The 116,096-nt window shown below is 42.9% G+C and overlaps 2 protein-coding genes across 2 annotated transcripts; one reads left to right on the top strand and one right to left on the bottom strand.

Moving 5' to 3' along the window:
* The first annotated feature begins 35,958 nt into the window (after positions 1–35,958).
* Positions 35,959–94,736, top strand: col6a4a (collagen, type VI, alpha 4a). Its single transcript, XM_079504134.1, has 43 exons — positions 35,959–36,096; positions 37,765–37,804; positions 48,747–48,853; positions 49,794–50,396; positions 52,027–52,614; positions 54,502–55,071; positions 56,015–56,635; positions 57,563–58,123; positions 58,281–58,838; positions 60,415–60,993; positions 61,204–61,782; positions 61,984–62,339; positions 64,649–64,727; positions 65,460–65,605; positions 66,047–66,139; positions 66,914–66,967; positions 67,106–67,177; positions 67,407–67,433; positions 67,636–67,680; positions 69,582–69,635; positions 70,640–70,702; positions 71,596–71,661; positions 71,780–71,833; positions 73,429–73,464; positions 73,749–73,811; positions 76,722–76,784; positions 77,582–77,644; positions 78,625–78,687; positions 78,953–79,003; positions 79,279–79,314; positions 80,774–80,836; positions 81,058–81,120; positions 81,315–81,350; positions 81,449–81,485; positions 81,807–81,818; positions 82,394–82,887; positions 84,628–84,724; positions 85,222–85,896; positions 85,995–86,088; positions 86,797–86,954; positions 90,857–91,027; positions 92,971–93,015; positions 93,202–94,736. The coding sequence occupies exons 3-43, from the start codon at positions 48,778–48,780 to the stop codon at positions 93,375–93,377; spliced, it is 8,340 nt and encodes a 2,779-aa protein (XP_079360260.1). The 5' UTR covers positions 35,959–36,096; positions 37,765–37,804; positions 48,747–48,777; the 3' UTR covers positions 93,378–94,736.
* Positions 94,737–95,920: 1,184 nt separating this feature from the next.
* Positions 95,921–113,245, bottom strand: pik3r4 (phosphoinositide-3-kinase, regulatory subunit 4). Its single transcript, XM_079502811.1, has 20 exons — positions 112,901–113,245; positions 111,630–112,349; positions 111,249–111,382; positions 110,344–110,965; positions 109,920–110,054; positions 109,328–109,549; positions 108,932–109,105; positions 108,096–108,241; positions 107,630–107,833; positions 105,021–105,222; positions 101,909–102,000; positions 101,323–101,545; positions 100,639–100,804; positions 100,090–100,254; positions 99,361–99,572; positions 99,099–99,230; positions 98,132–98,232; positions 97,355–97,443; positions 97,073–97,193; positions 95,921–96,475 (listed from the first exon to the last, which is right to left on the bottom strand). Exons 2-20 carry the CDS (start codon positions 112,345–112,347, stop codon positions 96,305–96,307), a joined length of 4,029 nt encoding a protein of 1,342 aa, XP_079358937.1. The 5' UTR covers positions 112,348–112,349; positions 112,901–113,245; the 3' UTR covers positions 95,921–96,304.
* Between the last annotated feature and the right edge of the window lie 2,851 nt (positions 113,246–116,096).

The raw sequence follows: 116,096 nt of genomic DNA, 5'->3' as shown, positions 1-116,096 counted from the left end.
TTAAACTCTTTCACCTGGGGCAAAGTCTCATTCCAATGTTGTGTCACACAGGAACTCATTTCTGTCTTACTTATTCAGAGCAACACAAAATTATTGTTTTTCTCACCGTACGCATCTTAAACAATGGTATGAAAACCAATTATTGTCAATGTATCTTCTGGAAAGATATTTGGCATTCATGAGAATCAATATTACAGCAGCATCAATATATTATAGTCTAAAAGTACTTGTATTTTGTATTTCAAATACCTGTATCAGTAGTGTCACAGAGCAGCACCCATGGATGTGGTAGGCAGTGGGCACATGCTGTGGGCTACAGGGCATTGAACCTAAAACTCTGAACTATAACCCGTTTCTCTAACCACTGGGACAACCTAGTGATTGATGAATGTACCAAACAGTTTTCCTAACCTACCTTAAACCATGAATTTGAATGAACTGCTCTAGTCAACAGCAGGAATCAACCGTGGGTGATGTGGATGAAACAAGTATTTCCTTGGAAAGGATCTGCATTGATGAACTAATTTGTATGAAATAATCTCCTGCGGCAGATATTTTGTTAGTGCCATATTGTTTGTGTGGGAGCATCTCTCCACAGATATCTACCTGAAGAGTCGTATTCCAAGATGCAATATACTGTATAGATGTTTTTTGGAGAAGAAAATCATTTCTTGAAGTTCATTATTCAATATCTCTAAAATATAAAGGATCAGTGTTGAAGTTGAAAGTTACCTTTCTATCCTATGTACTAAAAGTTCTATGTTTTTTGTTTCGATTTTTCTTTTGTGCTCTCGATAATTCTACAAAGGCAGATTACCTTTTTCAGAAGATGGCTGTTGGACATTGGAATGAAAGTTGACTCAATGTTTGTTTTACCTCAAGTTATCTACTATCTAATGCCTTTTAAAACCTTCAGTGGTTGCATTGTGTATGCAAATTGTGTCAGTGATGATAACCCATCGTTATTTGTTAGTTATCAAACCAGCAGTGTTGTACTGTGCATTAGTGACCTGGACAGAATGCTGTATAAACCGTCTCTCTAGGTGTGTCTCGAATTTGTTTTAACCCCCAACCATAAAGCTGCACATTTAAATATACAGTACATTTACCATTGATGACAATATTATCATCTGTAGTTTTTATGTGGTGTGTTGGTGAGGGTGTAGTCAGCAGGGTTGTCCTTCCACTTACAAAATAAAGGTTATAATGTACATGAAGCATAGAGTTATGGATTATATTTGGGTCTGACTCTGAAGTGATTACATCATTTCTATCCCTGGTCTCTCTCACTCACTCACTCACTCACTCACTCTCACACACACACACAACACACACACACACACACACACACACACACACACACACACACACACACACACACACACACACACACACACACACACACACACACACACACACACACACAGTGTACAGATGTATTTGCTAGCATTATTTTCTACCTAAAAAGTTTTCTCTTTTCTTCTTATTTTTTCCATATATAGCATGCAGCTAAAAGAAAATGTACGCCGTCTGTCTGTCTGTGTGTGTGCGTGTGCGCGTGTGTGTTACCAGCTAATCTCCGGCACCGTTAACCCGGTCGGTGCCAAACTTTGCCCCAATTGTTTCAGAACGGTCTGTTATAGAGCCACCATGAAGCAACTTTTCACATTTTTACCTATAACTGCACTGATCTGCATGAAATGTTGCATGCACACTCCCTAGAAGCCAAGGACAAACCTTTGACCTGCATTTTTCGCATCTGCCTTTCATAGCGCCACCAGGAGGCCGACTTTTGTAAAACATTTTTTTTTATATTACTCCTCCAGATTCTGTCCAAAAATCCTGAAATCGTTACAGTGTCTCTATAGTCAGTCATGTACTCAAGATGGATTATAGCGCCACCAGGAGGCCACAACCTTACCTGGCCTGGTGAGACCTCTGCCCCGAGTGGCACTTTTTCTAACTTGTTATTATTTTAAGTGGATATGAACCCTACTAGGAAAGTCGGCATCACGTAATCTTACTGTCACATTAGATTCGAGTCAGTTGACTCAATTGGTTCTGCCGAAGGTTCAGGTTTCCAGAAGGCGACATATCCATTTCGTGTTCCTGCTGTTCCAGTTCATTTTCCCATAGCTTTGTTTTATTTTCTTGGCACCAGATTTGATTAGTTCAGTTCAGCCAATCAAACGAAGCTTTGATTGATTGATTGATTGAAGAATGTATTAACAGTTTGCAGAATTACAGTACATTTCAAGCACAAACTCAATACAAAGGCTGTTAACTGTGAGTGGACGACCCAATTAAGCATTACACTTGTTTCCAATAGGGTCCACCATGTTCAAATCATCAAAACAGACGTACAAATAGACACTTCTATAGACAGAACAGGAATTCATCATAAAGGAGGTAAAAAGGGAAAAGAAACATATACAGTGAGGGGAAAAAAAGGGGTGGGCGGTGGGGGGGATTCACGTTCAGCTCCGTTAATTTGTTAATGGGAACATTAACAAACAGGAAATGGTTATGCCTCTTTATGGAAACCCGGGGCTACAGTTGGGCACGGACACAGCCTGCCCTGAGTGCAAACAAAAATGTAGTAACTCCTCATGTGTACTGCCTTCTTTTCAACAGTAGAGGTCAACAGCTTAATTTATAATAGTGTTGAAATTATTATATTATGAATATGCACTGTCGTCAATGTTCGATGCAGCGTACTGTATAAGATAGATTTTTGATGGACTGCTGTTTTTTATAAAGTATATTTATTGGTTTTAACAAATTTAAGGACAACAAACAGACATTACACAAGAACATAAACAACAAAAGAAAAGAAATAAAAACAGCTCAGGCACAACACTATTATAAATAAAAAGATTGAATATACAAAGACATGGCAAGAACAATGAACCATAATGACAAGTGGTTACATCCATACAGTAATACATATATTAAAAATCACACCTGTGTGAACTGAGTGGTGTAAGGTCTTATATAGCCTGTCTGACGTAATGAAATCATGTCTGACGTAATGAAATCACTCCCGGGTGAACAGGGTGAACATAGCAACCATGCTCATTTTTTCTGCACAGACTAACAAAGCCAGTTGTAGGAGTGGTTTACACCACTCAAAAAGGCAGACAATACAGTTATCATAGGCACCAAATCATTACAATAAGAGCAGACCCATGCTCCACTCAACGCATCGAGAACCCTGCCCGGGCGACCACCCCCCCCCCCCCATACCAAAAGGGCAGACAAGCCCCCACCCCAAAGCAGAGCACCCACTAGGGAAGAATGCTGGCATATAAGATATCTAAGGTTGGCACGGAAAACCTCCAAGTACTGTTGCAGACAATGTTGGTCGAAGGAACCCCTTCACAATAAAACTTTCACCATCCCAGGGTCCGTTACAAACTCGTTACATTTTTCAGAAAATTGAACGACTGTGGTATGGAAGCCTATGTTTTGCTGGATGGAGGGGCAAGCTACACGGACGACAAAGAGGAGTGCCACTGGCAGCGATTTGAAAATGGGACACAGAATGCTATTGATATTGCCAAGGATTTACTGAAATCCAGCACAGATAAAGAAAACGAAAGCATCCGTGAGAAATCATTGCGACAAAAAGGTACAAATCAAGCCAGTCCTGGCAAAGGCCGTGTTTGTACAGATACTGGGAGAAATGTCTAGCACCACCAGCCTGACATTTGCACAGTGTTTGATTGGAGAGGCGGACGTGGAAATCGCCCGTGTGGCAAGAACATTGCAGTGTCCGGTTCTAAGCAATGACACCGATTTCTGTATTTATGATATCCCTTCGTTTCTGCCCCTCAGCAACTTCATGTGGCATGTAAAAGTAAAACATAACGCAACCGGGACTGAGAAGAGTCAGAGTGCCATTAAATGCCAAAAATACACCAGGGACCATTTCGCCAAAGCACACAATATTTCTGTAAATCAAATTCAAGCCTTTGCAGTACTGGCTGGAAATGATTATATCAAAGATACTGGTAAGGAGATACCTGCATTGCTGTGCATGCTGTCAAAGCAACGAGACGAGTCTGCTAAGCAAGCATTCACATCAGCACGAATGAGCCTTTCGTGGCAGACAGAGGCAGAAAAAGCAATGACCATGTACAGCGATTCTGATTCTGACAATGACGAGACAGGCTTTTTGAAGTTCGTCAGATCTGGTGACAAAATTGGGCTGAGACTGAAATTCCACGGTGGCTTACTCCCACAGTGGATGGTGATTAAATGGACACAAGGCCATTTAACTACAGAACTATTGGACGTGATTTGCACTGGCAGAGTGGTGCAGCCTTCTCAGGTGGACAGCAATAGCGCCTATCTTCTGTCAATGCCCATCAGAAAGGTGACGTATGGGCTGCTGAAGGGAATTGAGGACACGGTGCTCGTCTGGGGCAGAAGTGGCGAATCGGCGTCCCAGGCTTTTTCGAGTTCTTCAAATCTGACACAAGGGGGCTGAGTCTGGAATTCCAAGGTGCCTTACTCCCACAGTGGATGGTGATTCAATGGACACATGGCCAATTAACTACATAACTATTGGACGTGATGTTCAATACCAGAGTGGTGCAGCCTTCTCAGGTGGACAACAATGAGGTTAGCACCCATGTTCTGTCAATGCCCATCAGAAAGGTGACGTATGGGCTGCTGAAGGGAATTGAGGACACAGTGCTCGTCTGGGGCAGAAGTGGCGAATCGGCTACGAAGGAACCTGTCAAATTGGAACATAAGGTTCGTTTTCAATATATTTCTTTGCATATTTATTTATATATTTTTGCATTTATTTGTTAATTATTTATCTGTGACAGTTCCCCTTTCTTCTCAACCTAAGATCAAATTAATCGAACTGGAGACTGAAGAATACAAAATGCTGAGAAAGAGCAAAGCTAATAGAGGAAATGGAGCCTCCTCTGCTGCTCCCGCTCCTGTGTGGCAGCCTGGAGCCTCCTCTGCGGCAGCCTGGAGCCTCCTCTGCTGCTCCCGCTCCTGTGTGGCAGCCTGCAGCCTCCTCTGCTGCTCCCGCTCCTGTGTGGCAGCCTGGAGCCTCCTCTGCTGCTCTCGCTCATCTGCGGCAGCCTGGAGCCTTCTTTTCTGCTCCCGCTCCTGTGTGGCAGCCTGGAGCCTCCTCTGCTGCTCCTGCTCAGCTTCAATCTGCTCCGTCCATGTCTTCTTTTCTACTTCTTTTGTGGTCAGCTCTGTTGCTGCCTCCGATGAGGATTTGGAGTGAAAAGGATCGCGCACTTCCATACCATAACATTTCTTGTCAACCATACTTTGAGTAACTACTTCGAAAATATCCCTTGAAATAAATTCATCCACTTTTCTTTTTACGTCATTATCTAATGTGATACAATTTTGGAGCTTAGAATACATTTTCAAAACCTCCTTAGTCTTCTCCAATGTGTCAAGGATAAGTCTTGGGTTACTCTCCACAGTGTTGGACTTTAACAGTTTCTTTGCTGCTCGTGCCAGAACATTCCATCTTTCATAGGCAGAGTGTTGTGATGCAGAGTGATTTGAACCCAATGTGCAGAGTCACAGGAAAACAAGTGTTGATTTCAAAGTATTTAATAATGAATAAATGGCAAAAATCTTACACTGACGTAGAACTCAGGAATCAAGGCAAAAGTCTCACACTTGAGTAGAATGCAGGAAACAGGAATAAAATCTTATCCTTGAGTAGAACATAGGAATAGATCTCACTCAGGAACCGAACAGAAAAATGACATGGTAGTCAAGCTGGATACATACATGCACCGACAACATCAAACTATGATCTGACACTGAATGTTTGCAATGAGTCCAGTATATAGGGGGAAGGTTGATTGTAGAAGTGTTCACAGGTGGGATGACGAGGGAGTTGGAGACAGGTGAGTACATGGGACTGCAGTGTGGAAATGGAAAGTGGGAGTGGCCAGGGCTGACATGGTCTGTGGAGAGACAGATCATGACAGTACCCCCCTCTCAAGGGACGGATACCAGACGTCCCACAACATTGCCAAGGGACGAGCAGGGTGGGTGGAGGGGGCCTGGAGGAGGGAAAACTGAGGCGCAGGACCAGAGCAAAGGGGATCTTCAGGGGGGCGGCCAGGATGACGGCCAGAGGCAGGGCTGGTGACTTCAGGGGGACGTCCAGGAGGATGGGAGGTGGCAGAACGAGCGCCATCTGGGGGACGGCCAGGATGCTGGGATGAGGCAGTGACATCATCCGGAGGGCGGCCCGGAGGTCGAGACGAGGCGGAGGAGGCGCCGTCAGGAGGGCGGCCTGGAGTCAGAGACGAGGCGGAGGAGGCACCGTCAGGAGGGCGGCCTGGAGGCCAAGACGAGGAGGAGGAGGCGCCGTCAGGAGGGCGGCCTGGAGGCCGAGGACCTTGGAAGCGGAGCCGGGTATGCTGCCGACGGAGGCGACACCAGGGATGCTGCAGACGGAGGCGACGCCAGGGATGCTGCAGACGGAGGCGACGCCAGGGATGCTGCAGACGGAGGCGATGCCAGGGATGCTGCAGACGGAGGCGATGCCGGGGATGCTGAAGGCAGAGCTGCAGGCAGAGCTGCAGACACTGGAGGCGGGACTGCAGAAGGAACTGCAGACACTGGAGGCAGGGCTGCAGGCGGAACTGCAGGTGGAGCTGCAGGCGGGACTGCAGGTGGAGCTGCAGACAGGACTGCAGGCGGAGCTGCAGGCGGGACTGCAGGCGGAGCTGCAGGCGGGACTGCAGGCGGAGGAGGCGGAGCTGCAGGCGGAACTGCAGGCGGAGGAGGCGGAGCTGCAGCCGGAGCTGCAGGCGGAACTGCAGGCGGAACTGCAGGCGGAGGAGGCGGAGCTGCAGGCGGAACTGCAGGCGGAGAAGGCGGAGCTGCAGGCGGAGCTGCAGGCGGAACTGCAGGCGAAGGAGGCGGAGCTGCAGGCGGAGCTGCAGGCGGAGGAGGCGGGGCTGCAGGCGGAACTGCAGGCGGAGGAGGCGGAGCTGCAGGCGGAACTGCAGGTGAAGGAGGCGGAGCTGCAGGCGGAACTGCAGGCGGAACTGCAGGCGGAGGCGGCGGAGCTGCAGGCGGAGAAGGCGGAACTGCAGGCGGAGGCGGCGGAGCTGCAGGCGGAACTGCAGGCGGAGGAGGTGGAGCTGCAGGCGGGACCTTGCAGGCTCAGGACAGGAGGAGGATGCTGCAGACTCTGGTGACGGGACCCCAGAGGACTCTGCACACCCAGGAGACGAGGAGCCATCGCCCAACACACCTGGCAGCTGTAGGAAGCAGCTGACCAGATAGCCCAGGAGCAGAGCCTCCATAACCTCAGGCTGACACCGGTCACCACAGGAGACGACTGACAAGGGCTCTGGCAGGTCATCGGCTGATATGGCTGTTGAGGGTGCAGAGGGCGCAGGCAGGACATCTAGGGAGATGGCTGGCAAGGGCTCTGGCAGGTCAGCAGGAGATTCAGCCGGTGAGGGCGCAGAGGGTGCAGGCAGGTCACCAATGGAGACAGCTGGCAAGGGCTCGTGGACGCTGGGCAGTACAGTGCTCTGGATGCCGGGCAGCGGGGTGCTCTGGGCGTCGGCCAATGGGTTGCCGGGCAGGGGAGTGCTGGGCAGGCTGGGCGGCGGAGAGCTGGGCAGGCTGGGCGGCGGAGAGCTGGGCAGGCTGGGCCGTGTTAAACTGGACGGCGGAAAACTGGACCGTGGAGAACTGGGCACGCTGGGCAGCAGAGGTTCCTGGTGGTGTTGGCGGCCACGTCTTCTCCTAGCAGGCCCACGGTTCCCCACACTGTGAGGACAGGCTGGCCGGGTGGGCTTGGTGGCTGGGAGACCCAGGGAGACACCCCCCCGCCTGTTGACACAACGGGACCTCCCCGAGCCAGACGGGTGCCATAAAACAGATTTGTGGCATGAAGTTTTTCTGAATGAACTTCTTCATTGCCTCGAAAATGGGAAAAATTATCCATAGACTGGGTGCCCTGCTGGTTAGCATCCAGGCTAGCGGGACGCAGGCTCATCACTCCAACCCTAACAAAATGAGGAGCTGGCTGGGAAGCATGTGGTAGTGAGCTGGTGTCAAAGTTCTTAAGCCTCCCACAAACCACATTAAAATGGGGGACAAAATGGCTTGTCCATGGCCTCTCTGTAAACCACTGCTGCTGGACTGAAATCTCCCTTTGAAGTTCAGCACGCAGGTTAGGAGGAGAGGCCACAAGACGATTCACCACACTTTCAAAGATCAACACCTTCTTTGTCAACACTAGTAACTCTGCTGGGTTCATCTTTATGGTCAGATCATACTGTTGTGATGCAGAGTGATTTGAACCCAATGTGCAGAGTCACAGGAAAACAAGTGTTGATTTCAAAGTATTTAATAATGAATAAATGGCAAAAATCTTACACTGACGTAGAACTCAGGAATCAAGGCAAAAGTCTCACACTTGAGTAGAATGCAGGAAACAGGAATAAAATCTTATCCTTGAGTAGAACATAGGAATAGATCTCACTCAGGAACCGAACAGAAAAATTACATGGTAGTCAAGCTGGATACATACATGCACCGACAACATCAAACTATGATCTGACACTGAATGTTTGCAATGAGTCCAGTATATAGGGGGAAGGTTGATTGTAGAAGTGTTCACAGGTGGGATGACGAGGGAGTTGGAGACAGGTGAGTACATGGGACTGCAGTGTGGAAATGGAAAGTGGGAGTGGCCAGGGCTGACATGGTCTGTGGAGAGACAGATCATGACACAGAGAGGCTCTACTTTGTTCTCAACCCTTGAGTCTATAAGGTACAGCGATTCTGACAATGACACAGTGGATGGTGATTAAATGGACACAAGGCCATTTAACTACAGAACTATTGGGCGTGATTTGCACTGGCAGAGTGGTGCAGCCTTCTCAGGTGGACAGCAATAGCGCCTATCTTCTGTCAATGCCCATCAGAAAGGTGACGTATGGGCTGCTGAAGGGAATTGAGGACATGGTGCTCGTCTGGGGCAGAAGTGGCGAATCGGCTACGAAGGAACCTGTCAAATTGGACCATATTCACCATAAGGTTCGTTTTCAATATATTTATTTTTGCATTTATTTGTTTATTTTATTTATCCATTTATTTTTTATTTTTTTAGGTGTGGGAGACAGTTCCCCTTTCTTCTCAACCTAAGATCAAATTCATCAAACTGGAGACTGAAGAATGCAAAACGCAAAACGCTGAGGGAGCAGAGTGCGTCCATCCTCCTACGCGCACAACCCTCCAGAGCCAGCCAGCAGTCCAATTAATTGGAATTGAGCCGTTTAATGCCTTCAACCAATGGCAGATCTGCCTTAAAGATGGCCATCATCTGAATCAGCTGCTAGGTTTTCCTCTACCTGAGCCTCAAATTGCATGGTAAGGCATCCTCACAGGACTATGTTACACTGTACAGTTAAATGAACACTGAGAATGTTGTTGTGTTAACTGTATAAACCAATGGGCCTTGTCAATACGTTTTGAGATTGAGGTCATGCAGTTTCATTCCTTTTCTTTATGATGTAGAATGAGAGCAGCTGTAAAATAAGCTTCAGTTCATTGATTGACAAAGTTACAACAAGCAACCCATAATAAGGAGTAGAGCCTAGAGCTGCATGATATTGACAAATATTGTGGCATTGCAATAATATTTCAATCATGATAATTGGATGCCTTATTCTGTAGCTGGACCTGGAGAAGATCAGTGGAGAGAGAAATGAAGGAGTTGGGATGGACCTGGGGCCAACTGCAACATTGGGCAGAAGACAAACAGCATTGGCGTTCGTTGGTGAAGACCTTATTTGCTACCTAGCACGAAGAGGATTAAGTAAGTAAGTTATTCTGTAGCACTTGGGGGAAAAAACAGTTGTCAGTGATTATTCAAACAAGCATGGTGATAAACGTAATCTATTTAGCTTTTGCTGATGCTCTGATGTGTCTAACCTTTCATTTCTGGTTTTGACCAGGCTGTACCAGGGACCATGGCTGCACAAGCTGGTAGCAAGGCTGAGACAACAGGACGATATGGACCTTGCGTACATGTTGAGCGAAGAATTGGATGAGGCTGTGGTCAAGGACATTAGAGCTTTGTACGATGCTTTGCATTAGCTTTTCAACACCAACCAATAGTCAAGCAAATGCAAAAGGGAGAAAAAAAAACTGCAGGTAGGTGCAATTGAGGTTGTGGCTGTTGAATGAATGAATCAGCCTTTGGGCTTGATGGAGGAAAAAGTTAGATTCTTGTCCTCCATCCTGATGCAAACTATACTTTCATTTTAAATGTGGAATTAGTCCTCAAAAACCACAACAATCTGTTATCAGAACAGGACAGCACTGATATGGTAGCTTATCACTGGTTGAAGCTATAATTGTTGTTATTGATTATATAAATGCGCAGAAAACTATAATTTCTTCTGTTGTTCAGGTGACCGAGCAGAAGGGGATTTGGACAACACTCCCAACAACAATAATAACTATACCACTAACAGTAAGAAGCTCATTACCCTGGAGGGTCACTCCAGTTTCTCAATCTGCGACGCCTGCATACGGACAACATCAGGAAATTGGACAGTGACTGGCCAACCTCTCCCCAGAATCTGATCCAGTCCATCATCTATTAACCAAAATGGAGTTTGAGGTTTCAGTTTGAGGGGGGGGAAAGGGCCACTCTAACTCAAACTGTCTGATTAACGATAAGATCATCATGCTAACTGTCACAGCTATGTGCCATTTGTGAACTCTATGAACAATGAGTGAGTGACTAAGGTGGTCTTTACACGAGAATGGTGTTCATAGAAAACGGCAAAATAAAGTATCGTTCTGGGGTCCCTTTAGACGAGAACGGTGTTTTCAGGAGGTGAAAACGCAACAAAGTGAAAACACCATCCAGAGTGGAAATCTTTGAGAACGCCGTTTTATCCCTTCTCCATGTAAACAGGCAAAACGGTGAATCCGCAAAACTTATGACATCATGGCTCACGTTGGCTCACAGTGCATATGTTTATTACATTGATGCAGAGCCATATATGATCTAATGGAGTTCCTGAACAAGTGCTGCTCATCAGCGATGGTGAATGTAAAACCATAAAATGCCTTGCGATAGGCGGCAGCAGCGTTTATGTAGCCTAATGTATTATAAAATATATAACCATCCCGTGGCGCGCTCTGCCTGCATGCTCTGTGCTGCCTGTCAGCCTGTGTGTCACCTCGATGTTAGTAGAAAGCAGGCAGCGAGCGACGGCCACAACCACGTTGTGTTCTGGAAGCAAAACCCCGATAGGGTTGCGTGAAGGGGGAGCTGGCTACCAGGTTCTTCTTCTTGTACGTGGGTGACTGGTCTATTTGGCAGCCCGTTGCCGCCACCTAGCGACATTATAGCGTTTTCATAAAGTGTGCGCCGCCGTCTAAAAGAGGCCTTAGTCTGTGTATATACAGTACGGTTCCTGTCATGATCTGTCTCTCCACAGACCATGTCAGCCCTGGCCACTCCCACTTTCCATTCCACACTGCAGTCCCATGTACTCACCTGTCTCCAACTCCCTCGTCATCCCACCTGTGAACTATTCTACAATCAACCTTCCCCCTATAAGACTGGACTCATAGCAAGTGTAAAGCGACTACATGAGAACTAAACTTAAAGTCGCTGAGAGGCGATGGGATGGGCCATGTTGTCAGACGCGCTCTGCCGCAAACAAAAGGAATTCGCTGGATCCAAACGATGCATTTTTAGGGTTTTATTGAAGCAATATAAATGACTCATAACGGTGCTCAAAAGTAATCACAGCGATAAGCGTAAATAAAAGAAAGCAAAATAAAGCGGTGTAAAGCGGTCAACAAAAGTACGGCGTCCCAGACACCCCCTCTCTCACTGTGTGCTCAGCAGGTGAACAGATGATGTTAAAGATAACCAGGTCCGCCCCTATGCCCGTCAATCAATCTTTCACTTAGACACCAGTGACAGCCCATTCATTTCATTGACCATGACCAACATATAAATAATAACCAACATAACCATTTCATGGCTCCTACACGCCAGCCCCCAATTATTAGGTTATTACATAATAATTACATCACATTATACATAATAGGAGGCATGAAATAAAAGTAATCCATTAACAATTTCCTTTTTCTCATAAAGAATGTAAGAGTCTTTCTTCAGCCGAACGCAAAAACGATTCATTGTTCATGAGGCAAGATGTCCCTGCGCAAATAGTCATTTTCCGGGTAAACACTCAAGTGTGTGTGTGTGTGTGATCCACGGAATGATAATTGTAAACTTATTCAACCTGAATCCAACAGGCAATGGAATTGTCCAGGCATTAGTCCTCCTCGGCCTCCCGGATCAAGCAGATCCAGGCAGCTGTCCACTCTCCAGTCAATCAGTGGGCAAAGTAGGTAGATGTGACTATCCTCCTTCACATCTTTGCCTTTGTGAGGCCTGTAGACGTCCTCTGCAATCCTCTTTAGTAGGGTGAACTCCATAATTTCCAGTTCCACCTTCTCAAATGCTTCCACTGACAGGAAACTTGAAACTGTTTCCTTCTTAAATGTCTCCATATCCCTTTTCATTGAACATCTCTCTTGGTTCACGTCTAAGTCAGACAGTTGAAGGTCCGTTTTCACTTCTTGTCTCCTCCTCTCACAAAGAGACAAGAGCCAGATAATACAACTTAAGATCCAAGCTGCAGCCTTTATCATACGGGTCCAAGATTCCAAGTATGGGATCTCGTGAGTCAGTGCACCAACCTCCTCCTTGGTATGTATAGCTTTGACCACGACAGCTTTCTTGACCTCAGGGTCATCTGATAATAGTTGATGAGTATCCTGTGGGATGGTGATGTCCCTTCTCCTGAATGGTAAGCCGATCTGATAATGGCCATTGACCCGTTCTGTGAATGAATGTTCTTGTTTCGACATCGCAGGTTGTTCGTCCATGCTGCATTCATGGAAATCTGTCTTAAACAGATGCTGCCACCGTTCATCCAAGTTCACGACAGACACCATGTTCACAGATAACTCTGGCTGCTGACAATCATTTGCATCCTCGCTGCCTCCTCTTAGCGGTCCATTCACAGTCCAGCCCAGCATCGTCCTGATGGCATAAGGACCATTATTTAGACTGCGAATAACTTGCAATGGTTCTAAAGCTGCGGGAACATTCGTCCCTATCAATAGCTCAATGTCACCATCGATCTCAGACAGCTGAACATGTTGTAAATGAGGCCATCTCAAGAGATCCTTCTGTTTTGGAATATTCCCCTTGTGGACAGGCATGTACATCTGTGTGTAAGCCTGGGGAAGGTTACAGAAGTGCTCCTCATTCAGACCAGCCACTTCCAGTCCGGACACACTGTAGCTAGAAACAACTTTCTCTTCACCCATTGTCCTTAACAGAATATTTGTCTTCCTCCCTGTGAGGTCAAGTTTGTGCATCAGAGCTTCGGTGCAGAACACTGCAGAGCTTCCTGGGTCCAAGAAAGCATAGGTGGTAACAGTCTTGCTCCCCTTCTTGGACCTAACATGTACTGGAACAATAGGTAGTTTACAGTCGTCACCAGCCCCAGTAACGCCACTCGATACCACTGTGCCGTCCACTGATATTCCCGACTTCCGATCAGATTGGTCAGACCCTTTGTCCCATTCTTTCCGAGTGATATGAAGTACAGTAGGATGATTACGACCACAAGTTTGACAAGTAATCTTCTTTCTACAAAATTTGTTTACATGTCCAACACCCAGGCATCCGAAACAGACACCATTGTCTCTCAAGAAGCCTATCTTCTCTTCGTGGGGTCTTTTCTCCAACTGGGGGCATGAATCCAACACATGTTCTCCTCCACAGCAAAGACAGTTCTTCATTATTTGAACATGTTCCATTTCTTCAACTTCAAGCTGAGACATAGATTTCACAGGGGTCGCAGTATTGGCATAGCTGATTCCTCTCATTCCAGAATGAGGTTGTGAAGTGCATTTGCTCACACCTTTAGTTGTTGCTGGTGGAGCATCATGTATGTTTCCAAATACTGGATCTGACAGTATTCTCACTTGTTTCCCAATAAAATCAGTAATGTCCATAAATGTAGCTCTACGTCTGTGTCTTTCCTGCAGATCACATGCCGCACTTCTCCACGTGTCCCGGTATTTGTATGGTAGCTTTCTGATGATGGTCAGCATATTTGCAGGCATGTCCAGCTCATGTAGATATTGCACCTGTTCCATTGCGTTACAGCAGCCTCTAAGGAAAAGACTGTACTCTTGAAAGGCTTTCACGTCTTCAGTTGTAATGGGCGGCCATGAAAGAGCTTTATCCATGTATGCGGATGCAATCTTTTGCTCGTTTCCAAACTCCTCTCTTAACAGAGCCTTGGCTTTAGCATACCCCCTCACTGGGTCTAAGTGCTGGCAGCTCCTAACAAGTTCCCTGGGAAGACCCTTTGTCTGCTGCTCTAGATAATATAGACGGTCACTGTCATTTTGAGTATTATTTTCTACTCCATTCTCAAAGGCCTTCACAAACGCATGGTATTTTAGTGGATCCCCATCAAAGATTGGCACTTCTCTCTTTGGCAAAGAGGAGAAGCATTGTTGCTGTATCAACAGCGCGGTTATTTCGTTTTGCTTTCTCATGATGCCAAGAATCTCATTTTGACAGTTGGTTGTGTTTTCATTTCCAGAATTAGCATTTATATTATCAGGATGATTAGTTGCATTGGAAACATATTGCATTGGTGTATTTTTATGAGAGTTTTGTGGAATTGGGCATGGCATAGCTTCCTGGTGCATAACTGACAGAGGCTGTGATTGTGAATGAATGAATTGAGAGTTATCTTTGGTTTTAGGCCTTGTTCCTGTGTCCACATGATTTTGTGACATTTTTGGTGTACATGGATTGGCACTGGCATTGAGGGTTTGTGCTTTCCCTTGTGTTTTTTCCACGTAAGAATTCATTCCATCCACATGCTTTGTTTTAGAGGACCTCCCACTTATGACACTTTGAGATTTTAACACATTTAATTTTGCCATTTGTGCAGCAATGTCCTCATCCATTTTCAGTTGCTCCTTTCTCTTGCGCAACCTTTCCTCTTCAGCTTCAAGTTCATGTTTGTCCTTTAATAGTTTTTGTTTTATCTGCAATGCTGCCAAGTCGGCTTGAACAATCACACATTCGGAAGAAACTCTGGAAGTGGTAGATTTCCTTCCTACATTTGACACACTGTCATTTGGATGCACATCATCCTGCAGGATGTCATGTGTCGTTATTGATGCGGCTTGCATTATTGAATGAGGTTCAGCCATTAGGCCTACTGGGGGAGTGGCCACATTTCCGTCCGTTTCAACAGTTTCAGATTCCAAATGTAAACCCGTTTCATTGACAAATTGAGTTTGCACACCAGTGTTAGCATTTCCCATTTCCTCTGTTTCATTCAACCAAATTTCCACATCACCTTTAAATGTATTGCTGTATTTTGTAATACTGAAAAACCACTGGTTTTGTCTTTCCCGTTCCTCCTCGTCGGGCAACAAAGGCAGTAATGTATTGTGAGACATTGTGGCATTTGCATAGTGTTCATCCAAAGTCACCAATAAAGATTTCACTGTCAAAGCATTTCCCCTTTTCTCCATGAAGGTTTTTATTTGTGGTATTAGTGTTTTCATTTTATTGACAGAGAGATGACGGCCCCGTTCAAGCTTGTCAATTTTATTCAGTACGGCTTTTGCCGCGAGCATAATTTCTCCTGTTCCACGTTCCATTTCTGACTGAGAACTGGTAACTTCCCCAGTATTTATTTGACTCATTTTTCCTCTTGATTTCCTGTTTCAATTATCTGTGCCATTTAACACATCCACATTTTTGAAAGGAAACTCAAACACAAAACATCGTCAACCATTTGTATTCAGTAATATTCACACCAGCAGCGCAGCAGTTTAAATGACATGCAGACAAGCGGATTTAAACAGCGGATTCCTTTGTTGACAGCTACGAGAGGATCCTTCTTCATATCAACTTTATTATGAGCATCACTCAACTCAGCCCGTGATCTGGTACTCATTCGTCCCCAATGGACTGTACAGGTATGCAAACTGTTCCCTGCATTATACAGCTTTACCTGACTTTCGTGGTTGACTTTGACCGTGACTCACGGAATGTTTGTTCAACTTTGATGTCAGCCAGTGATCCTCCGTCCTCGTCTCCGACCGCATTTCTTTAATTCTTGTCCACACTTGATGATCCGATCTTCTTCTGTTCAAAGCTGCCGTTCAGCCGTTGACAATACCGATTTTTGTTGACAATGTAAAGCGACTACATGAGAACTAAACTTAAAGTCGCTGAGAGGCGATGGGATGGGCCATGTTGTCAGACGCGCTCTGCCGCAAACAAAAGGAATTCGCTGGATCCAAACGATGCATTTTTAGGGTTTTATTGAAGCAATATAAATGACTCATAACGGTGCTCAAAAGTAATCACAGCGATAAGCGTAAATAAAAGAAAGCAAAATAAAGCGGTGTAAAGCGGTCAACAAAAGTACGGCGTCCCAGACACCCCCTCTCTCACTGTGTGCTCAGCAGGTGAACAGATGATGTTAAAGATAACCAGGTCCGCCCCTATACCCGTCAATCAATCTTTCACTTAGACACCAGTGACAGCCCATTCATTTCATTGACCATGACCAACATATAAATAATGACCAACATAACCATTTCATGGCTCCTACAGCAAGCATGCATTGTCAGATCATAGTTTGTTGTAGCAGATGCATTTTCCTGTTGTTCCTGGTTTTGACTTTTGGACATTTTATGATTTGATTCCTGATTCCTGCATTCTACTCAAGTGTGAGTTTTGTTCCAGATTCCTGTGTTCTACTCTAATGTGAGATTTATGCCTGGATTCCTATTTTTCCTCATTAAATACTTTAAATCGACACTGTTTCCTGTGACTCTGCATATTGGGTTCAATTCTCTCGCTGCATCATAACATTCATAACATTATGAACTGACCATAAAGATGAACCCAGCAGAGTTACGAGTGTTGACAAAGAAGGTGTTGATTTTTGAAAGTGTGGTGAATCGTCTGGTGGCCTCTCCTCCTAACCTGCGTGCTGAACTTCAAAGGGAGATTTCAGTCCAGCAGCAGTGGTTTACAGAGAGGCCATGGACAAGCCATTTTGTCCCCCATTTTAGTGTGGTTTGTGGGAGGCTTAAGAACTTTGACACCAGCTCACTACCACATGCTTCCCAGCCAGCTCCTCATTTTGTTAGGGTTGGAGTGGTGAGCCTGCGTCCCGCTAGCCTGGATGCTAACCAGCAGGGCACCCAGTCTATGGATTATTTTTCCCATTTTCGAGGCAATGAAGAAGTTCATTCAGAACAACTTCATGCCACAAATCCGTTTGATGGCACCCGTCTGGCTCGGGGAGGTCCCCGTTGTGTCAACAGGTGGGGGGGTGTCTCCCTGGGTCTCCCAGCCACCAAGCCCACCCGGCCAGCCTGTCCTGACAGTGTGGGGAACCGTGGGTCTGCTAGGAGAAGGCATGGTCGCCGTGGCCGCCAACACCACCAGGAGCCTCCACCGCCCAGCTCTCCACGGCCCAGCCTGCCCAGCTCACTGCCACCCAGTTTTTCACGGCCCAGCCTGCCCAGCTCTCCGTCGACCAGCCTGCCCAGCACTCCCTTGCCCGGCAACCCATTGGCCGACAGCCAGAGCACCCCGCTGCCCGGCATCCACAAGCCCTTGCCAGCTGTCTCCATTGGTGACCTGCCTGCGCCCTCTGCACCCTCACCGGCTGAATCTCCTGCTGACCTGCCAGAGCCCTTGCCAGCCATCTTCCTAGATGTCCTGCCTGCGCCCTCTGCACCCTCAACAGCCATATCAGCCGATGACCTGCCAGAGCCCTTGTCAGTCGTCTCCTGTGGTGACCGGTGTCAGCCTGAGGTTATGGAAGCTCTGCTCCTGGGCTATCTGGTCAGCTGCTTCCTACAGCTGCCAGGTGTGTTGGGCGATGGCTCCTCGTCTCCTGGGTGTGCAGAGTCCTCTGGGGTCCCGTCACCAGAGTCTGCAGCATCCTCCTCCTGTCCTGAGCCTGCAGTCCCGCCTGCAGCTCCACCTCCTCCGCCTGCAGCTCCGCCTGCAGCTCCGCCTGCAGTTCCGCCTGCAGCTCCGCCTCCTCCGCCTGCAGTTCCGCCTGCAGCTCCGCCTCCTCCACCTGCAGTTCCGCCTGCAGCTCCGCCTGCAGTCCCGCCTGCAGCTCCGCCTGCAGTTCCGCCTGCAGCTCCGCCTCCTCCGCCTGCAGTTCCACCTGCAGCTCCGCCTCCTCCACCTGCAGTTCCGCCTGCAGCTCCGCCTGCAGCTCCGCCTGCAGTCCCGCCTGCAGCTCTGCCTCCTCCGCCTGCAGTTCCGCCTGCAGCTCCGCCTCCTCCACCTGCAGTTCCGCCTGCAGCTCCGCCTGCAGTCCCGCCTGCAGCTCCGCCTGCAGCTCCGCCTCCTCCGCCTGCAGCTCCGCCTCCTCCGCCTGCAGCTCCGCCTCCTCCACCTGCAGTTCCGCCTGCAGCTCCGCCTCCTCCGCCTGCAGTCCCGCCTGCAGCTCCACCTGCAGTCCCGCCTGCAGCTCCACCTGCAGTTCCGCCTGCAGCCCTGCCTCCAGTGTCTGCATTTCCACCTGCAGCCCTGCTTCCTGTGTCTGCAGCTCCGCCTGCATCCCTGCCTCCAGTGTCTGCAGCTCCGCCTGCATCCCCGCCTCCAGTGTCTGCAGCTCCGCCTGCATCCCCGCCTCCTGTGTCTGCAGTCCCGCCTGCAACTCCATCTCCTCTTCCTGCAGCTCTGCCTGCAGCACCTCTGGCGTCACCCTCCGAGCCTGCAGCACCTCCGGCGTTGCCTTCCGAGCCTGCAGCATCTCCGGCATCGCCTTCTGAACCTGCAGCACCTCCGGTGTCGCCTCCGTCTGCAGCATCCCTGGCGTCGCCTCCGTCTGCAGCATCCCTGGCTTCGCCCTCCGAGCCTGCAGCACCTCCGGCGTTGCCTTCCGAGCCTGCAGCATCTCCGGCGTTGCCTTCTGAACCTGCAGCACCTCCGGCGTCGCCTCCGTCTGCAGCATCCCTGGCGTCGCCTCCGTCTGCAGCATCCCTGGCGTCGCCTCCGTCGGCAGCATACCCAGCTCCGCTTTCAAGGTCCTCCGCCTCGTCTCGGCCTCCAGGCCGCCCTCCTGACGGCGCCTCCTCCGCCTCGTCTCGGCCTCCAGGCCGCCCTCCTGACGGTGCCTCCTCCGCCTCGTCTCGACCTCCGGGCCGCCCTCCGGATGATGTCACTGCCTCATCCCAGCATCCTGGCCGTCCCCCAGATGGCGCTCGTTCTGCCACCTCCCATCCTCCTGGACGTCCCCCTGAAGTCACCAGCCCTGCCTCTGGCCGTCATCCTGGCCGCCCCCCTGAAGATCCCCTTTGCTCTGGTCCTGCGCCTCAGTTTGTTCCAGATTCCTGTGTTCTACTCTAATGTGAGATTTATGCCTGGATTCCTATTTTTCCTCATTAAATACTTTAAATCGACACTGTTTCCTGTGACTCTGCATATTGGGTTCAATTCTCTCGCTGCATCATAACATTCATAACAGTTCCTATGGACCATAGTAATGATGTTAAGAACTCTCTGTCTCTGTGTTGTAGGATTTGGTGGGTTTCTTAGCCCTTCTTCCTGACCATTCACTTTTGAACGTTTAAAGCTAAAGTATCACAGACAGTTTGAATAGGAGTATGAATATGTTGATAGTGACTGGTTATGGAAGAGAAATAGGGATCCAGGACAGTCTTTCTTTTTTTTTCCTTTTTTTTACTGTTGATGGATAACTAAATGCACTTAATGTCAAAAACAAATACACTGGATATGCTACCTTTTGATTTGAGACGTTTGTACGTCTATGATTGCCTTCCTTTATTACCAAATGGAAAATGAGGGCTGATGATAAACTGAGGACTTTGAGTTTAGCATGCTTTAAAGCATTGAATGGTCATACTGCTTAGTATGTCAATAGAATAATTCACAGGTATTGAATAGTTTAATGAATAACTTCAATAATAAACCTTCACATATATGCGCTTATCAATGCCTTTACTGTGGAATATGTTTTTGCATTCAGAAAGATGTATGGGGGTCATGGTTTGTACATCATGGGCCCTCAATGCATCTACTTCAGTTTCCATTGAGTTGCACAAAATACTACCCACATCTACAGGCAGTGTAAGCATGTGATCAATCTGGATCTTGCATAGACTATGGGTAATTGGACGGTGAGCAGGCTATCTTTATAGATTTGCAGAGGGAGTAAGTTGCCTGATGAAACTTCTGCTGGAATGTGAGTGAAGTGTAGGCCTACATTGACAGAATGATGGACGAGTGATCTTTGAGATTGCATCCTCCAGTGTCAACAAATGGATCTGTATTAGCGATTAGATACACACTGTATGTGCATGTGGACTTGGCTATGTTACATTAGTTTAAGATTAACCTTTATATGCTCCATTTTTGTGGTGTTTGTCTTTGTAATGCACTTGTCACATTATGAGAGAAAACATCTGACATTGTTGGCATGCTTCATTGGAATTAATTGTTACCACTAGTTCTAGTTGAATATTATTAACTTGTGGTTAACGTACCTATTACTTTCAGTGAGGCATGCTCAATTGTTGATTAGCTTGAGTGTGAAAGGAACGGGGGCTGTTAAGAACACACTGCTTCTTGTAAACTTTATCCTGTGTGTACATGTAATGTTATTTGTATTATGTGTCATGTTATGGTGTGTGGAATTAATGATGTCCACATGACCAATGTCCTGTATTTTTCCAGTGGGCCATGTTATGGTAGAACTTTCCATCTTATTTCCACAGCTTATGTGCCTGTTTTTCAGATAAAAAAGGTTGTTCACAGTACAGTAAGTCATGCGTTTAAATTTGCTAATCAAATGTTACACACCGTTGAGAGTGCATCCTCTGCACATGTTGCTAAAAAACACCATTCTATATCACAAAAAACTATTCTATATACTGTAATGACCTAAACGTATCATACTATACCAGTGTTTCAGGTACAGCCTCCCAGGGGCTATACAGAGACGTTTGGGGGCACTGGAAGCAATATACCTTTTACTTTAGCATATTTTGATTTCAATATTTTGTACTTTAACTCAAGTAACATTTTTAATACAGGCCTTATGAGTATTTTTATATTGTGGTATTTCTTTTTTACTTTGAGTATTAGTATTAGTAGTAAAATGCTCTATTGAGCGTCGCAGTCCCGCCCCCTGCCATGGACCAGGAAATGATTCTCCGTTCATTTTCCTCATAGACATTTCAGAAAGTTTTTATTTAAAGACGTTTACGCCGCGGACAAAGCCAGCTCGAGTCGTGACAAATGACAACAAACACAATTTTTTGGGCCGAACAAATAATTAGAAATAAAAATAAACGGCAGGTTACAACACTTTTTGTTGTTTTTCTTCTTTGTAATTATTTGTTTGGTCCAAAATATTGTTTGTGTTGTCATGAGTTGTCACGACTCGAGTTGGCTTTGTCCGTGGCGTAACCGTCTTTAAATAAATACTTTCTGAAATGTCTATGGGAAAAATGCATTGGGATTCATTTCCTGGTCCATGGTAGGGGGCGGGACTGCGACACTCTATTGTCTTATTGATTTAAGTACTGTAAAATGTAAGTGCTTATACAGTATGCTTTGTGAACAAAATGGCTTTCAGTAGCCGCAATTTGCAACTCTAGATTTCTTTTATAATGGGATGAATCTAGAGTTGCAATACCCTCCATTGACTCCCCACTCATCCAATTTGCATTTGCAATCTGCTTGTCTTAAACGGGTTAAACTCACCAACATTGCAGCTGTAGTCCAAGCTTGTCCAAATTATCCTCTTTCAATCTGCCGAGCTTGTTTTTCATAAGAATCCCCCGTAGACATGTTATGAGCTACTTTCTGTCAAGAAATTCCGTGCAAGTCATTCTTTTTCTAAGTGTTGGAGTTTGGAAGCGCTCGTCGTAAGTCACTGAACCATGCCATCTGTTTCGCATTTGCACATAATGCAGGATGCAGCTAACCTGACTCCGCCAGATGGGGCAGCAGAGAGTACCCTCCTGCTCCCATCTGGGAACTCTCAGGCAGACTTGATGCCCGGCCACAAAACGGCCTGGCCAATCAGCAGCAGCTTCTAGCAGCTTCTAGCAGCAGCTTCTAGCTTCTAGCTGCTGCTGATTGGCCAGGCCGTTTTGTGGCCGGGCATCAAGTCTGCCTGAGAGTTCCCAGATGGGAGCAGGAGGGGGGAACCCACTCCAGTGTACTCTCTGCTGCCCCATCTGGCGGAGTCAGGTTAGGATGCAGCAGCACGACCCCTTAATAAAAACGAGCGCCTCCAAACTTCAACACTTAGGAAAAGAATTACTTGCACAGAATTTCTTGACAGAAAGTAGCTCATAACATGTCTACAGGGGATTTTTATGAAAAACAAGCTCGGCAGTTTGAAAGAGGATAATTCAAGCTTTTCGTTCAGCTGCAATGTTGGTGAGTTTAACATTGTTTAATGCAATCAGACAGGACTTTTCTGTTTGGATGTATGGGCTGTCAAGGCCAGAAAGTAGTTTTTTGCCACTCAGTGGGCGTTCCCGCATAACTTCCAGGTACGATGATGTCACACCCCCACACATACCCTCTATAGCAGGGGTGCCCACACTTTTTGACTTGAGAGCTACTTTCAAAATGACCAGCTCGGCAAGATCTACCCACCAAATCAATTAGTATACCATTGCTGAAAATAGTTTAAATATGTACCTGAGGGGGCTTCGGAATAGTAGAGTTCGTGTTACATTCTGTACAAGACAAATGCACTTGGGATGGGAAATCTTTTTTTTTTTTTTTTTAATCGTTTTTTTTCTTCAATATATTTAAATTAAATACTCTTTAGGGGCATGTCATGTGATCTACCTGCACAGCCTTTGTGATATACTGGTAGATCGCGATCTACCTTTTGGGCACCCCTGGGTTAGAAGGTCCAGGGAAAGGCCTACATACTCTCCAAGAGTTGGGAAAGAATTTATCAGAGAGTGGAGTGGTAGGCCCTTGGATTGACCAGTGGATGCAATGTACCCCACTTTGAGGTGTCACGTCTTAGGCCTAGATTTAGGGTAGGATTGAACCAGTCGCACTGTAGCCATACAAAGGCCTAGGGTTCCCAGATTGTAAAATGTTGTTCCTCCATCTTGGGAGAGTATAGCCTTTCACTGGACCTCCTAGCCACTAAGATGACCACAGGCCCACCACTTAAAGACCACATGTTAGGGTGCCCAAATCTGAAGTTAGGTGGTCAAATGACCTGAAACTGAAGCAATTCAGTAAAGGTCAACGCTTCCTCATGGGGTCATTTTAGGGCCTAGGACTTCCAGTAAAGGGTAAAATACTCTTCTCGGTTGTGGGAACAACATATCCAACGATGAGGACCCCAGGCCCAAATATGTCCCCCTGGCAACTGTTTCAACTTTGAGTCAGCCTACATGTAAAAGTGCCCAAAGTTGAAAGAAGGTTGTCAAATGAACTGAAACTGAAGCAATGGTGTAATTGTGCCCAAATCTGAAGTTAGGTGGTCAAATTAACTGAAACTGAAGCAATTCAGTAAAGGTCAACGCTTCCTCATGGGGTCATTTTAGGGCCTAGGACCTCCAGTAAAGGGTAAAATACTCTTCTTGGTTGTGGAAACAACATATCCAATGATGAGGACCCCAGGCCCAAAGATGTCCCCCTGGCAACTGTTTCAACTTTGGGTCAGCCATGTAAAAGTGCCCAAAGTTGAAGGGCAGAGCTTCAACTTCAGCTACCCAGTACCCAAGGTTGAAGCCCTTCACTTTGGGCAGATCTACAAGCTCGTAGTGCGGCACCGAGTGCCACGCTACAAGCTTGTAGATCTGCTATTTTTCAGTGGGGTACATTGAATCACTGGTCCTGGGTCAATCCAAGGGCCTACCACTCCACTCTCTTGATATGTTGTTCCCCAACTCTTGGAGAGTATTTAGGCCTTTTACTGGAGGTCCCAGCCCCTAAAATGACCCCAGGAGGAAGTGTTGACCTTTACTGAATTGCTTGCTAAATTCAGATTTGGGCACCGTAGCATGTGGTTTTTAAGTGGTGGGCCTCGGGTCATCCTAGGGGCTAGAACAGGGGTGCCCACACATTTATGACGTGAGATCTACTTTCAAAATGACCAGCTCAACAAGATCTACCCACTGAAAAAATAAGTGTACCATTGCTGAAAATAGTTTAAATATATAATGTACCTGGGGGGGCTTTGGAATAGGGAGAAATTATGACAGGCAGTTTCTGCTGTCAAAATATGTCCCCCCCGTATTTAACTTAAACGCCCAATGCATTCTCAATGGCAATAACACAAACTTTGGCATGCTACTAGTCCTACATACTTACACCTAGAAACCCCATTCAAACCTATTTAGGTTCATCTTACGGTGGACATGTTTGCCTGAAAATAAATCTTTGAAATGTTTCATAGTTTTAGAAATATAGTGCTTTCAAATTTGAGAAATTCACAATGGGGCTCAATGGCAGATATTGGCACGTCAAAAAAGCACTTTCACCTAGAAACTCCATTCACACTTTTTATAATTCAGCTTACTGTGGAGACACATGCTGGAACGTTTTACTTTGAAATGATTTGTAGTTTCGGAGTTATTTAACTTAAACGCTCAATGCATTCTCAATGGCAATATCACAAACTTTGGCATGCTGCTAGTCCTACATACTTACACCTAGAAACCCCATTCAAACCTATTTAGGTTCATCTTACGGTGGACATGTTTGCCTGAAAAGGAATCTTTGAAATGTTTCATAGTTTTAGAAATATAGTTCTTTCAAATTTGATACATTTATAATGGGGCTCAATGGCAGCTCTAGTCAAAAAATCACTTTCACCTAGAAACTCCATTCACACATTTTATAATTCAGCTTACTGTGAAGACAAATGCTGGAACTTTTTACTTTGAAATGATTTGTAGTTTCTGAGTTATTTAACTTAAACGCCCAATGCATTCTCAATGGCAATAGCACAAACTTTGGCATGCTACAGTTATTTAACCTTTTTTTAACAGTGAAATTAAACATTGCTTCTTTTGATACATGAAAGACAAACTAATGTGTGTGTGATTTGTATGTAGGCCTATTTTACAAATACAAAGACCACATGAGCACTCGTAATCCAATAGCAATAGTAGAATCTGTTATTCTACGCACAGCAGTAGATTGTCCCCTAGAATTTTGAAAGCACTAGGAGAACATAGCTTTAGCAGGATTACATTTCTATTCAATTCTTTTAACTAACATGTTTTTGTTTTTGTTCCAACTTGAAGTTGACAGCAGAGGGAACCTTTTTTTTTTAGCTTATTATAGTTTTTGGTTGTTTTTTTATAATTACAATACCTACCACAATGTCTTTGTCATTCCTGTTTTTGAGTGGATGAATATACAGTAAGTGAGAGTGGAAGAATGTCACTGCCAAGAACTTAGAGCTTAGAAAATTAGATGGTGAGTTAGCCGTTATGTCCACCCATGACCTTCCTGCTCCCCTCTTCCTCCGGAAATGATCCTGAATGACTTAATTATTACAACCTGTGTAAAATAGGGCAGACACTGTGCTTACTGCTTAAAGACACAGAGCTGTGATTGGGAAGGTACCCAAGCAGATGCCATAGTATTCACAGGGCAATAGTTTTGCTTGCACAGTACTTAACACCCGATTAATAGCAAAATAGAAACTGTGTGAATATGCTCACTAAAGTATCCATTCATGCAGTCTCCTCAGGCAAACCCTATGCCAAAAAGTCGGCTGAAAATAAAACATGGAAAACATTAACCTCTGATTAGACCCAGGTATGGTTGAGTAACCGTGTTTCCTCTATCGCCATACTGTATCTGCACATTGATTTATATTGACTTTGAAATGACAGTTATGGTATATTTGTTATGGCTGCTGAGAAACACACATGTCTTCAGTGTATTCTGACAGACAGAAAATAGATCTGGAAACAAGCATGAACTTGGATGATGCATGCAGCATTAATGACGTACAGATGAGTAGAAGTGTGTGTGTGTGTGTGTGTGTGTGTGTGTGTGTGTGTGTGTGTGTGTGTGTGTGTGTGTGTGTGTGTGTGTGTGTGTGTGTGTGTGTGTGTGTGTGTGTGTGTGTGTGTGTGTGTGTGTGTGTGTGTGTGTGTGTGTGTGTGTGTGTGTGTGTGGTGAAGTGGGTGTCTGGCTATCTATACAATTTACAATTACAATTTAGGCATTTAGCAGACACTCTTAATATTGGTGGGTTGTAAGACAAGGAAAACAACCTTCATCCGGGAAGGGGAGAAACGGCGGTCCAAGCCATCGCCTCCAGACCCGGGCCCACTGAGTGCAGATTGGGAAATGCGGACAGACCTCAGCCAGAGGCTCACCTTCCCACCCGAAATTGCAGCGACCAACCTGCGTTCAGACCTGGTCCTCTGGTCCAAGTCCTCTGGTCGGCGTGTCTTCATCGTTGAGCTAACAGTCCCATGGGAGGATGCCATCGATGAGGCATTCAAGCGGAAGAAGCTGTGACATGCCAACTTAGCAGTTGAAGCAGAGGGGCGGGGCTGGAACGTGAAGGTGTGGCCAGTGGAGGTGGGCTGCCAGTTCCACCACAAGGCTCCTGAAGGAAGTAGGGATCAGAGGTCAGGCCCAACGGAAGGCAATCAAAGAACTTTCCACTGCGGCAAAACGGAGCAGTCACTGGCTGTGGCTGAAACGTAGGGACGCAACATGGGCTTCCAGATGACCACGTGGTGCCACCATGCGACACACACCTAGGTCTGATCAGCCTGTGTGGTGGGCCAACCTCGGCAGAGGGTGTCTTGTGATAAGAAACATCCAATGAGGTCGGGGCACACAACTGAAGATGTGTCGTACTGGTGGCACCACGGGATCATTGACAATTCCACCCCACCCAAGAGGACATCTCCAATCCATTGTTGTGCTGAATATTTAGGGATCAACCAGTCCTATTAAGAATCCAGATCGATCGACTTACATTAAAGGGGAATACCACTCATTTTCAACATTTTACTATGGTATATTAATGACAGTAAAATGTTGAAAATGAGTGGAATGCCCCTTTAAGCAAGAACAAAAAGCATGGCAATACACCATATACATAAATCATGAATATCATGAATCATACGTAAGCTAAGAACGTAACAGTGGAATATCTAGCCTCTCCAACCTATTTAACAATCTGGTCTTTTCAGTTTTTAGATGAATGCATTCCATATGTTCCATTGTGTACTGTAATAGGTAAAGCATGTCTCAAGTGTTCATTCCCTGGTGAGACTGAGTAGAATATGTCAATGGCAACCGTCAGGGTTTGAATAGTAACAGTAGGCTGTATCTATGATTTCTTTAAAAAAAGTATACAGTCAGTAATGTGAGGCACAACCCTGACTTAAATAGACATACTGTACATTGTACAGCCATGATGATCTGGTAATGAGAGCAAGGATCAGGCCGAGAGATTGCGAGACACAATGTCAACAATCAACATACAAGGCATATGTTCTCTTTTACAATCATCTCAATTTAAAGTTATGTAACTCAACAGTCACAAGTTGAAAGCGCTAAACTGCACTTGCCCTTTATCTCCCCCCCCCCCCAAAGAAAAAGAAGGAAATAAATCATTGTTAGTTTCAGAAATAACGTTCAGCCTTCTAATGTTAGATTGTATCGACTTTAGAGACAGTGGACAAACAATAACAGGTTCAAACATCTTTATTTAAATCGGTAGTTCTTATTTCATTACACAGATTAAAAGTAAGTTGAAACAAGCAAATCAATACTTTTGTGAAGACAACTGTAAGTAATGTTATGTAACTTATGTTGAGAATTGGTTATTTGGTCTAATACACTTGTATTGTTCAAATTAGATACAGCAGTCTGCTGTATAAAGAAAAAGAATGAAAAGAAAAATTAGTAAACCCTTAGATCTCCATATATGGAGCTGACCTGTTCTGACATTCCATATGTTTATCCTTCAGGGGGGGGGGACATATAGCTGCCCACACACACATGTAGTCAATTAAACACCAACATTACATTTCTAGCTTCAGGTTTGAGCTCAGTCCATTAAATTAAACAAATATGTTGATGATTCAGATAAACATAAAGTGAAAGCAGATTGATCCCATAGAAAGTGTTGATTTTTTTCCCCTTCTTTACGAAAACATGTCATATGCCCTCATACTTGCAAACAAAAATAATTGCCATTTTCTGGAACATGTTATATGGTTAAATGGTGCATTTATACCCTGCTTTTATCTACATCGTTTTACATAGATACATTCACCCGTAGATTCACCATAGATACAAAAGTTATAAAGTATAAAGCAAAGGAAGTTGTTTTCTCGCCAAGATTGGCATATGTTTCAGCAAGAATAATGAAGCAATAATGTAATGGATGTATGTAGTGTGGAATGTGGAATGAAATAGATCCACAGTGTAAGGGTCCAGTGTGGAATGAAATAGATCCACAGTGTAAGGGTCCAGTTTTTACACTCTTTAAATACGGATTAACAAGATTGCTGTGTAGAGTACTTGCTCTAGCCTGGGTTCCAGCCTGAATTGCTGCGTTCCGTGATTTTGAATTGTGACAATTCAGAATCACGGAATGCAGCGATTCAGGCTGGAACCCAGGCTAACTTCAAGTAGGACAAAAATGAAGATGCTCTAGTAGTAGACAAACTGTGACAGAACTATGCCAAACTCCTGTCACAGTTTGGCATAGTTTGGCATACATTATTTAATTTCAGCTGCAGTGTTTATAGACACTATAACTGTTCACCTTTTGATTTATAGGGCTTTTTTCAGTAAGAGTTCCAGTTGTGGGATTCTTGGCAGGTTGATGGAGAGGAAGGCCATATATCCCATAGGCCTACTAAATGGACCCTACTGCCTGGACCCTTCAGGTTTCATTCAATTTCTGGAGTATCTTGCAGGACACATTTGGAGAAACAATGGAGAATTATGTGGTTAGTCTCTGGTACTATAAAAAAAAGAAGCATTACAGCATTTGAATAAATGACCACATGCAATTGAGTTTCCCTTTTTGTTGCAAACTGTTTTAGAAAAACTTTCACTGAGCTAGTCCAATGTACAGTAGGAATCTTTAATTAGTTTGGTTTGGCTCAGACAAACATTAACAACATACACTAACAAATTCTGATACATTAGAAAACAAGCTATTTATAAAAAATCAACAATATGCTAGACATATTAGTTAACAGATATCACGTCATATGCCTTCATGGTTTGATGACTTTTCATTACCAAAAATTGAATACATCCAGCTCAATTTGTGGAGACACATTCATGTTTAGTCTCATACTGCTGGATGGCAGCCTGGGAAATATTCTAACTTCTTGAATGCTTTTGCCACAAATTTCTAAAATGAAATTCCATCAACTCCCAAGACCTTCCATCATGTAGCTGTCCAGTAGATGTCCTTGGACTTTTCTTCCTTCCTCATCACCTGATTGACACACATCCATGTACCTGTTCTCATGTTACTTAAGTAAATAAATCAGACAGGGTCTGATTTTTAACACTCCTCATTTTGTTAATTCAATCAGGGGTGCCGTTACGCAAGTCCAGGGATGCCTGATTCCAATAAGGAGTAAAGAGGCTGTTTCTGTGGAAGCCACATTAACACTTCCACAGAACCTAAAACCTGAACAGCAGAGATGACTCAGAACAGGCTCTTCCATGGACAAATCTTCACCAGATGATGATTTTCCAGTGTTGTAGATCGGCTATTTCTGGAGGAGATATTTGGTGTTGAGGGGGAAAAGGAACAGATCAAGTATAGAGCCCTGGGGAACCCCTTTCACCTATACTATAGGGTCTAAGATAAATGTCTTGCCAGAATAATTGGTTTTGCCATCCATTTTATGAAACCTTTCTTGAACACGCACAGTGATATAACCCTGGGTCTGTGTGTGTTTTTAGTCTTTCACCAGAAACTTTCTCACAGACAAACACAGCTTGGTCTGATTAGTGCCAAATGTATTCTGTATTGAAGTAACTGAACTAAAAGGAGAGGAGACTCTCCCTATAGTCCATACACAGACATAAAGACTTGACTTAAATACTTCGACAGCAGCAGTCGATATAAATAAAAATATAATCCAGATTATTTTCACCGATATTGATGATGTAATAATAATGTGACCGTCAATGGCTTTGTACTTACAGAGCAGCCAGTCAGCCTGTCTCTGTCTCTTTAAGCATGTCAGCTGTGGCCCAGGCGGTGGCGTAACCGTCTGGGCAACCGACTGGTAATCCAGTCGCAGTGTGCCGCGGGTTCGACTCCCGAGCCCGACACGGCCTTTACTGCATGTCTTCCCCCATCTCTCTCCCGTTTCCTGTCAGCCTACTGTCTGTCCCTTCAAAAACCAATAAAAGGCGTAAGCCGCAAAAAAAAAATATATATCTTAAAAAAAGAAAAAAAGAAAAAGCATGTCAGCTGTTAGTGGGGAGGGGTGCTACCATCTTTCACCAGCAAAACAAAAAGATTTAATAAAAAAATCAGCAATGAGGTCAATATAAATATAATATAATGAAATAGACTCTGCAAATAATCGGATATCGGTCATAATTTCAATATTGTGCATCTACACAAAACCTTTGTGGGTGTGCTAATCGAAGGGCCAACACTGATATTTTCACAAATTGGTACCACCTAAGGTGCCTTAAAATGTTTGTATTTTTGAGTGGTGCACTCCCTTACGGAGCTATGTGTGGGTGGCTGGCTGTCTGGGTGGGTATGAGCACGAAAACAGCATGGTTGTTTTTCACCACCTGTGCGCAACCTAACACACACACAAACACACACGCACGTATTAACTGTATATATGATGCTTTTGGGTGTGCCAGTACAGTACAGTACAGTACAGTACAGTACAGTACAGTACAGTACAGTACAGTACAGTACAGTACAGTACAGTAGAGGGACCGCCACACGGTAACTCTGTCATTTCTCAACCGTTTCAGACGCGGGCGGCATGCCGGAACCGGCCCGGCCCCCTGGGCGCGTTCCTGGGGGTCTGGAACTCCCCCCCACCCCCGGGGACCCCCACATGGTAACTCTGTCATTTCTCTATCGTTTCGGACGCGGGCAAAATGCTACAAGTTGTAGTTGTTATAGCTGAGAAGGAATATGTAAAAAACCCTTTTTTTTTTGGCTAGGTGGCCCAGCCTTCATCCAATCAGGATAGAGAGGGGCCTTCCGCAAATCATGATCGAGCGGGGGGCGGGCCTTGGTGTGCGTGCTGTTGGCCTGCCGCCCCCACTGTAGTGCGTGCATGTGCACATCTTGTTACCGGGGCGGACCGGGGGGTCCAACAAATGTGGCCAACAAGGGCTTATGTAGGGGGCCAATAAGAGCTTATGTGGGGGGCCAATAAGGGCTTGTATGGGGGGCCAATAAGTGCTTGTGTGGAGCAAATTCTCTGCCCCACATTTTTCACATCTACAGATGTTGTCCAAACATAACGCAAGTTGGTACACAGTATCTCTACAGTCATGTGATCAAGATGGATCTGTCCGATTTTTCATATTCCATCCTGATTCGCTAAGATTGGTTGGACCACCGGGGACACGGGTGACAGCCGGAATGTAGACGGCACCCCGTATGGATGGTAACAAGACAACTCACCCTTTTTGCCCCTCCAAGTGAGTTGTCCGGACATTTCACCCCGAACGTCCGGACAACTCACCAGGGGTGAGATGTCTTCACTTTCGGGGGTGAGATGTCTTCACTTTCGGCCACTTTCGGGGTGAGTTGTCTTCACTTTCGGGATGAGTTGTCTGACTGAATATGTAGCCTTTGAGCTCTTTTATATACTTTACTGAATATTGCACAAGAATACTAGCCTGATTATCAGACTGTAGCTTTCTTGAGTGGGCGGGGTCTTTGGGCTGGATCCAGGCTACAAGAATACTTTACTGAATATTTCACAAGAATATAACACAAGAGTCAAGTGTACGGTGTGTGTGTGTGTGTGTGTGTGTGTGTGTGTGTGTGTGTGTGTGTGTGTGTGTGTGTGTGTGTGTGTGTGTGTTAAACTTCTGAAGAAATGTGTAAAACTGTGTTGGCAAATTGGCCATAAATATGTTAATATTACCTGAACCCCTCCTAATTTGTTTACTCCAAATGGCTGAATGGTTATATAAGAGAGAGTGAGAGAGAGAGAGACGCTCTACTCCTTACTTACAACAGTGTTTCACCGGATTTTACTGTTAAAAAAATTAATAATTAGCACGTGACTGCGCACGTCTGTAGGAACCGATAGTTAGATCCGAAATTGAATTAGGCCTACTGTAATGGGTGCCATGGAAAGTACAGACAACTCACCCCGCCATGTCAGAAAGTGAAGACAACTCACCGGGGTGAGTTGTCCAGTATTCGTATGGATTGGCGCCCCAGCCTGCATCCTCCGTGAGGAGGAGGCCCAAAAAACCTTCGGGGAGGCCTTTAGGAGGGCCATTCAATTCAAGCCGCCATTCAAGTACCACTGTTGCCCAGGTGGAGCCTGCAGAACCATTGTGGCTCAAGAATCCACCACTCCTGAATGAAGTGTTTGGTGCTGGGAGTCTGGTGCAACGCACAGGTCCTGGCTGTACTCCTGGATGAGAGCAGGAGTGGACCTGGTGAGACGTAGGAGGTGCCCGGACAGTAGTCAACCCACAGAGCCTAGTCCCTCCACATGCCATGCCAGAATTGTGCCACCCAGTCCCGGCAGAGTAGTTCCAGAGTGGTTCCAACGGATGGTGTAGCCCTGGTCTTTAGTGGGTCTGATCAAGGGTAGCTACTGGGGCATAAGTCGGGACTTGACACTGCCCCCGCTGCCGCCCTTAGATCTCCATATATGGAGCTGACCTGTTCTGACATTCCATATGTTGATCTGCCCTCATCAAACCCTGTACACTCAAGACACACTCCATATGGTCACTACAGAATTCATTCCATATGTTGATCTGACCCCTCATGCCAAAGCACCAGCGCTCGACCCAGCAGTCTGCCATCACCCATGCAGGCGGATGCTGGCACGTCGCTTCTCGCCCTCAGGGCATCATAGTGGTTTTTAATTTCCTACTTTATATATATATATATATATATATATATATGTATATATATATACACACACACACACACACACACACACACACACACACACACACACACACACACACACACACACACACATTTTGTTCTTGCTGACCTACAGGCATACAGGTTTTTGAGGGGTTTTTGTAAACCACTCCTACAACTGGCTTTTGTGTGCATAAAAAAATGACCATGGTTGCTATGTTCAAAATAATTTCTGACGTAATTAAATCACACCCGGGTGAACTGGATGACCGTAGCAACCGTGGTCATTTTCTCTGCACAAAAAAAGCCAGTTGTGAAATCACATCCAGGTGTGATTTCATTACGTCAGATCAGAGCTGATCAGGCTATATAATACCTTACACCACTCAGTTCACACGGGTGTGATTTTTTTTTGATTGATTGAAGAATTTATTAACAGTTTGCAGAATTACAGTACATTTCAAGCACAAACTCAATACAAAGGCTGTTAACTGTGAGTGGACGACCCAATTAAGCATTACACTTGTTTCCAATAGGGTCCACCATGTTCAAATCATCAAAACATTTAGAGACGTACAAATAGACACTTCTATAGACAGAACAGGAATTCATCATAAAGGAGGTAAAAAGGGAAAAGAAACATATACAGTGAGGGAAAAAAAGGGGTGGGGATTCACGTTCAGCTCCGTTAATTTGTTTGTTTTCCTTGGAGGAGCTGCGTTGGGTCCCCAAGTCGGCTCCGTGGCCGTACCTTGAGTTGGCTGTGTGGCCGTGACCGTCTCTTGTGTTGTCCTTGCGTTGGGTCCCCAAGTCGGCTCAGTGGCCATGTATACCTTGAGTTGGCTGTGTGGCCGCGACCGTCTCTTGTGTTGTCCTTGCGTTCGTGTTTGAGGGATTCCGATTTTACAGGGGCCAGTTTCGAATTGCAGCCGTCCGTAGGTGCCCTTTGAGAGCGGTTTTGAAGGAGTCAAGGGATTTGCATGTCTTAATGACAGTTGGTAGGGCGTTCCACATTTTGGTGGCATAGGAGCGAAAAGAATTTAGTCCCTTGTTTGTGCCGAATCTGGGTTGTACATGGTTCGTTGCACTCCCTCTGGTGTTGTGGGTGTGGACTTCGTTAACATTAAGGAAGTATCTAGACAGGTACATGGGTATCTTGGTGGTGTATCGAATCTTGTGGACCAGACCCATTGCAAGATGCTGTACTCTGTCGTCGACCCTAAGCCATTCCAGCCTGTCGAAGTGGGCAGGGGTGAGGTGGGTTCGGGGGGCGAGGTCAAGTAGGAGCCTGACCAGTTTGTTTTGGGAAGTCTGGAGCCTGGTTTTAAGGGCCTTTGAGGTGCTGTGGTACCAGGAGGTGCATGCATAGTCAAATAAACACTGTACAAGGGCTCCTGTTAAGGTCTTCAAGGTGTTTTTGTTGACCAGTGAGGAGATCCTGGTCAGTTTGGGTAACAGTATAAATTCTCATATCATCAGAATTTAATGCAATTTAGTCCAATATTCCCAAGAGAAAGGAAGCCAGAGAAAACGGCACCTATGAAAACATACTTCATGATGCATAACATCCCATTTTTGACCACATAATCACAAGTCACAATTAGGACTGTTTACTAAAAGGAACTCAATTAGGACTGGTAACCTCTGTTGCATGTCTGCCACCCTCTCTTTCCTCGGGTCTGATCACCATCTCTTAAGTGTGTGTGTGTGTGTGTGTTTAGTCTGTCTAAATCTGCCCATGTGTAGTACAGTAGGCTACAATTCAATGTTGAGTCACTATCTCCCCAACAGTCTCTTAATATTGCCAAAGGTTTGACTAAGTTGTCACTTTGTGTTTTCTAGAGACTTTCACATTGCTTTATTCTTCTATAAAAATGGGTCCAGTAGCTTAGTTTATAGCTAGGTTTTTCGTAGGCGAGCGTTCTGGGATTGATGTCCGATTGCGTGGGTGTGACAAATCCTGTTGATTTTGGCCGGCCTATCTCTTCCCTTTTCTGTTCCCTTTTGTGATTTATGTGGCCTTTGGTAAAAGTTATGTTTGGAATTTTCAAGAAATTAATAAACATTTTCTTTTTAAGCTTTAGCCCAAACATGTCAGTTTGTTTGTCTTCTTTCCGTTCATAGAGCTTCTTTAGAGGCAGTAATATATATTATGCATACCATACTTTACTATCCAGAGCTTCATGAAGGGTTATAAAGGTGGTATTATACTGTGGCCAATGATTATGTATGCACTCACCAATTTAAAGCATTCATCAAATGGCATTTTAGAGACTACAAAATATGGCTAGCAGTAATCTAACTTCCAAAATATGAATTAATTAACATCATGCATGATGCACTAAATCTGTATACAACCCATTAATTTCACTTTCATGATCCAGGTTATTCACACACACACACACACACACACACACACACACCATCATCATCAAAGTTTCCTTTCACAAGAACTTCAAGAAGTGCTTTGATAATGCTGCACAAATACAACTTGTTCTGGGTAGCCTACTGCTTTAAAGTCAGTGTCGACATGATATGATTAATGTGTCCATCTGTGTCTGTGAACAGCGTGAAGAGCTGTGCCTGGCTCCAGTCTTAACTGTAGTTACACCACGTTTTGCATTGAATATTTCCTCGCACGAGTCAACGACGGTGTCCCGCATCGAAATCGAAAATAGCATTCGACTATTTTTCGGCGCACGACACCGTGGTGCGACGGAACATAAAGTAGGCTTAAGTGGGATGGGGCTGGGTGTGAGGAGTGGCTGTGGAACACAGAGACAGAACAACTAGTCTTCCTCCCATACAAGGCAACGGGATTCCTGCCTTCGCGCTTCACATGCATGCACGGTGCACCACCAGCCAAGCTGTAAGTTAACACAATGCATATGTTTATTAGCATGAATATGAGTTTACTACAGGTTAACATGGATGTAGCCTATTAGGCGATAAATGAAATACAATAGCTGCAAATGTAACTTTCATTAACAATAACTGCAGGATTGGTCAAGTTGCAGGTTGAGCAGCAGCTGCTTTCTGTTGTAGCCTAATGAGTAATGAGTGCTGTAACAAATTGCCTGGTTAACATGACTATACCAAATATTTGAAGAGAACAATGGATAATTTTCTAAAAATGCAATTAGATAGACTATTTAATGTGATAGGTAGATATAGATTAATTAATGTAATATTACCTAGTTATACCTAGTTAAAGCCCTTCAGTATAGGCTACAGAAAATAGATGTTCCGGTCAGGATACCAATTTCATAGTGATGAAAGAAAATTATGAGCAGAAAAAAACCGAATTGGAAATCTATAAAATCGAGGATGATAAATCTGATTGGTGACACATTTGAAAATGTACTTTTTTGTTTGAGATGGAGAGAGACTGTTATTTAACACATCAGAACATGCACATTACAATTTCTAAGAAAACAGTTTTCATTTAACAAAGAAATATCACTTTTAAGGTTTAAGGTTGCTGCTTTGTGCTAGCCTTGTGGTAGTCAGAGTTTACCTTTTCTTTTTCCATTGTCTTTAATACATTGTGGATCTCAACTTAAGCTCTGGTTTAAATCAACATGCGAGTCTGGGACTCTGGGTAAGAGCCATAGCCAGACAGCAAGACTTCGTTTGCAGTTCCAGAATCAGATTGACTATTTGTCATTGTCATTTTTGTAAATGATTTCGTTTGCAGTTTTGACTGTGACTGTGTGCCAGTGATTCGGTTTTTTGTGTAAAAAAGAAAAAGAAAAAAAACTTTCAAGAATCTGAGACAAACTTATAATGTGTAGGCCTAAGTCGACAATGTGTACTGTATACAATATCATTACATCTGCTATGTATCATTACTAAGGGTGCACGATTATGAAATTATGACCGATCTCCGATTAATTTGCAGGGTCATATCTGCCAATACCGATTCTGACCAATTCCGATATTATACAGAGAACCACAATGGAAACAAACCTAGGCCCTAGGGGCTTGGCCCAAAGCCTGATTAATAAAGTATTCAATCAATCAATATAGCCTATACTCTTTTCCAAGTGTCTGTTTTCACAACTGAATGACTACTGAATTAGATGAGTACACAAATGAAGTGTAGAAAACTGTAAAGTTTATTTTACTTACTTTGGCTTTTGTTCTAGACTAGAGGAAACTTTTGATTTATATTGAACTCATTGATTTCTTTTTGTTTTGTTATCTGATCTGCATTATTTTGAGACCGATCCGATGCCGATATGGCCGATTCCGATTATGCTACCGATTATATTGTGCATCCCTAATCATTACATCATTTCATTACATCTCCGAACACTCCCAACTGAGGGGGTTGTCTCGGTAGAGCACCCTAGGCATGTTTTCAATTAGTCCATGATACTGAACATGACTTCTCTTAAAACTGTCACAACTATGTCGTAAGTTAGTTAGCGGTAATAGCACTATCAACGCGTATGACTGATTTAAGGATGTGCAACATAATTAGGCTAATGTGGTGCTTTATAGGGTAATAAATCTTATCCCTTCCTCTTTTCAGTGATGTGAACAAGTGAATGCTGGAATCCTTTCTTATTCAGGTAGGACAGTAGTCTACTATACATGTTACCTAGTATTCAGTGCATTCATAGCATTTGTGCTGTGTGTGTGCGTGTGTGCGTGTGTACATGTGTGCGTGTGTGTGTGTGCGTGCGTGTCGTGTGTTTGAGAGACTTGTGTTAGAGAGAGAGAGAGAGAGAGAGAGAGAGAGAGAGAGAGAGAGAGAGAGAGAGAGAGAGAGAGAGAGAGAGAGAGAGAGAGAGAGAGGCACCTACACACACAGAGAGTGAGAGACACAGAGAGAGAAAGAAAGAAAGAGAGAGGGGGGAGAGAACCATGACAACCAGAAAGCCAGGAGGAGAATAGGCCAGACAACGGGGGTCCTAACAGCCACATGTTTTTATTTTATGAATTGTCGTCTTAAAATGACAACGTAATCTTTCAAATGTCTGAGAGCTTTTCTTCTCTAGTATTTACTTGCGCAAGCAGAGCGTGCAAGTATTGTGGTCGTGCTGGCTTTTTTATGCGTATGCTCGGAGGTACCGATGTTGATGGTGACGTAATTAAGATATGTTTCAATGTCGGGTTATAACTGGATGTCGATGGTGACGTTATTAGGATATGTTTCAGTGTCGGGTGGATTAAAGGTAATGTCTGTATGTATACATGTATGTAATCTGAAACCTATCTTTATTACGTCACCAGTATTGATACATATCTTCATTACGTCACACTCAAAATCAGTATATACCTCCGAGCATACGCATAAAAAATCCAGCCGACCACAGTATAGTACTTTTCAATTTACAACTTACATATACATATACGTTACCTGTTAGCTAACCAATATTGAAACATATCGTACAATAGGGGTCAGAGTGTTCTTGAGAAACACATTGAACCCTACTTACTCAGAACGTGTTCAGGTCAATGATTCAAGTCACTGGAGCAAAATGAGACTCCAGGATGGATTACCGTATTCTGCAATGTTAAAGCCACATCAACAGTTTAATGCAGCCACAGGACAAGAAGACGTGTCCACAGCAGCGCTAAACTAATGCAGTTGACAAGCGATGATAATGTTTATCACGGAGGGCCGGAGGCTATAAACTGGAGAGATCAAATGTTGAGTCTGTTAACTGAACTAAAGTAAGCAAAGGACCACACAAGGACTTGAGTTTGCAGATGTGTACACCCACACATACCTTGACTCATCAGTGCACATTATTCATTACTAGACTTATGTTCGTTTCATCGTTGTGCGGTCAGGGATGATACCAGAGCTTTTAGTCTGACTCCTTAGTTAATCTCTTTTCTGTTCCTGTTTGCATACTTAGTTTATCTCGACATTTCTGGCAACACCTTTAGTTTTCCTCTTCAGACTGCACATTGTAGAGAGATAGGATTAGGGGGGAAAGGTGCAACACAGCTTGCTGGCCAGAAACAAACTGGGTTGACAACTTGACATTGTCATTACTGTATGTGGTGGATGCTTCTACCAGTGTGCCCCAAAAACGATGCTCTGGAGTCTGGAAACACTTACATGCACTATATAACCTGTTACATGATGGCAACATTTTAGTTGACATTACAGTGTATACAGGGCTGGCAAGTTTCAGGAAAAGGCAAGAGGGAGACTTTAGTGTCCTGATGCGCGCCGCCCAGGGTTGAAAAAATTGGCCTGGTCAGTCTCCTATTGGTCATATGGTGCACCTTCTCCTTATGTGTGCCTATGTCTCCTATTAAATATCCATATTGGTTTACATAAAAGTCAGACGTTTACATCAACGTATTCTGATGTGATAACACAGACTACATCACAAATTAATCACCCACCTCAGTGGAACAATTCTCTGTCTGTCTGTCTGTCTGTCTGTCTGTCTGTCTGTCTGTCTGTCTGTCTGTCAAAAAAAAACAAAAAAACTGGAGAGCCTGATTTGGATAGGGACACATGATCTGATGCAGGACAATGTCACTATGACAGAAAGAGACAAGATGGGTCTGTTGCCACATTCATTCACCCCATAATCTCAGTGGAAATGGGGGAATATGTTGTGAAATAAAAAGTCAGATTCTATGACTGGAATTAGGGAAAAAGCCTTATTTTTACATTTTCTTAGTTAAAACCATTCCATGATTCCCCATGCCAACTCTTTTTTTTGGCACATTTTATGCCCCCCTCGGCGTGCGTATTGTGCGTGCGTGAAACATGGGAGGTGTGGCGTGGTGCGTAGTAAAAGGTTACATTGCGTGACTCTCACTCTCAAAGGGTGAGACTTGGCAGCATTGGACTGTATATGAGCCCAATCAGCCCATTCAATTTCAATCTACAATGGACTTGAAAACACATGTCCTTGGTACTTCTGGTGACTGATTATAGGGGGTCATGTTTTTCCAATAACCATTAGTAGGACAATATTGGTCACCAGAACCAGGGATGTGTGTTTTCAGGAGTCTAACATGGTTAAAATGTTCAATGGGCTTATAGGAGGAGGATGTGTCTGATCAAATGAATGACAAATATATAAATATTGAATTAAGCCACTTAAAAACTGACACACACAGTTGGTAGTTCTCTAATAATGCCAGGGTTAAGAGTTGAATATCGACTTGCTTGTCATGGTTCAATTCCCTATACTGTACATCTAAATAAAGTATATCGGTAATGGATAGAAAATAAATGCTTTTATAATACTGTCCTTTTGAAAATGAAAAAAACTCCTGCACACTGCATCTTCAAATGCAAATACAAGTTTTAATCTTTAGGCTACATCAGATTATCTTTAGGCTACCCTAAAGATAACCCAGTGAAGGTCTAACAGACGGAAACATTGTTTCCCCACTAAAACTATTATTTGTATTAGTGCAGGATTTGAATATCGATTTGAATATCGACTTCCCTATACATCTAAATAAAGTATATCGGTAATGGATAGAAAATAAATGATCTCTATGCTTTTATAAGACTGCCCTTTTGAAAATGAAAAAAAAAACTCCTGCACACTGCATCAAGATAACCCAGTGAAGGTCTAACAGGCCCAAACATTGTTTCCCACTAAAAAGTTTATTTTTATTAATTTTGTGCAGGATTTTTTTGTTTTTGAGTGGTGTAAACCACTCCTACGACTGGCTTTGTTAGTTTACGTGTCTGTCTGTCTGTGTGTTCGTAAAAAATGAGCATGGTTGCTATGGTCACCCAGTTCACACGGGTGTGATTTCATTACGTCAGACATTAAGTCAGACCACAGCTGATCAGTCTATATAAGACCTTACACCACTCAGTTCACACGGGTGTGATTTTTTTCAGTACGTTGGGCCCTGGTTTGGTCTTCTCCTACGCACCTGTCGCCTTTGCAGGTGTGCAAGAGACTTGCTTTTGATTAATACGGTCCTTTAAATAAAACATATCTAACAGACTATTACATTTTAACCTTACTTTTTATTCCTAGATAGGTCCACTTGTGTTGCCCTAAACGTTGCCCTAAAGTGCATGCATTTTTAATCCGTTTGAGGAAATTCATAATGAGGAATTTCCTGCTGATACCCATCAACCAATCAGCTAGCTGCTTCACAGTGGCCTTATAGGGACACTGTCATTTAGAATGCTAGGTCACAGTGCAACGGATTGTAAGCTTGTAGATGTGCTACATGCCCAAAATATTAGATACGCTAGAGTTCATGCCCGCCGATCAAAGCCCGATTTTACGTCAGATCGGGGGTTTTGTCGGCGAGCGCCAAAAATGCTCCCCGACAGCATAATCAGAGCAAATATCGGGCAGTGTGTACGAGCCATTAATCTCTCAAGACAGATTCCGTGCTCCGCAGGTGAATCTGTCGGCAACACTCCCATTACAAAGTGTAGAGTTGTTATTATGAATGAAAACATAGGAGCACCAATGGAAGAGACGGGCTGAAGGAGAACAAAGGAAAACACCCTCCCTCTTTTTCCTTGCAGATGGGTTCCCAGATTGGATTAGACTAAAGCCCAAAGTGCTTGCCTTGAAGTCTGGGGGGAAAAGCAATCTACTACTAGCACTTTGGCCAAAAACCTCATAATGGTAAAGTCATAAAAATAATATGCTAGTAAGATTGTGTACTGTAATGTTTGTTCCATTAGGCTCACGGACATTTTCCTGGAGCCTTTAACATGTTCTGTATCACTCATATGTGTGACATCATGCAGATAACAGGTTGCTTTACACATTCAGTCTTACAAGTCTTGAAACATTGCCATTTTCCACAGCACTGGAAGTTTATCAGACATAGCCATGCAGGCTATGTCATGAACTGGAGTAGGAGAGAGTAGATAAAACTCACACGACAGTTTTTATGAGGTGCTGGTACTGGCAGCATGATTCAAATAGGAAAGAATACCGCACACTAAATAGATTTTAATTACCTACATTTCAATAAGCTGTCTTCATCAGGGTAGCTGCCATATTTAAAACATTAGCAAAAATAGCTGATCTATTAGCTCACAACGCTTAGCAATGCGATGCGTTGTGAGCTTGTTTGTTACTTTTCCATGACATTGTTGTACGACGTTGCAGAACACATGCATAAAACACAGCAACGATATACTTAGTTGACCAACTGTGTACTTGGTCCACTCCCTTTTTCCTGCTTCCAGATCTCCTCAACGACAATCCCTTTCTGAGCTAGTGAGCTTGTACGTCTGTTATTTGTGCCAAATGTTTACCTCAGAATAGGGACGCTATAGGGTTCATGGGGTCTATACATTGAAGTAACAAATCCCGTAGTTTACATTAGCCAGAGCACACACATCTGCTTTTCAAACAAAGCTATCAACAACTGTAAATCACAAGTGAGGGGTTAAAAAACATACGTAGGGTTTGTGTTTAGTGAAGTAAAGCGTCAGGGGCCACATCCAGAGCAGCTGGGAGACAACAGATTGGGGGTCCTGGTGTCCTTGTGTTTGACAGTGGTGGTTACACCACACAGTTGGGGGAGGGGAGAAAAGTTCAATAGGTGTCCCCCTTGTTCTTCAAAGGCCAGATGTGCTGTAAATCCTACACATATGTTTGTGTTTTATAGGAATGGATGGCATTGCAATGGATTATTGTAGCCCAGGCACGTCCAGAGGGGGGGCTATGTGGGGCTTGAGCCCCTGCCCTTTTGCCTCAAAGTGCCCTTTCCCTATAAAAAAAAAGAAGAAAAAAAGGGGGGGGGGGGGGCTTTCAGTCCACATAAGGGCATGTGGGGGGGGGGGGGGGGGGGGGGGGGGGCAATGTGGCCAATAAGAGCTTATGTGGGGGCCAATAAGGGCTTGTGTGGGGGGGGGGCAATACCAGCTTATGTGGGGGCCAATAAGGGCTTGTGTGGGGGCCAATAAGGGCTTGTGTGTGGGCCAATAAGGGCTTGTGTGGGGGGCCAATGAGGGCTTGTGTGGGGGGGAAATAAGGGCTTGTGTGGGGGGAAAATAAGGGCTTATGTGGGGGGGAAATAAGGGCTTATGTTGGGGGTGAATAAGAGCTTATGTGGAGGGCCAATAAGGGCTTGTGTGGGGGGCCAATACGGGCTTGTGTGGGGGGCAAAAAAGGTCTTGTGTGGGGGCCAATAAGGGCTTGTGTGGGGGGAAATTAAGGGTTTATGTGGGGGCCAATTAGGGCTTGTGTGGGGGGCCAATAAGGGCTTGTGTGGGGGGAAATTAAGGGCTTATGTGGGGGGCCAATTAGGGCTTATGTGGGGGCCAATAAGGGCTTATGTGGGGGGGGGCAATAAGTGCCATTGGCCCTTCAAGACGAACATTTGACAAGTAATGATAATTCTACTATTAATTATACTTTTAATGTGCTGGCTTCCATCAGTCAGTTTTAGTTTCAGACTAATGAGAACGCATTGCTTATTTTACTGTCCAATGACATGAAATGGCACAAGGGACAGACCCCACAAAAAGACCACCCCCAAAAATCGGTGCGTGCCCACACATGTGCCCTTTTCTGGGGTTTGAGCCCCTGCTCCCTCAATGATCTCTGCACGGCCCTGTTGTAGCCATGTTTTTTTTTTTTTTTAAAGATATTCTTTTTTGCGGCTTACGCCTTTTATTGGTTTTTTGAAGGGACAGACAGTAGGCTGACAGGAAACGGGAGAGAGATGGGGGAAGACATGCAGTAAAGGCCGTGTCGGGCTCGGGAGTCGAACCCGCGGCACACTGCGACTGGATTACCAGTCGGGTGCCCAGACGGTTACGCCACCGCCTGGGCCTGTTGTAGCCATGTTGACAAGAACAAGACAAGAAGAAAAAAAGGGACTGAAACAGGTTCTATTTGCCTGATTTATTCTGTCTCTTTGCACCGTGCATTATGCATGTGGTCTAAAATTGTTTAACATGGCTGTTGACTATGACCTAGCGGCTTGAGTATGCTGCTTATACCATTCCAGATGCAGTATCATTTTAACAGCACTACAACACTTTGGCTTTGTCCAATGCTCACGTTGCAGAGACAACACTTGGGATTTCCCTTTGTAGCAAATGCAATTAATTGATCAGATGTACATGATTAACACAAGAGATAACAAGAGATAATGGGAAATATGGCGATCCATAAGTAAGGCCATAAGATCCATAAGGGCCTATCTTGAAAACATGTGCTCTCAAGATGTGGAGACCCTAATTACTTGGGCAGTCATCTTTAATTGCTTTGTTGATTAAGCTGATTGCCTGAAGCTAGAACATTCCTCTTGGTGGGTCTGTGACTGTGCGGCAATCTAAAAACTAAATATGCAGCTGTATTGTTTAATAGTATAGATGTTTTTTGTTTTCATAGTTATTGTTTTCATATAGTTTTTACATAGGTTCCTTTTTTTAACACAGCTTGCAGCACCGCTGTTGTGACTTTTTGTAGAATTGCCTGTTTGTTATACTGTGAGTAACTTCTAATCTTTGAAAGACAGATTCCAACCATGCTGATAATTTGTATAAAGCTACGATAGACTTTGGTGATACAGACAGTACTCATCTCCTGTACCTAGGCTGCATTCCTGCTGCATCTACAGTGACAGAAAACAAAATCAATAAAGTAAGGAGTGGGTCGGAGAGGTGTATTGTTAGTCTCAGCCAGCCAGATCTTACGAAGCCTTGAAAGGGAGCTAGTCTTTCAGGTGTGTATCAGACCTTGAAAATGACAACACTGCCATAATATGCCATTACTGTACTCTCCTCTAGTGTTTCATGATGTGTGGCTTGTCTGGTTCACAGACAGCATGCTCACAGTCTTTGCCTTTCCAAATCTCGCTGAAACACAGCAGAGCCAGAATGGCTCACTACCTGGACAGAACTTGTTCAAGCTGGCCATCGCATTTGAACCCTGCTTTTAACATTACATGAGTACTTAAATTACTATAAAGCTATAACAGCTCCACTACAATATTTGCCTAAATTTGATTAATTTTGGAGAAACACACTTCAAAACTCCAGCTAACTCTCTTCTCCAATTTTGGGCTGAATAACAAGAATGCCATTCCCAGCAATGGGGCCCCGCTCTTTAACATCAAACATTTCATCTATAGCACTGAGCTTGAAAGAACTGCTTGTACATTCGTTAAACAAATAATGTTGGGGAGGTCAATGTAAATAACATTTCAATGGCTGAATGATGCCGAGCCCCTCATTCCAATCAACTGTCACTCAAGTGCTCTCGTTTGATTATGTCCACATGCTTCAAATTAGAGTGAACCCCCATTTCCCTTACTCTGGGGGCCTCAACCATTTGGCGTGTGACTAAACACAGGCATTGCTGGCAAGTTAATGGCAGTGCACTGCACACACATTTACTATATATGCAGACATGATCGTGCACACGCACAGATGGAAACGGGCAACTTTCCTAATGTGCTGAGAAAAAGTGCACGCTCACATGGACTCACAAGCACTGACTGGTTATCGTCTCTGCTTTTGAGGCCCGGAAGGGACCGTATGGTTTTACTTTCACAGACGTTCAGTATGCTGCTCTCATACATTTCCCCATACCGTGGGACTGAGAACGGTATGCTGGGATCTGAAATTGATCCAAACATTGCAATTGAAAAAGTAAAGAAAGCCCCAGAAATCAAGACTAGGGGTCTGATAAAAATAAAGCAAACTGTTAAAAATGTTTAAAACAGAGTATTAAACAGAAGACATTTTTTTAAAATAAATAAACACACTTTGAACTCTCCACCACGCTATTGGACACAGATCATTTACAGTAGGGAATGTAAAGGAAGTGTTTCCCTTGGACACCAATATCATAGCATAATCAAGTAGGCCTATTCCATCTGGTATTCCATGTTATCAGGCCTAAACATAGAGTTTATCCCAATTATGAGAAACCTGAATAAAACAGCTGGGATATACTGTACTTGCATGGCCAAATTAGACCTTATCAATAATATTGTATGAGGTCATATATTACGAGCTTGCCTTTTATTTAGTATAGCATGGTTCCTGGTTCAAACCAAGGAAGCTTAGAGTAGGAAGTGTCATGGTCACGTGACTGTGCAGTGCCATGACACTTTCATGGGAGCCAAATCTCGCACTGGAAGTTACATGAATACAAAGCAGTGAATGGAGCAAGCTTGACCAGCTCATAACAAACATTATTTATGAACCATTGAGACCTGTGTCATATAATCGGTTCAGGCATATAAAAGAAGACATATCACAGGTTGTTTTAGATCAATTGCTTTTCGATGTGCACAGAGTGGACGTACAGTACATCATTTTATTTGAGGATTTAATCAGCAGCAGGTATCGTTTCTGTTCCGGGGGTATCATGAGATTTGGCTGCCAGACAGGAAACGGTGGACAGTCTCGCGATATTTGTCACGTTCAGAAACGTACTTTTTGCTCTATAGATACCTCTATGGAATTACACAGTGTACACATCGAAAAGCAACACAGCAGACATAATGTGTTATATGTCTTCTGTTATTTGCCAGCGATTACTTTACAAAATATCTCAGTCATTCAGAAATAGTGTTTGTTCATGAGCTGGTCACTGAGCTCTCATTGACTCCAGTGCATTCTGCCGAACTTCCGGGTGCAGTTTGGCTCCCATGGTGCGACGAATCTGCCGTCTGGAATTGCATGATAGCGAAAATGACGTTGGTGACCTTACCTCCATTTCATATACCTTGGTTCAAACCCAGCTCCTGCAGGCTTCATGTTGAGGTGTCCCTAAGCGAGACACTGAACCTGCCTGCTTCCTGTGTGCCCCCTGGGGCTACACACACACTGCTCTTAATAAGATGGATCAAATGCAGAGAAGTAATTTCCCCATGGGGATCACTACAAAATACCCTTTTTAGCTAAGCACAATTTGTGGGATGGTGTTGCGAGGCTAGTAGATCAGCTCACAGCTGTGAATTCAGGTTCTGTTGCATTGAGGTTATAAATGTTTACTCAAGCTTAGCGGTTCCCATTTAGTCATGGCAAGCTAATAGCATACCCTATTACCACAGTCGTTTACAGCTGTCTCAGGTCTGCTCTTGATGTACTTATTTTGTTTATAAGAAAAGATATCTATTAGTATCTTGCAGTAAAACAAATCACTCAGTTAGAAATCGACAACTGTTAAAAGCATGTTTCTGGTACAACTCCAAACATTGTTTTAAATCTCTCTGAAAGCCCAGGATCCTGACCTACTGTAGAGTCTCTCTTTCTGCATTCAGTGCATTGTAATGTACGTCCCTTCATCTTTCCTGGCATGTTCAATTCACCAGGAGGGAGACTGACTTAAAAAAGCTTAAGACAAGTGTTAAAGATGACCAAAGGAAGGAAATTAATTCTTATTTTAGAAAAACCCTTACTCACATGCCATTTAAAAAAATGCAGACCAGAGGTGTATTTCCGATTTTCAATACTTTTACTTCTACTTCACTACATCTCATAGAAAAATATTCTACTTTTAGTTCACTAGAAGTATTTCAAAACTTACTAGTTTTGATTATTATTATAAAACATGCATTAACCACTTCAGCCCTATATTATACTTTGGCTATTTGAAAATAGCTGATCTACAAGCCCAGATATTTTGGGTAATGAGTACTTTTACTACTTCAAGTGCCTTCATGCCAATACTTTTGTACTTTTACTCAAGCACATTTTGAATAACAGACTTGTACTTGAGTATTTCTACATTGATTTTATAAACGTTTACTTAAGTAACAAACTTTTACTTAAGTAACAAATGTGAGTAGTTCTTCCCCTTGCATTGTTTTTGTTTACTGATTTATATCCCTAATATAGACCAGATTGGAGAGTATGTCATGCACAGTCATTGAATAATTTTGCATCATGCCTTGGGTTCCCCGTGGTCCTATATCATTTTGATGAGTCAAATTCATGGTAAACCTCATTCCCTGAGGGAAACGCACACAACTTCCTTAATTGTACTTACATGCGCCAAATTACCGCCCTTTACAGCCCACATGGCAATCAAACTAAATACGACTGCCAACTTCTAATGCTGTAGTTATTAAACCAGGGATAAGTGCTGTAGATTTAGAAGATCGCATAGAAAGAAGAAAAAAAGGCAGGGTACAACACTTTTTTTCTTTTTTTTTTCTTACTAATTATTTGATCGGCCCAAAACATTGTGTTTATTGTCATGATTTGTCACGAGCCGAGTTGGCTTTGTCCGCCGTGTAAACGTCTTTAAATAAATACTTTTTGAAAAGCCTACTGGTAAAATGAATGGGGACTCATTTCCTGGGCCATGAATGGGGTGGGACTACGACGCTCTATTGTGATGGGCTATAACATAATGAACACACATGAGAATGGCTTCATATAAAGTACAGCCAATGTTGGGGAGGCCAATACAATTACAAATATTCAGAGTACAGTATGCAATACATGTAGCACTGTATAGTATGAATAAACATAAATTATATAGTATGCCATTATTTGTAATAACTGCCTATTTTTCATGACAGCCCTTTTGATGTAATCGTTCATAATACAGTGTTTCTTTATTGTAGGTAAAGAGAGAAACTTGAGAACCATTCCAGCATGGAGGGGAGATGGGGCCTTCTCTTTAGTCTCATTGTAGCCACATGTTTCTATGGCAACGGTGCTGAGAAAACAGGTGTGTATGATTACCCATATATGACTTAACTTCCTGCATACCACAATATAAAGTGTCATGGCGAATGTTTAATGTCAACATTACATCTGTGAAACTACTACACTTACACAAAACATCATCCAAGGGCACATTAACACACGTGCGCGCACACATACGCATGCACACACGCATGGACATACTGTACATGTTACACGCACGCACGCACACACGCACGCACGTACGCACGCACGCACGCACGCACACACACACACACACACACACACACACACACACACACACACACACACACACACACACACACACACACACACATAATACAACAAAATAATTGGTGAGTTTCTCATGTTTATTACATTATGGCCAATTGGCCACCTATAGAGCACTTTTACTAACATTGCACGTGTTTGTATTTATTTTTGTTTGTTCACTATGGGGCACACACGCAAAGCATTAAGAGATTCACAATAACACACAATGGAGGAATGCTGGGCATTTAAAGTATGTAAGGTACATAGTTTAGTGTTTAGGGTTAGGACAACAACCTGTATACTGTACCACTATATGCAGCACTATCTATTTGTGGACATGCAGCCAGTCCTATGGCAACCCACCACTTCTATGTAGATCATGCTCACGCTTTGCACCTGGGGTACACTTCTATGACACTGGGGTACACCTGGGGTACACTTCTATGACACTGCAGTCTGCAGGTAATGCTTTTACCAGCAGCTCCCTGCTACAGCTCGGAAACTGTTCATGACCTGGAGATCGAATGCTCTCCATTTTCCACCACCTTCCTTTTTCAATCTTGCACACGCTTTTTCACTGGCGGCAATTCTTCCAGGGATGATCCTGGCACAAGTGTTTTCCCCCTATCTTAATTTTCTTGTCCGAAAACCATCCATGAACCGGCAATCGGCTGCTCTCCCCCTTCCCCCAGTCTGCACACAAGAGGCTGTAGCTGACATCGTTTTCCTGGTGGACGGGTCATGGAGTATCGGCACCGAGAACTTTGAACAGATCCGCCAGTTCCTGTACACTCTGGTCAACAGCTTTGATGTGGGGCCTGACCAGGTCCGCATTGGCTTGGTCCAGTACAGCACCACACCGCGAACTGAGTTCCACCTCAACGCCTTTGACAATAAAGACGATATCCTTAAGAATATCAGCAGCCTGCCTTACAAGGGAGGTGGAACCCTTACTGGCCTGGGATTGGATTTCATGCTCACTGATCAATTTGTAGACCGAGCCGGAAGCAGAACCAACGTGCCACAGATTGCCGTGGTGATCACTGACGGCCAATCACAGGACAATGTGGAGCCACACGCTCAGGAGCTGAGGAAGAAGGGAATCGTCTTGTATGCCATTGGCATCAAAGATGCAGATGAAGACCAGCTGAGGGAGATAGCAAACGAACCCCATGAACAGCATGTCTACAGTGTGTCCAACTTCGCAGCACTGCAGGGGATTTCCTCAAGTATTGTCCAAACACTGTGTACAACCGTGGAGGAAGCCAAACGTCAACTCACTCTCAGGGTGAAAGGTAACGTGTAGTGTACAGCTCAGGATAATTCAGTGACCACGTTTCGTTAAATACGAGGACCTAAATAGTAATTAAGAGATGGGATGAGGTCTCGCCTTTTATTCCTTCTATCGAAATTGAGAATTATTTTAACAGAAACTTAAATGGTTAATAGATTATTCCTGTAGTTTTGAATTCACAAGGGAAAGAGTTCAAATTAAATTAGAAACCCCAACCTACCTAACTAATGTATGAGCATGTATTGCTAGCATACAGTTTACTGTGATTCAGTGAGCTACTGTACTGTTACAATGGGCCAGATTCACTAAGCTGTTACACCCATATTTTGGGTGTAAAGGACTTACCACGTTAGTATAGTTTGATTCAGTAATTCTTTTTTGTCTGCATTTTGCGGAGGGCCGCTCTTTCTCAAGTCTGCTCAGATGCATGGAACAAAAGCTTGCTGTATGTCATTAGAATGCCTTATTAGTGGATAACTTGGAAAATTCCTTTACACCCAAAATATGTACAGCTCAGTGAATCAGGCCCAATTACTTTAAAAATAATGTACAGCAGAGAACATCATTTTTACAGAAATATTTTACATGAAACTCATACAACTCATACATAAATTCACAACTTGGTGTCTTGTTACAACACATTATTCTGCTGTTGGGCACTGAGCAGCTGCACTGGAGCTGTTAGGAATTAAGCACCTTGCTCATTGTGGCACTTTGATGGTAGTTGTTCAAGTTCATCTGGTGACTGACAAAAGCTTGAATGCCACCACTCAGTTTTTGAGATAAAGATGCATGAATGTTTTGTACACATATACATTTCTTGGTTAGATTTTCAAAATCTCAAGAAAGGCACAAGACTTGCTATATGAAGTCTTTGTTTAGCCCATTTAAAGGGTCACCATGCAACTCCTTGGGTCCAAACGGTTGCAAGGAGTTAACGCTAAAACTGTCTTGACCCTTTGGTGTAGTTTGGGCCATTGAATTCCATGCGTTGAATCACTAGGGTCAACGTGGGTCAACGTGCAACAAGACATCACACCGCAGGGACAACGCTAAAACCGTCTTGACCCTTTGGTGTGGTTAGGGCTTTAGACTTGGAACACCTGTTGTTATACCTTTCAAGCTGGAAACCGCTCTGTGTGTACTACTGTAGTTGTGGCTATACACAGTATAAAGCAACATATTATTATTATTATTATTATTTATAAATACAAATTTAGATGACGTTTTTAGAATCGGCCTCAGGTCTAAATGGCTTGGAAGTGGAACAATTATGTGTTTGCAGATCTAGCATATAAATATTTATTTTCATTTGTATTCATATCTATATTCTATAACCCCAACACAATTGAAACTGTTTAAATTTAACTTTATTAAATTTGTAATTTCAATGACAAAACCTTTTTTTTGTTGGGCTATTTTATAGACAATGTGGCCAGTGCACAAGACAAATAATGTTCATCATGATGAAATGCCTTTGTGATGGTAACACATCTCAGTTAATTCAGCATCACTAATTACCTTGCAAAGATTAAACATGGTCTGCTCAACATTCAAGTGACCATTTAAGAAAGTAGATCTAGATCAAGTCTGTGATGCCAAATACTGACTATGTTGTCCCTGCTCTGCAGAATGTACCACAGCCACCAAGGCTGACATCGTCTTCTTAGTGGATGGCTCTTCGAGCATCGGCCTCGACAACTTCCAGGAGGTCCGGAAGTTTCTCCACTCCATCATTGAAGGCCTGGATATTGGTCCAGACAAAGTACGCGTTGGTCTGGCACAATACAGTGATGAGCCGCGGCAGGAGTTCCTACTGAAAGATCACACAGACAAGAGATCTCTACTCGAGCAAGTGGACAAGCTCCCCTACAAAACAGGAGCCACTTCCACGGGCAAGGGCATCACATTCCTCCAGACTCACTACTTCACGAAGGAGGCAGGAAGCCGTGCTGATGAGAGGGTACCTCAGATTGCTGTGGTGCTCACAGATGGGGAGTCGGCAGACGATGTTGCCGTGCCGGCCCAGCTCCTGAGGAAGGCGGGGGTCATATTTTTTGCCATAGGAGTGGGGGCCTTTGAGGAGAATGAACTCAAGTCCATCGCCAACCGGCCCCATGAACGTTTTCTTTTCAAAATTGATAGCTTCCAGGCTCTGCAGAGAGTGACTGATGGTCTGCTGCAGACTGTGTGCACTTCTATGGAGGATAAAAGGCTTGGTAAGTTAATCACTCTATTGCTTGTTTGTCTACCATACCATTTATTTCATAAATATTTATATCTGCATATATGATCTGCATATTAATTAGACACATTTTGCCCATGTACCTGTCCAAATACTTCCTTAATGTTAACGAAGTCCACACCCACAACACCAGATGGAGTGCAACAAACTAGGGACTAAATTATTTTCGCTCCTATGCCACCAAAATGTGGAACGCCCTACCAACAGTCATTAAGACATGCGAATCCCTTGACTTCAAATCCGCTCTCAAAGGGCACCTACGGATGGCTGCAATTAGAAACTGGCCCCCGTAAAATCTGAATCTTCCCCCACCCACCCACCCCTTTTTCCCCTCACTGTATATGTTTATTTTACCTTTTTACCTCCTTTATGATGAATTCCCGTTCTGTTCTTTGGCTTTATAGAAGTGTATATTTGTACGTCTCTAAATGTTTTGATGAAATGAACAAGGTGGATCCTCTTGTAAACAAGTGTAATGCTTTATTGGGTTGTCCACTCACAGTTAACAGTCTTTGTATTGAGTTGTGCTTGAATTGTACTGTAATTCTGCAAACTGTTATATAACTGTATATTTCAATCAATCAATCAAAAACAATAGTTAGATATAGGCATCTGACGTGACTTCACTTGACCATATTTGACCCTAAATTCTACCTACTACGATTATGACGTCGTTAACAACCTTGTTACTGTTTGTCTAATGTTCTCTGTAGACAAAACAATAAAATAGAAAAAAAAATAAACAATACTCTATGGAACCATTATCCTAAAGCTAATAAGTCTGATTTAAACTATTTCAAAACTTATTAGAACATGCTTTAGCCACACCCCTAAGCCATGACTTATATAATATTACAAAAAATCAACAAGTTCTAAGCATCGTGATTAATGCAGTTCTTCTCATTCCAAATACTGTACTTTTGAGTTCACGCAGCCATGAAATGCAGCATCAGCCAAAACATACATCCATAATGTGTTTTGAAATATTTTGTTAGCAGATTTTGTGTGGGAACTCAAATGGGGTTATTCGCAGAATGCTTTTTTTGGCATGTTGCAAAGATTTCTGCAACACCATAACAAACCTTGTTCGTTTGTGGCAGCCATTTTATAGTAGGGTAAAAACACCCTTAAAAACACAATTAGGTAATTAAATTAAATGTAGCTTGGCCTTTTCACTGTGCCAACATGCACAATGGCCACACCCTGCATGTTTGTGACACTAATGTAGGTGGTGCTGCAGCTCCCACAGATGGAGGGATCTGCCCCACCCATTATAATAGGGGGGAACTTTTTGCATGTGTTATAGGAAGGGAAAATGAAAACCAATACACTCTCTAACAGAGAATAATTACAGTAATGAACTGCAAACTATAAAGGAATAGATCAATAATGTTGTGTTAAAACAAAAACGGTGTGTTAATGTCAATTTAATAAAGCTTGTTTTATCTTTATTCCCCATGTAAAGCAACTTTGAGTAATTCAATCGGAGGTATCATTATTATCACCATATCAAACACGGCAGTTGGTTGAGGAGGCACTGGACTTTATCCAGGCACAGCAAACATAGTGGAAATAGGCTAGTAACAATATACGCTTCACTATATGGCTGCGTATGGCCTGCCAGGAGTATCTGCCATGTTTTCAGCCAAGTGTTGATCAAATGCCAGTAAGTAAGTAATACTATAGTATCGATATGTGACAAATTATTGTCCAGTATTCGTATTTGCAGTTGCTTTTAATTTGCTTAGTTGAAGCTTATACTTTTGCTTAGTTGAAGCCATTCTCTTTACTAGTAGTAGGTACTGTATGTTTATACATTTTCTATGTCTTTAATTTAATTCTTTCTTTTACACTTTTACAGCTTTGGTCCAAAGGTTTGCAGATATATTCTTCCTAGTCGACAGCACTTTGTCATCTGGAGACTTTCAGCAGACCCGGAACCTACTGAGCCGATTGACTGCCCAACTCAACATAGGAGCTTCTGCCCACCGCATCGGTTTGGCCCAGTTCAGCAAAGATAGCAGTGTTGAATTCCTTCTCAAGGCTTATGCAACCAAAGCGGAGACCACGGCTGCAGTGCGGCGCTTCCGTCTGCGTCGCGTGCAACCCAACGAACCTCGCAACATGGGTCTTGCACTACAGACTGCCAGCACCAATTTCTTCACCAGTGCGGCTGGTGGACGACAAGACCAAGGCTTCGGCCAGTTCCTGGTTGTTGTGTCAGGAGGCAATTCAAGTGATCCTGTCATCAAGGCTTCCCGCTTAGTAAAGTCCCAAGGGGTGAAAGTGGTGGGGATAGCATTAGGCTCTGCACCAGTGAGAGAGATGAAGGCAGTGGCTACATCTCCATATGTATACCAGACTACCAACATTGCACCTCAACTGAAGACTCTCTTTGAGACTGAGGACGAGGCAGCCAGTATAACTGAAGGTGAGAATCCTTATCCTTTGATATCATTTATTTGACATACAAAAATACATATAGTTACAGAGAAAAGTTAAAAGATAACTTGATAACATGTCACAGCTAGATGACTAAGATACCCTGTACCATCACTTAGGCTACATTCAAAACAATGTTAGTTACAATAAAAACAACACGTCTCAATATAAAACAGCACAGCAAAATATATAAATATATCCCTCTCTAACAGTACAAAATATAAATGTATACATAACATGTATACTGTACACCCAGTGGATGCATGTCACCAGGCACCCCCACACACCAAGTCCTGCCAGTGCCATCTTACGCCTGATTTATACTTGGTCCGCCAGTGTCGTGCACCGGACATCACAGATCTACAAGCTCACAATACTTTCTAGTGCAATGGGCTGTGAGCTTTTAGATCTGCTATTTCCAGGCTGCGACAGATTGTGAGCTTGTAGCTCTGCTATTTTTGGTGCACAGCCAAAGTATAAATCAGGCATGAGTGTAGAGACACTTCATTAGGTGCACCCAGCAAAGTGTCCAAGGAGCACATGTATACCTACAAGCCAAGCATACAACTATCACACTAGTACTGTACATGCCATTGCTAACACCCTCATACATACTGTAATGTAACATTTTATAACTATAGTATATGAATTGTAAAGTATGTGATTACAAAAAAATATGTTTAACCTATAAATATTTCCCCCATCATACCCTAGTTAGGAGAATTCATTATTCATTTACTCTCCATAAACTATAAACAAAAACAACCTGTGTTACGGAGTTAACAAATTTCACCCTAATTAAATGATTTCTACCGCCTCCTTAAGGCAGAAAATATTGCATGAATTACTTTGAGTTTAGAGGTCTGGCGCAAAGCAATATGAATAGAATTACCCTAACAAAAATCATATCCTTTTTCTTTTTTTTCTACCAGAATGCAACAAAGCCAAACTGGCAGATGTGGTGTTCATCGTTGATGAGTCAGGCAGCATTGGAACTGCCAACTTCCAGCTGATACGCACGTTTCTGCACAATATTGTGAATGGCCTAGATGTTGGCAGGAAAAGGGTGCGAGTTGGTATCGTCTCGTACAGTGACAAGCCCACGGGACAAGTCTACCTTGACTCCTTTGATGACAAGAGTGAGATTCTTGACTTCATCAAGATCCTACCTTACCGTGGAGGCGGTACCCGTACAGGTGCTGCCCTGAAGTTTGCTAAGGAAAAAGTCTTCAACACGACGCGAGGCAGCAGGAAAAGCCTGGGTGTTCAGCAGGTGGCTATAATTATCACAGACGGTGAATCCCAAGACAATGTGACAACAGCGGCAAAAGATCTCCGTAGATCTAATGTCACCGTGTACTGTCTGGGGATCCAAAATGCTAATATGAATGAACTAGTGGAGATGGCCACTTATCCTCCAAGGAGGTATGTGTTTATAGTGGACAGTTTTACCAAACTGAAGCCCATGGTGCAGAGTATGCAAAAGATCCTGTGCAATGACATCTTTGACAACGCCATCACGATCAATACGCGGAAAAAAGCCATCAAAGAAGGTTTGAGACAGCTGTTTTATGTGTTTAAATGTTCAGATTTCAACAAAATCAAAGTCAGCATGTCTTGTGTATTAAAGCAGTGGTTCTCAACCTTTTCAGGCCGTGACCCCGCAGAATGATCATATTTGAATTGGGGAACCCCCCACCCTGATAAGGATTGGAATGTAGGAGTTGAGGCATAACATTTTGATGGACTCGGTTCTACAGATAAAAATTGTGAAAATAGCCGATCAACAAGCTTACAATGCCTCGTAGATCATCTATTTTTTAATGTAACTTTCTTATATTATTTGACAATTTGGCCAATGTTTGAGCAGTTTTTATAGTATAGTTTGATGATTACTTTTGATGCAGTAATGGTATTAAAAAAGTTAAAAGTCCTTAAATTGTTACTTTACTGTCATCTGGGGGACCCCCAAAACAAACATGTGGGGGTCCGACCCACAGGTTTAGCACCACTGTATTAAAGGACCACTTTGAACCATTTTCAATCTTCATATAATTGGTCCTCACTAATGGTCATGATAAGATGACACCATTTCTCTCTACTCAACTCTGTGTGTCAGAGGACTGTGGACAGTTCAGAAACCTGCCTAACAGTGATATCGGTAGGCAGGGTGGGTCATGTTTTTTTTTTTTGTATGTGTGTTTTATAATGCAAGATTGCTGCAACTTTTCAGGGAGAGAAAGGCTGTAGTTTTTATTAGCTTAGAATCCCCATCAACGATGTCATTGGTAGGCAGGTTTCTGAACTGTCCACACAGCACACCAATTAGACGCAGAGTGAGTCAACTGAAATTGTACCATTTATAATGAGCATATGAAGATCAGGTGGAACTCCTTTAAGTTTAGTAAATTGACATAGTGATGCTCAGAATAGAATGTATATAAATGAATCCTAAAGTGACATTGTTGTTCTCCTCGTAGGCTGTGAGACAACTGAAGAAGCGGACATTTTCTTTCTTATTGACCACTCTGGAAGCATCCAGCCAGCTGACTTCGAAGACATGAAGAAGTTCATCATGGAGTTTGTCCATACATTGCGTATCGGGCCACAATTTGTCCGTGTGGGCGTCGCCAAGTATGCAAGTTCACCAAACTTAGAATTTGACCTGACAGCTTACACAGACGTCAAATCACTGGAAAAGGGTATTGAGAAAATCGGGCAAATAGGCGGTGGCACTCAGACAGGAGCTGCGCTGTCATTTATGACGGAGCATTTTGACAGAGCAGCGGTCACCCGTGGTCATCAAGCCGCAGAGTACCTCATTGTCATCACGGATGGAAAGTCTACAGACGAGGTCAAACTTCCTGCAGAGAAACTAAGAGCCCAAGGCATCATCATATATGCCATTGGTGTGAAAAGTGCAGACAAGGCAGAGCTGCAAGAGATTGCTGGCAGCCCACAGAAGATGTTCATGGTTAATAATTTTGATGCCCTGAGGCCAATCAAGGATGACATCATGACAGATATCTGTGCCCAAGATGGTAAAATAAGCTGGATTGTTTGTTTGTTTGTTTTTTACAGATGGCTTTGATGTTCCAGGTTTAGTATAGATAATGTATTAGCTATGGTAGGAGTCAAAGCATATCTCCTCGTAATGCAATAGGGTAAAGATAACAATTGCTATTTCTCTCTTCACAGCCTGCAAAAACAAACCAGGCGACCTCCTTTTCTTGATTGACAGCTCAGGTAGCATCAATCCAGAGGACTTTCAGAAGATGAAGGACTTCATGAAATCACTTGTCAGCAAGTCTGTTGTTGCTCAGGACGAAGTGCATGTCGGCGTCATGCAGTACAGCACCATTCAGACACTTGAATTCCCTCTCAACCGTTTCTTTGACAAATCTGCAATGTCGCTGGCAATAGAAGCTATGCAACAGATCGGTGGAGGCACACTTACTGGCGAAGCTATTTCTGCTGTTTCTCCGTACTTTGATCCACTCAACGGAGGTCGCCCGAACCTGGGACAGAGACTTATAGTTATCACGGACGGAGAGTCCCAAGATGAGGTCAAGGGCCCTGCTGAAGCCCTGAGGGCCAAGGGGGTGTTAGTCTATGCAATTGGAGTGGTCAATGCCAACTCCACCCAGCTGCAGGAGATCAGTGGCACCCAGGAGAGGGTGTATTCTCAGAGGGACTTTGATGGATTGAAGGACCTGGAGAGTCAATTAGCGTTGGAGATTTGTGAAAAAGAGGAAGGTGAGAGGATCGTGATTCATATATTTGGGACTGTAGTTAAACACCAAAAGGCAGTCCGACTTATGTGCTTATTTTGGAAGAGAACATTATTTTACAAAGATTTATCATAATTTCTATCAATAGCACCAAAACAAATTTACTGATTTATTGTCTCCACCAGGCCGAAGGCATGGGGAGAGAGTATGTTTTGCACTCTGTCCGTGTGTGCGTGTGTCCGTCCGTCCTTCCGTCTGTCCGTTACCAGCTAATCTCCGGCACCATTGGCCCGATCCATGCCAAACTTTGCACACACACTCCCTGGATGCCAACGACGAACCTCTGCCCCAAATATTCCTCAACGGCCTGTTATAGCGCCACCATGAGGCCGGTTTAGGCAAATCACATTTCTGTAGATTACTCGTACACATTTTATTCATACATCACACAATTCGGTATACACTATCTCCATAGTCATGTGATCAACACGGATCTGCACCATTTCCCATCTTCCATCCTGTTTGGCTAAGATTTGCTTCCAAAGCTCACATGATTGGTTCGCTTCGAACAAAATGTCACAAGTAACAAATACAGTGTGCAATTTCCGTGAAATTATATACACGCACATTTCCGCTAAGCCAAGGACGACATGCCACAATTTCTTTTCCAAATCAGCCTCACGGTGGCGCTATAACAGGGCAATTCCTGTTTTTGCCAATAACTGCATCGATCTGTATACAACTTATGTATGCGCACTCCCTAGAGGCCATGGAAAAACATTTTCCATGCATCCCTCCACATCTGCCGGTTATAGCGCCACCATGAGGCCGATTTCTGTTTATGTTAGTCGCACAGATTTCATCCAAATCTCACGCAAATCGGTACACATGATCTCTGTAGTCATGTGATCTAGACGAGTCTGTTGGATTTCTCAGATTCTACACTGATTGGCTAAGATTGCCTTCCAAAGTTTTCAGGAGTGGCCCATTTTGTACAAAATGCTGCACGTCCTGCTCATCCAGAATTCTATCATCAGAGATGCTATGAGTGATCTGGCTCTGCATTTCCCCCAAAAAATTGTTGCAAAAAAACAAACAAACAAACAAAAAAACATGTTTATATTACTCCTAAACATTTTGCCAAACATCACACACACTCCTATCCTCCTGGTGGAGACCTGTGCCCAGAGGGGCACTTTTTCTAGTTATCACTAGTCCATACCCGTTTGGGGAAATTATATACCCAAAGTATGTGCAGAGTTTCTCCCTACCTCTCACTCTCTCTCACCTCTCTATCCCCTCTCTCTCTCTCCCTTTCTCTCTCTCTCACCATCTCTCACCTCTCTCTCTCCCTCTTTCTCCCCCTCTCTCTGCCACTTATATTGGCTCATGTGGCACACCAGTTCGGCCAATCACAGTGCAGAATGACACACCTTCCAGCCAATCACAGCACGGATGCATTCCGTCCACACATTTCGTCCTCACATTTTGAGGACACAGTTTGGAGGACGCAATCACTAGAATTATTAGTTAGATGACAACACATAATTGGCATTGGGACTGAAGTTTTGTGTTTTTTCTTTCCAATTTCTTTCAAACAGATTGTAAGAAGACAGAAGTTGCTGACATGATTTTCTTGGTGGATGGATCCACAAGTATCACTCTGCCGAAGTTCAAAAGCATGCTTAAGTTTATGGCGTCTGTGGTAAATGAAACCACAGTTGGCGAGAAGCTGACACGCTTTGGCGTCATTCTCTATTCCAACGAAGCCAAAGTGGACTTCACTCTGAATCAGTTTTATTCCAAAAAAGAAGTTCTGAAGGCCATAGCAAGCCTGCAGTCACCATATGGTGATACCTATACAAGCAAAGCTCTGGCATATTCCTTACAATATTTTGATGCAGCAAATGGTGGCAGAGGAGCCTTACAGGTGCCCCAGATTCTATTTGTGATCACAGATGGCGACGCTACCGACGCCAATAATTTACTTGCTCCGTCTAATGCACTGCGAGACAATGGCATCAAGGTCTTCAGTATTGGAGTGGCAGAAGCAAACAAGGCTCAGCTCGAGACCATGGCTGGTGGAGACGCATCCAGGGTTTTCTATGTGAACGATTTTGATGCTTTAGAGGGTCTATATAAGAATATTTCACATGTCCTCTGCAATAACACTAAGCCAGGTGAGATATCTGTCTATCTATTTATCTGTCTATAAAACATTGCTTTCCCCCACATTTCTTTTTTTACATGTTTAAAACCTTATGTAGAAATATTTCTACTTTCTATTATCAAATGTTCGTCACATTCTAAATACATTTCAAATTAATATAAGAACCCTGCTCTACTGCCACAGAACATTCATTTATCTTTACCTGTCTTTGTATTGGCAGCCTGTGAGAAACAGAAAGCTGACCTGGTCATGTTGATCGATCAGTCCGGCAGTATTGACCCCAAGGATTACACGACCATGAAGACATTCATGACAGAACTGGTGTCGAGTTTCCAAGTTAGTGAGGAGTTTGTCCAGGTAGGAGTTGCCCAGTTCAGCAGTTCTCCTCAGAAGGAGTTTTACCTCAATGATTTACACAATGAAGCTCAAGTTAAAGAACGCATCCTCGCCATGAGGCAACTCGGAGGAGGAACAAACATCGGACTTGCCCTAGGGTTCATTAAGGATTACTTTATAGCATCACATGGCGGCCGCAGGTCACAAGGCATTTCCCAGAACCTGGTGCTGATCACGGACGGTGATTCGCAGGATGAGGTGGATGCTGCGGCCGCAATCCTCAGAGCTGAGGGAATAGAGGTGTTTGCCATTGGCATCGGAGATGTGCACGACCTGGAGCTCCTGCAGATCACGGGCAGCCCTGAGAAGTTATTCACAGTGAAGACGTTTGGCGACTTGGCAAAAATCAAGCAGAAAGTGGTTGATACCATCTGCCAATCCAGACTCATCCCAGGCCGACCTGGTAAGTTGGTCCGTGGACCTGGTACCTTATTTAGTCTCATTCTATATTCTTTCTTTCTTTCTTTCTTCTTTCTTTCTTTCTTTCTTTCTTTCTTTCTTTCTTTCTTTCTTTCTTTCTTTCTTTCACTATCTCTTGCAGAAGCAAAACCTGAAGTGTGACATTGACTGAGTGACAGTAAATGGTTTGTCTTTTCTCCCATAGCCTGCAGCATAGATATCGCCTTTGGATTCGACATTTCAGACAGGCCCACAACCCAGCCTCTGGTCAGCGGTCACCCCAAGCTCCAAACATTCCTGCCAGAGATCGCCCACTATGTGTCCACACTGCAGGGCCTGTGCTGTGTGGACACCCATCACTCACCCATCACTGCCAACATTGCATACAGCGCTTGGGGCCGTAATGGACAGACACTGCACAACTTCCACTTCGAAGGTTACAGCGATGAGGTGGTGAAGAAAGTCATGGCCTGGCAGATGTCTGAGGCCACCTACTTCAACACTGATCTGTTGCACTCTTTCAGAGACAAGTTTAGGACAGAGTCCAATGCTGGTGTGAAGGTGAGTTGGAAGGAATCTTGCACACATTATACCACCACTGTCGATGCACTGGCCTATCAACCTTTCTTTGGTAGTGAAGTAAATGTCCAGAATGTTGGTTGAGTCCTGAAACACTTTGCGCTCCATCTTATATGCCATGCTTTATCCTCAAGTAATAAACATTTTCCGTGAATTACGCATTTAGGAGCTTCCACTATGCGTAAATGTTATCTTGCGGCCACACAACCCACTATTCATTTTGCCGACTCCTATATTTGCGGGTGGAGGTGTGTCTGTAGGCGTGTTGATGTGCTTTCCCTATATTTGCTATCTTATGCACACAGGTTTAGGACAATGGAAAGTGCCTCTTCAAACCACCCATAATGCGAATTCTGTTTGATAAAAGAATGCGCTCCTGACTCTGAGACGGTGAGACCTGAGTTGGAGCTGCCTCTGCTTGAGTCATGTTGCACAACATTCACAGCTCAGAGGTCTCGTTCTGTCTTAATTCTCCACAAATCTCTGTGATTGGAATTTTACTATAATCAGCAGTGTCAATTCCTTGTGCTTATTGTGTTTTAATTGTCTAGTCAAAGAAGTTATTAGATTTGTGAGGTTGTGTTGGAGCTACTGGACACAAAACAACCCGGCCTCTGTATCAAATATAAATAGGCTATATTTCAAGGCAGCAACGTGTCGCTCTTCCATGGCCATGGGCCATAGTGTAAATCACTGGGCATAATGTTAAATGGATAATGGATCTCTTAAAGGCAATGGCAGGTGGCACAGTGATTGGTTTAATCATTGTAACGCCCAAACCACACCTATGCATAATGTAAGGGGTAATGGAGGTGTTTTAGGGACATAGGGCTCCATTTTCGTTCGATCTTTCTAAATACACTATTTTGGGATTTAGCAGTGGGGAAGGGGTGTTCCCCCACTAAAGTTGGTATTTTGGTTACCTGTCTAAATCCCATTATATTATGCATAGGTGTGGTTTGGGAGTTACAATAATTGAACCAATCACCAGTCCACGTGCCATTGCCTTTAAGAGATCCCTTATCCGTTGCCCGTTATGCCCAGTTCTATATTGCTTCATAGCCTTACGGTTTATAGACCATGGAAGAGTGATGTGCTGCTGCCTTGAAGTCTCTTGTGATGCACCCTGCTCCCCCCTGCTCCCCCCTGCTCCCCCCTGCTCCCCTCCCCCCCGTGCCGTTTCTCTTATTTTTTCCCACCCCGCACAGAGCCAAGATCACTCGTCTTTTCATTAAGTCACAACTCGCTCAAATCTCGCCAATTTTTAAAAATTCTAAGTTCTATGTAAACTACGAACGGTATGAAGCGAAAAGGAAAGTTCTGTAAATCGGATTAACCCCATTTGCTGCACTGGTGATGAACTGAACGAGCAAATGGAATCGCGCACGCCGCACAATGCCTGGCACAAATAACTTGTTTGACTATACAATTATATAAACTCAATGGACACAAGGAAGTAGCAGGCACTCACTTCTGCTGATTATATGAAAATTACAAAGAGATGCAAAAGGAGCATAAGGAGAGATGAGGCAGCCTGACTAGTCTGTGCCTGGACATCTCCATTGAGGCGCGCGCCGCTCTACCAAACTAATTTGGCATTACGGGTGGTTTTAAACGCCACTGTCGCTTTCCCAAATGTATTTGACCAAAATAGCAATTTAGGGGAAAGCGTGCCAACACGCCCATGACCACACCTCTAGGCGCAAATACCTAATAGCTAAATAGATAGCGGTTGACACTGGACCAAAATACTATTAAGGGACATAGCAAGCTCCTATACTCGTAATTTTCGGGCCACGGCTGCATTGCGGGCCGCGTCGCGGGAAACGGCAGCGACGAAATTGGAGCCCTTAGGCTGTGACACAAGATAACACATTTTACGGGGCCACACCTCTCACACAATACTAAATCCCCAAATTAAGGAAAAGGGCCCCTGCCGCAAGATGGAGCCCATAGTGTGTACAGTAATTTAGAAATCATTATTTAGAAATTGTTTTAAAATGCCTTTTTTAAAGATATTTTTGGGGCTTTTTTGCCTTTATTGATAGATCACAGTAGGTAGACAGGAAACAGGGAGAGAGATGGGGGGAAGACACACAGCAAAGTTTGTTGGGATCGGGCCGTGAGACACTGTCATGCTGGATTACCAGCCCAAGGCGCCTGGACCGCTAAGCTGGCCCAGGCTATTATTTAGAAATTGTGACAGACCTGTTAGTATAAATATTAGTATTGTGCAAAACTTCCATCAGGATTAGCACCAATCTAATGTGACTGCTGCTGTTACCCACCAGGTGCTAGTGATCTTCTCAGATGGACTCGATGAAGACGTGATGAAACTGGAGCGTGAATCAGAACTTCTACGTCAATCTGGTAAAAAATGAAGAGAATCTCAATAATTATTATTCCGTTTTATGGTGGACCAGATCAAAACATTTTCACGACAGCAGAACCACTTTATGGGACAAAGTGTGTTGGGGTTGGATGGACAATAATAATCATTTATTGTTTCCTTTTTATTAAATGCCTTGATTTCAGATTTGATGATAATATAGCACATGCCATTATTACTGTAAAGGCATGAGTATACTAGCCTTCAGCCCTGCAAAGCCAGCCCACAATCTTCACTTCGCTGATTGTGGTTGGGCTGCAGGGCTCAGTAGGCATTTGCTTTGATGGGTAGATTGTGGGCATTATCAGTGGGTGTGGACCAAAATAACTATCAGCTATTGTTACATTTAAAATACAATGAAAATCATTGCTGTTAACTTATCATCTAAACAGCTGGTCCGACTTCCAGCTGCCAGGCTCAATTGATACTTTGGAAAATGTATATCTTCCAAACAAAACAAAAATAGAGACATACTGTTGTTACTAAATTAGCCTACATTATATATGTATATACTGGTACACATGGTATAATACATTATGTCGGTGTACATATATATACAGTATAGTTAAATATTATATTTCCAGTGCATTTCCTCAATAGAAATTCAGTTACTGCATGTGTTGACATGCATGATGCATGGCATGATGCAACTATACAGTATATCTTCTGTAAGAACAAAGGCATTAATTCAATATCATGTCTTGTTTGCTAAGGTATAAGTGCCCTGCTGATAGTTGCCCTGGAGGGAGCGAGAAATGCCGGCCAACTGCAAATGGTGGAGTTTGGTCGAGGGTTTGGCTACAAAGTTCCTCTCAGCATTGGCATGCATAGTGTGGGCAGCACCATGCTGAAACAAGTTGTAAGTTGTGGCTGTCAGTCTACAGCCATTAATACCTCGACTACTTTAGTCTTCTATTCTAATGGGACAAGTCTGCCCAATAGAACATTTGTATCGTAGTCCTAATTTCTAAAACCTGAAAGTGAGTCTGTGCTCAATAATAGGCTTGTTTTAGCAAATGAGTGTCATTTCAGCATGTGAAGTATGGCAGGCGTTATTGTCTCTTCAGAAATTGTTTCTTGCCTCAGCTTGTCAGTCTGGAGGAGTGAAAATGTGGTCCTGAGGGTAATGTCAAAGGGAAATAATGGTGGGTGATGGTAAATGTGTCTTTCAAAGGAGAACCTTGATGATTGACAGTCCCCCCTCCTAATAATCATTTACCATAATTATCTTTTTGTCAGTCCTCTTTCCTCACACACTCTCCCTCCCATTGAATGTATTGTGTTGTCTATCTATCTCTAGGACGCAGTGGCAGATAGAGACTGCTGTAATGTTATGTGCAAGTGCTCTGGACACGAAGGGATTCGTGGATTTCGGGGCCCCTCAGGGTCAAAGGTGACTGTAACATGCATGACTTTAAACATTTAACGTGTGGTGCAAAAGTGTGTGAAACTATACAACAGAAGAAAAACCTTAAAACATTCCATTGGTTGTGCTCAGAACACATACTGTAGATATACATTAACGATGAGGAAACTTAATTATTTAAATCAATAACATCCATTTCATATCCAATTCCATGATTAAAACAGTCATAGTCTCTTGAATAGTTTTCATTTAGTTTAGTCACCTGGAATATTTTTGGTGTTAGTCTAGTTTTAATCAACAAATTATCATAAGATTTTAGTCTACTAAATCTACAGTTGATTTGGTCGACTAAAATATATTTTGGCGGGTCTTGATGCCGTTGTAATGACTGATTTTACACTTGCTGAAAACAGCAGATCTACAAGCATTACGTTTTAGTCATCATAGCTTAGTTTTCATTTAGTTTCTACTTTCTATTTAGTTTTTGTCAGTGAAAAAAGGTAGTCGATGGACTTTTTTTGTCATAGTATTAGTCGACAAAATCAACACTGTAATTGCTTTTCAATTTAATTGAAATTTAGCAACACAATTGTGAACTTGGGACAAACTGCATTTTCATGTAGAGCAAAATAGATAGACAAGTAGGGGCAAAATGTATGGGAATAAGTGTCTGAACTGTAAAATCCACTTGGGTATTTGTGTGCTGACCTTTGACAGATTTGAGTGAATGCTGTAAATGGCGATCGAACGGGACAATAGTGTCTTAATGTAGCTCCTCACCTGTTGTCTTTCTTTGCACAGGGCGTGGTCGGGCCAAAGGGCCATCCTGGCTACCCAGGAGAGGAAGGCATTTCTGTAAGTGTTTGTCCTTTCATTTTCATTTATTTTGTTCATGACAGACCTCTGGCCAAGAAAGCATGCAACATGCATGTAGTGTCATGATGTTGTGTTGGATGCTCAGTCACTGTTGAAGCTGTCTGTGTCTACCCCCAGGGTGACAGAGGTCTACCTGGACCACTTGGACCTCAGGGGATACAGGGCTGTGCTGGGCCACGAGGACTGAAGGTACAACAGATACTCACACACACACACACACAGTCACACACACACACACACACACACACACACACACACACACACACACACACACACACACACACACACACACACACACACACACACACACACACACACAAATAAATTATATAAATAATGAATTGCTGCTCTTGCACTAGTCACATATGCCGAGCAACCACCTTTGCTGACCTTCCTTTAATCTGTGTGTTTGTTACAGGGATACCGAGGCCACCGGGGAAACAGGGTGAGTGACTGACTCATTTGGAATGCAAATGTATTTATCTAAGGAAGTTATAAGACATACACGTTGTATGCAGTGTGAAATACCTTTAACAAGTCTAGTTTAAAGGTCATGATAGCTGGAAAAAGAAGACGAAAAGAAAATAGGATTTAAATGCGTAACAGTTACAGTTACTTAACATCTTTGAATCATTTTGCCATTGCAGGGTGATGATGGAGAGGATGGGCTTGATGGAGTAAATGGCGAACAGGTAATTATAAGACTATATAATTCTTTATCTCTATTACGCTAATTCTTGGAATCGCTGTCTGTCTGTGTTATTATTACAACTGCAGAGGAGGTTGTTGTAACAAGGTTGATGCTACCAGCCACTTCTGGATTGGTACTCCAACGTAGAGACACAGTCAGCTTGATGGTTCAAATCACATTTATTGTAGAGTGGCAAGATGGTACAAACCAAAGCAGATGTAAATGCTGTCATGACCGATGGTCTACCTCAAGTGAATGTGAGGGCACGTCTCATGGACATGGATATGGCAACGATCAGAATAGAACGACAAAAGGCCATTGTGTTCTCACTTTTAATTTTGCGTTTACATGGAGACGCAACAGTGATTGAAAAAGCTGTAGTGTGCATGCCAGGTGGCTAGGTGGCGGTGTGACACGCTGCCAGATAGACCAGACATGCATGAGTAGAAACACTTCCGTTCTACTTCCTATCACAGCTGTTTATTTAATGGTCTCCTACTGTACGTGGGTATCAGCGTCTGACGGCAAATATCACAAACGGTGCTATTTTGCCATTTTTGTCTTGACACCAATGCAGGATTCTGCAGTTCTGCACAAATGTATACTTGACGTGAGCCGACGTGAGCCATGAGTCCCATGACATCACACGTTTTGCGCTGTGTTGCCCATTTACATGGAGACACGAGGCGGAGCGTTTTCAAAGATTTCCACTCTGGAAGGGGGTTTCACTTTGTTGCGTTCTCTAGAGACCGTTGTCGTTTAAACGCGGTAGCCTGTTGTGTATCGATTAGATCAATGCACAACAGGTGAGCGAGCAGTCACACCCAGCTCAATGCCCGTTTACAGTAGTTTGGCCAGGAGTAACTGCCTAAATCAGCCGTCACCCACACCACGGGTGCATGTGGTCCAGTCCTACAGTCATGAATCCGACAACCCAAAAGCCAACCCTAAATCTAACCTCACAGGAAGCCACGGGTTAGTTTTAACCTGCCATGGGTTAGTTGTAACCTGCCACGCATGTCGGGAGCCACGGGTTAGTTTTAACCCGCACAGGTTAGTTTAAACCCACCACTGGTTAGTTTTAACCTGCCGCACATGTCGGGAGCGACGGAGTTGTCGGACTAATGCCTGTCGGACTGTTAGTATGTGGAACAAACGTATGCAACCCCTCACCACAGTTATGATTTTGCCAGAGTCTGTATGTCTGTGACCAACATATTTCCCAAAGTAGTAGCCAGATTGCCATGAAGATTGGTTCAGAATTAACAAATGGAACAATTCATTTAATGGTTCCATCTACACTCTCAGAGTTACAGACTTGCAAGGGTCCATTTAGTTTCTAACTATCCATCAATTAGCTGGGGACCCCCTGGACCTCGCTCAAGGACCCCCCCCCCCCCCACCCCCAAGGACCCCCTCAAGGACTCCACATGACTCCACTGACAGCTCTAGTGCTACCATCAAACACTACATTTAGAAATAAACAGATATTTTGAATACATTGAGACCAAGAGGAAATAACCTTTCTCTAAAGGAGTAAACTGGGGAGATTTTTAAATCCTTGAGGTTGACACCCTACTGACTGCATTACTTTTCTTTATTTCCTCAGGTGGTTATATTTTCTGTATAAAAAGAAAAGAGGCTTTTTGCCATTGGAACAAAACCTTAAATGTTATCTTTTCAATAATAAAATACAGCATACAGCCTTGTATATTTCGTGTATTCTGTCTGTAGTCATCACCACATCAACCAATTGCTGCTCAATGTCTTGGCTTGTTATATGGCAGCAATTTGAAAACTTTTATTTATTTGTGTTGTGTCATGGAAGTGACTGGGCGTGTTGAGGAAGTTTGTTTATTTTTGTCTATGTATCCTAATTAAGTTGTTATTGTCTGTCTGCAGGGCCTAACAGGAATTGGTGGGAGCTCAGGAGAGAGAGGAAATCCAGGAAACGCGGTAAAAATATACATTTATTTATTCATTCATGTTCATATTAGTCTCTCAAGCCAGACTACTATTCCACAATCTCCGAATGAGAGTCTGTAACTATATGCCTCCTGAATGTCGATAACGGAAGCTCTCATCAGTTTGTCGTTTTCCGTTCACTATAGGCTATAGGGTTCAACTAATTTGATTTACACTAGGACCCTACTACAAAGAGTCAGACCGAATAGAAGTGGGGGAGGTATGGGGAGAGTATGTTTTGCACTCCATTTGCACTCCACGTGTGTGTGTGTGTGTGTGTGTGTGTGTGTGTGTGTGTGTGTGTGTGTGTGTGTGTGTGTGTGTGTGTGTGTGTGTGTGTGTGTGTGTGTGTGTGTGTGTGTGTGTGTGTGTGTGTGTGTGTGTGTGTGTGTGTGTGTGTGTGCGTGCGTGCGTGCATTTATATATAGATTCACGCAAATTGGTACACATGATACTCTATAGTCATGTGATCAAGACGGGTCTGTTTGATTTATCATATTCAATCCTGATTGGCTAAGATTGACATCTAAAGTTTGAGGAGTGGCATGTTTTGCACTTTCACCACGTTTCGCATTTTTACCTATAACTGCACCGATCTGTGTAACACTTTGTATGCACAATCCCTAGAGGCCACGGAAAAACTCCTGGCTTGCATTTTCCATTCTGCCTTTTAGAGCGCCACCAGGAGGCCAACTTTTGTGAAACACATTTTCTTTTTCTTTGTGATCCTATCATAATAAATCTATATATGTTATATATTATATTTATGTTTTATGTACTGTATATGGTTTAGGACCACTTTAAAATGTACCATCATGAACTTCTTTCGATCACAAACTCCTTTCTATCACAACATGAACTCCTTTCTAACACTGTTGGCCCTTAACCACTTATTTATGGTATGAATTTAGTGTTTTCAGCAGAGATGTGTTTGCCTGCAGCGTGATTCATTATTTTTCAGTGGCAATTAAGTTTGATTCGTTTCACTTCCCCAGGGCATCCCAGGTATCAGCGGAGAGCCGGGGGTACCAGGTCAAAAAGGACTGAGAGGAGACCCGGTGAGTTAAAAGAAAAAGAGAAGAAATCACTTTGTCTGTCTCACTGTCCCAATTCTTAGTGTATATAGCCTACATGGCCAAAAAGGTTTGGGAACCGCTGGCCTACAGCACAAAAAATGTTAACTATGTTTTAAGTATGTAGTGTGTTCACAAATTACTATTACAGTATAGTACACTTAAAGGACAACTTTTTATTTTTCAACCAAGGTTAACGTTTTAGGTTGTTATTAGAGATTGTAAAACATCAGTGTTCATTTTTATTTTTATTTTAATTTGCTGAAAGTGGGGAGGGGGCATTCGGGCATGCTGTCACTCGAGACAGCATGTGACCCCATGCCCTCCTCTATGCTTTATGTGGTTAGCCATGTGGTTACATGATATCTTTGGTATGCTGACAGAAATACTTCATTTCCCCTTCTAAGCTGCTCCTACAAAGCAGAAGAACAATGTGCTTCACTCACACATGACTGGCAGGAGTGTTAATATTAATAATATATATAATATATTATCCGTGTCATAGTTCCTAAGTCTGCTGGGACTCAAGTTATTTTTAGTATTATTACATGATGTATTATGTCAATACGGTATTTCAGGCATTGACAATACCTGAAAGGAAAACGCATAGAACGCACGCACGCACGCACGCACGCACACACTGTTACTCTAGAAACCGTTGACTCTAGAAAAGATCTGATTGGTTTTGATTGGAGGATGATTGGGTGACAGGTCATTTGTATTTACAAAATGTCACACACAGCTGGGACACATCTGTAACCCACCAGCTAGCATAGCAGAGACTTCAACTTGCATGCCTTTACTGGGCCATGGCACCATGGTCTTTTCACCTCAATGAAAATCTTCAAAGTAAGAATCTGTGTTGTGTCATCCAATAGGGTGAACCGGGTGTGGACAACACTGTGCCAGGACCCAAAGGAGATCTCGGGAACCCAGGCTTACCAGTAGGTGACATCATGGCTGACAATTGATAGGATAAAGCAGAACCCAGATGCCTTTAAAATTTGTACTTAAATTATTACATATACTACTAACAAATTACACATATTTGTCCTTCTCCAGGGAGATGCAGGAGGCGATGGCGTAGCAGGGGAGAGTGGAGTTAATGGAGGCCTGGTGAGAATTTAAAGCTCTACATTTTATAATCTAAGTTAGTTATTCTCAAATTGTTCAATTTCAAGGATCTCCATGAATCGGAGAGTTACGGACCCGTAAGGGTCCATTTGGAATGCCTTCAAGGAACCCTGAAGGCTTTGAGAACCACTAGCCTACAAGCGTTAACAGTGCTAGCATTTATGGGAACATCTGCTAGCGATAATAACTTCATATTCTTATAGAAAAGGAACACATAAGTAAGTAGAGATTCTATTTCCTGTTTTTCTTTTTTCTATTTAACCCATTTTGACCTGAGATCAGATTCAAAAAATGTCTTGAATCAGACCTGCTATTTTTCAATAGCTAAAGCATAACATAATGCTAACACCAAAACGGGTTCCCACCCAAAATGGGTTAAGGTGCATAGTATAAATCAAGCCTTAGGTTACAATGTTTGTGTTGAACATAACTAGAAATTCAGCTATTTTCTTTTTGCTGCAATGTTAAAGCCCCATATGCAAGTTTTGCGAACAAATCCTGTCTTCAAACTATATACAGTAATAGTCACACACACAGCTACTACGGCTATCTGAAGCTCTGCTTGAGATAAGTGACCAGATGTCACATGTCTGCTGTTTGGGAACAATTGATTGACTGCATGTGTACCAGGCCGAGGTCTAAATCCCATTGTGTTCCAGCTCAATGAGTTTCATATTTCAGTTGATATTTCACAAATGTTCCATGTTTATATAATAAACCTTGTAAATATATGGAGTCATATGTCATAGATACGCTATAGATAGACGACTGATGGCATAGACTTGCACAAATAGTGAGCTCCACTTGGCCTGTCGGATATATGCGTTCCACTGAATCCACTTGGCCTGTCGGATATATGCGTTCCACTGAATCCACTTGGCCTGTCGGATATATGCGTTCCACTGAATCCACTTGGCCTGTCGGATATATGCGTTCCACTGAACGCACCTTTCATTTTGGTTTTGTTTTGTATCCTCTTTTACCTAGTGTGCCTTATAGCAAATTTGATGCATGGAAGAAACATTAACAGTAAATAGTTTTTTTTTAAAAAACCTTTTCCGACACTGCTTAACATTTAAAAGGGTTGAATTACAGTTCTGACAGTTTTCATCACAGTGGTGAGATAGGCAATTGCAAGAAAAAGTGGAAATACATTATCCAGGCACACACTATGACAAGAGCAAGAAGGATATTAGATACTGTTTACTTAATCTCACTCCCGGTAGATTGCTGATGATTTATGACTTGCAATGGTTTAAACTCGTCCCACCTCCTGCAATATGTTCCGGTTGACATGAATACAAACAGAAAGACAGCATGGGGGGAGGATTTGACCATTTCAGCACCAGAGAGGTATGAAGACAGTGGGCGGGGCTAATTAGCAATAGATATTTAGATTATGTAGTAATGACGTTTCTAAATTACGTTCTCCTCCGCGAGACTCTGTGAATTAAGCTGTCACTAATTGACAAATGTAATCAAATGGGCCCATAAGGGTCCTTTTGGTTACATTTGTACATTGTGCTGACAGACCATACTGCCCGGTCACAAACTAAGTCTGTCCTCTTGCCTTGTAGGGCCCAGAAGGAAGAAGAGGACCACTTGGTCCCAAGGTACGGTATGAGATTAAGTAATAACAAATCTCCTCAGTTCATGCTGGTCATTTACAGATTCATGCTCCATTTTCAGGCAGTGAGTCTTACTGTCTGTGTGTGTGTGTGTGTGTGTGTGTGTGTGTGTGTGTGTGTGTGTGTGTGTGTGTGTGTGTGTGTGTGTGTGTGTGTGTGTGTGTGTGTGTGTGTGTGTGTGTGTGTGTGTGTGTGTGTGTGTGTGTGTGTGTGTGTGTGTGCGCGTGCGTGCGCGTGCGCGTCTGCGTGTGCGTGTATGTGTGTTCCAGGGGGCAATTGGAGGAGAAGGTTCCCCAGGAGTTCCAGGGTCCCCAGGGCCTTCAGGACCCCAGGTCAGTGTGGTAAACTGTCCTGCCTTTGAAAATAAAAGCATTAAGTTATCACATCTCTGTGGAACAAACTTGCATATAGTAAATACAAGTCAGTATTTAAATAGCCAAAACAGGGGCCACGGTGGCACAGTTGGTAGTGCTGTCGCGTCACAGCTAGAAGGTCCTGGGTTCAATTCCCGCTCGGGACGCTGTGGGTGCTGGCGGCGTGTTTCCTCCTCCGCGTCATCAGTGCCCATACCCGAGGCGGGGTTGGCGAAAGGGCCTTTCTGTGTGGAGTTTGCATGTTCTCCCTGTGTCCCCTAGGGTAGGTACCCTCACAAAAAACATGCAGTAATCCTGGTCTCTAAACTGCCTCCCCCTGGCCAGCCGGGGCGCCTGATGGAGGGGAAAGGAACTGGTTGAAATAACGTGTTCCTTCCACACGCTACGTCCAACCAGGGAAACTCCCCCCTGTCAGGTGTAAAGGAGCAACGTGGACACTCAGGCATGAAGGAAGCATGAGTTCAAGTCCGTTGCTCTCCCCATGTCCCCCATATATGGGGAGTAGGTTGGCGGAGGGTGTGTAGAGCCCAGGATCACATTAGATAATTGACACAGGGGTGAAAAATGGGTTACAAAATCGTGGGATAAAAAAAAAACAATCATTGCATTAATAGAGATGCTGCATAAGTAATTTTGCTAGTAGTTTGTTTCAGGCCCACGTAATCTACAGTATGCCTTTATATAAGCTTGCTCTTCAGTCTGGTTCAGCATAAAATAATGTTGTCTGCACAAAGGTACAGAGCCACATCTTTTAGCATGTTCTGTATATTAGCTGATTGATACTGTATAAAGATTTGCAGATGAACAGGGTTTGTTGAGGAATGTCTCCTTGTAATGTAACTTGGCTTCGATCTTACTAATCTGACACTTGCATTTGGCTGCCGGTGATAAAGGTTCCTTGGAATTTGTTAGGAATTGACGAATTGTAGGCAAATCTCCAGGGATTCCCAGTACTCTGCCAAATGTGAGATGACTTCATTGTGTTCTTGTGAATTTGTGTCTGTGTCAGTGTGGATCTGTTGGTAGTAAATAACTGAAGCTTTAATGGTGATGAAGTATAAAGTAGTTGCAGTATATGTATATGTAGGTCATTGTAAAACCTAATATATAATTTGTTTTACAACCACGTTGCTCACCAAAGAAAACACATTTTCAAGGGGAAAACATTTGTTTCTGGCACACTCAAGCAATTTTCATAAGCCAGTTATTAAGTTAAGTTAAGTCCACTATGAAGATACTGTAGCAGTCGATACTAGCACAAAGGTATAGCTACATCCTCTAGCATGTACACTACAGTATGCTAACTGAGAATTTGACTAAAACAGGGTTGGCTCTTATTTTTTTATTCTGAGGAACTAGAGGCAGATGTTTCACTGTGGGGATTCCCAGCACTATTCTTTTATGATGTTCAAGCATGTGTGTCTGTGTCAATAGCCACTTATGCTCAGCCTGTTCAAGACAGGAATGTTCTGTTCTGTATAAAATGAGGTGGAATGGGAGGCATTGTTGTTCTACCATTGTTCTTACCATTTTTTGGTATTCAGATTTCAGATAGCCAGCAATGGGTAGAACGCTCCCAAAAAAATGTAGTCTCTGTGACACATCTAGGGGCCGCAATCGGCATTCAAAGATTTTCCTAGAAGCTTTGTCATTGGTCTACTTCCTGATTGGTTAGTCATTGCGACCAGGTTTTTTTTGACCAATGACAAAACTTCTAGGAACATCTTTGAATGCAGATTGTGGCCCCTAGATGTGTCACTTTTTTTGGGAGCGTTCTACCTGGCTGGCTGGATAAAAAAAAAAAAAAAAAAAAAAGGATTATTAAAATGTTGACATATTATTGCTTATAGCAGCTTTAAGCCGTCAGTGGAGTTATAGTCAGTCTATCTTCCTAAGTTCTGCACACCTTTCTGCCTCGAAACCATTCTCTGATGTAGTTTGGTGCAAGCCCAAATTTGAGAATCCCCCCCAAACGTTCCTGTTCCCAATAAATATATATTTTAATTCATGTCAAAATGCTGTCAAAGCTTTCATATACCAATAGAGTCTCCATAATTCTGGCCAAGGAAAGTGTCAGGAAAAGGATTTACACTGGACTTTACACATGTTTGCTGAAATATAATAGGTAATTTGCTCTGGGATTTTTATTTTACAGATTGTGACATGGCTGGTTCACTCAGGATTAAGATCACAGATGACCTCCGCAATTACTGTGAACTAGAAAAAGAGATTTTGTTTGGCTGCATGCTCTCAGTAATTTATTATTTTAATGTCAATTTGGACAGATATAGGGGCCGCTGTCATTTAAATTCAGGGCCTATACAAACATCATTGCCACAAGGAATTAACAATCAGCATTCTTTAACATAACCCTAACTCCTCATGCCTTTTTTGAGGGGTGCTAGCCCCTCCAACGCCTGGCTTTGTGTGTGCCCCTCCATGACGTCTTTGTGTTAACCACTCTTAGAGAAACAGACTTGAGTTACAACTATACTTGGATGGCTTTTTCCCTCTGCCTGTAGATCTGCTATTTTTGGCTTATGTTCCCCCCAGAATATGGATGCTGGGGTTCAGGTGCACATAGATGCATTAGCTGTGATTGTTTACTTTTGCAGGGACAGACATGCATACAACATACACACAGACAAGCCATGTTCAAGACTCCTTGGCCTACGGCCACAATGTAAGGCCCTCACAGGCATGAGGCACTCTGCGACAACCCCATTGAACCCCCCTTTAGAGCAGCCCTGTTTAGCTAAGAATTATACATTTAGCACACTGTATGACATTGTTTGCATTCATTTTTGAAATGTGTGACCTACCTAGGGGTGTATGAGATCACCATATTGTGCCACATTTTATCCACAGGGAGCCGGAGGAGTAAGAGGCCAGCCTGGAATGAGAGGGACAATAGGTTTGCCTGGACCTCAGGTTGGTACAGTATGCCCTTCTTCTCAACATGCTTCTTTATCAAGTGTAAAATAACTGCATGAATTTGCCAAGAAATAGATCTCATTGTTTCCGCTTACACTGAATGAATGTGTTGAAAGACTGCCTGTGCTATTGAAAGTCCAATTGTATATTATCTTTTACTATAATTACTGTAGTTCAATGAGTGTAAAGCAATTTGAATTTGTGATATTGGTGTATACTAGTGTTGCACCCTCGAAACTTTGGTGACAACTGACAACTATGTCCCTTTAAGGGCTCAAAGTACATATAGTACATTCTCATTCTCATTCATTTTACACCTCTAATTAAAGTATTATCAAGATGAAGTGTGGAAACACAGTGTGTTTGGAGTAGACACACGGTCGCACAGTGCTCGAACACACACACACACACACACACACACACACACACATACACGTCATCGTTGTTTTGTTGTCTTATTTCCTTTACATTTACAGTGTAGGTACAGTCACATATCCGCTGGCCCTGGCATCAGATGATAATTATGCTCTATGATTATCAGAGAATGCATTTGATGATGTGATTATCAATATTTCTTAATATCGCTTCCCTGATCTCGTGCAACGTCGTGGAAGAAGGCAAACGATGATTAAACTGCATCATACAGTCCCGACCAAGACGCGGCTAGAATTTATTGCACTATAATTGCATAATCTGACATGGTGACCATCGTGAAAGACCAAAACATTGTGTAGCCTAATCCTGGCAATAGTGTACGTAAGCCTGTGGTGTAACTGAATGTGACTCTATTGCAGGGTGGCCCTGGACCAGCCGGAAGCAAGGGATCATGGGGCCGCCATGGAGCTAATGGACAGAAGGTGTGTGACGTCACTTCCATTACATGATAATATAACACTTCTAAGCAGACCAGGTGGGGGGCAATTAACATTCTGTTCATTTAAGACAAACAAGGACATTTGTTGTGGAATGAAGCAAGTTTTTGCACAGAATAAAAGCATGTTAAGCCAGATGTCATGGTAGCAGTCAATACAATAATATAGCATCATTTAAATGTCCACCATTGTGTAATGTGTACTCACAACTTCGGCCATATATTAAACAAATAAACAGACCATTTTGACAACGATTTCTTCACTTTTAGAGGTAGTGGTTCCGCATTTGTTTACATTTTGTCCAAAGTAATTAAAATGCTATCAAACTTATCTAAATAACTGAGTAAATTTTAGCTTGGTTAATAAGTTAAGGACATTTGAATTGAAATATCCTCTAGACTGTTCAAATCAATTTTCACTTTATTAAACACAACAGTAACCAAACTTTGACAAACATCTATTAGATAACATTTTGTGTGTTCTGTGTGTGGTAAATCTATTTATATAATTAATTTATATAGCGCCTTTATCCAAGGCGCTTCACAGAGATTGTGCATTACATTCACCCATTCACCATGCAAGGCACCAACCTGCACACCGGGAGCAATTAGGGGTTCAGAGTCTTGCTCAAGGATACTTTGACACTAACTATGGGGGAGTCCGGGTTCGAACTGCGGTTCACATCCGGTCACTCTACCACTGAGCCACTGCCACCCCCAAACAAACGGTATGCTTTGGAAATGGTCAAGTACACCATATAAGCTAAACATGCCAGACCACCGATATGGACCTTTAATATGATAGATGGCCATAATGCATAACTCAGTAGCCTATTAGAAAAACATTTATAAGAATAATAATCACACAGATCATCAGTTAATTTTTTATTACATTTTCACGCTCTCCACTGTGGAATTAAACTCTGTCTAGTTGAACTATTCTGATCAACTGTTGCATTTCTGCAGGGTCAACCTGGTGATTCAGGGGTACCGGGAGTGATAGGAACAGAGGGCCCCAGGGGAATGCCGGTAAGATGTCGGGGCTTGTGCTTTGTATGTAGAATATGCATGGTGTCCATGAGCATGTGTCTGCTTGTGTTTGTTTGTGTGCCCTTCTGTCTGACATTTCTTAAGCCATGGGTCAGGAGTCAGGACACAAATTAGGTTCTGGAATTGTTTATCATGCATTACTGAGTTTGTGCTTGTGCTCATCAGCTCATGTTCAGTGTATGTGCATGTGAATACTTGTGTATCTGTCCATTACTCTCTACAACTATGTGTTCTGTGTTCTCAGGGTCAGGATGGCAGAGATGGCTATGGACCCCCTGGAGGGCAGGGAGCAAAGGTATGTCCTTCATCTTAACTAGTACTCTCAGATTGAGCTGCACAATTTATTGGATATTGTATTGTATATTGTGATATAGGTTTCCAGAATTTGAAAGTTAATTTCCTTTGGCTATGTACAATAAGTGCTCAGGCACTGGATCTGTTATTCAGGAACATAGTTGGAAAGGAGAGCAGACTGCAGGTAAGATAGATTAACAGAGTGACAAGTAAGTAAAATAATGTTCTTATTGAGACTCATAATTCTGCTAATTCACTTGTTCTTTTTCCTCCTAGGGAGAGCTTGGTTTCCCTGGTTATCCTGGTCTTCCAGTGAGTTCATTCATTTTAATTAATCAGTGAGACATTAAAAGTTGAGAAACTTTGTCTTTATAGCCTGCCCTACACATTATCTAATATTTAATATTATCCACTAAAGTGAGGTTCAAATGTATTTTATGCAATGACAGAGTGCATGTTTTGTTTGAATGCCAAATGATAGTTAGGCTGAGGTCATGAACACAGAGGCAGATTGTGTGTTAGACCATAGGGATGCACTGGAATGCAAAGACGATTAAGGTTTGGCAATGATATCTTCCGAATGCAAGACATTTTAGGTCCTGTGATGTTTCTGGAACAAAGGGCTACATTATAGAGCCAATGTGCACTAATAAATGGTAAATGGTGCATTTATATAGCGCCTTTATCCAAGGTGCTTTACATAGATTGTGCATTACATTCACTCATTCACACAGCAATGGCGGGGGAAACCATGCACCAACCAGCACATCAGGAGCAATTCGGGGTTCAGTGTCTTGCTCAAAGACACTTCGACACCAACTCTGGGGGAGCCCGGGTTCGAACTGGCAACCTTGCGGTTACCATCCAGCCACTCTACCCCTGAGCCACCGCTGCCCACTATTAATGCATTACAGCATCTGATGTCTCTGCGAGGTGTCATGAACTGGCTTGAATTTATCCTTTGTGTGTGGTCTCCCATTTTTGTCATGAATTAAAGTACTATACAGGTGGTATAAAGGTAGGTATAAAGGTGACTTGTTTAGTCATCAGTCAGTAGTGTAATGAGTGAAGGTGTACTGTAAGTGTACAAAATGAACCCTAGCAACCAAACACAAAACAACACTTTTTGTGTCAAAAGTCCAATCAGCAAGCCCTTATGAATAATCATAAATTATGATTTCATTCACCTGTGTCGTGTGATTACCATAGCTCAATGTTCCTCCATATCAGGATGCTGTGGTACTGTTACTGCATTGCCTTTTTAATAGGCAATACAGTACGTTGTCGTCACTGCCTCTCTCTCTCTCTCTCTCTCTCTCTCTCTCTGCGTCGCGTTGCGATGTACACTGACAGTGCCGACACAAGACTAGGAATGGTGCACTGTGATTGGCTGCCACAACCAGCCTCTGTTTCAATAAAAAAATAAAAAGGCCACTGCTGCTGTATATTAAATAGGCTCCAGGGGATGATTGGAGGCAGATGTGTCTCATGACTCTCATCCCAGGCTGGCCACTACCTTCTACACAGAACAGACAAAACAACACACAAACCACATGGGAGGGGTCATTACGGAAGCCCGGAATATCATCAAGACAGGAATATCAATATTGGAGGATTATTTAATTTCCCATTCAAGATGAATGTGCAGCACAAAGGTCAAACTAAATAAACCTCACTGGCCAAAATACATTGAAGAAGTCATTAAGTCACTTGGCATCTTTGTATTTATTTAAGCAATACTTTCTTTTAATGGAATCTTAATTGTCTCCAGGGTGAAAGTGGGCAACAGGCAACCAGTGGAGGTCCAGGCCCCAAAGGAAACCTGGGTAGAAGGGTATGTTATCTATTACAAAACGGCACCAAACAAATGTGTCACAATACTGTAATGATGGCTAATTCATTTGTGAAAATGTTTAGACAAACCTGAAATATTTCTGTTTAGTTGTGAGGGTGTTAATTGTGTGTGTGTGTGTGTGTGCGTGCGTGTGTGTGCGTGCGTGTGTGTCCGTTCATGTGTGACTATTATTACTATTCTTTATTTCCCGACTGATGCAGGGGTATTCAGGCCATCAAGGGGAATCAGGTGTGTCTGGAGAAATAGGACATCCAGGACATCCGGTTAGTATGAAGCCTAATACAGTACATAATGCTGCAACACAATCACATTACTTATTATAGTTTAGGCTCAGGATGGGTAAATGGATGGATTGGAGTATTGCAAAACAATGATGGTGGTGGGGGTGGTGATCAAGTGAATGTTCCAAAATGAAATACATATTCGTAAAAACTGGTTATTCTCTCTGTCCACTCAGGGTCCTAGAGGCCCTGCAGGAGCAAAAGCCATGTCTGTAAGTGGTCTTATACACAAGATTATTGAACCAGTGATCTGTTATGAAACAGTACATGACATTCATTTTACTTGACTACTCTGTGTGTTTTTCCATAGGAATGCCAGCTAATAACCTACATCCGAGACAACTGTGGTAAGTGCATGTTGTAAAATAATACATCCAATAATGTTGATATTTGACAATTAAACATTTTTGACTGACGTCCTGTATTCTGCTGGTGAATGAGTGCCTTGCTTAAGGGCAACCTTACAGTAGAAGTTGTGGGAGGCAATTTTGATCTAAAAACCTAATCTTGCTTTTTAGTTAAAATTTGGACACATAATTGTGTCACAAATATTCTTGTTATACTGTGATGATTTGATATACAGTATACAATAATTCTCTGATGAAATACTTGGCATCATCTTCGGTAATTTTATTTTGTGTCTAACTGATGTTTTTTCCCCTAAACAGCATGCTCCCATGGTAAGTTTCTTGATTTTGCCACTCTGTCAGTAAGGACTGCACTGTAAGTACAACACTTACTATAAGTTTGTTTGTTTTTTCATTACATTTCTTCCACAAATCCGTCTATCTATAAATGCACAGAATGTCTATCTGTGTGTCTTTCCCTTGCATATCTTGAGAACAGAACAAACAATCGATTTCAAACTTGGCGCGTGCACGGGAGTGCCGTGCCAAGTGAGAAGTCGGTCGGATCAGCGGTTATTTATATCTACACATCCACAAATCTCATTTTTTGTGTCAATTCATTGATTCTTAAAAATAAAATAAAATTATCCAAAATGTGCTTCTCGATTATTTGATGAATCGAAAAAGTGATGGATAGAAAAATAGCTAAGGAATAAGGAATGATCAGTAGTTGGAGTCCTACAAAGTACTTTGACAACGGGTACAACGGGTATTGCATAACCAATAGGCATTGCCCTAGTTTGTTAGAGTTTAGAGCCTTATGAATAGTACACATATTGTATAGTGTTTCATATTCTATAATCTTTTCCATCCTACACTGTGGTATTTCTTTCCCCTCTGTTGTCCAGGTCAGACGATGTGCCCTGCATACCCCACAGAGCTGGTCTTTGCCCTGGACATGTCAGAGGATGTGACCCCTGATGCATTTGAGAGAACACGTTCTGCCCTCCTTTCTCTATTGGAGGACATCACTATTGCTGAGAGCAACTGCCCAACCGGCGCACGTGTTGCTGTGGTGGCATACAGCACCTACACCAAGTACCTGATCCGATTCCAAGACTACCGCCGCAAGAAGCAGCTGATCGAAGCCGTTCAAAACATCGCCTTGGAGCGCACAGCCAACCAGCGACACCTGGGTGCAGCCATGCGCTTCGTTGGCCAGAATGTCTTCAAGCGCATTCGGCAGGGAATGAGGATGAGAAAGGTGGCTGTCTTCTTCGCCAATGGACCATCCCAGCACCCAGAGACCATTGTTACAGCAATGATGGAATTCCGGGCCCTCAACATTGTTCCTGCAGTCATCGCTCTGAAGAAGAGCGCTAATATCCGCCAGGCTTTACAGGTGAACATTGTTAGCCAGAATTAATTATCTATATCTATTTGCAATATTTCTGAACCCTTAGTAATCAACTCTCCCATCCAAACCAGTTGTTGTATTATCAGGTTCCTGACAGTTGGCCTATTCCTTGAAATTGTACTCTATAGAACAAATCCAAGGAGTAAGTCCAGAGCTGTTGTTTACTTCAGAACCAAATGATCCATAAGCATATCCTCAGAAATTAATTATGTCCTCTAATCGATTGATTCGATTACAGTGTATTCAGAATGTGGGGTCTGATCGAAATCTGAATGACACATCTTCTGACATAAAACAGCAGCATCAAGCTGGAAAACCAGTTTGCACAAGCACCGTTTTCCCTGGCTCATTCTGACAGATAATTGGAGCCAAGGGAGTTTGCTAATTGTTAAACAATGCAGTACTGAACAAGCTAGGCTTAATCCAAAGTGTAAACAGAACACCACAACCGAAGGATGAACGTCAAGAGCTCAAGGCAGAACATCTGACCAGTTCCATTTTCTGCTTTGACAAACCTAGTAGTAGCAGGAATTAGTCTCAGTGTGCCAGAAGAACATTATGACCCATAATTTCATTCCAATCCCTTGTACATGGATTTTCTTTTTTCAGTTAAGGTTTTGGTAGATTAGGTTGCTTTACTGTTACCTTTTGTCTTACAAAGGAAGTTGTTGCTTAACCATGAACTACATTAATTACATTATTGAGTAATGTTAAAGACATTTTTTTAAGCAAAGGAAGTACGACCATACTAGGGCTGGCCAAATGGAGACATTTTATTTACCGGTTACCGTCAGGCCTTGCCGGCTAATTAACCGGTTAGCCATTAAGGAAAAAATCCGCTATTTTTTATCCTTTAAAAAAGACAAATACAACAGGGTTCTATCTCCACGGGAGAATTAGCAGCCGCAACGTTAACGTGCATTATCGTGAACACATGCACTGTGATGCACACACTTTCCCAGTAGCCTAAAGGTGTTTCGAGACCACAAAATGGAACGACCGGGTCCATTTGGTTACACTCTCAATGTTAAATTACTGTGTACTTTTTATATCTGTTATATAAATAATACAAATTAATCCACCACTCGAGGGGGATGAAAAAGAGTTGGAGCGAAGGGACTTTTTTTAAAGAAATTACCAACGCTGACCTGCACGACCAAAGTGAAGCGATTTAAGCGACAGTAGAAACAAATATATGTAAAGAGTCTTTGGGCACTATATAACATTGAGATATTATATTATTATATGTGTTTTGTAAAAAGGGTCTCACCATCTTCCAGTTCTTTAATCAACAATCAATACTTTTTTTTAGGTGGGTCAACAATTTCATCCAATCAAGAGACATTGAAACAATCCTAAACTCATTAATTCAGAATTGGCTAAAATGCAACTATAATCTAACTTAATGATGATACATTAATATATTATAACAGTAAGATGCCCTGAGGGCGAGAAGCGACCTCGCCCTTCGTGCACGCCTGTGTGACGGCAGACTGCTGGGCGAGCGCTGGCGCTTTGGCATAGGGGGTCAGATCAACATATGGAATGAATTCTGTACTGGCCATATATGGAGCGTGTCTTGAGTGTACAGGGTTTGATGAGGTCAGATCAACATATAGAATGTCAGAACAGGAAGCATGGGTGGGGCAGGATTTCATCTGTGTAATTTTCAGTACTTTTAATAGCAAACATAACAGTGACTCAGTGACGTATTTATGCTTGCAGGTTGATGACACGGGCAGTGCTATATTCACATTGCTGGAAAGATCAGAAAACCTGGCCGCTGACCTGCGAAGGACCAGACACTGTGCTATTTGCTATGGTAATGACTTGAATACATGCATCTAACTAGCCTGCTGACATTCATGACAACCTTTGTTAGCTTTCCGTTTATAGCTTCCCTTTCATCAAAATTATAACTTGCATTAGTGTAAGAACGTATCACAACTTCAAAACACATGAAGTTTTAACTACTTTTTTTAGGTCGTCATATATGGATCCTCATGATGTGAAGCTGGCAAGGCATTTTAGACAGTAACATGTAATCTTACTGTAACTGTAATGAGATCATTTACATAAGAAATTCACTAATCGGTATTCAGTAACACATAATTTATATAACAATTAAAGTATACAGTTAGTTGTAAACATAATACATTATTTACACAATAATTTGAGTACCGTTTTAATTCATAATACAAATAAAGGTAATTTGCAACATGATATCAATAACGCAGTAACAAGGCTATACTATCCAGGACACATGCTTAACCTTACTGGTGAGTTTATAAAGTAGTGGCTACTCCCTGGTCTCTTCAGATCCCTGTAGCCCCCTAGAGGAGTGTGGCAGCATCCAAGAGAACCCAGGACCACAGGCTGTGGATATTGACCTTGCTGTAGTTGTGGACGGCTCAAGGGAGGTCCAGGCTGACCAGTTTACTGGCGTCCAACAGCTGTTGGGCTCTGTGGTGGAGCAGCTGGCTGTCAGTCCCAAACCCGGCGAGAAAGATAGCCACGCTAGAGTGGCTCTTGTCCAGCAGAGCGGCTCACTCCCCACCAAAGGTACACTAGTATCTGCCAAGCTGGAGTTTGGCCTGCAAGCCTACGAGACCCATCAACTGATGAAAAGGCACGTTGTCCAGGACATGCAGCAGCAGGGAGGCTGGTCAGCGCTGGGTCAAACCCTAGAGTACACCCTGAGGGAGGTGCTGCTCAAAGCCACCAAGCCCAGGAAGAAGAGGGTGCTCCTGGCCGTGGTGGGGTCGGAGACGGCCTATCCGGACCGGGCCAAACTGAACTACATCGCCCAAGAGGCCAAATGTCAGGGCGTGGCAGTGTTTGTGGTGACAGTGGGTGAGGGTTACAACCGTACCCAAGTAGAAGAGATGGCCAGTCCTCCCACGGAGCAGCACTTGATCCACGTGAGTCATCTGAAGGCAGAGGAACAGGGCTACACCCAGCGTTTCTTCAGGACCTTCCTCTCTGCCCTTAACAGTAAGAAAAAGCATGTAACTAAAAAAGAAAGCGTATTACTTCACATAAAATCACAGCATTATACCCAAATAAATGTGTGTGGTCTCTGTTTCATCTAGGGGGGATGAATGTGTACCCACCTGCCTCTCTCAAACGGACCTGTGACCAGCTGGAGGGTCAACAGGGACAGGGACAGGAAGTATTTGTATTCGGGTACAGCTGACATTATCAAGTATCTTTTAGGTGTACAGTATATGCAATTCAATTCACCATATCCCTATATATTTTTAACCTTATTTTTTGCTTATTTTCACTGAATGTTCGCCTATTATTATTTTTTTAATATATTTTTTTTATCCCACGATTTTGCAACCAATTTTTTTCACCCAGTGTCAATTATCTAATGTAATCCTGGGCGCTACACTTCCTCTGCCAACCTGGGGGGGCAGCGGACTGACCTCATGCTTCCTTCTATGCATGAGGAGTCCAAGCTGTTCGCCTATTATGACATGCTCAGAATTGATCATGTGAAGATTGAACCATAGTCCTTTAGTGAACAAAGCGGAGATCCGGTTAAAAAGGAGGAACTTTATTCAACCGACATGTTTCGACCTATGCGGTCTTCATCAGGGCTGATGTGTTATCCCGATTGATCCCAGGAGCACCTTTTTACTATTTTTACATTCTTTATACCTGCACACCTCCTGAGCACCTGGTTGCTTCCTTCCCTCTGCATAGTCCTTTAGTGTTGGTATTGGTACTTGGTCCACAATCCACTGGCTTTTTCTGGGAGTGGGACATAAAATGTATTAAATAAATCAAATCTGTGAAATAATTAAATTATATTTGTATGATGGTTAACAAACTCATTATGCATGTTCTAATTTAGTTAAATAATCATATTCCGATCGTTCTTTTCAGCCAAGGGGAGGCACATGTGGAGGAAGTCAGAGAGGAGGAGCTTGAGACCTTTGAAGCACATGGCCATCGGACACAGAAGGGCCTGAGTCAGCTGGATGTGATGGAGATCTTCTCCAGGGGAGATGGAGAGGGCATTCACTCACAACCTACCCTGAAAGGTAGGCTTTACACTAAGCCTGCATGAAGAGTCAATTCTGGTTGTCTAACATGGATGAAATGTTATCTAATGATGATGACAATGGTCGTGTTTCCCAAAGATAATCTGAACAGAGTGCTTACATGCGGTCCTTACGAAGGCTCTGCTATGAAGGGCTTACGTTAAGGGTATTTATCGAAGGCGCACTTAAGCACCTCTCTTAAAACAGGCTACGATGTACCTTAAGCACGCAGGTAAGCTGTCGAAGAGCCCTAGCAATCAATGCCAGACTTAACCGATTGTTCAACTTCCACGCAACTTCCTTATAAGGTGCTTGCAAATGAAGTGTGGCTGTAACAAGTGGGATTGTACCAGCCCGTCAATAAAATAATGCTGACAATTAACTAGCTTTAAGCGCTGTTGTATTGGAACTGTAACTGTGACTGCACATTGTGCACAATACCCTTGTTTGAATTTTTGTCTCCACCAGCCGAAGGCATGGGGAGAGTATGTTTTGCACTCTGTCCATGTGTGTGTCCGTATGTGTTTGTGTCCGTCTGTCCGTCTGTTACCAGCTAATCTCCGGCACCGTTAACCCGGTCGATGCCAAACTTTGCACACACTCCCTGGATTTCCAACGATGAACCTCTGCCCCAAATGTTCCAGAACGGCCTGTTATAGCGCCAAATCGTTACACAGTATCTCTATAGTCATGTCCTCAAGACAGATCTGTCCGATATTTCATTTTCCATCCTAATTGGGATCCGCACTGCACATAATTCCGACAGAGCATTAATCCGACATGTGCTTGCGGTTATGGTTAGGTTAGGGTTTGAGGTAGGTTGTCGTTTGTCGGACTAATGACTAGTCTGAACTAAGTACTGCACCCTCCTAATTGGCTAACATTGGCTTTCAAAGTTTGCAGGATTGGCCGGTTTTGAACAAAAAGCCTCAAAGCATGAACGCAGCATGCAATTTACGTGAAATCTTTCACGCACTTTCCTACTAGGCTGAGGAATATACTTTTCACATTGGCCTGTTATAGCGCCACCAACAGGTAGATTTTTGCTAAAAATATTTTTGGAACAAAATGCCTCAAATCATCCAATTGCCATCAAAGGCGTAAGAATAAATGGCACCCTTTTCACATTGGCATATTACAGCGCCACCAGGAGGCCACCACCTGACCTGGCCTGGTGGAGACCTGTGCCCCGAGGGGTACTTTTTCTAGTTTTATTCTAAGACTTCCTCTTTATATATCATCTAGCTATTATCATTACACTATCACAGGGATTAACAGTGTTCCTGCAGTTTAAATCATCTCACTTTTATTTCATAGTGTGTTGTGCAAAGCTCCGCTCTCTCTACAGAGAGAGAGAATATGGTCGAGTTTGTATTGAGAGAGATATATCGTGTCAGTGATGCGTTGCTGTCTCCGATTATATCCTCTTTAATATGTTGGCCTATTAACCCACAATCAAATGTTATTCTAAATTATTTACTTGCATAATTGGGAATTTAGGACACTAGTGTTTTCCTATAGGCCTATCTGCTATACATTTACCTTGCCGGCATGAGACATCACCTCGACTCTGTAGTTTAATTCATGAATCCAAAAGTATTTGGACTGCTAGGACATGGACATCTGACAGTAAACTATCTATGCCACCTACAGTAGGCTATTAGCAATTCTGCTCTGTGCTGTGCTGTGCATAACATGGCGAGCACAACACTGTGTGGGGACTTTAATCTTAAGTTTAAATATAAAAACTTTATATTACCTCAGAACTTTAGCTAACTTGCCATATTTTTTATATATTTTTTAAGATGTCTGGATCATCCGTCAGAGTACATTTAGTAAACGTTGGGTTGTTCGTGTTGTGCTGTCACAGCAGCTTCCAAAGTGTAACGTGACGTGCCTACCCAGAAAAATAAAGATACAAGCTACCCCCATACGGTAGATCCTTACCTACTCACATGGTTTCATTGTGTATAACACAGCCTCCCTCTACCTTTTGGTTGTTTTCTTTTTGTTTCGTTTTGTTGCCCCACTTTGCGTATTGCGTTGCTATTATAGAACTGTTCTTTTTGTTTTGTTTTTGTGTCGATTTGTGTTGTTGGTGTCGTTGTGATGTGGGAAAAAAACTAATAAAATACTAATCACAAAAAAGAGATACAAGCTATCAACACATTGCATCATGGCATGACAGCCATAAATGAATCTGTTCTTTTGAGCACGGTGGAAACAAGCCAACGCATAGAGTTATACAGTGTAATACAGAGTATGAGCCGACGTTTCCTAAATGTACTGTCACGATTCACCAATGATCCGATAATCTTAATCTCAAATATTAAAAATATGGCAAGTTAGCTAAAGTTCTCTAGATGATGCTGAGATAAATATGTTAGTTTAATTTCAAAGTTTTATATTTAAATGAGATAGTCAACACTCGCCACACACATATCACTGCGAAGGGTGTTACGAGTGCCCCATGTCGCTCTTTCAAACTGCTGCGTACTGTAGGACAGTAGTGTATAGGCTAAGAAGGCTTTGGGAAACGGGTTTGCTTTAAAATGACTTCGTGCGGGAGGCCTTAAGTGCTGTTCCCGAAGCCAGTTAAGGAGGACACACGTAAGGCTGTGCTCTTGAGAATCTACACAAGTGGTGTTTCCCGAAGCCAGTTAGGTCACACGTAACACCAACCCGGCTGCACACTGTGCGTAGCCAACGAAGGCTTTCGGGAAGCGGGTTACCTGCTACGTGCGGCCTTAGGGGGTATGTGTGCATGCGCAACGCACGTGCGCAAGCTACGCACAACCTAAAATCACTTTGGGAAACCCGGCCAATGTCTCTGCTTGGTGTATAGTACTGTAGGCTGCAATCTCACAATCAATGGTGGAAGAAGTACTCAGATTTCTTTTTTAAAAAGTAGCAATTCCACAATATAAACATACCGTTAAGTAAAAGGCCTTTATTAAAAATTGTACTTGAATAAAAGTACAAAAGTATTGGTATCAAAAATATACTTTAAGTACAGGCTTTCCAGTGACTATAGGGAGGTTGAGACCAAGACGGTCATACAGTAGATATGCAAACGAAATGACATCTATGACAGCCCAAGGCCAAGATACCAGATGTGATCAGCCACTCCGTGCTAATTCCGCACATAATTATGTTGACAAATTCCAATGACACCAAGTTGTTCATAATTTGCCCTGAATGAAGAGCTAAGTCAAAACATTGGCAGTATCCCAAATACATATTTTACATCAAGACAGGAATGTGTAGTGTTTAGTTTACAGGCCCACACACAGTCATGGTCAGCATTATACCAACACAGGTGTGCGTTTCTCTACATCCCATATTTTGCAAATAAGATCACTTTTGTCACACAGGACAGTGTACTGAGTGCTAGAACTTTTACACAATCAAATCAGATTTTATTTTATTTTAGGTGACCTGGCAATATTTCGACTAGAATTATGAATCATGATATATTTTATGCTCTTTAACCACATGAACGTTAGTTTCCCTATTCTGGGCACACCTGTATAGGCGAGCATTCGGCAAAAAAAATGGATCATGGTGAGCTTGTAGAGGCTATTGCCGGTGAAGAGGTTTGGTGTAGGGGGAAAAAAGGATGATGCCAAGTACAGACCACAGGGGGGCCGTGGTCAACTAGGTATAGGGTTTAAGTGGTTAAAGCACAACTCTCTTACAGGTCAAATGAAAGTGCACTTAAATATGAGCCTTGTCAACACCATTACCTGAATGCATGGCTGAATGCATGTTTTACCTTATGATGTATCAAATATCACAGGGCTGAGTATAGTAGTTTGTTGGGTATGCAAACAAACTGCATGTATTCCACTTGAACATTATAGTGTGTGTCTATTTTAAACCTCCATCTTCTGCTTTCTCAGCTCAGTGTCAGCTGGATTCAGACATTGGCACTCAGTGTGCAGACTTTGCCCAGCGCTGGTTCTTTGACAAAGCCATCAGTGCATGCTCCCCCTTCTGGTATGGTGGTTGTGGCGGCAATGCCAACAGCTTTAGCACGGAAAATGAATGCTTCCAGACATGTGGCACCTATAGTAAGTCCCAAAGCACTCTGTTCCAGAGATGGTCCCCAAACCAGGGCTCGGTATCGATATCTAGTGGTACAGATTTTGGGTAGCTAACTGTTACCAGCTTCACAAAAGCTTTGTAATATCAAATATCATGCTTTGTATCACCCTAAAAGTATTTGAGAAAATGGTGTATTTCAAATCGGGTATACATAGGCCTACTGTACAACAATCAACATTGAGCCATAGATTTTACTATGGAATGAAATTTGTATTTTATAATCATTTTTCCACTGCGATATCCAGCCCTTTAAACACATCTCTAGATGATGTTGCTCCTGTAGACGCTTCACCTGCTTAGACCTGCACTGTCTTACTGTGACTGTTATGCTCCTGTAGACGCTTCACCTGCTTAGACCTGCACTGTCTTACTGTGACTGTTATGTTTGACTACTGACTACTGCATGAACTCTGGCGCACTTGCACATGGACTACTAGGATGTACAGTACACTGCCAGGTTAAGGATAATAAGTGAGATATTATTCACTCATCCTTAATTTCATTGTTGATAACACATTTATAGTTGTTTTTTTATAGACGGTAGCCTACATGTGCACTCATTCATTCATTTAGAGATCCAGTACAGCTATCTATGCCCAGCTGCTCAATATTTTATTTATACTGGTTTGGTAATTGACTCTTATACTTAAAGGTATATTCAGTGATTTGACTTAATCTAAATATCACTTATTTTTTATTTTTTTCTGGATAATCCTCCCTACTATAGAGTGTGCTGACCATATAAGGAGTTCCTCCCTGTCCCCAGTGAGCCCCTGGGGTCAAAAAACCCTAGTTTCAGTTTTGGTGGCGGGTGGCAAAGCCTTCATCCAATCAGGATGAGAGGGGCCTTCCTCCAATCATGATCGAGTGGGGACGGGCCTTTGTGCACATGCTGTTGGCCTGTTGCACTTCCCCCCACTGTAGAGCGTGCATCTGCACATTTTGTTACCGGGGCGGACTGGGTGGTTTTCCAAATCACTCAAATCACTGAATGCTCCTTTAACTGCACTTCTCCTGTGTTTCATTATCACTGCTGTTGCTGCGACACCTGAATTTCCCTCTGGGGATCTTATCTAATCTAGTCTTATCTTATTTTACAGTATCTTCCATAATGCTTTAGTCAGTACCAGCCAACCTGTCTGTTATTGTTTAATATAAACCTCAAGTGTTGAAGTCAAACTTGATGTGATGCATGTGGCACTTACTTAATTCTTGTTTTAAATAGCAGAATAGGCTTTAACAAGCATTAACAATGATTTCTGAGACAAGCTTAGTTTCCAAGTGAGAGGCACTGGAGGTGAATAATAATAATAATAGCATTAAGCCTAATTTATACAGTACAACATTGTCACTTGCCAAAAAGAACAGAACTAGGCCTACAAGCTAATACCGTAATTTCCGGACTATAAGCCGCTACTTTTTTCCCATGCTTTGAACCCTGCGGCCTATACAATGGTGCGGCTAATCTATGGATTTTTACAGCTAACGGCCACTAGGGGACCTTCTAAATATATCTCTATGGCCACCTGCGGCTTATAGTCCAGTGCGGCTTGTATATGTACACATTTGTTTTTTCCCTAAATTTAGCTGCTGCGGCTTATATTCAGGTGCGCTTTATAGTCCAGAAATTACGGCTAGTTTATTTTTGACAAGCGACACCCTCACACAATGGAGTATGAATTTAATGTTAAACTCTTGTTGACCTGGGTGATGTAGCTGTTTCTGATCAATAGCATTGTTTATTAGTTTGAGGATGAAACTGTTGCCCTTTACCAAGTAACATGTTGGTGACTGGACTGCTTTTAATAACAGGACACTGTTATTTCAATATGGAGACAATATTTCTGTATGTCAGTGTTTTGAATTTGTTTGTTTGTTAGGTTGCTGTTAATTGTTTTTTGTTTGACAGACCCTACCTACCTCCTGAAAACAGAGGCCAGTGATCTTAACAAAGGTAAGGGCTACATTCATTTCTGAATGTCTGTCTGGCAGTAGCTTTAAAGTTACTGCAATGTCAAGCAGTTTTTGTTTTTATGCAAACATTTCCACAAATTTGGAATTCATATGCATTTTCTTACAAAATGTTTTCCTTTCCTACCCTACAAATTTCTCCTCCACTTTTTCCTTTGCCCCCCACCAGATGTCTGCTTCCTAAGGCAAGATGTGGGAAGTTGTCAGAACTACACCATGAAGTGGTACTTTGACACGGAGCAGAGCGAGTGCTCTCGGTTCTGGTTTGGAGGTTGTGGCGGGAATGGTAATCAATTTGAGACGCAAGCAAAATGTGAGAATCTCTGTCTGATAAAGAGGCGATAATAAGCTAATAAGCTTAGTTACGTGCATCTACGCAGCTTGAGTTCGACCAAGATGTCCATCAGATGTCAAGATGTCCCTATGATATCCAAACGTCTTCCTCGTCGTATGGGTTTAGTAGCACTTAAAAGTACCTACAGGCCTTTGCAATTCGATATTATAATTTGATCTGTACTGGGGCCTTAGAAAATTTGACGGTGAGCATTGATTCAACATAGATTGTGCCTGGCCATAATAAAGACATTGTAATTCTTAAGATACAGTATGATGTGCTGATTTGAGTTTGACTTGGCTGTCCTGCAGCAGGTGTAGTCAAACGTGTAGATGTATTAATAGTCAAGCCTGGGGCCAGATGTCAGTTTGCAGTAAACAACTTAGTACAACTAAGTAAACAACTTAGTACACACAAAGGTGTAAATGGTCAAATTATGCTTACATAAGCAATGCCAATATTCATAATTTGTAAGCTACCTGTAATACACATGTTTTTTGGAGTTGGAGTGTCAAACATTTGCTAGATTTTCTGTTTTGCTATTTGGATGATTCACACAAATGACAATAAACAAAATAACAGCAGGTGTAAAACATACAAAGCAAAATATCTGATAGTGGACCCATCTCAGAGTTAAATTACAGTGTAAGCAAACGGTAATGATAGTTGGTATAATCAGCCTTCTCTTTTTTAATATTCTATTTAATCTGTCCATTGTTTTCAGCATTGCCAGTTACATTACAACTCCTATACTACACATCATCATTATTTAATTTCTGTACACATTTGGTGCTATACTCAGTGAGAAGATAAGATGATCTCTCTTACTTTTGTTTAGAAATGCTTGAGTCTTCCTGGTCATTGGTTCATCAATCATTTTTATGTGTACACTACACCCTTTAAGCTGGTCCCAGGTGTTGATGTACAGTACACCATTCTTGCTGCTGTGCTTTATTGGCTCCATCATTGATCATACTTACGACATAATTGCCAATAAATATCAAGTATTTGCATGTAATAGAAAACACAGTCAAAGCAGTCATTTGAATGTTAAATGAAGATAGCACTTGGAAATGGGACAGATTATGGTTTACACTTCAGAGGAATGAACTGCAAACAAAGGGGCTTCCCTTGTGTCTGTACAGTCTCAACTTTACACCATAAACAAATCCCTAAAGTTGCTGGAGCAAACCTCAGGTCCGAGTTGGAGTCAGCCTTAAATGGTCTGGAACTCATCACTGCACTGGATAGAGATTGAAAGTGAACCTCGCCAAACGTTCAGTCTCTGTCATCCTCTCTCACTGTTTGTAAATTGAACATAACTTCAGTGTGTGTAGTTTATCAAACTGACCAATGGTGCCTCATGGTTAAAGAAAATAAATACATACAAAAAACCTTCAGGGTTGTGGGCTTGTTTATGTGTGGGATTTATAGCCTGGAGTTAACCTGCCACTTTAGTGTTTATCCTACACAAGAAAATGAAATACTGGTGCAAGCAGCTGGACAAAGTAAAACCTTTAATTGATGGACAAATTAAGCCAACAGGGTTATGTGAACATCTGTTTACACTGCAGTAGTGGTTAATGTTAGGTTAATCATTTGCCACTCTGCAAGATGCAGATAAAATATGTTTGGTTGCTTGGGGAATTTATCTTGCACTCCCTTTTTTAGCTGGCTCTTAATGAGTGCAACAACAGCCAAATAATATCATACTCCTACAGCACAAAGTAGTTGAGATCACAAGGATCAGTATCACAGGTCTTAGTAGACAATATATTTAAAAACGGTCAAAAGAAGTCTACAAAGGAGCATGTGTCATGGATAATAAATATGTGCTACTTAAACAAGACTGGCAATTTGATGTCTTAAATCAAAGTCAAGGAATTCCTTAGTCCCAACATTGGCTTGTTATAGCAGATGTTATCTTCTAGAATGAATATTTGCAGTGCGTTGAGGGAAGAAAAGCCCAAATAAGTTATAGTTTGGAGAAGATATATAAAATAATAAAAAAAATCAGAAACATTTTGTAATATCTCTGCTGTCGGGAGGAAACTACCTAACTCCAAAATGTTCATTTTTCAGGAAATTAAAAATATAAATTTTTCAGGAAATTAAGAAAACCTAACAAAGCAATACTGCCCCATCAAAGTTGGTGTTGTGACTTTCTATATTGTCAATGACTTCCATGAGAGGGGGAGAGGTTGTGGAGTTTGTTGCTTTAACAGACAGTTTGAGGGTCCAATGGAGTTAAGTAGTTTTGTCCAAAGCACTTTTTACTACTTTCCATTTGTTCAATATTTTCGAAACACCACACAACTTCACTAGCACTGATTTATGCAAAAAGAAAAAATCAAAAATGGAGTTAGGAGGTTTCCTCCTGACAGCAACGATTATGATAAATTATGTGTAGTTAAATGGAAATTGGGATAACTGTGATTTTAATGGAATAGAGTCTAGACAATGGTCTGTATGCATAATCCATGAACAAAAAGAAAACCTAGCCCATACACTGAAGACACTGGACTAACCTTAAAGTAATAAAACCAAGGAGGAGTCAATTGATATTGGATTTTTTTTTATTGTCAATTTGAGCAGTTGACAAACATCAAAAATGCTAGCAACGTTTTGTAGGCATTGCTTAGTAATTACTGTAATGAATATCATAAAAAAACGTAATATTCTATTTTCTTTTATACAAGATTATAATAGTAATTTATATTATTCAATCAATTTAAAATATGCTTGCTATTTACAGGAAGTCTCCATTGAAGACTCAAGTGTAGGGGGAACAGGGAGGAAATGTGGAGACGGGTGGGGAGCGTACAGTGTGTGTGTAGGGGGTATTTGTGCCTGTATGTGTATGAGACAGAGTACGAGTGCATATCCTTATGCGCCTATCTTTAGATATACTACACTTCTGCTTGCAACAAGCAGCAGTTTACTTCCAGACTTTGACGATGCCATCTCGAGAGGAGGTGACAATGAAGCCCTGTGTGGTCTGGAAGGTGGCGATGTCAGTGATGATGTCATGGTGGCCAACGGGGAGGGACTCTGGGCCCCTGCGGGGTGTGTCCTCTGGTGCCCCACTCTTCTGCTTACTGTGGATTTCCTGCAAGGACACCATGCGAAGATAAAATTGTGATGTTGATGAAAATGTGAACATACTTTGCCATGGGGCGTGCCAGTAGCTGATTGGGTAGTGTATCAATCAAATAATTTCAACGACCACTTTCAAATATGATCTACAGTATGTTGCTCGTCATTCCCACTTTCTAGTCTACACTGTCCTATCTGAACAGATTAGAGGTACCGAAACTTACAAAAGTACATTATGAATTAAGCCCCATTTCAAAAACAAAACAAATAGCAAATCTACAAGCTCAAACCCGCATTGCATCAAGACATGCTGTGAGTGTGTAGAACATGTATGCCCTTGGCCCCTTACTGTACACGTATGTCTCAACATGAACTGCAATGAAGCATCGTCCTTGTGAGTGGCTTTCTATTGGCATTTCATTTATTTCTTAAATAAGAAAATCCTACAGTACATACAGAATATAGATAAATGTGAATTTCTCCTAAGGATGATACAAATCAATAAAGAAATTAACAAAATAAAGTGAACAGAGACAGAAAATGTAACAATTATTCTTCTTTTAACCAACTACTCTATCTTAAGCTCATCAGTTAGTAACACCTTTAGTACCTGCACTACTTCTGTGCCCTCGATGATCTTGCGGCTGTAAAGGACGGAGGGGCAGTGGAGGGAATCATTAGCCCCACCTGCAACAATATATGACCTCTCTGGATATGCCAGGTCCCAGAACCTGGAGAGACAGAGACACACACACACACACACACACCAAAAAATTGGTACTGAAATTCTTCAGGTTTCTTTCCTGGTTTGGGTTCAGCATTTCTCTAACAGTAGCATTTACGGGACTTATAGGAACAATATTTACTGTATCAAAATGTAAATGTGCAGTACCTGATTCTCATGTCAGAGCCTGCAGTCAGGAGTAAGGGGTTCCCATCAGCTGGACTGCAATAGATCCCATGAACGCTGTGTGGAGATGGCTGAGGCACACACACACACACACACACACGCACACGCACACGCACACGCACACGCACACACACACACACACACACACACACACACACGTTATTTTCAGAGATTATTTAACTTTATCACACAATCCAAGATTCAACATTACCCATAACAGAAACACCAACCTGCTATTCTGATTCTACAACAACTTGGAGAACTCCATAGCACCATGTCTGATTATTTCATCCTCACATCTGTCTCAACAATAATATGCTAATGCTATGGCTAATCCTGCTGCTCATTTGTCAGCATCACCTCCCTTTTGGCTCAATCACCATGGAGTTACTGTTAACAAGAGAGATGCTGTATACATGGAATCAAAACAAAGCTGCTTGAAAAGGCCTCGTGCATTTTCCAGTGACAGGTAAATGTGACCCAGATAATCAGTATTAGCCATACAGTATAACATGCAAAACAATGATGATAGTTAAAATATAAAAAAACTCATGCTTCTCTGAGTTTGAGGAATTTAAAGAATGAACCAGGCATCAACATTGCAGCGATACTCCCAACTAAAACCAACATTGCAGCGATACTCCCAACTAAAACCATTCATCACATGTACTGCCGTTCCCAGATGTGTTGAGGTCTGATTTTCATGTTCTCTCACCACAAACAAGTACACACTAATGCACAGGCCCCACCCTCACATACCTGCAACTCAGATAATGGTGGAGCTGAGCTGGCCCAAAGGGTGAACTTGCGGTCTCCAGTTTCCATGTCCCATATTGAAACCTCGTTGTTTCCTTGGACAGCTGCAAGAACAACAGGGAACATCAATCAATCAATCAACCTTTATTTATATAGCACATATTAACACAACCAGGGTTGACCAAAGTTCTTCACGACAAATGAACAGTGAAAATTGCTAAATGTTTGCAATGTGGAACGTAGGCCTATTGTGAATTGTTGGGGGAAAGGAATACACTTATCTGAATATCATGACCCATTTCCACATGAAACATTTCCCAATATTCTGTGTTACAAAACAATCATAAACAATCATGTTCCATAATTCAGAACAGGTGCAAAGTATCCTGCAGATCTTCATCAATAAAAAGCGTTTCGGGTCAAGACATGGCCAATAAAATGTGCTCATCTAGTGTCACGGCAAACTTATATTTGGGAGGTGAACATAACCGCTGCACAGGTCAGGATAGCCTGACTGGAATACAGTCAGTAGTTAATCCCCTTTATATTTCTTTCCTTTGCAGTATGTCAGGAAAGGAAACAACCTAACAGTGATGTAATGTGAGGTCCTCGCAACAGAAAGAGTCCTGAGAATTTATTTAATACATTTATTTATTTATTTTGTTCACTCATATGAGCATGACATAAACACTATAAGAATCATTAAGGAGATTGGTCCATCACTATACTACCTCACTAACTCTACATTTTTCTTTTAAAATTAAAAAGGGCGTAAGTGGTTCATTCATAATGGTTTTTTTATGTTTGGGTCATGGGGAGACAACAACTTTCTTTTTTGAGTCTAGACTCCGAGCTAAAACATTTGGGAACATCTGCTCTAGATGATTCACACAAGTCACTCCATAAGCCAGTTTATTGTTTTGTCCAGGAAACTAAGACAATTTAAGTTAATCCAAAAATGTCTTCTCACCAGCAATGACAGATTGTTGGTAGAGTGGATGCATTAGCAGTCTTCTGATTCGTGCTCGGGCAGGGTGGGAGTGGTTTGAGATGGGAAGCTGGAATCTCATATCCCAGCAGGCCATAGTGCCGTTGCTTGTACCTAAGAAGGAAGGATTTTCAGTACCAATATGAACTCATATCTCTGTATCTTGGTGGTTATTTACACTGCTAACATAAAGTGGAAACTTCCGGTCTTTGCAAGCAGCACAGGTATGCAAAAGCACCCGCACCTAAACAGAGCCAACACTGGTGCATGTCCACGGTGAAGGAGGTGATGAGGCCAAGGCGGAGGTCATGACGCAGGGTCCAGGCGTTGGAGTTGGAGCGAAGGTCCCAGCCAACCAGAGAGCCATTCACTGTAGCGTACGCCAACACCGACTGGGCCCCAGAGTTGAAATGGTGAACGTCAACCACACATCCATCGTCCTGCTGATCCAGAGACCTGGGCGACAGAGAGGAAAATGTCAGGCATGCAAGGCTGTTGAAAACAAGAGTACACAAAGGTGAGGAATTAACTTGTGACCTTGTATAACCTATATGGGTTTCCTGTTTTCACCTGCACTTATTTCTGTCTTTTAATAAATTGTTACCTTTGTATTGCTTCTATTGCACAAATAAATACAACAGAAAAACAAAGACTAAGTGTTTAGTTCGTTTAGTCACTGGGAAGTTAATAAGACCCACTCATCTGTTAAAAATAGCCTCTACATCCTGCTGAAAAGCTCTTGAACAAGACAAATAATCCCCACAGCCAGTCATTGGCCAGCATTAAAAGACTGTGGCTGCATTGGGCAGCTCCCATGTGTGAGTGTGTGTACAGGTATGTGTGTGTGTGTGTATGCGCACTGTGCACGAAATCTTCACTACGATTGCAAATACTCCCTAAACAACTACCCCAATTATGACATCTTAGTCATTATGTCTGGTTTCACAGTGATAAAATGATATGTGTTGCCAACCTTGTCTGGAAGGGCTGAACCTTGGGAGATTTGGGAGGTTTGTTAGCCTCGACAGCTAACAGCTGGATGGAACCATTGTCTGAGGCCACTGCCAAGTAATGTGACCCCTGACAGAAGGTTAAGGTCTTGACGTGGCCACCGATACGGGAGTAAGTCAGCACAGACCTGGAGGAATAGGCAGGCAAAGTATATATATTATATATGTATATTTATACGGTCGGCAAGTATACAATACATATTATGGGCTATGTTCACCATCACTATTACAATGTTAGGTACAATATAGGTAATGTAAAGCATCGCAAGCTGTTGTTTTGGTAGCTGTGATGTTAAACTACCATGTACATGTAGTAGTAGTTTTGGTAGTTGTCATGATGAGAAACTACCATGTCATAAGAGTTTTGGTAATTGTCATGATAAAATACCAAGTAGTAGCAGTTTTGATAGTTGGCACGATAAACTATGGTGTCATAGTAGTATTTTCATAGTTGTTATGATAAACTACCATGTTGAAGTAGTTTTGGTACAATAGTTGTGATGACAACCTACCTGGTGGTTGTGGTTTTGCCCTCCATCTTCTGGCTGTCCCAAACCTTTACAGTGCCGTCGTTAGAGGCGGTGGCGAAGATGGAGTGCTCATCAGAGACGCGAATGCGGTTGACGGCAGACTTGTGCTCATGGAGGTGAGCCACTAAAAGACCCTTGGGGTGCCAACCTGGATGCCCATACCAAACACATACAGACAGTAGATTATACATTTTAGACTTCAATAAAGCCTAATCAAGTCTACAGCATGAGAAAAACATTTGGGAACAAAGTGAATTAATTTGTCTCTATCCGTCTTTGCAGGAATACTACGGCTGCTCATCCTGTGAATTTAAAGTAGCTACATTTTTGGTTGAACACATACAGTACCTAAACATTTTCTGAAATTCCATCGAGGGCTGTGTTAGCCAAACCATGCTGGTCTTATGATTAAATTCTTTTTTGATCTACAGTATACTTCTCAAAGAGTGGATCCATGTTTCCTTTCGTTGATGTGGTTTGAAGTAAGCATGTAACCTTCTAATCAAGTAAATTACCTCTCTTGTCAAGTGGTTTTCATCAAAGCAGTCTGAAAAAGAAACCCTGAACCTCCTTCTCACAGCCCCACACATCATTAACATATTAAAGGCCTTCTTGGTACTATTTACTATCTATCTACTTTTCCATAGCCTGAGAGCAGTGTGTTACCAGGTGGTGGGGGCCTGCTCTCCCACTCAGCGCTCTCCATCATCTGTTTGGCCATGCGTTCAGCGCTGCACTGCTCTCTCTTCTGCTGCAGCAGTTGCTGGAGCTCTGCCTTGCAGGTGTTTAGGCGCCGCTGGTAGGTGGGACCTCCGGCAATTGACTGCGCCACAGGAACGGCAGGTGCCACGGTGCTCTTTCTGTTCTGACTCACTGGCCCATCGGCTGCCTGGGGACACAACAGCTGGCTGTAAATATCTTGACATAAACAACATCAACGTTACTACTAATGCTACTACAGCACATAACTTTGTTGTGTGTGTGTGTGTGTGTGTGTGTGTGTGTGTGTGCGTGTCTGTCTCGCGTATCGTGTATCACAGAGGACCCGAGGGTGTGTGCAACCTCTGTTGGGATAAGTGACCTATCTGTGTCTGTGTCTATGTCTGCCCCCCCCCCCCCCCCCCCCCCCCCTGACAATGCATGGATTAATATTACTTTGTTTTTTGCTACGCTTAGACCGGAAACAATTGATAACAATAGGACTTCATTGTGTGCCATTGTGCAACCAATGCCCTCTTTAGGGGTAGTTTACCGTGGGGGGTTGTTGTGAGGCTGGCTCTTGTGATCCAAACATGCTCTTCCATTCTTCATTCATGTTGGAGTCCTGCTTGGTGTGCTTCCTCGCTATGGGTGAAAACACAAAACAAGTATAGAAGAATTAGATGTTAATGGAGTCATGATTACAGTTAGGGCTATTAAGGAAAACGAAGCAATAAGGTTTCTACATGTTTTTTTACCACATGCTATGGCTTCTAGGGCTGTTCACAATTACCAAGGCAAAACAAGGATTTTTAATCATTTGGAAAAGATACAGAGACAGAGTGAGCGAGAGATAGAGAGAAAATGTTTCTGTGATAAGACAACATTAGAGGGGTTCTATTCGTCAGATTAATTCAAGGCCTTTTGTTTCTGTAAACATACAGAACATAGATGGGTTCTGTTCTGCACAGGGGGTGAACTACACAGACTGCTCCGTCTAATCTTCCAAAGTTCTTAATAATACACATTGTGCTTGGTCCAGAGTAAAATAACATATGCTGTATTAAAACACAAAAGTTTGTCTACAAAGACCTAGCTTAAGCTATCTGAATGGGGCATATTAGTCAGCAAAACAGGGCAAGATGGGGCAGGAAAGAATTGAATAGATCTTCAGCATCCCTGGGGCATATTTTGTGCAAAAGGTCAGTAAAGGGGATTTCCTTCAGATCATGTTAACACTGGTTTGTTTCTTAATTTCAAATATCTGCTTGCTAATGATACAGCTACACCATATGCGGCAGATACCAAAAGCAAACACACAGCAATCCAACACTCCAGGAGGATGTGGTCGTGCAACTGTAACATACCAGCTGGATGTGGCCGTGCGACTGTAACATACCAGCTGGATGTGGCCGTGCGACTGTAACATACCAGCTGGATGTGGCCGTGCGACTGTAACATACCAGCTGGATGTGGCCGTGCAACTGTAACATACCAGCTGGATGTGGCCGTGCGACTGTAACATACCAGCTGGATGTGGCCGTGCGACTGTAACATACCAGCTGGATGTGGCCGTGCGACTGTAACATACCAGATGGATGTGGCCGTGCGACTGTAACATACCAGCTGGATGTGGCCGTGCGACTGTAACATACCAGCTGGAACTCAAACAGCGCAAAGGTTAAACAATGATAAACTCTGTCTGCTGCAGTGACATCAGGAGGGGTTAAGAGCAGGGAGTGGACAACGAGAGAGAGAGAGAGAGAGAGAGACACAGACAGTCAGATTTTAGACCAAAAACTCAATTAGACAAAAATAAAAACACAGGTGTAACCACTTAAACCTATATACTGTACCTAGTTGACCGGAGCCCTCCAGGGGTCTATTAGGCTCTCCTTTTTTCCCCCCTGTACACTAAATATCTTTGCTGGAAATAGGCAATCTACAAGCTCACACAGTGCTGTGGTGTGAGCTTGTAGAGCTGCTATTTTTGTGTTCGTCCCAGAATAGGGACATTGGGGGTTCATGCAGACAATGCGGTTGTTCACAAAACCACTGAAAATGTATGGTAAGATAGGGTAGCCTTTGGCATAATTAATATATTATGTTATGTACAGTATGTGACCACATGTGGGCTGGAGGGTAAATCAGTGGGATATGTTAAGCCATCAGTTGTTTATTATTATTTCCAAATCAAACGTGAATAATATTACGTCAAGCTAGATCATCACATAACAATATACTAGATGTTGTGTGATGGGGTCTGAAAAACCAAAACATTATTTACAATATGAAACAGAGCAGTCACCTATGGTTTCTGATTAAATGCAAATGATTGCTTTAACTGGGTCTTCTTCATCAGAACATTATGTTTATTTGACCAACACTGGGACCTCGGCTCAATCAGAAACCATGATCCTTTCACAAGGCTCTGTGTGTGGTAGCTGACACTAGAGTATTGTTGCTTTGTGTGTGGTAGCTGACACTAGAGTATTGTTGCTCTGTGTGTGGTAGCTGACACTAGAGTATTGTTGCTTTGTGTGTGGTAGCTGACACTAGAGTATTGTTGCTTTGTGTGTGGTAGCTGACACTAGAGTATTGTTGCTTTGTGTGTGGTAGCTGACACTAGAGTATTGTTGCTTTGTGTGTGGTAGCTGACACTAGAGTATTGTTGCTTTGTGTGTGGTAGCTGACACTAGAGTATTGTTGCTTTGTGTGTGGTAGCTGACACTAGAGTATTGTTGCTCTGTGTGTGGTAGCTGACACTAGAGTATTGTTGCTTTGTGTGTGGTAGCTGACACTAGAGTATTGTTGCTCTGTGTGTGGTAGCTGACACTAGAGTATTGTTGCTTACAAGCCAGTCTTATGGCTCATCATCATATGATGCTCAGCTTAATTAATACCCAAACTTGATCACAGAGTAATGAAATTACACCTCAACTCTCTGTAACCCTGCTGGCCGACATTTTGAACATTATTTAACTACATGAACCCCAACGTGCCTATTCTGCTGCAAACATTCAGCAAAAATACAGTAGCTAATGCTATCCATCCATCCATGCTCGGCTATATTCGGCTAAGGCATTTGGTGTAGAGGGAAACATAGAAGAAATCTTATAGCATTAGTTATTGTTACTGCCTCCTTTTGAATTTCTTTATATAGTTATATTATTTGACCAGTGCGCTTGTTCACAGTGTTGCTGTGTGCAGTAATAATGTCATGAATGTTCTCACTGAACTGTTAAGGTAAGTGTAGCATGTGCTCACAAGGCGAAGGGTTCTAGCATACAGTACATCCTTTTCTTATCATAGCTGCTCTAGGAGAACGAATCAATACAAAAAACTAAAATGCTTAAGGAGCTCTATACAGATGTTAGCACTCTCCATCATTAAGGAGAAATCTCCTGGTCATTATAATGTCTGGGCTAAAGACCACATTTGGCTGGAACTTGGCTTCTGGGGCCCTTGGGCCCTGCTTTATTAGTACATTGGACAGACAAGCTCCCTGATGAAAGCATTACGGCTGAATGGGACACAATATCGTGTACCCCGTCATGTCTGAGGAGAAACACTGAGGAGCAATGTTGTGGGGACTTTTATTCTTTTGAACAGTCTTAACATGTCTTGGCACACAATGTTTCTTCTCATGTCATATCAAATGTTACCTCTCTTGTCCTCTGTCTCTGACTTGGGTTTCACCAAGTCCACTTGGCAGCCTGTGATGCCCAACGTGGCCAGGTCGATAACACCGCTGTTGGTGGTCTCTCCCAGATGGCTCTGCTCACCCATGTTAGCCTTGGCTTTGTTGGATTTCAGCATGAAGTCTTTTAGCGCCAGAAGCTTGTCCTCCTCAGCCTCAGTCATTCCCTGCAAAGACCAATTAGGCTGGATGTTAACAACACACCATGTGGCTTGACTAGACATGAACTCTCCTTGACCGCATATGAAGCAGAATTCTGACTCTGGCCCGGCTCCACAAATGTGTCCATTTTACATGTATGTTTTTTAAGTCAATTGTTTTCTAACAATTAATATATATTATACATAAGCCTTGATAATAATGTAAAAAGCTCACCTACAAATCTTTGTCGTTTTCAAAGTGTGACTTTTGAGGATCATGGCATTTATTCATTTAGAGAGAGAGCAAGAGAGAGATGGGGGAGGGGGTGACATTCAACATGGGTCCTATGACACTGGGAATCTAGCCATAAAAGTTGTAATCATCCGACTGTAGCATTAAATGATTGAGCCACCCTGGTGGCTCATAGTGCAGCACTGTAGCTATTATCACCTGTCAGTACTGTAAGTACAAACTCTAAAAACAACATCATTAATGAAAGCCAGGCTGTCTGTTCAACACTGAGTGCCAAAACGCACAGCCAAGCATTTTATAGGAACGTTATTTTTATGACACCACTTCACTGATACTAGAGGGGAGTCCCACACACCCACTTCCAGGACAGTGTCTGGAAGTTGATTGGATCCAGGAGGGATGGAGGCGGAACTTTAATGACACCATATGTCTTAAAAGGCAGCCAAAAAGGATGAAAATGATTATGTGGGCGTTTGTGTCTGTGGTTGGGTGAGGGGGTATGGCACAATTGCAGGACCGTCATAATTTAGGGGTGTGCTGAAATATCGATATGGCGATATATATCGATACGTCCTCCCGCGATAAATAATCGATATTGATTATTAAAATATCGATATCGGGGGAAAAAAAGAAATTTGAAATGTTGTTCATAATGAAGTGATGAACAACATGTTTAGAAAAGGAGGAAATGACAGCTAAAATAAAGCAAATCCCACTCAGATTCCACAGCAACCAGAAGTACTGAATTACTGGATGGTGATTTGTCCAAAGTCTCCAAACAGCTTTGTGGGAATACAAAATGCTGCATTATACTACAAGTATTTTGTAGTTGCAGATATCGTGATATATCGTTGATGAAATTTCATACAATATATCGATATATCGCAAATATCGCAATATATCGAATATCGTGATATTATCGTTATCGAGGGCCTAATATCGCGATATATATCGTATCGTGAGGAACCCATATCGTCCCACCCCTACGTCATATGTCCTAAAATCCCTTTAGACTCATGGAAAGGATTTCATTTCAACATAATATTATCAGATCTGTTAAAATCTATGAGTAGCATGGATCCCCCACCCATATTAGTGATGAGTCACTAATACAGTAGCCTCGGAAACCCAATACAGTCATCAAAATTAACTAAAGCAACTCTTTCATTCTGACCTGGATTGTAGTGTTTTACATTATATATATGCAGGGGTTGACACTAACGGTTGCCCGGGGCAAGTAAAGAAAAATGGTCGGACAGGTGAGGGTTTCTACCGGGTTGCCCGACCGAGCAGGTGTGCATTTTGAGTGGGGATACAACCGTCTTTACTTTGCTATAATGACAACACGTCTTGAACATGATCAGAGCGCAGCGTGTCTCCCCCTCTCTTTATCAATCTCTCTCGTCTCTCCTAACACACACACACACAGAGCGTCAAGTGGCTGCGACATGTGCTCCGCGAAAACAGCTGATCTGCGAGCTCATCACCAGGTTGCAAAATGAGCCATGAGTTTTCTCAAGCCCCCAAAACATGGCATTTATGAGCACCTGTACGACGTATGTATTTTTTGTCGGATGACCAAAAATGTCTCTGTGAGCTTGCTGGCAGGCAGCTAAACGACAGTGTAGCTTGCTCGTTAGCTGTCACTCGTTCATTAATTTGTTCCACCTGTGTACTCTCAGAAGCGCATTGAAGTGGGCATAGGGCAAAAGCAGAACCTCCGTGACCGTTTTACCGTTATGATCCGAGTTCAGTGCTGTTTGGCAATATGTGATGCTAGAGAGCATGCTAATATATTATGGCTGCTAAGAACGGTTCCCCCTATCAGCTATCATACTGTTGTAATTGTGCGCATAGTGCATACTGTCCTACACACTGTGTGTGTGTGTGTGTGTGTGTGTGTGTGTGTGTGTGTGTGTGTGTGTGTGCAGAGACAGTGAAGTGGGAGTTTCAGCCTCTCCAGCTAAATTATAGATATTTAGGAAGTTTCAAGCAAGCAGTAGAAAGTAAAAAATAAGTTAAAATGAATGGTAATTCAATTTCTGCGATATTTTTGGGGGGCAAGTGGCCATGACCTGAGGGCAAGTAGAACATGACCTGTACTTGCCCGACGGGCAAGTGCCTCTGAGACCTTAGTGTCAACCCCTGTATATGTATATTTGTTAATAATCTTTTTCTGACCTGTGACAGCAGCTTTTTTAGCAGCTGGGCGATGGCCGGGTCCTCGGGTATTGGACACTCTGGAATGGAGCCTGCGCGTTTCTTCTGCCGGAGCAGCAGGTGGCGGAAGAGGCTAGCGATGTCTTTGGAGCGCAGTGCATAGTCAAAGATGGAACGACTCACTGGCTCCTTCAGCACACTAAGAAGCACCAACTCCTTGTCAATCTGAAGAGAAAGCAGGGCCTTGTTCACTACAGGTATTAAAAAAATAAAAATAAACTCATGCCAAAGTTTACTGACATCCAGCCTCGACATTGATCCTGTAATTGAAGAGGATGGTTCTGGTATTCTGGCAAGTGGATTAGTGCTACTGATGAATACAGGGGTAAGACTACTGTAAAAGCCTAAATTATCATGACAGTGCCGCTCAAACGAAACAGATTTACGACAGTATTAAAGTCATGCCAATGGTAAATTGAGGACTTGCCTGTATGATGGGCTGGGTGATGAAGGGGTTGAGGTGAGGCATTAGTTTGCAGTATATATCTGCCACGTTGAGGTGCTGCGCCACCACAGTGATGAAACCCACCGCTCCATAGCGGATCCACAAATTCGGGTGACACAAGAATGGAGCTATGAACAGTGGCATAGCAATATAATCAATATATAGTCAATATAAGTTTGTATTTGGGAATGTAAACACCCAAATTCATGTTTATTAACTGAGCTGAGAGTGAGAACATTTCCATTACTGTGTTAAATGAACACTGAATATTTTACTGTGTTCCCCTAAGAATTACAATAGAAATCAAATACTACACACTTAACTGATTAAAGACAAGGATATAATTAAGCAAACATTATTTAACATTTCTGTTTAATAAAACTGGACAAATAAATAAAATATAGCCTGGGATACAGCCTGATTCGCTACATCAGTCTTGAGTTTTACATTGGACACACACACACACACACACACACACACACACACACACACACACACACACACACACACACACACACACACACACACACACACACACACACACACACACACACACACACACACACACACACACACACACACACACACACACACACACACACACACACACACACACACACACACACACACACACACACACCAAGCCGTCTGGAAGGCTAAATAAGATATACTACATCAAATCTTTTAGAAGGTCACTCAAAAGCTATTTACAATTTAGGCATTTAGCAGACCCTCTTAATCCAGAGCAATTTACATTAAGCAAGAACAAAACATGGCAATACACAGCACTAATTCATTATAAGAGCTATTCATCTCACCGATGTCACTGACAAATTCATAGATATGGGGCTTCTGTAAAAGGCCCAGCTGGCACATGCAGGTGAGGGCATTGAGGGCCTTGTAGATAACAAACTCCTCAGCGTCACTCAGACCCTGCTGGAGGAGAGGCTTCAGGATGGAAGAGCTCTGCCAACCTACATAGGCTGCCACTCCTAGACAACACAATACAGGCAGTGGTCAACAGTTGGGTTAAATTCAGTTATACTCTCTGACACACATTGTGCGATGGAACATAAATCAAGCATGTTTTTTTTTGCTGATAGAAACGGAGTGGATCTGACATTTTTAAACTAAAGTTATGATTGCGAAACATTTTACATTTTCATCATTTTTCCTACCCTACTAGAATGTAAATGCCCCATGAGTCTACATACCCACAATACTGTCAAAGAAAGCTCCACGCAAATGCCAGTCATTCTTATCATTGAGGAAGGTGATCATGTGTGAGAGCAACACGTCATTGGCCTTCTGTCTGCCAAAGAACACGCAAAGACGCGTGATGCCGTTCTCCATCAGAGACTGTTTGACAATATTCTCAGAGTCGCTCAGCAGAGTCACTACCTTCTGCTGTACCATCTCATGGAGGGCCTGCAGCTCTGAGACAGACAGACAAAAGGTAAGTTCAGTAGGTCTCAATAAACACAGTTAAAAGCATCAAAGTACATAAATGATATTCCACATCTGAGGAATATGTGGTTGGTGATAAACATGTGGATTGAATTGGCGACTTGGATTGTTGTCAACGATAAAAAAATAGAATGCAAATAATTGTCAACCTTACATTAGGTATAGTATACCATAATTTTGCTCTTGGTGGAATGTTTCTTTGTTTTTTGTTGTGAGAGCTGTTTTGTATTTTTATTTCCTGAAAACAATATCACGACTCACAAGGTTTTCATCTGATGAAAGTGACTGTAATGTCATTGCACTTACAGTCTGTCTCTAATGATCTCATTAAATGTCTACCTGAGTCATAGTTTTCATTAGGGTGGAGGGTCTCCTCTGCATCCTCTCCACTCAAGTCATGTTCTGTGTTCAGGTGGTTCTCCTGGACCAGCTCTAAGAAGCGAAGTGCTGTCTCTGCCAGGTGGGCTATATTCTCTGTTACAAAAAAGGAAAATGTACTGTTAGGCAAAGTAAGCTATGTTAATAACAATTTATAGATTCAAAGAAACTATATATTAAATCTAAAAGCTAAAGCTGAGAGCAAGAAGTCCTTCTTCAGAATGCCATGCATGTCAGTCAGATAAGTCATTTATTTCTGCTATGCTGAAGAAGGGCTTCTTGCCCAAATATTTGTGCAATATTAAAATACCATTACTGGTATACTTGTTAACGAACAATGCCCCTTCATAGAGCACCTATCTCAAACACCATCCAAAAAAGGCACCTGCATATGCCAGCCTGACAATGGTGGCATCATCCTGGGCAAGGTGGGCGATGCCTGGCAGGATGTACTCCGGATAGATGTTGACGTCATTTCTGGGCACTTCTTTTACCAATGCCAGCACCTTGGCTAGAGTGCGCACCGCCTGTGCACGTACACGGGGCACAGGATCGTTGCAGAAATGCAGCAGGTAAGGTGTGATTCGGTCTAGCAGGATGTCCACACTGAGCCGTGGCGCCAGATGGAGCACCAGCTCCAGTGCTGCTAGCTTTGAGTCACAGGAACGCAGTGTCTGCAGGCAAGAGGTGATGACTGACACCAACACTATAAGCCCTTGTTCTTCTCTGGGACTTACTGCTCCACAGCCATTCTCTTGGGCTGCCTTCTCAGAACAGTAGCCTGCTCCTGTTGCTCCACCTCTTAAGTTATGGAGGATATTGTCCAGATCCTTACGGATGACAAGCACTCGCTCATCGGCAGACTGGAAGGTTTCTTTGGCGAACTGGGCCATGTAGGGCTGTAGAAAGGTATAGAATATATCTGGGAAGGCTTTACCCCTCTGCTGCTTTAGATACTCCTCTGCTGTAAGCCGCCTCTCAGGCTCACACTGCACCATCTGGGCAACCTGATACAGACAAGGACGTTGTTTACACAAATCATTCAAAGACAAGACAAAACACACAACCAATGTTTTTGCATGCACGTTTGGGCCTTATATAAAGGCTGACAACAAGGACACACAACTGCTGGTCATAATAAATATATATGTATCATAAAAAAAAAATATATATATATTTGCAGCATCAAACAAAGTAGTGAATCCTCAACCTTCAGTTACTAGATGGTATGCACCCCAAATGGATAACAGAACATTCTCCATAATAACTGAAGCTAAAACAGATAATTACCAACTCCCGAATGCTTTGGTCCTCAATTTTCATTAGAACGTGCTCTGTCTGGTAGTGTCCTTTACGATAAGCTAGTAACTGGGAGAGATCAAATAGCGGGACTCCCTCTGTGAAGAGTTCTGCAATCACACATCCTGAAAAAGGCAAAAGGCAGTGCAGAGTATGAGTAAGAAGATTGGTTAACAGCTTGCAATTTCAAATGTATTTACATTAAACAATCTCAAAACAAAACAAAATATTTTTGTGTTGGCTATTAAAAAATAGCTGATGTACAAGCTTGCAGTGTGGTACGAATATTTTTGTATGAGAACTGATTTAAAAGACATTTTCAGAATCCTCCTCAGGTCTTAATTAGGTTAAATAGAACAATACACAGCCTACCTGCAGAGAATATGTCCATGGACTGTTTGAGCTCTCCTCTGCTCCTCTGGTTGTTGTTGGTGAGGTCTACCAGAGGGGTGTTCTGGTCGCTCTCTGTTGCAAACATGCTCCCATCCACAAACCTCTCAGGAGCAATGTAGCAGGTTCTCCGTCTGGATGTGTCAAAGAAGTAGTTGAAGTCGGCTGGGTTGTCCTCTGGCAGGTATGTGGGTTTGAAGCTGGCAAAGTCAGTGAGCAACACCCAATTCCAGCTTGTCACCATGACGTTTTCCGTTTTTATGTCTCCGTGGCGCACGCCCGCCTTGTGCGCCTGGTCAACAGCGGTGAGAATTTGGAAGGCTAGCCAGCGCTTCTCCACACCGTTGAGGAAAGGCCGTGTGCTGATGCGGTCATACAGATTGTCCCGAACATACTGCCGGAAGAGGATGGCAGCCTTCTCTGTGAGAGATGATTTCTGGAAGGGTAAACAGTTTTGGCAGGAATGGAGCCTTATCTTCAGTTCCTCTAGCTCCTGCTTGTAGCTGGTGAGGGGCAAGGAAGGGTCTTGAATGGCAAAGACTTTAACTACCACCAGCCCCTCTCTATGCTTTGCACGTGCCACTTTAAAGAAGCGGGTGCTTCCAAGGCTCTTGTCATATTCATGGTCATGAATGTCAGAGAAGTAGCTGTCTACAGACAAGATCTGTGAGGGAGCGATGCCTGCGAGTTGATTCCCCATGACTGAACAAAATTGAAATGATATGGTGGAAATAATTAGACAAGCAATGTCATCATCAGTTATCATCAACAGCTTAATTTACAAATAAAAAGTGTAATGAAATGAAATGTGAAGTTAGTGATTCATCCCGTTTCTTTTGTGGCCAACATAAAACTATCAATATTAGCCTTTGATCAAGACTATCAAATATGTATTTGATCAATTTTTACATCTGCCTAATCATAACATGAAAGTTAAAGTCAGACTGGATAAAATACATATATCATAGTCAGACTCGTTAAAATACAAATATGATAGTCTTGATCCAAGGGTAGATGAACATAATGCAAAACAGATGCAAATAGAGAACATTCATTATTAACAGTGCATTATGCATGCAGCAGCAGTCATATGACACACCATGATCAAGAAAAACAAGGCAGTGCTACTTTAGCTTGCTAACGTTAGCGGTTAGCCAGGGTGGATCTGGATACATGTTATCTGTTCGCAAGATGTCAAATCTTTTTATAACATTTGATAAATTATCAAGAAACGTGCGGTGATTTTACATTACCGGGGTGATGTTGAAAGAGGCTTTGGCAGACTGCTGCTGCTGTTGTTGTTGACAATGGTGTTGGAGCCGACGTCTACACTTGGTAAATTTGACTGACTTTAGCTGGAGAAGTGTTATTCAGTTTCATGCTTGATCATACGTGACATACATAGCTCAAACATATCTGTATTGCTTTGAAGGTGTTTTGCGATTATCTTAAATCCAGTCGTAAAATATAAAATAAATGCCACAGCCCTGACTAGCTCAGCGAAGCTGCTTCTTCTTCTTCGTGTAATTTCCGGAAGACTAGATGCCTTTTCGGCACATTGCTGCCTCCCACCGGCCGGGAGTAGGCCTATTCCTCATGTGTCCATTTTTCCTTCAATCCTGTGCCTGCTGCCTGCCGCATGATTATGAATCCCACCAACGTTCTGGGATAGACCGGTCACCCGCCTTACCATGTGTCGTCTGATTGGCTCCCGGGCAGGCATAGTTTTACTGAGTTAGGTTAAGGTTAGGTTTAGGTATAGTTTTACTGAGGTTAGGTTTAGAGACTCTCACTCTTGAGTCTTGATTGTAATGTTTGGGGCTTTTGTATGCCTTTATTGATGATAGGGAACAGTATACAGACAGGAAAGGGGGAGAGAGATGGGGAGTGACACGCAGCAAAGGCCGGCGGGCTCGGGAGTCGAACCCGTGGCGCCGTACTAGCCTGGCTAAGAATCACACTGTCGTTTTTTGCCAACGGCTGATTCAGTCTGGCTTATTAGCCTGGCTAACGCCGTACGGCTGGCTTGGCACTAGCCTAGGGCTCGGCCGACTCACACGTGCACAACAGATTGACGTATGCTTGTTGTAAAGCTGATGCAAGCTCGCAATGCATTTCCAATGGGAGTCACATGGTTTGACACAACATTTGTGTTGTATGAGGGGGAGGGGGGCAGTCGAAACACAGCCGAAAGCCGCACAACACAAATGTTGTGTCAAACCATGTGACTTCCATTGGAAATGCATTGGGGCAAGATGTATCACACCCTTTGTATGATCTAGCATGCATCAATGTTGTATGCTAGATCGAAAGGTGTGAGTCGGGCCTAGGTGACCAGACGAGCTAACCGTCTGGGCCTACCGCCCTATTTTTATAGAGGGTATGCGTGTCATCATACCCGGAACTTCCGGAAGATGAGAGAACCCCACCCCCCCCACCAGTGAGCTGTACTACTAGAACATTTACTGTTCCTAATATATGTAAACGACATGACATCAGCTTGTGACTGCAACTTGTTCCTGTTCGCAGATGACTCGGCACTGCTGGTCTCATCACAGGAACAAACTGCAGGTTGAAAAGGCCCTCAGCTCTGAACTCTGCACCTGGCTCGCTGATAACAAACTATCTTTACACCTGGGAAAAACTGAATTAATTCTCTTTGGATCAAATAGTAATATCAGCAAGGCAGATGGCTTCTTGATTAGAGTGGTTGACTGACAATATTATCACTCGAAAAGATGAAATTACTTACAGGTTCCATCCTGGAGGCAAATCTTTCAGATGATAAAATACTGTATAGCCACCAACGTAATCAAAAAAGTCAACCAAAGAACAAGATAACTGTACAGGACAACAAGATAACTGTACAGGTCAACAAAAACACATTGAAGACCCTAACAGGAGCCCTTGTACAAGGTTTCTTCAACTATGCATGCACCTCTTGGTACCACAGTACCCCAAAGGCCCTTAAAATAAGGCTCTAGACTTCCAAAACAAACTGGTCAGGCTACTACTTGGCCTCACTCCCCGAACCCACCTCACCCTGCCCATTTTGACAGGCTAGAATGGCTTAGGGTTGACGTACAACATCTTGTAATGGGTCTGGTCCACAAGATTCGCTACACCACCAAGATACATAATTATGTACCTGTCTAAATACTTCCTTAATGTCAACGAAGTCCATACCCACAACACCAGAGGGAGTTCAACAAACCATGTGCAACCCAGATTCAGCTCAAACAAGGGACTAAATAAATTTCGCTCCTATGCCACCAAAACGCCCTACCAACAGCCTAAGACATGTGAATCCCTTGACTCCTTCAAAACATTTACCCCATAAATAAAGTCTAAGTCCCCCCCACCCTTTCCCCCTCACCGTATGTTTTTCCCTTTTTACTTCCTTTATATGATATTTTCCTGTTTTTTATAGAAGTGTATATTATTTGTATGTCTCTAAATGTTCTGATGAATTGAAAATGGTGGATCCTGTTGTATACAAGTGCTTAATCATGGTGCCGTCCACAGTAACAGTTTTTGTATTGACTTGTGCTTTCGTTTGAAATGTACCCATTCTGCATACTGTGAAATACAAATTTCAATCAATTTCAATTTTCAATCCATCCTCTTTCTTTCCTCTGCATATCGGATGCACTCCCATGAAAACATGTTCCAGAGTTTGATCTTTTTGGAAAGTGATGCATAGTCCATCTGGGTTTCCCCATTTTTGCCAGGTCCCAGGCCAGTCCACAATGTCCCATTCTAAGTCTGGTCATAGTCACTGTCTTTTGATTGATTGATTGAAATATGTATTAACAGTTTGCAGAATTACAGTACATTTCAAGCACAAACTCAATACAAAGACTGTAGAAGGGAGTTCCAGCCGCGCCTCTAGCCTATAGCAGGCCAGTCTGGTGCATCTCAGGAGCAGGACATATATATGCGAACAAGAAGGCACTGGAGCAGCTCAGACGATTTAGGCCCTTATTTTATTTGTAACAGGGTGCAGGTAAAAAGCGACAACGTTTCGATGTGTTAATTACATCTTCGTCAGGTCATAGCCCGAGGGGGCAACACAGTAAGGCTTAAGTACACGCATGGTGCAGGGGGCAGGCCCTTGGTTAACCAATGTCACACAGCCAGCAATCATTAGTTCATACATAATTTTCACGTGGAACCTAACAGTGAGGAATTATCCAGATGAAAGTTAAAGTGCATTGAGACTATAAATATACAGACTATTGATGGATCTGGTATGAACATGGACACATGTTTGTATCAGTCAAACCTATTTTCAGCTAGGTGCATCGACTGCACACAAGAGGAGCTCTGTAAATTGAGACAAGCAATACTGTGGTGACACACATAGAGTAAACTGCTTAGAGTTATTTACAATTAGGCTGTAAAGACAAAGCTGTTAAACACCCCAGGGGGGTCGGGGGACCAGTCCCT

The sequence above is a fragment of the Electrona antarctica genome (genome assembly GCF_951216825.1).
Source record: "Electrona antarctica genome assembly, chromosome: 6".
NCBI classification, from domain to species: domain Eukaryota; kingdom Metazoa; phylum Chordata; class Actinopteri; order Myctophiformes; family Myctophidae; genus Electrona; species Electrona antarctica.
Note: the sequence above shows the minus strand (reverse complement) of the source record. Positions and strands in the feature narration are given on the sequence as shown.

Coding starts and splice junctions, on each gene's coding strand:
- col6a4a (XM_079504134.1), top strand. CDS start 48,778: ATGGAGGGGAGATGGGGCCTTCTCTTTAGTCTCATTGTAGCCACATGT. Junction 64,728..65,459: donor AGAACTTCTACGTCAATCTG/GTAAAAAATGAA, acceptor TTGTTTGCTAAG/GTATAAGTGCCCTGCTGATA. Junction 73,812..76,721: donor CAGGGCCTTCAGGACCCCAG/GTCAGTGTGGTA, acceptor TTTTATCCACAG/GGAGCCGGAGGAGTAAGAGG.
- pik3r4 (XM_079502811.1), bottom strand. CDS start 112,347: ATGGGGAATCAACTCGCAGGCATCGCTCCCTCACAGATCTTGTCTGTA. Junction 101,546..101,908: donor CCTCACAACAACCCCCCACG/GTAAACTACCCC, acceptor TTGTGTCCCCAG/GCAGCCGATGGGCCAGTGAG. Junction 100,805..101,322: donor GAGCAGGCCCCCACCACCTG/GTAACACACTGC, acceptor ATGGGCATCCAG/GTTGGCACCCCAAGGGTCTT.